This window comes from Micromys minutus (genome assembly GCF_963924665.1).
Source record: "Micromys minutus genome assembly, chromosome: 19".
Taxonomy (NCBI): Eukaryota; Metazoa; Chordata; class Mammalia; order Rodentia; family Muridae; genus Micromys; species Micromys minutus.
This window is the reverse complement of record NC_137954.1, coordinates 36405692-36549870: the sequence shown is the minus strand read 5'-3', so window position 1 is coordinate 36549870 and position 144179 is coordinate 36405692. Positions and strand designations below refer to the sequence as shown.

Below are 144179 nucleotides of genomic sequence, written 5' to 3'. Positions count from 1 at the left end.
TCCGTGATCCAGTGGGAAGCCCTGGCTGCTTCCATCAAAGAGGTTCCCGGGCCCAAGGTGGCCCCTCTGCTGAGATGGCCGGAACCAGAAGACTGGTCCACGCAGGTGCTCAGAGACCCACCATCTTGGTCTAAAGCCAACTGCGAAGCAGCTCCCCTAGCTCTGGAGCCCCCTACTGACTGAGTAGGCACTGTGAGCAGCAGCCCAGTGCCATTCTCATCCATTCCTCCCTGTCCCCACCCCGACACACCAAATAAACGGCTTTTGTTAAATTCTATCTCAGAGACTCACTCTTCCCAGGGAAATCAGCCCAAGAGGACAGCACATTCTCACATAGCACACAGAGCCTCTGTATTTACACGTGGTGCTAGGAGAGACGTGTTCTCATCCCACAGTTAGAAGGGCTGTCTCAAGCAGGCACAGGCAGAGTACCCGGTATACAGCCCACACCCCCCTTCCTTGGCTTCTGCGGGGCTATGGCAATGTCTGCTTTTCGGACATGTTCTCTCTGATCTTCTCTAACAATACAGATGACAAAGACACTCATGACACTGTTCCTAACGGTGCCTTTTCAGCTGTGACACTGTCCATTGCTCTGCCCCCTTCAGCAAAGAGGGGAAGGAGGACTACTCATTCATATGTCCCATGGTCATAAGCTCCGATGGCTGCATGTGGCTCTCGCAGTAAGACAGTTCTGGACCCCACCCTTCCCAATTCCAGGATGGTAGAATTGTAGCTAAGACTCAGGCAGGTGAGAAGTGCGGAGGTCTCACATGGTCTGGCAAAGCCATGGCTCTCCTCCGAACCTGTGTCAGCCCCCATTTTCCTCCATGAACGATGGAGCAACGTTTCCTGCTACCTGCTCTCTGCAGCAATGGGATCGCTGGCCTGATCATCCAGATGCTGATTTACAACTGAACTCTCTGTGAGCTGAATAGACACTCTCTTCTCCCTATGATGTGCATTCAGTTAAAGGCTGAGAATCATCGTAACAGATATATGACGCTCCCCCACCCCCCACCCCCCACATTAATGGGGCTCAGAACTGTGTCTCTGTTTTCAACAGATGAGCTGCTCATGGGAATGCAACCTGAGCAGTGGTGTGGAAATCTCCTCACCCCGATTCTCAAAAACTGTCTGAAAGGTTCGTAGGTTCGTAAGAGCCTCTCACTCCAGTAAAAGAGAGAGAGAGAGAGAGAGAGAGAGAGAGAGAGAGAGAGAGAGAGAGAGAGAGAGAGAGAGAGAGAATGAGAGAGAGAGAGAGAGAGAGAGAGAGCCACAACATTCATGGATCATACCCTGTCCTGGTCATTTCAAGATTGTGGCAAAGAAGTGTGATGTTGTTAGACCCCTTTGGGGCAAAGTGGTCCATTAGGCTGTGTGGGTAACACGGTAGGTGTGCAGTAATAGCCAAGACAGGACTCAGAAGGCAGACACTGGAGATACAAGTGTTCTGTCCTCGGAAAAGCAGAGCGGGAAAGTAATTTAGCTGGGGCCCTGGGCCACAGGCATTTGAAAATCTCTGCCCTCGGATATGCATTAACACTCAGTTTCCATTTGCTTTTTTGGAAACTATAAAGCTAGACTCGAGTGCTATTCTCTGACATAAGTTAGCGGCTCTTCCAGACCTCAGAAAAGAACGTGTTTCGAATGGAAAGTTTAAAAGGTACCTCCAGACACCTCTCTAACTCCGTGCATACCGGCTTGACACATGCCCATCCACCACCCCACATCAATCATTGCAGTGTGGCTTAGAATCAGCCCCTCCCCACGTGCCTGCAAGGATCAGTAACCAACATTCCCTTAGGAACCAGCTTGCTGGTACCAAGCACTGTCTTGCTGGTGCAATCTCCATCACTCTACGAAAGCAATAGTGTTCCCATCTTACGAATGGCATCACTGAGGCTCAGACACATTGACCAAAGTAGCCTCAGTTACAGATTGCAGAAATGGGATCTTAACACAGGTCACTTCTCTCCTTTATTGGGACAATGGAAAGATCAATACATCCCAAGTGATTAGCACATTCTTTTCATTGAGCATGTTACTGTTACTACTAAATGAAAGTAAATTGCCTTTGGAGCCATCAGCCAATCCCATCATATTATCCGAGACAAAGCATATAATAAGACTATCACCAGACTCACTGATATTCTGAGGACTGCTCAGAATGGATGGCATAGTTTGTATCTGGGATGCTTTTTAAAAGTCCAGATGAAAGGAGTAGGGGGACCTTGAGCCCAGGTATACTGACCAGAATCCTGCTTACACTTGCTACACAATGCTATAGGCTGGGAGGGCAAACCTAGTCTAAAACACTTGCATCTCGGTTCTTCGAAAAGGGAATAGCCAAACAGGCAGTTGGGTTAAGTGGGAGAAAACAAAGCACTAATGCAAGTGGGAATAGGTCAATGCCAAACGTGAAAGTAAAACCTTGTAAATGTGTAAGCCTATGAACAAATCTAGAAGCATGGAGGAAGGAGACAGTACTAGATGATTTAACCTAGACAATAAAAAGGAGGGAGCATGAAATTCCATCTCTGACAAATACAAAGTTGCCTGCCTTCTGCCATCTCCCTCCCACCTGCCTTCCCTCCCCCCAGCTTTCCCCATTCACTCCTCACTCACCTTCCCCTGCTTCCACCTTCCCTCCATCATCCCTCCAAGTTCCCTACCTACCCTAACTTCCCCCTCCCTCACCTTTCCCACTCCCCCTCAACTTTCCTCCCCACCATCCCCACCCCCTGCCCTCCTAGAGCAGCAGCTAAGCAGAAAGACAGACCAGCACCAGTCAAGACTAACATAAAATGTAAATACATAAAATATCCAATAAAGAAAAGAAAAGACTAACATAAAATGTAAATACATAAAATATCCAATAAAAAAAAGAAGAGAAAAGTCTAGGGACAATCTTTATCACAAATTCAATGACTCACAGTACTATAAAAGTAAAAAAAAAAAAAAAAAAAAAAAAAAAGGTCTGATTTTGTGATAATATTCATACCTGTACTACCGAGTCTATAGCTCATAGAAGAATTGAACAGACCTTCTTCACCAAGACACAGTAGACTGTTTTGGGTTGTTTGTTTGTTTTTGTTTGGGTTTTTTGTTGTTGTTTTATTGCTTTGTTTTGACCATCTCTATAACTAAGGTATCAAAAGTGCCAAAAAATCTGCACTAACCAGAAGGCATGAATTCATGATAAGACCAACTTTGTTCATGGTAACCTTGAATCTACTTTACTACCAACTGTAATCTAGTAGGGACATGATCAAGCTCTGTAACTCATTATGTGTCTATTGTTTTTCTAGACAAAGAAATAAAAGCAAAACTATGAAACTCTTCATGGATTGGCAGGCCCCTCTCAGAGCCCATGCTAATTTGTATTGGTCCAAACTTGGTGCATGTGTTAGTGAAACCCAAACTGTAAAAACAAAACAAACAAACAAAAGACTAACAACTAATGCTGCCTTTTCTACCATCTTTTGTCAGAAGAAGAAAAAATCCACTTTGCATAATTCTCATTATTTTATTAAATAAGTGTAAGGTACACTCCCAGCAGGAAAGAAATTTCATCCTGAGAAGGGCGAAGATGAGAACCAAATCCTCTGTGTTCCATTTTGTATTTCTCATAATCAAATTTCAAGTATTCCTGGCTGCTCCTCCCCCCAAATACTCAGATGCTGGATCAAAAGCAATCTGTTTCCCATCACTACCCTGAGTGGACCTGGACAGTGGGTGATAGGAATATTCTTAGATGACCTTCCTAGAGCAGGGTCACTAACACAAATGTAAGTGAATGTGGAAGTAACTATACTACTTCACACGCCCTTTTTGGAGCAGACCAGATCTCCTCTTGGCCCTATTTTCTTTAGAACTCAAACAGTGGTTATAACTAACCAAAGGTCGTCCCAAGACTGTCTAATACCTAGTGACAGAAAGAAGCTACAGTGAAAAGAGTTGACTGTCTTCTCTGGTCACGGGTAAAACATCTTACTACCAAGGTGTTCGTGACATTTAGGGTCAAATCAACACACTACAGAGCAGCTGCATGAAGACTATTTCTGAAGTGTAAACCTTATTGTTTCAAAGAAAATCAATCTTCTGCTACTTTTTTTCATTTAGGAATAAGAATAGCCCCCATAGGCTCTTATGTTTAAATGCTTGGTCTCCAGTTGATGGAACTGTTTGGAAAAAATTAGGAGGTGTGGCCTTGTGGGAAGAGGTGTGTAGATAGGGCAGATTTTAAGGTTTTAAAAGGCTCCAAGATTCCAGTTCTCAATCTCTCTCTCTCTCTCTCTCTCTCTCTCTCTCTCTCTCTCTCTCTCTCTCTCTCTCAAGCTCTTGTTCTCACTCTCTCAAACCACATGCTCAAAATCAAAATTTGAAATGTCTTTTGATAAACACCTACTCTGCCTCTTTCTGACTGACCCTCATTTTTTTATTTTTTTTACTCAAAACAAGATTCTGATTTTAACACTGAGTTGTGGTTCGCAGATACTTATATGACAAATGTCTCCAATAGCCTCATAGTTTTGAATACTTGGTCCATAGCTATTGGTACTGTTAGGGGAGATCACAGATTCTTTAGAAAGTGGGACCTTGATGGAGGAAATAGATTACTAGAGGAAGACTTCTGTCTTAGGGTTTCTATTGCTGTGATGAGACACCATGACCAAAGCAACTCTTAGAAAGAAAAACACTGGACTGCAGATGACTTACAGTTTGAGATGGTTTATTTCATTATTGTCATGGCAGGAAGCAAGGCAGTGTGTGTGGGGCGCCGCCCACACATTCCCACGAATTCGCCATTACAAGATGGCGCTGATATCCGGCTGTGGGGCACCGCCCACACATTCCCACGCATTCGCCATTACAAGATGGCGCTGATATCCTGCTGGAGTTAGCAGTAAACAAGCCATGTGTGCACAGGCTGGGTAACTTTTCCGCTTCATGAGTTCCGCCTCTTCCGTGGCGTCATAGGGCCTGGTGAGTTTCAACCAATCAGGGGGCTCCACGTCCAAGGCAAGGACTGATCCCTTTATAAGGGGGCGGGCTGGATAGCTCCCTCTCTCTTCTTCCTCTCTTCTCCCCCTCTCTTCCCCTCTCTTCCCCGCTCGTTGGTCCCGCTCCCGTGTGTTTCCGTTCGTGGTCTGGTTCGTGGGCTCGTCCGTCTTGTTCATAGTGTTCGTCTTTTGGTTTTCTCCGCCTTCTTCGTCTTTTCGTCACGTGAAGCAAGTACTGGTTTTCCAGAGCAATAAAGTTTACCGCAGAAGGATTCTATTTCGTGTGCCGCGTCGTTCTTGCAGGCGAGACGGTTGTGCGGGACAAGTGTGCAGGTAGACATGGTGCTGGAGAAGGAATTTAGAGTTCTACATCTGGATATGCAGGCAGAATGAAGAGAGAATTTCACACTGAGCCTGACTTGAGCATATGAGTCCTCAAAGCCCACCCCTAGTGACACACTTCTTGCAACAAAGCCACACCTACTCCAATAAGGCCACAACTTCTAATAGTGCCACTCCCTATGGCCCAAGCACTAAAACACATTGGTCTATGAAAGCCATTCCTATTCAAACCACCACAGCTTTGTATGATATGGGTACCTGAAGAGACAGATTCCTGATAGGATTAAATAAATAGAATGGAGTCCTTTTTCCTTGCAGGTGGGACTGTCCCAAGCAGATTAGTGGGAAGCAGCCCCAATATCCACTGGGTTTCAGTTTTTAAGGGCAAAACAAACAAACCAACTAACAAACAAACCAGCCATCACTGTGATACATACAGAAAGCAAGCAAGGTAACAGTTAAATGGTCAGGTAGTTAACCTAAAGCTCAGGATCACATTGTATAGGAACTTGTTGCAGGTCTAATTTTACCAAGATATTTTTAGCACTTAAAGTATTCTTAGTATTTTTTTTCTTTTATTTTATTTATGAGTACATTGTAGCTGTCCTCAGACACACCAGAAGGGGGCATTGGATCTCATTACAGATGGTTGTGAGCCACTATGTGGTTGCTGGGAATTGAAGTCAAGAGCTCTGGAAGAGCAGTCAGTGCTCTTAACCACTGAGCCGTCTCTTTCATGAGAAGATATAACTGTAGTTCAGTAGCCTACTGTCCTGTTCTCTCCCTTCCCCCCTCCACATTCCTTCTTTTCCTCTCACTCCTGATGTCTCCCTCCTTTCTCTCTCTCCTTCCCGTATATGATAAAAAATGGGGTCCTCCAGTCTTCTGCTCCTGCCACTGTGCTTTTCCTGACTGTTGCCACACTTCCCTGCCATGAAAGATTCTATCCCTTTGAAGCCTCTCTCCTTTAAGTCCTTCCACCAGGGTATTTTATCAAGGAGATATAAAAGCAGCTAATACAGAGTCCATAAATCCCACCCTGACAAGATAGCTCAGCAGGTAAAGGTGCTTGACACAAAGCCAGGTGGCCTGAGTCCAATCTTCAGAATCCAGGTGGTGGAGGGAAAGACAACTGTCTTCTGAGCTCCACATGCAAGCCATGGGTGGGAGCCAGAATATAGCATTCCTCAGTGGGTTCAGCTCCAGGATCTGCCTTGAGATCCTGTCCTGGCTTCCTTCAGTGATACACTATTACCAGAAGTTGTAGGCTCAAATGAACGGGAGTGAAACTAGACCACCCTAGTAAAATGTGGGAGGGGTGAGGAACTGAATTGGGGTACTAGAGCAAGAAAAGAGGCCCAAGAGCAAACCTAGAACATTATTACAGTAGATAGTTTTTTGAGGGCCTTAAAAGTATATATAAAGTGGGGGCTGGAGAGATGGCTCAGTGATTAAGAACACTGACTGCTCTTCCAGAGGTCCTGAGTTCAAGTCCCAGCAGCCACATGATTACAACTATCTGTAAGGGGATCTGATGACCTCTTCTGGTGTGTCTGAAGACAGCTACAGTATACTCAAATAAATAAAACTTAATCTTTTTTAAAAAAGAAAATATGAACTACAGAGTGAAACATGACCTTAGGGGGAAAAATCAAAACAAAACAAAACAAAAAAAAAAAAAAAACAGAAAAGTTGTTTAAGAAGTTATCAATTAATCTCATGCCTCCTGTTTTAAAATAATCCACATATAATTCAGAAAGGGCTCACCTTTGCACACTCCAGAGAAAGATGTCATGAGAGTTCTCAGACCCATAAATGATGAGATTGATAAAAATGGGTCACCCAAATCAATCTAACTGTGTTCTATTTTTGATGTAAATTCTTCCATTGATTTTTTTAAATGTGTAGCCCATTAAAACACATTAATGGTGACCCTAAGAATGTATTTGTGTCGGACAAAAAAACAACCAAGGTGAAGAGGAGAATAAGCAGTTTTCTACCACATGAAGGTAGAACAGAAATATCCCCAAAGCCTTAAAACTCCACGTTCCCAGGGTGGGAAAAACACTTCTGGGAAAGGCAGGAGGTGAGGGGCCATGATGATAAAACATGACCTAGCTGTGTAGAACCAGGTTTAAAAATGTCTGGAGCCTCCTCTGTGAGTCTCACTGGGATAAAAGGGCTCTGATTTGTATAATGAAGGGGGAAAACATGTGATTGTCCCTTATTCCATGAATAACACAGGCTCATATTCACACAACAAACACCCCCTCTGGAAAATGCAGTGGAAGAATATTAATGGTAAAAGTGTCCCATCACACCATCATTGATATGAATACATCCCGGAAACCCTTTCATAAACGCACACTCGCATCGGGAAAGCATGTTCTGTGCGGATGAGATCTCTGGCAATTCACCTGCAAAACGGACTGACCCCCACAACAGCGGAGAGTCCAGAGAGTTTTATTAAGTTCAGGCAACACTCTTCCCGGGAGAGGACGCACACTGGGCAGAGCACATTGTCTTCTTTTATACAATTTTTGTTGCTGGGCAGGAGGAACAAGCAAGCCGTTTATGAAAGCCAATCAGAATGCATTGAGCAAGGCCATAGAATAAAGTTGAAAATTAACAGAGATGGGTGTCTAGGTACAGGCCGTTGCATCAGTAGTGATTTAAAACGTTATCTGGCTCCTGTTGTCATTCAACAGTCTACACAAACTTTATCTCTTCTCCCAGGATCTTACCCTTTGCCCTAGTTTACTGATGATTGCAGGAAATATTTTTTGCACTCAGATCTTTGACCACTTGTAGCTTTTAACAGTTCTTTAACAAGATACATTTTCAAAGATATTTAACTTTGCATAGGGGGCGTTTATATGTGTGTGTGTGTAGGTGCCAATTGGGGTCAGAACATATCCCCCAGAGTTGGAGTTCCAGGTGTTTGTGAACAACCTGACAAAGGTTCTGGGAACTGAACTTGGGTCCTCTGCAAGAGCTGTTCAGGTCTTAAGTGCTGAGTTATAGCTCCAGCCCCAACACAGACACTTTTGAAGTACCTATATACAATGTATATGTTTAGAACCTTACATTACATTACAAATGCACAAGATTGTTCAAAAGCAATTAATTGTGCAATAGCAAGTGCCTGTATGTATAAACATATAAATGCCTAAGTTTGTGTCAAAAACATAATGGAAGAGGAGCCAGGGTGTGGTTCCGAGTTAGAATACTTGGTCCTCATTTTTCAGTTTTGCCAAAGAATGTTCCTGTGTTAATTAGAAGTAGGAGTAATAAGGACACAGTGCAAACATGGGTGCTGATGCTTTAGTAATAGAAAGAACTTGGTACACTGTATCCTCTTAGGGGTAATGAGAAGCAGAGACTATCAGAGCCCAAGAGGCCTCAGAGAAGGTGGTCCTCCAGCTACTGCCTGAAGCTGAGTGGTGGCTGGGAGCTTCTAATAGAATATAGGTGTAATGGTTTGAATAAAAATGGCCCCTGTAGATTTATATATTTAAATAAGTCACCAGAGAGTGGAACCATTTGAAAAGATTATAAGGATGAGGAGGTGTGGCTTTATTGAAGTAGGTGGGGCTTTGCTAGAGGAAGTGTATCACTGAGGGTGGGCTTTGAGGTTTCAAAAGCACAAGAAAGGGCCCAGTAGCTCCCCCCTTCTGCCTTCAGGATGTAGACCTCTAAGCTCCTTTACTATGTCTGCTGCATGCTGTGGTATGCCCTGCCAAGATGAAAATAAACGAAACCTCTGAAACAAGCAAGCTTCCAATTCAATGTTGTCTTTTGTAAGAGTTGCCTTGGTCATGGTGTCTCTTCACATCAATACAACAGTAACCAAGACAATAAGTGTATATTTAATATTTAGCTTTCATGACAAGAATCCACATCACTGTATTTGAAAACTTTCAATAATTAGCAATATGTGGTTTGGACAGAGCATCAAATAATTTTAAACAATTTTATTAACAAAATACACCAAGATCCTTAAAGTGTCTGTATCTTCACTACTATAATAATATTTGGGCCAAATTATCTGTTCTGTTTCATATATGAAATGCTTTGCTTAATTTTTCTCAATGACAGTCAGTATTCTGAAACCATCCTCACCTATGTACCTAACCGTTCTCTGATGAACTATTTATGCCTCTTTCTAACACAGTGATCATGAACATTCTATCTGGAGTCAAAATTGTCTGTAAATTGACAGGGTCTTAGGTGTTTTCTTATTACTGTGAGAAAACACCTAGCAAAAAGCAAGCTAAGGCAAGAGAGTTTTATTTTAAGTTTGCAGTTCATAGAAGTTCAGCAGATCAGGATGGGGAAGGCTTGGAGACACTCAGGAGACAGAATGACATATCTGGATGGCCACCATTGCTCTGAAGCAACATATTTTCACATCCCCACATGGAGCAGATTCAAGCTGGAGTAGGGACAGACTGAATGAGGCAGCCTCCATCCAATCACAAGAGAGTCGAACAACTGACAGCCCTCCCAGAAGCTGAGCATCTTGAAAGGGACTTGACAGCACATCTATTGCAAATATATTGCGTGGACATCCTGGAAACTCTTCTTTCCTCCCCCAGTTCCAGTGAAACAGCATGAAAAAATTATGGGGCAGGCTGAGAGGTAGGGGGGCAACTAAAGGATTCTCTGATACTCAGTAATGATTTCTTTATTGCCCACCCAAATTGGGATAACCACGCTAATACAAGCATACAAATGCAGATGTTATGAAGACCAGAGTAAAACCAAGCTTGTCTGGGGTTCAATCCCCCAGCCCTGCAAGAAGGCACACCCCCCCAAAAAAAATCTGAAAATGTTCTAAAATGCCAATTAAGTAACTGCCCTCATAAAATAGACACCAAATTACTTACCCCCTCAAGGAACAAGATAGATATCATTCATGAAACAGCCTATAATCAGAAACGGGAAAGTTTATTAAAACCCTAGGATAAAAAAAGTCACAGATTCTTTCACTTTTGCAATATCGATCAGCACATTTGGACGTGTATTGTTTTTGAACACTGGCTTTCCCTTGGATCTGGCTTTTTCAAAAACCAAGCCCTCCAAGGAGCTGGGGAAATTGGTTGACCCAGGATGGGGAGCCTTGACAGGCAATTCGCCAAGACGCCTCTAGGGGGCGCGGAAGTGCCGCATGAAGTAATGCACATTTTCCGCCTGCTCTGGCGGCCCTCCCTCTCCTCCCTCCCCTTCCCGTTTCCGCCGGAAGCGCTCCCTCGGAGAGGCGGAAGTTTGGGCAGGATCGGTTGCGTAAATACATTTGAAAGGGCCTATCAGCGCGCGCGGCGCCACGTTTGATTTGTGAGCGAGCTTGGGCGCCTGGTGCGCTCGGGCGGTAAGCAGTGCTCGCCATGGAGTCTCTGCATCAGAAGGATAACCGACTGCATCAGCATCTCAATGAAAGCCGAAGACGCTTCCAGACGTTCATGAAGCGGCTGATAGCGAAGGTGGGCTGGGACGGCCGTGGCGGGGAGGGCGCGGCGGGTGGGGAATCCAACGCCCTGGCATTTGACCGGCTCTCCTTCCCCGCAGTACGACCAGCCCTTTGAGGATGACCCGTTGGTGCAGATGGCCTCGCTGACTTACGAGACGCCTCAGGGTACGGAGCCCACTCTTCCTATTGGCAGTGTGCTAGAACTGTGGGGTCTAGAATTTGCGATGCAGCACTAGTTCCCCTTCCTCGTAGGGACCTTGAATCCATGAGTTGCTGGTTGCCAGTTCATTTCTCTGAAAGAAATGCCTGGAGACACAGGCGCAGCCTGGTTTTTAAATGCCTACCCTGGAAGGCCGAGCTAATTGACTAGTGGTACAGTGCCTCTGTAAAATGAGGATGTTAACAGCCATGGGTATTCTATATGGATGTGTTTGCCGGCGTTGAAGTGTCTGCCAGGCCATTTGAAAGAGCACCCAGGACTGCTTCCTCTCCTAGGCTATGCTGTGTAAACTTGGACCCCTCCCTTTTGGACAGCCCCATTGCCCGCCTCCTCTGAAGCCATTTTATTTAATGTTCTGAACTGCCTTCAAACTCATGTGTTCTCTAACTGGGGTATGTTTGTACAAGGTCATTTCCTTCCCTAAGATCCATCCCTGATGTTTGTCCTCATTTATTGATAAAACCTGATTTCGGATTACAGCCTGCCAAGGGTCCATAAGGCCTGCTCTTTGACAAGCGCAGTGTGCCCTTTATCTTTTTGACTGTTGAAGGCACATGCTGGGTAAGCATTTTACATAGGCAGAAACTGACATAACACTGCAACAGGTTGCTTTTCTCTGGATGGGTCAGGACACAGTAATATAGGAACCCTTAAGCGTGCTGTCTGTCTCTTGGCTTTTCTGTGTTCTTGCACCTGTTTGTGAAAGGATGGGCAGTGTCTGGAATATTTTCAACAGCCCATCTATCTTGAATGATGTTTTTGCCAGTGATAGAGAACTGATGTCTGTTATATGGGAGCAGTGAAGTGTCTGGAGAGTTTTGAGACCATACAGATTGGCAGACAGTATTCCTCCCTGAGATCTGGCCAACATACAGGCACCTAGGGTTGAAGTTGTCAGTAGATCTGTGTCCTAGCAAGTTCACCATGAGTCCCTCTGAGAAACGGTTTTTGACGTGGTCTTTCCTAAAGTGCAGCTGACCTTCCCTGTGCAATAGAAATGAAGTCCTGATTTAAGGCAGAGACTGGAGCAGAGGGTTAACTGCAGAGAATAGGAAGGGATCGTTCGTGTGTATTGACACCTCACCTGTGCCTATGCTTAAGAGTTTTGTAGAATTCAGCTTCAAACATGCAACATAAGCACTTTTGGAAAATGCTATTAAATGTTGATTCCCAAAGAGAGGCCCACTCAGCCAGAGTAGCAAAACCTTGATTTGACCCTGAGCCCATATAGTCAAGCATCACTAACTTCTGGAAAGGCGGTGTCCTACAGTGGTCAGTGCACTCAGACCTCCCAGAATTCACATGCTGGTTCTACTACATGAGCGGAGAGCCTGGGGCTAGTCATCTGAACTTCCCTCTTTATATAGCTGTCTGTACAGCAGACACGTTAAGTCTGTCCCTTGGGCTTCTAGGGGGGTGTAGGAGTTAAATGCAGATGGGTTGTGAAGATTAATTGGTGTGTCCTTGGTAAAATCTGGAGCATAGAGGGTGCTGTGTAAATTTTATTTTCTGCTTCTGTTGTAATAATAAAATCTCAAATCTCCAAACCCACAATTTTTTTTAAGTCACTTGTATTTTCCTGGGAGATTTAGGAGTGAGTTTATCACAGGTTCTGCTAGCTGGGGAATGACAGGGCTGGTGCACTCAAGCTCCAGAATTCTCTGTACTGCGCTTCTAGATTACCCTAGAAAAGCACTGACTCCCAAGATAAGGTCAAATGTCTGATATGTGTCTCTGTCTTCTGTCTCAGTTAGGGTTTTACTGCTGAGAACAGACACCATGACCAAAACAAAAGACAAGTCTTACAAAAAACATCTAATTGGGGATGGCTTACAGGTTCAGAGGTTCAGTCCATTATCATCAAGGCAGGAGCATGGCAGCATCCAGGCAGACATGGTGCAGGAGGAGCTGAGAGTTCTACATCTTCATCTGAAGACTGCTAGCAGAATACTGGCTTCCAGGCACCTAGGATGAGGGTCTTATAGCCCACAGTGACACACCTACTTCAACAGAGCCACACCTTCTAATCCTGCCACTCCCTGGGCTGAGCATATACAAATCATCACACACACCCAACCCCAAATATATAGCTTAAGAATAATATGTATTTGAAATATGAGCAGTCTTTAGCCCTTTAGGATTTTGGTGGAATTGGGTAAATTGCTGCCTTCTGGGTAGGAGAGATGGTCATTAGTGACAAGTTAGTCCAATCTCAGTTTTTACAAAACTTTCTTCTTCACCAAGCTAAACAAAAGGTCTGTCAAAACCTGCATTGCTGTTAACTCATGCCTTTTGTGTTGTTTGGTTTGGTTTCCCATCAAAGCATTTTAAGCAGAAACATGAACACTTCAGATTGCTTCACTTGTCACTTTTATTTCCTAAGGACTGAAAGTTTGGGGAGGAAAGCTGATAAAGAAAGGAGACAAGGAACAAGCACAGGTATTTACCATCAAGTTTGCTGCCTTAATTCCTTGCTGTAGTGTGTTGATGTAAATCCCAGCGAGGGTGAGCCTTGAGGCCAGTGTGCTCTGAGGGCTGCAGGAGGCCACCTCAGGGCCCTTGATCTCCTCCTCTGCCTTTCTCCCTCCTGTTTGAAGATACGCTGGGAGGTGCTGCTTCCATCTCCTGGCTCTTGTGTGCTAGTTCTCAGTCATAGTCCACAGGGCCCCTCAGAACAAGCGTATGTGTGCTTCTCAAATAAGGGTCTCCTGGTGCCAGAGCTTTACAGCTAGTAAATACAGCTGAAACTGTTTCCCTGGGTGGCATCAACCCAGTTTGCCTTCCTAATGTGAGACTGCGTGTGGCCTTTCACCCTGGTGATTAGTGAAAGGCTGTCTGGTCTAATGGAGTCTCAGGCAACCATGGTTCCTGGGGAAACCCATTGGCCAGAGTGAAGCAGCAAGATCAGGTGACACAGCACTAATAGCAGTTCTGGGATTAAGCTTCCTAGGTTAATTATCATAGCAGAACACTCAGGTGAGTCTGCCTGCCGTGTACTCACTCATCATTTCTATCTGGAAATCCACCTCATGCCCCTTTCCAGGGAGCTCTCATCTTCATCCGCTATTATATAATGTAGTTGCCTTTTGGTTTTTTGAGACAGGATCTCACATTGTCACCCGAACTAACCTGGAATGGGACATGTAGCCCAGGCTGGCCTCAAACTCTCCCCAGTCTTGCTCCATCCTCCTGGAATGCTAGAATTACATCTGTGTTCTATGGTTCGTTCTTTCCCTGGCACCTTCCTCTGTTATGAGTCAGGGTCGGCCAACGTGCTTTGTGCTGGTCATTTGTGTACATTGCTGTTCAGTTCTGTCATGGCGGAAGCCACCAGAGGTGTGAAAGTATATTCCATGGATTGATGAGTGAAGCCCTTTGCATGGTCCTTAGGAGCAGCCTGTCCCAGTCCCTGTGACATCCCCATTCCAGGCCACAGATGTGCTGTCTTTCCGTTACACATACAGCAACCCCTTCATTGACAACCCACTGCTAGAACGGTAGTCCCGATTGCAGGTATATTTATTTAAGGTTTTTGTTTAAAATGTAGAAGACCTTCTGCCTGGGGTCTGTAGAAATGCTAGAGCTTTATGCAGCTGGGGACCCAACAGAATTACTGGGGTTTATTATTGGTCATTTCCCCCCCAAGACAAAGTGTTTATGCAGGTCCCAAGATTGCCACTCAGAGGATTGTGGAAGGCAGTCAGGGTGGACTCTCCATTGCCCCATGCTGGCTTGTTGTGGGCTCCCTTTGTAGGTACCAAACAAACAGTATGGGGTCTCTGAGGATGGCAAAAGTCCTGCCTTTCAGACACCGGAAACCACAGAACATAAGCTAGAACTTTGAGGTCTCAGCTTGTATGGTGACCAGGAGGCAGACCAGTTCGGTGCTGCTGGACCACTTCAGGTTCCTGGGACCGTAGCACTAGCACCTGAGAAGACATTGCTCCCCGTGCTGACCTAAAATCGTAGTCAGCCTTTTATCTCGAGTGCCGGCGCTTCACTAAGAAGCACCTGGTGATGCCCTAATGGACCCTGGCGAGCACAGGCTTTAGAGAGTGGCAGTGGCTCCCTGGGACAGTGCACACTGGCTCCACCCGGCAGGAGCTAGAGTAGGTACTGTGTGGCCATAAACATACAGTGCATAAATGAATATAGATCCCAGGTCTGCCCTGTGAGTTCCTGGACACTGATGCGTTCTCTCTGTTGACCGATGGAGTTCTGGGAGTCTGTACAGAAAGATAAAGACTTCCTGTTCTGTGTGTCTGGCAAGGATTGTGAATGTCTTGCTATACGGTGGCTAGAGATGTGCTGTCACTTAGTCAAGCTTGTATTTCTTGATTTGTGTACCCAAGGGCCCTTCTGTGAAGGTGATTGACAGACTAAATGGGCAAGCTCCAGAAGGCGGTGAGTATTTAGAATCCTGCACACAGTCCTGGGAGCCAGTTAGAAAGGGAGGGTAGGGACAGGGACAGCTTGTCGCTACTACAGCAGTGTACACACAAGGATCCCTCACTGTTTATGTTTTATCTAGATTGCTAAGCAGTATTTTTAAAAACATAAGCTATCATAAGGTATGTCTTCCTTGGTCCTTAGAAGATGGGGAGCCATGTCTTGTCTGGTGGTGTCAACATTTAGTGGGTCTTAGAATTTGCCCTTAAGGGTGGTGGTGTGAAGACCAACCCCTAGAGATAAACACCATATCCCCACCCCTCAGTACACACCCCTTTGCGGCCAGTGTCTGTCTTGTCTTCATTCCCTTCTGCAAGGCTCCCAGGCTGTGCTTCCTGTCTGCCCCAGCTCCTTCCATTGGGTCCCTTTGCGGCCAAATTACAGAAAGGTGCTTCCCCTTGCCAGCTTGGGTTTGCCACTGCCCAGGTAGTTCTCACATGGTTTATCCTGAGAACTTTACTCTGGAGCACTCATCTAATCCAAGCACTCTGAAGGCAAAAGCAGGTAGCGCTCTGTGCATTCCAAGCCAGCTAAAGGTACACAGTGAGCCTGTGTCACAAAGGGGGAAAGAGGCAAAATTTCCCCCCCTTAGATGCGAAGCTCCCCCACTGCTTAAAGCTACTCACAATGACTCCTGAAGTGCTGTCTTGGACTTTGGGGCTATGAGTACCCTGGGGGTGTTTCAGTGAATGGTGAGTTAAAGGCCCAGACCACGCCCCAGGCAACTCTTAGGACAACATTTAATTAGGGCTAGCTTACGTGTTGAGAGGTTTGACCCATTATTGTGGCAGGAAGCATGGCAACGTGCAGGCAGGGACAACACTAGAGGAACTGAGAGTTCTACATCTATCCAAAGGAAGCCAGGGGTAGACTGTCTCTTACGAACTGGATAGAGCTTCAAAGCCCAACCCCCACCCCCCCAGTGACATACTTCCTCCAACAAGGCCACACCTAATAGTGTCACTCCCTGGGCCAAGCATACTCAAACCACCACAGGCAGTAAGCACCCTCAACCCCTAAACCGCTTTTCCAACTCCAGCAAGTCGATTTGAACCAACAGGGACCTTTACCATAGGTAGCCATGTCTCAAGTAAGAACCAGAAGTGCCTGTGAGATTGTGATTTTCTCTGCTTCTTGATTCAGAGAGCAGCGGCACAGATACAAGCTTGGAGGAAGAGGAGGACTGGCCAGCTTGCAACCTGAGCGAAACTTCCGGTGATACTGGGCAGCACCAGGTACAGCTGCAGCTGCCAGAAAGCATGTCCTCCAAGATGTCCCCCAGGGCCCTGCTACCATAGCTCTGGTCACCCATTCAGATTCCAAGGTCCCGGCTCCTCCTCAGAGGCCAGTGTTCCTCTCACGTTGGTGGCTGAGCACAGAGGGTATTTGCTGTACGCCATCTTTCTTGACTGGCCACTAGATGTTGTGGGTGGGATTGCCAGCCAACCTTATCCTCAGACAGTGACATGAGGAAGTGTTTCCAGGTCGGCATTTAAAAATCTGTGTGCTCAAAAGGTCACTAACCTAAATACTGAGTACCTCTGTGTCTCGTTTCCCTGAGTGTTCCCAGGGTTGGAGTCCCCCTGCCTTCTTGTACTGTTTGATTTCTCACCTCCCTGGCTGGTTGGTGTAGGTGACGGTCTTCACAAGCTTACTCATTAGAGCACGTTTCCAGCCTTGTGGCACTGGCTGTTAGGGAGGTGTCTCCTACCAGGAGAGTAGGAGAGCCGGTGTCCCAAGAGCCCCTGAGCAGGAACACTCATCTCTTCTGATCTTCTCAGCTGAGGTATCCAGATAGTCTCCAGCCTCCTTTCTTTCTAGTAAAGCTGTCACAGACATCTCCAGGTTGTGTGGTCTCACTCATTTTACCTTCTCTGAATCCTGGGTAAATGCCCTGCCATCCGATGCTGGATCTGTGGAAGTCCTGAGAGGCCATACCATAGCAAATGTGGAGAAGTAACTTTAAATATTCACACACGTATAAGATTTCAGATTGTTCCAGCATTCACAAGGCTGGGGTACCTGCATTCAGACTGAATATTCTGACCTCTCTTCCTGATCAGCTTACAGTGCCCAGAAACACCTTGAAAACTGATTTAAGAAGAAAGTACTTGACCCAGGTGGATATACTGCTTCAAGATGCAGACTATTTTAAGGTAATCAGTGTGTGTGTACTGGTAAGACTTGACTAGACATTAACAACAGATTGGGGCACAGTTGTTAGGGTTCAGTGTGCTGTCCACAGAGCCTTCTTCAGTGAGTGCCCCAGGGGCCTAGACAGCATCAGGGAAACTCGGGAGATGGGAGTCATGCTAAGGGTGTCTTGGGATAGCTCGGATGCAGTGGGGCCATGGACTCTTAGCTGCACAGTTAGGGAATTAGCCCCCACCTTCCCTGGTGAGGTCTCCTCTTTGATTCCTCAGCCTGCTGCTCCTGGTCTGAGGTGGGTTGAAGCAGGGCAGAAGGAAGGCTGAGGAGATAGCCTTTCCCTGCCCAGCTCCCTCTGCTGTACTGCAGCCCAGGACCCCCTGCCATGGCATGCCACCCACAGTGGGCTGGGTCATTCTTGGTCAGTTAGTCACAGACGTGGCCAACAACCACCTGATAAAGACGGTTTCTCAGTTGAGACTCTTTGGGTGACTGTGGGCTTTGTCAAGTTGACAGCTAATGCTAACTAGCACAGCTGGAATTGGAGGGTATCACTGAAGATGTCACCTCCAGTTGCCCAAGTTCTGTTGGCATTTTTCATAAAAACAAAGGACACCCTAATATTCTAATGCCAAATGTGTGAGGAGTAGTGTCAAGTAACAAGCACTTTTCCCCTCCTGGTGGCTGCAAGTTCCCATGAAGTCGATCTTACGTTACTGGTGGCCAGCTGAAGCCTGTGTTTGGCGTTCCCTTGATTACTGTCCTAGGAATGCATTCTCCTTCACCTAGAGCAGCAGATGTTGGAATTAGGCCCAACTGTCTGGCCTCTGCCCACCATCTTCATGGCCTTTGGACATTCTGACAAATCCAAGTGTAATGGTAGACGAGAGCCACCGATGGCTCGGCCAAGAATAGCTGCCACAAGGGTCTCTGTCCCCTTGTAGGCAGAGTTCACAGATGTTTTGCTCCACCTGACTAGCCAGCCACTGTCACACTATGGTGCACACTTTTTTTAAAGTGGGAATAGCTAATGTTATCCAAGGACGGTGTATTTTTAGAGAGCCCAGACCCATAAGTGCAAGGTCTGAACATCCAAAACCCTTCTGATCAATGGCTCTGGTTTCAGAACGCAGAGAAGGGAGGTGAAAAAGACACAGTCACGACTTGGGTTCCTTCCTTGACCTCACCTGTCACACCAGCCCCTGGTAAGTATGAGGGAGTAATTTGACATGAACTGTGTCTTTCGTCTTTAGAGACTTGGCCACCACCTATGGTTGGTGTTCCACATGGGTGCGTGTCTCGGCAATATAAACTGTCAGCAACAAATGTGTGTCCTAGAAGCAATAAAGCCTGCTCTGGCATAGCCTCACCGTAGCCCAGGCTATCCTGCAGATTGTCTTGATGAGCTGACTTTCCCTCTGGAGTCATGATACCAGTTGCTGTACGGGTCTTTGCCCTCACCAGTTTGAACATTTCAAATCTGCGGCCCAGCAGTGAGAGTAGCAGCCACCTGTCTGCCTTGTGTGTCACAGGTAGCGTTCATCCTTGCTTTTTCGCTGACCCTCCCTGACACACATGTATGTACACAGGCAGTATAGATTTGGCTCATGTATGTAGCCAAGTACATGTCCCTGAGTGTTTCACATGTTCTTTCCAAGAACTGGGTGATTCCCCATGATTATAAAAGATTTAAAATGTGCCCGTAACTTCTCATTGGCGTGATACAATTTTACCAACTGACTCACGATTTCCTTTTTGGCTATTTTTGTCCTTTTTAATATTTGACCCACTCTGTGGCACCCACTGCATTTAAGTAGCTCCTTGGGTGGCCATCACTGTCAGCCTGTCTCAAGTGTTCCATTTGAGGCTTCCTGCTTCTGTAGGCTGGATTTTATTTTTTGAAATCTATGAAGTGCTCATGTAATACAGAAGTCATAGCTGCACAGTGCATACAAGGGTACTGCCTTCCCGGCTATGTGCATGCGTGCATGTGTGTGTGATTATACGTGTTTATGTTGCCGGATGTGAGTGCTGGGAACCGAACTCTGGTGCTCTGGAAGAGCAGCCAGTGCTGTTAAGCACTGAGTCATGTCTCCCATCTTTGCTGGCTTTTTTTATTAAGATGTTTGCATTGGTAGCATTTTTCTTTCTAATTAATTTTTGAGGTTTTCATTTGTGTGTGTGTGTGTTGTATTGGCTTTTGAGCCAACAACCATCTCAAAACAGTGTAAGGGGTGGAGAAGACCCCTTTAGCACAGCTGGGGTAAAGAAGAAAAATTCAGTTTTGCCTGCTGAAATAAAGTCTTCCAAGAAGAGTCTGTTCCTTAACCCTTCTGGGCTTTTATTTGTGCTGTTTTAAACTGTCATGATTTGTGATGCCCTCTTGAGCTCCCTGTCTGGTGGGGAAATGTGGATGGGTTGAGTGGTGGTTTCCTTGATTTTGTCTATTACTCTCCTAGGATGCCAGGATGGCGTCTCTGCAGAGAGCTTTGGTGGTCCTGAAGTGTCTGCTTCGTCCTCCAGAGACCAGGGTCCTTCATACCCTTGCCCAGCTGACATGACCATTGTGACTAGAAATGACAACTTCTTACTAGGGACCAGCAGTAACAGTGTAAGCAACCAGTCGTTTGAAGTTGATGACATCTGCAACGTGACAATCAGTGATATGTATGAGGGCATGATGCAGTCCATGAGTAGGCTGCTGTGCTCAAAGCCGTCCTGCATCATCTCCACCAAGACCTACATCAGTCAGAACTGGAGGCTCAGGAGGAGGTTCTCACACAAGAATAGGGTGCTCAAGAACACGACCTACTGCCTCGGGAGCAAGCCCTTCCAGAGGAGCCACAGGAAGGGGCCTGTGCCCCGCTCAAAGCCCGGGAAAGAAGCCAGCATATTACGAGACTACAAGAACTTACCGCATGTTGCTCCCCACAAGACCGTCTCGGAACTGAAAAGTGTTTCTCTTGAAGGACGCAAACTCCAAGTCCATGAATTCATTCCAGCTTGGACGGAGCTCCAGGTGACGCCTCGGAAGTACTTAAACACAGTACACTGCCTTGAGCAAGAAAATAGAGTGAAGGCATTACAGTGGCTAATTTCACCCATCAAAACAGTTCCCAGACCGAGGATGTTTCCAAGTCAAGTAGAGAAGTGGTATAGAGAGATTAAAATTAAATTTGACAAACTTCATCAGGAATGTTGCTTGTCTCCTGGGAAACGGCCTCGCCTGACTGGCCCCACCGAGTCTTGGGTTGCAGACATGCACAGAGGTGGTTCTATAAGCCCAGGCAGCCGCCAGGGTGTGGAAACCCACAGGCTGAGTTCAACTTTCATCAAAGAAAAGATGGAGAGGCCAGGTGAAGCTCTTGAGGACCTGAGGGGAAGGTCTGTCAAACCAAATAGCTGCCTCCTAAGGAGCCATCTCTCTCAAGAGGACAGCCTGTCACAAAGCTCAGGCCATTCTCAACAGAGGTCTGGCCTTCTTCAAGTGCATAATTCTGAGCCAATGGGAAAGGCAAGATGGCCCAGTACTATTTCAGTACCGTGCATGGGCTCTCCTGGCCGTGGAAAGAATCACTATGATGAGCTTAAACAAGAATTCAACAGACTTTATCAGAAGTATTGCCTGGTGTCACCTCAGCGGGTGAAAGTGACTTCGTGTGACAGAGTATCTGTAATGAAAGCTGCTGTAGCTGTTCCCCATCAAACAGAGACCTTGAAAAAATTACATCAAGACTCTCCAGTCCAGAGTTCCCAGAAATGGTCACCATCTTCTGGCTGGTGCATGCGAATCCCAGAGGATTCAGCTGTGGCTGAGGGTCACACGTCTTCACAGTCTGCTACTGCTGTTGTGAGAGACCCTCAGCTGTCAAGAAAGAGGCGCAGGTTGTCATACCCGGCAGTGTGTGCTCACTAGGCCAAGTCTCAAGATTGATCAGGAGCAGCAGGCCGAACCTGAGTGTCCTGATTGCTGGTTGGGTGTTTGTCTGCTGGACTTGATGCTGATTGGATATTTATCTGTTGGACATGATGCTTATGTGTAGTCAGTAGCTGCTTTGAGAGAGAAGACACAACATAGCATCATCACTGTCCTTTCTTGTGTGGTGTTGGTGCCTTGGGCTTCTCCAGCCAACCTTGGCCATTACTGTGTCTCTTTTCATATTCAGGGGATTCTCAGTGGCAGTTTTCCTCCTTTTAGTTACATTGTCTCTACTCCCCACTCCATCTTCACCTTCCTCACTACTGCTTCTGCATAGGTGAGTGCCCTTCAGGAGGATATAGTGTAAGTCCACAGGTTGGGGTGTAACACAGAACCCTGTGCACATCCCTTGGCTTGGTCTTAGGAGCTCTGGTTTGGGGGCGGGGAGGGGAGATGTTTTGCAAATAAAGTTGTATAGTTTGTGTTTTCAATATCAGTCAGCCCTGTGGACATGTTTGTCTCAAGTTTTCTTCTCTGAATTTGACATGCCATCTAGAGTATGTTCCACGTTTTCTGTGAAATATCACTCACTTGCTTATGACCCCCAGACATAGTGATCCTTTCGAAGTTCAGTTTTTAAAGATTCATTCATTCATTCATTCATTCATTCATTCATCACCGTCTTCAGACACACCAGAAGAGGGAATCAGATCCCATTACAGATGATTGTGAGCTACCGTGTGGTTGCTGGGAATTCGGCTTAAACCTCTGGAAGAGCAGTCAGTAACCACTGGACCATCTTTCAGTCCTGACTGTCCAGGCTTTTTAAAGAGACAGTCGGCTAAAACTTCCTGAGACACCCACAAGAAGACATCTCAAGGTCTTGATGCTTTTAGAAGAAATATTTGAAACAATTCTGAATTATTTCCAGATACTCTTGCAGCCCTGCAGCCCCCATGAGGCCTGTTTCTACTGAGGTCTGTCGAGTTGCCAGTAGCTAGTCTTCCTGAGCAGTTTGTTATTCCATGTGTGGTAGCAGAACCCAAGTAACAAACTGTCTAGTGACCATTGTTAGTACGCTACCCTTTATGATGTTTTTCAGTGTAAGGCTGAAGGGCATACTTTTCTCCTGTCTTTGCCTTAGAGTGGTTCCTGCAGTCTCCCTTTTTCTCAGGCCTCCAGCCCAGACCACATTTGTAATACCCGTGAGTCAGCCATAACAAACGACTGTTGGCTATGCCTGCTGAGCAAGCCGCTGGTATCGAACTGATAATAAATCGTTTTAAGGGCAGAAGGCCGAGATGGGGGTGCAGGTTTGGCCAGTTCTGAGATTTCTTTCTGGCTATAGACAACACCTCCTGGAGGTAGAGGAAGATCTGTGAGAACAAAGTTCCAGCCAGATGTGCTGGCTAACTCAGAATTCTAGTGCTAGAGAAGCTAAAGCAAGAGGGACATTACCTTAGGGCTAGCCTGTGCTACAGAGTAAGAGCCTGTCTCCAAAAAAGGTGCCATTTTTATTGTGAGGACTCCATGTAACCTTCCTGCCCTAAAACACACACATACACAGTGCTGAGCCCAGACAACGTTGTACTGGGCTCAGGGCTTCATCTGGATTTGAAGAACTCAAGTTGGTATAGCAATAAATCTGAGAGCCTGGCACTAGATTCCTTCAGAACACATTAACAGTGCTTACAGACTTAAGCACCTTCAGGGCACGCATGGCCTTTGCATGTCTAGTCCCTTCATTGGGCCTGATCCTTCCTGAGAACTCAGGGACCTGGTATCCCCTCGTAGAGGAAGGTGAACTGGATTGGGCAAGGGTTGAAGTCAAGTATGTGACCTCTGCTGAAGGTTCTAATGCCATATTGTGTACTCTGCAGGTTTGCTTCAAGTCTGACATGAGCTTGCATAAATGGGTGCCATGGTTTATGTCCCCCAAAGGTTCTTATGTTGGAAGTATGTCCCCAGGAAGGAACAGGTAGAGGGCTACGCTTGTGGGATGGTGTAAGCGTCTCAGACTGATTAGGGGCTTTGCCTCCTGACAAGAATTCAGGACTTTCTCCTTATTGATTTCCCATAGTGGTTACAAAAGCCCAGGCCTGACTTCACCCAATTGTCTAGCTTACTGTTTGATTGGTTGGGTTTTCTGCTGTTGGTGGTAGTGATTTGTTTGTTTTGCAAGTGGTACCTGTTCCACTTGCATATCTTCTCTCCTCTGACACCAGGCCCTCACCAGATCTGTCCACCACATGGCCTCGGCTTTCCAAAACCAAGTTTAGATTAGGAGTGTCCTTGAGTGTTTTGTGATAGTGATAGGAACTGACTGGTGTAGATGACTCTCACATCCCGGGTGGCCTGTTCCATTTTCCTGGGTCCACATGGGCTGTGGGTGTGTATGTGCATAACACTGGCACACTCTTAGAAGCTACTTACAGGTAGTGGATACAGTCAGCCGTCAACTTACCAAATAGCCTTTACAAATGGCTACTCAGTTGAGCAATGTAAGAGATGTCCCACACCCATTGGTGGTGACAAACATTGTTTGTCTTTTACTTTTTTTCTCTTTTTGAGATGCTAAGGATGGAACCCAAGCTTCCTGCTTGCTTAATGAGCACTGGCACAGACAGCCCACACCCCAGTCTGCTTCACTTGAGGCTGGGTATGCTGCCCTTGGGTGTCCTGACTTCTCTGGGGTTCGGGGGGCACTCACTGTTCTATTTGCCTGTTAGACTTGAGTTTTACTCTGAGTCTGCACCACCCCATCTAGTGTTATAAAGTCAAAAATAATAATAATTTGTTAGTATTATGCAGAGTTATATTTTACAGTAGTTAGCTTAAGCCTTTTACTCTTTCCAAATTCTATTCCTTTTTAAAAGAAAATTTATCTCAGAGGCAGGCCATTGCCCTCAGTTCTGCGGCTCACCTTTTGGACCCCAGTGGAAGGGGAGCCCTGGGTACAGATGTATATGGATTTGTTATGTGACACACCCTGGGCCCATGTACAAGTGCATCCAGAATTAATACCTACTCTTCACTATTGGAGCCCAAAAGCTGCAAACATCACCCTTGGTGAGAAGCCTCAGCAATGCTGCCTTCTGTCTTTCAGCCTGCCCTGGCCTCAGTGCCAACCCAAGGATGAGAAAGTTGTCCTTGCTCTCTTCTCTTCCCCTTCCAGATTTCTAGACATGGGACCAATTACCCTGTTGGTTCCCCAACCAAACTGTTCCCGGCCCCACTGGACTCCTGTTTCCTGCAGCCCAAAAACTGATAACCTTGGGTCTCCGGAAAAGAGGAGGATAGGCTTGTGTGAGCACTGACTTCCAGGTGGAGCTTTTCACTGTGTCATGGTCAGCTATGGATGCTGCCTTTTGCTTTAGAAACAAGGTCCCTAGACAGTAGTTTAGAAACAGGCTGGACAGTAGTTTCACCTCCCCTTGCCTGGCACCAAAAAAGCCTGGCTGTGGGTGTGCATCAGGACATGTGGGAGAGCACTGCCTGTCCACACCCACAAGGGCTCAGCTGAGGATGAAGAGGCCCAAGGGCTGAAGCTGCCCATTGCCCCAAGGTTGGCTCTGGGAGGTGGCATCTGTAAAGCCAGGAGCCTGCACTCGGGAGAGCAAGGGATGTATATTTCAGAGGGAGAGGACGGATGGATACTCATTCTCTTACAACAGTTTTTCTACAAATGAAAAATGATTTGCCTCGCTCTGGGCCGGTGTGACCCTGATGTAGCAGTTCACATCAGGACCACTCACGGCAGTCCTCTGGGGGAAGCCAGGAGCCAGTGCTGATTGCAGCTGTCCAGGACTTTGAGGGTCTCCAAGGCCGCCCTTCTGACGCCAGCATCTGAATCAAGCTGTAGGTCCTGGAGAGCTGGGGGGGGGGGGGGGACAAAAAGCACAGGTCTTTTCATCAGAACCTGAGGGGACTCCTGACGCCACAAATGGGGACAGGCATTGACCTGTCAGGGACAGCAGAAATATTTGAAAATGGTGTCAACACGATCTCTACCCACCAAATACTCTTTCTGGAAATCCTTCCCTACATTCTTCCCCCATTAGCCCACAGCCAAGGGTCACCAGCCCCTCCCCCAGCATGGTCTCAAAGGTGTCGGTGAACCTAGATTTCTACAACTGAGTCTGCGCTACTTAACAATTCCGAAGTCCCATGAGGTCCATCTTCTTCAGATAATGGGCAGACAGCTGCTTCATGATAATTCCTGAAATGATAGATTTGCAGTCGTGCCATAACTCCAGTGAGAGGTCAGCAGGCCCACAGGCACAGGTTGACCTATAAAGGCATCAGTCAAGTGTCTCATCTGGCTGAAGCTGACAGTGTGCAAGATCAGGCAAGCATGAAACTGAGCTGGCCAGACCTGGTGTTGCAAGGTGGACCAGAGCTTCCTCTCCAACCAGTTCACCGCTTGCTCCCCATCCGAACCTGGGGTTGACTAAGTGGCTTCACGATCCCCCCCACCCTGAATCTGAACACATCTGTCTCACCTGCCAAGCTACAGGCAGAGATTCTGATCCTTGACAAGTTGTTTTTCATGAAGACTGTTGTTTCCAACAGGAAGCCACAGAGAACAGCAGGCTTTTTCTGGGCCTGCAAAAAAAAAAAGAAAGAGAGAGAGAAAGAAAAAGAAAGAGAGAAAGAAAGAAAAAAGTGCCACCTGGCTGTGGAGGATTACAGGGTTGTGGAAAATGAGATGGGGACAGGCTGCTCCCAAAGAGCATTCCTTCCTGTCAGGGACCTTCCTGGACTTTGAAGATTGTAACCAACCAACCAATGCAAAACTACCACATAACAATTTTTCCCTTGATCACATCCTGAAATGGCTGTAATCTGGTTACTTGGGGCTAAACACATTCTATTATTAAAATTAACTTTGGTCTCTTTACTCTCTGATTGTGGCAGTTAGAAGAGTTAACATAGGTACCCTTGCATTGTCCTGTTAGGTGTTTTCGTGGTAAAAGGTTAAAAAAGAAAGAAAGAAAAGAAATAGGGTCATAAGCCCAACCCTGTCCCCACTTGGCCTTCTCACCAGGATGGAGCACATGTTTGTCTGAAAAACTGTCATCTGCTCACTGATGCTGTCATTGCTGTAACCAAAGGAACTCTCCAGGGATTTCCAGCCCCAGAAATGCACACACTGAAACATGGTAGCCACGCATGCCTGAAGGGATGCAGGGCACAAGACAGCAAGAGGGACATCAACAAGCAAGGTACTGGGTAGAATCTCCCCTGAGGAGAGAGAGAACAGCCCCAGAAAGGGTTCCAGAGCAAACAAGAGTCAGGCTAGAGGCTCCTGAGAGTTCACTCATGTATCTGTAATAAGCCCCTGGGGGGGCAGGTGCTTCTCACATGCCCCTTCAGCCAATACCTTTCTCTTTATAGCAGCCAGGCATTCAGTTGGGATGAACAGGTTTCCTGCTCTACCTTCTCCCACCCTATTCCTCCCACTCTCAGAATCTGGGGCCTTAAGGAGACCCTCTCAACAGCCCCAGAAGCTCTCCACAGGGAGCTGTGAGGAGAGGTTTAAGGCCAATCTTAAATGGGACTGAGTCCAGGTACTTCAGAGTGGCCTATAAGGTACTGAATATTCTAGAAGGAAACGTACATAGGCAGACACTAGCTGTCAGCAGCAACTAGAGCAAAGGGGGAGCCATAGCACGTGTCCTCACAGAGAAGCCTTTTATAAGCCCTCGTTAGGAGTCCCTGGGATGGTCCCTGTCCCCGCCTGCAGAAGGAATGGGGTGGATGGAGCATAAAAGAGCTAGTAGCTCTCTGAGTCTGCAGATGCAAGGCCCCTTTATCCTGTTGGCACTGTGGCCCCAGATCATAGGACACAGGTTGGGGGGGGGTGTTACCTGGGCCACGCTGGGGCAGGGGTCCTGGCAGTGCAGCAGGAGGGAGACCCAGCCTCTCTTCACCTCCCCTTTGAAGAAATGCTTCTTGGAAATCCCAACCACCTTTGCAAGCTTCCCAAAGAGAATGAAGGCTTTCAGCCGCAGCATCTCACTCTCCTGATGCCAAGAGGTACAAGTAGGTTGTCATTAGGAAGTCCAGCAAAGCCCCAGCCTTTCGCAAAGGACAATTCCAATGCCTACATTTCCACAGAGCTTTCTGGATCCTTCCATCAGGACAGCCCCTCCTTTCTCGAGGCTCATGTAGCACTCAAGAGACTTGGGCATGACTCTAGCTTGGAGGGTCCATCCCAAAGACATGCGTAAGGGTTTATGTGGAATTTGAGCACACTCCACTGCCTGCCTCGAACCAGTCTCCAGAAGTGCTGCCCAAAGGATGTGGGTGAGCCCCAGTGAGTTACTGGGAACTCTTCCCCCATCACAGGATGGAATACATTGAGCACTCAGATTGTAAAGTGCTGATTCTCCAGCTCTTAACATAAGCCACAGTTGTTGCAAGGTCCCAAGATCAGCCAAGGAAGATTACCACTCCATGTAAGACCAGTTCTTTGTTCCCTGGGACACATCATTTCTTTGAGCTTGGAGCAAATGGAGTGCTGTGTCTTGAATGTGCCCCAGCCTAGATTTCATGTGTTGGAAATTTAGTTCCCCAAATCAAATATAAATGTATTTGGAGGTCATCAGCATTAGATGTGGTGCTGAGGGTGGCATCCCCACAGTGACCTTTGTGGCTTTCTAATAAGGATCCAAGCTAGCTTACACAACGCAGCAGAAGGCCCTCTCAGATATCACAGACTCCAGAACCATAAGCTACGTAGACTGCTATGCTTCCTACATCATCCAATCTCGGGTATTTTCTTAAAGCAACAGAGCACATGAATATGGGATGGGACTCTTGTCTGGACTCACATTGTTGAAGAAAGCCCTGCACTGCTTAGAGATAGCTTCAAACGAAGATCCTATATCCCCCTCTCGGAGCTCAGCCAGGACCTTGGTCAGGGCCTCCATTCCTTCAGCCACCGTGCTGCAGCTCACCTGTCCCTGCAGGGAGCCCAGGCACTTCTCCAGCAAGAGTTTTCGATACTGCTTCACCTAGACGAATTCAGGTAACTCGGTAGTGCCTCAAGCTTCCCAGAGGAGTCTGCCCTACATAACCCTCAGTCCAGAGACCTTAGACCAAGGCCAGTTTGGTACCTTTCGGGGAGCACCGAGAGCCATGTTGCCTAAGGCTCGCAGAGAGAGCACCTGCAGGGTCTCATCTTTGTCCTGCCCCGCACCCTTCTCCAGCATCAGCACCACTGGCCTCAGCAGCTTTTCCTGGTGTAAAACTGGGTCACTCATGAACTAGAAAAGGGAGGGTTGCAGTTACCCGAGGCGGAGGTCCACAACTCAGCACTAAAGCAGACGCGGCATTATGAGTGATACACAGAAAGGCCACTCTGTGAGCAGGAGGGAGGAGAAAGAGGAGAAAGAGCTCTGTCTTCCCACCCAAAAAAGGGACAGCAGTCTCAGCCTTGCTGTAGGATTCAATACGGAAACGTGCAAGCTCTGCCTGCTGTGGAAACCTGTGTGTGTTAGCATTCATTTCCTCCGTTCGATGACAGGGCAGCTACCAGTGCTGGCACAGAAGTGTGCAAGAAGCATGAATCTCCTCTGGGCTTGTACTCAAGCGTGTCAAGACTGCAGGCCAGTGGGAAAGCCATGAGATGCATGTGTATGCGCATGCCTCAAGAGCCCGAGTGCTTTTTAATTTTGTGTGTGTGTGTGTGTGTGTGTGTGTGTGTGTGAGCTCACACACTAGGATGCAGAGGCCAGAGTTTAAAGTTAGTGTCCTTACTTACTTTTTTTTTTTTTTTTTTTTTTGAGACATAGTGTCACTATGTAGGTCCACTTCAAACACTTAAGAGTTCCTCCTGCCTCTAACTTCTGAATGCTGGGATTAAAGGCGTGTTCCACAACTCCGGCCCCTCAGGGCCTCTCCCTGAACCTGTATCTCTAGCCCAGATCTCCCATCTTCCCCGCTTCCCCTACCAGCTCTGGGTTACAGACATAGCCACACACTCAGTATTTCGGAAGGGGATCTGAACTCAGGTCCTCGTGTTTGTACAATAAGCACTTTATGTGCTGAGACATGTCTCCTAGCATGAGCGTGTTTTAAAGATACCTGAAGAAAACCAAACATCACATTGGTGGCTTCTGGGGCAGAGTCCTCTAAACCTTCTGAGGCACTCCCAGGAAGGGCCAAACAGAGTGGGGAGTGACAACCACACCCTCACTTTACAAACCCCACAGGACAAAGTCCACATTTCTCACCAAGCCCTTTGACTCAGCCACAGTATCTGGCCCCTGCATATGACCTTTAGCCTGGCTTGCAGCCACTTTAAGCTATAAATCTCTTCCCATTATGATTTGAATGGTATACAGAGGCACAGATGTGGGAGAACTCTATGAGGCTGAGAAACTTTGGTCAGTGGGGAGCAGTCCAAAGCCAGGGGTCATTTTCACATGTTTAAGTGATCGGAAATGTCTCAGGACCATGACACATATTAAGAGTGTTTAGCTTATGTGTCAGTGTCCGTAGGGAAGGTTTTATGGGAACCCAGCCATACGTGGTTTTGTGGCTTTGTTTCCAACCATAACCTGATTCCCCATCACTCCCAAGTCAGGAATACTTCTTAAGTATGAGGCTCCTCAGTGAAAGGTTGCTGATGGCTACCCAGGGCCACTGCTTGGTCCTTAAAACAGCTAGACATCATGTAATAAAACTTCTCCTAAAGGTCTCCTGGCCAGCTCCTCCAAGACTTCACAAACATTCTAGCCACTCGACGGAGTGAGTGGGACCTGCTAGCCAATGAGGATTTTTCCTGTTTCCAATGTGGCAAGGTGGACACCTCCTAAGCCGAAAAGCTCCTTTTGTTTGGTTTTCTCAGGGCACAAGCTGTGCCTCAGCCCCTGCTTGCCCAGAACATCAGGCCTCACATGAAAACATGAGACCGGGTGTAACAAAGGAGGAGATATCCACACAAAATAAGACCTCACTTCTACACAGATGGCCGTGCTGCTGATACAGCAGCTCAGGACGTCGGAGCCCATGCCTGCCAGCACCAGCTCTGCAAGCCTCTGCATGTAGTTCTCCATGTTCTGCATGCACAGCCTGGGGGGAAAGACGGGTGAAGGGTGGCACAGGAGGACTATGGGCCCTGCTCTTGTCCTCTCTCTACTCTAGAGACCAAAGTCAGCTGGAAGGGGAACTGAGTCAGGCTTCTTAGCGTCTCTGCGCCTTTCCCTATTCTCCAGATAGTTATTGGTAAGGGCAGGGATGCCAGTGCTCTGATGATGAAACCACATGCTCAGAGACCTACTGTGGCCCCATGGCCACCCCAGAGTCCAGGACATCCATCAGTGTGTGACATCTAGCTATGCCATTTCCTAGGGACAACCCTCTGCAGAACCCTTGAGGTCCTGAGAGGCCTGGCCCCACCTGGCCATCAGGCTCAGTCCTGCTAGGAAGGTGCCTCTGTTCTCCAGCAGAGACCACACACACTGCTCCTCCAGGGCCTGCTCCAGGGGCTCTTTGTTGATCCTCTTGACCAAAAGCTGCATGGATTTTATGGTGATCCTGGAGGGGGGGGGGCAGCAAGGACGGGGCTGCTGAGGAAGACTGAAGGGAAGTGGCCACAGGAGACAGAGGTCTCCACGTTCGGAAACCACACCACGCTGGACACACACAGGGGAAAAGTTGTGAGTGAAATCACTTCCGCCCACTCCCGGGAGGACTTGAGGAACCCAGTGGCTTCTAAGGAAAAGCTAGCGGTCAACTCTAGACCAGGTTGGCTGTACGCCGTGTCCCTCCCTCCTGCCCGCTTGCCCTTGAGTACCTCTGCAGGGTCATCTCCTGGGGCAGTGGCCCTGTATGGACCAACCTCCAGGTTTTCAGGACAGGGGAGGCAGCTTCTGGCCCGTGGCTGCTGCCGAGCTGCAGCAGGAAGGTGTACAGCAGGTCAGGAAACAGGTCTGGGAATTTGTCATCCTGGTCCATCTTTTCCATGAGAAGTTGGATGGTACACAGTGTCTGCAGGGAGAAGGGCTGGTGGATTCTACCCTGACTCCCCTGGGGTGGGCGCCCAGCACCTGCCCCTGCCACTCACCATCAGAGGGTCCACAGCTGCCAGGCGCCAGATGTCAGCCTTGGAGGTGGCATTTATCTTGGCTGTGAACCTTGACTGCAGCCGGCCCAGCAAGCCATGGAGCATGGTCCGTGCAAAGGGCACATTCTCAGCCACAGCCAGCCACACTTCTGTCAGGTGGCTAGCCCCAGAAAGACAAGGATGGTGGGCTTTCTGGCCGCCTGCTCTGGCGGGATAGCACCCTTCATGACACCCCATTGTGACCCCCTAAGCAAAGAGTTGAATTCTAGAAGGTCACTAGAGTCACGTATGGCTATATAATCAGGGCAAGTCCCTCACTTTCTCTCAGGTACCAGCAAGAAAGCCACAACCTCCTGGCTTCACCAGGCCTCCTATTTGATGCCACACCTCAGTGGCACCATGTCTGAACTTCACACATCTGCCCCTTTTGCTGCAGATCTGAGGCCTCTCAGGAAGTGTTCCTTTCTCTACTCAAGTCGGCCTCACACAGGCTCAGCTCCTCTGGGGAATGACGCTGGCCTCCTTCTGGGCCTTGCCCAAGTGAATTCTGGTATCTTCCCAAACTTAATTCCTGTTTTTGCCATGGCCCTGCCTGTAGCTTGGCATTGGCAGTATTTTTAAAGATGCGGTGAGAAGGAAGGGAGTTGGCACTGGAGATTGCTCAGCGCTCACGAGCACGCACTGCTCTTGCAGAGGACCTGAATTCAGTTGGCAGTGCCAACAGCAGGCAGCTCACAATCACCTGTAACCCCAACCCCACCCTGCTCTAGAGAGTCTGGCACTCCCTCCTGGCCTTTGCATGTACAGGCACACACGGCATATGTGCCCACATACACGGAAATAATAAAAATTAAGCGAGAAAATGGGGACTTCTGTCCTTTGGAAATGTAGATAAGTCACTTGCCCCTTTGGGATATATTCTAAAGGGCACAGAGACAGGCTGATGTGGCTCAGAGGCACAGGCCTGTGAAGCCATGCCTTTTTTTTTTTTTTTTTTTTTTTTTTTTTGTCCATGTCTCTGTTCCTTACAGGGAAGAGCCACCATGAGAAAGTGCCCTGGGCTTTTTGGATGTTGTTGTAGAAGAGACAACTAGGGTATGGAAGAAGCTGTGAGATTCAAGCTCAACCTAATGAAATGACAACCCTGAGATCTGGGGCAGGGGCAGGGCAGGGGCAGGGCAGGGGCAGGGCAGGGGCATGGGCAGGGCAGGGGCAGGGCAGGGCAGGGGCAGGGCAGGGGCAGAGCAGGGGCAGGGCAGGGGCAGGGCATGGGCAGGGCAGGGTGTCTTACATCAGGCACAGGGCCTTGCCTAGCCTCAGGTGCAAAGGCCCCGCCCCAGAGCTTGGGCTCTTCTTAGCCTTGTCCACCTCCCATGGCACTCACCTTTCCATAGGCAGTGGCTGCCTCAAGAGTGAAGTGAGGACCGTCTCCTGGTGGTAGTGTGCCAGCAGGAGGATGCCTTCGATGAGATGCCGCCTCACCTCTGGGTGGTCCACCACTGGCAGGTGGACCAAGATGGCACCCAGTATCTCAGCCACCTGAGGAGGGCATGGGCATCTTCTTGGGGGAGGTGGGTATTTGGGACTTGTGCTGGTTATTTTAAATTGTCAGCCAAAGAGAGTCTTAATAAGGAACTATCTATGTCAGGCTGGCATGTGGGCAGGGATGTGGGGGGGATGTTTTAATTGTTGATTGAGGTAGAGAAGACCTAGTCCACCATGGGCAGCAGCATTTCCCAGGCTCAGTGCCCTGAACTATGGAAGAGTGTAGGAAGCAGAAAGCAAGCAAGCAAGCAAAACTAGCTGCTTAATGCTCCTCAGTGATGACCTGTAACCTATTTGACCAGTGTCTTTGCTAAATTGTGTGTGGTCAGCGTGCTTTATGACAGCAAATAAATGAAGGTAGTTCGGGACCCCTATAAGATACTCCTCCTTCAAGAAGCATGATAGATGGGTTAGACCCCCAAAGCCTTCTCAAGAAACCATATGAATAGCTTCTTCCTCTTACATGCTCAGTGTGTCTTCACTGGGGGCAGGTGTGTGTCCCACTGAAAAGAGTCTGGCACCCATGGTCCCTCATCTACTCACTGACCAGTTACATCTCAACAGCTTTCTTATTCTAAAACTCTGTTTTGTCTTCTTTAGCACCGCTGGTTTGAATGAAAGTGGTCAGTCTCAGTGTGTGCTACTTAGCCCATACTTGTGTACACTGGTCAGTCCCGGCACCAATCCAAAGCATCCCCGGCTGAGCTTGGCTACCTTGTCCTCCAGCTCCTTGACCCGCATCTGGAGGAAGATGCCTATCCAGGTGACAGCAGCCCTATCGTGCTGCAGGTCCATGGCCCCAATGTTCTCACAGAGCTTCTGAATGAGAGAGACAACCTCATCGCAGTTAAACTCTGGGCAGACCACCTAGGACCAGAGTAAGACAGAATTCCAGGCTCCCTCCACTCCCCTGCCCCAAGTTTCCACCTGGAAAAAGCATCTTAATAAGATATTATCTAGGTTAGGTTGGCCTGTGAGCAGGTCTGTGGGGGACTGTTTTCATTGTTAATCAAGAAAGGGAAGACCCAGCCCGCCATGGGCAGCAGCATTCCCTAGGCTGTACCCTGAACAATGGAAAAGAGTCCCAGTTTCTCAAGGCGTTCAGAGTGTGCCAAGCCTCTCCCACTCCTTAGCACTGCCCCTTACTCTGCCTGTATATCATACAAGACATTCCCTTCCTCACACAACTGTCTTGCAGACACTCTCTGACCTCAACCTGCAGCTAAACAAATTCCCACAGGCATCAGCAAGACAACCTCTGACTCTAAGCAGAAATGACTTTAAGTCCTATTTCTTTGAACGTCAAGGCTCATTTCATAGTTCTGGTTACTTATATTCATCAGTATGCCACTAGCAGCCCAGGAACTAATGCCAGTGTAGAGGTTTGAATAAGAATGACCTTTATAGGCTCCTATATTTGAATTCTTAGTCACCAGAAAGTGGAACTCTTTAATAGGATTAAACGGTTTGGGAGGTGTGGCCTTGTTGAAGAAAGTCTGTATTGAGGGTGGACTTTAAAGTTTCAAAAACCCAAGTCTCTTTCTCTGCCTTTGAATCAGGATTTATCTCTCAGCTACTCCTCCAACATGCCTGCCTGCTGCCACACTGCTATAATGACCAGGACTAAGCCTCTAAAACTATAAGTGAGTGCCTAACTAAATGTTTTCTAAGAGTTGTCTTAGTCATGGTGTCTCTTCACAGCAATAGAGCAGCCACTAAGACAGCCAGTGTGCAGGATCTGACTGGACCTTTCCCACAATCCTCTCCACACTCACTAGGGCCTTGGAGAAGTCAACCAGGGAATGTCACATATCTACCCTTTATGTCCCAGTCACTACAGGCCATTTCACTACAGATGCATCAGGTGTACCAAAGGCTGCTGAGCAGTGATCTCCTGGGTGGCATTATTGGCTATGAAGACAGCATAGGAGAGTGAGGCACCCCTAGCACAGCCCAGTGTCACCTTGGCGATTCTGGAGGAAGCACTGGAAATCTTGTCCATGTCTGTGTCCTGGAGGTCCTCCTTACATTTTTGCAGTTCCTGTTCCTTGGAAGTTCCCCATAAAGAGCATGTCTGGCTTACTGTTGGGAATACAGTCAGACACAGTCAGCAGGAGAGAGTGAGTAGCCTGGGCTGCCCCTCAGCATATGCATACCCCTTCCCTTCTAGTCTCTATTCAACGATCCTTCAACATAACTGGCTTCGCACACACCACTTCCACACACAGCTCATGTATCTCTTGTCCTTCCAGCTTGGTTCTATCCAATTCTGTTGCTCCTTCAGTATCTGCAAGCTAGACTGCACTGTACCTTCCATAGGTCTACGTCATCCCGTGAGCTACTTTTTCTGGAAGCTTCTGTGACCCTCCTAGGGTGCTCTCTCCCCTCTGTTATGTTAGCTACTTGCTTGTCTTCTTGCCTGCCTGCACATGAGCCGTACTTCTCCTGAGACCTGCACCAATACCTTAGGACTAGCCCTCACCCCAACACGTCCCTCATGTACTGTCTCCCCCCCTACCGTGAAGATCTAGCAGGCTGGATAGGACATTAATGGAGGCCAAGCGGGTTCTTCTGTGGACATCACAGGTGCATGGAGCGATGAGTCCGACCAGGATTCCAAACTGCCCCAGCTTCAGGGGGATCTGAGAGACAAGAGACATCCAGGCTCAGATCTCCACACTCAGAGGCACAGCAAGGGTTGCCCAGGGACAGCATATAGGGCAACTACAGTGTACAAGCTCTGGCCGCTCTGCTTTCCACTTATGGTCACATCTCCTCAGCCACAGAGCTGGGCTCTTAGAGGTCAGTCAACCAATATCAGAGAAATCCTAGCTCTGTTCAGCACTACTCTGGACTTCCAGACATTTGCTGGATTCCTACAACTGAACTTCAGGTTCCAACATGAAACCTACTCAGCAGATGAGTCACCTAGGCAGGTGCTTTAGTGGCGCCTCAGGTTCCCTGTCTGTGCAGTTGCATTAACAATGCCCCCTCTTCTTTCAAAGAATGTTAGCAAGCATGGATAGTAGACTCTAGGTGACCTATCGTGTGCACCACTGACCTTGAGATCCTTTAGTCTCCTTTGTTTCACCAAGCCTTCCTCCCCACCGCCATTCAGGTGTTTCTGTGGCTTACCACACACAACCCCAAGACCTGAGGCCACCCCTACCCTCTAGTCCTGACAAACCACTATCCTTTCCATGGCCATTTCTAAAAGTACAACAAGCTAGAGCTCAGAGCCAACACAGGTAGAAGAGAGACCTCATGCTACGGGTGCTGATTGATCAATAACATGCCACTTTGTTTGCAACTTCCCGGTGCCAGTGATTCTTGTTAAGCTTGCTTTATGACTGCGGTGACATTTCACTATTCTGGGTAAATGGTATCCTTCCTGTGTGGTATTCTGAATTGTATTAACTACTGCACCATGCAGCCTGGCTCCATGCCAAGCTATGACCTCACCCTCTGCTCCCTTACCCACCCCAAAGCCCAGGCTTGCATATCACTGCTGCCTCTTCCCAAGGGACTCTTCAGGCAGAGCCAGACCCGAGAGATGCTTCCCTCTTCTGAAGAGGATGAGGACTTTTTCTATGGTTGCATCCTAGAATGGCAGGCCACAGGATGGGGGTCCCCAGACTCACACAGACACCAATACTTTGAACATAGATCTGCATGAGATGGAGATGGAGGGCCATGGCTTTCTCCCGTTCCCATTCTTTCTCTGACAAGATCCACTTCTCCAGGAGCTGCGGACGGAGACCAGAACACAGAAGCAGTGGTAGCATCCTGGGGACAGCCAGTTCTACCATAGCCAGATCTCACCGCCTGGTCCCTCCCACTCAGAATTTGACTGTCAATACTTCTGGCATGACTCTAAACAACGTCTTCCCTAACCCTACCATGAAGGGAGTTGAGGCTGTTGTCACTGGGAAGTATCTAGTATCTTCGAAAGAACAGTACTTAAAAGTTATCTGATATCCCAAACCTCAGCTCAGGTGTTGTTGACAGGACATTCTAATACCAAAGATTTTTTTTTGGTACAATGAACATTGACTTTATATGTTGTGACTTATATATGAACACACACACACACACACACACACAGAGCTATATGTTAAATGCCAGCCTTAGACAATGGGCTTTGTGAAGAGAAATTAAGTCAACTGTGACATGCCCTTGCAGGGGACTCTGGGACCCCATCCTCCCTTTCAGTTTTCATGAGGTGAGCAGTCCCCTGCCCTTCTGTCATGATGTCTTGTCTTACCACAAGCCCAAAGCAATGAAACTAGACAACTGTAGACTAACACCTCCGAAAGCAGAGGCCACATTAAGCCATTTCTCACAGCATGAGGTCACTCAGGTCACTCTCCAGGAAGGGTGTGGCCAGCCACCTTTGGCTCTGGAAGTCTCTGGCAGGTAACTCACATGCACAGTGTCCTGCAGCCCCTTGGGGTCCAGCTGTCTCTGCAGGAGGCCTCCCATCAGCTGCTTTAGGGAACTCATGGCATTTGCATACAGGGTCTGAGAGGAGAGAGAGAGAGAGAGAGAGAGAGAGAGAGAGAGAGAGAGAGTTGTGCAGCCATGAAAAGCACACATAGCTGCTTACCAGAACTCTGCAGGGAGATGAGAGGAACCAACGTGGGCTATGGGAACACATTGTGCTCACAGAAGGAAGGGAAAATGTGAATAATCCGCACATCTTCTCATCCCTCACACTTTGAAATCATCTGCTGAAGATTCTGGGGCCTCTAGCAGACTGGGTTCCTGTCCCTGACAACTCACGGATGCATCTCCATGAGTGCACACCCCACTGATCACTGGGCTAGCTGTAAATGAGAAATAAACTTGAGTCTAGTGAAATCTCTGAGATTCCAGGGTTTACCTGTTCCAGCAGCTAGAATTAGCTCCTGTTTACTAATCGCTCTGCTCCACATTGCTGCACCGAGGATGGTCTGGGAACGCGGAGCCTGCCTATACCAGGTTCTGACCCAGAGAACAAGGAGGCTTCCTTGGGGACTCCTACCTTAACGGGCTCGTTGTCTTCCCCTGGGGGTTGGAGCGAGATAACAGTGTGTATGCTGATGTCCATCAACTCTGTGCTTTCCTCTGGAGAGTAGAAAGGCCTCAGCGTGCTGAGGAAACACATTAGCAGTGGTCACTAGGAGCTAAGCTCATTCTGTGTACTGCCTACTCTGGGTAAGGGAGGCATGTCACAGAAGGAGGGAAGGACAAAGCGCCCTGGCTGGGGTCTCAGGCATGCGTCTCTGACTAGGAACCTTGTTCCGCATGACCACTAGCCTTCAATAATAAATTTGCAATGAAAGCAGGATTTGAGGGTGCAAGAGTCAGTCTTCCAGCTGCCTGCTCTGAGCAAACTGAGTTATTTGTTAGGCAAGGCCCGGAGGAACAATCCTGGATGCTACTTAAGATCATCTGGATATCCTTTTAGACCCCACCCCCCCAGCCCCCCAGGGACTAGGGCCCGGCTCTAGGGATTCTTTTACATTGATCTGAGGCAACACCAGTTCTATTAAGAGCTCCCTGGAGTGTCTATTGTACCCCAGAGCTGAGGAGACATCCTGCCTTGTTCACTTCTTTGTGTTCACTCTGTGGGGATTGAACTCCCAAACAAATCTAGGCATCCTGCATCCGCTCAGGTGAAAGGTCAAATGTCAGCTTATGACAGCTCTTCGACAACCCCTATTGTGTTGTGCTGAGGCTGAATTACCATTTCATGGCAGACTTTTTTTTTTTTTTTTTTTTTAGCATGAGAGAGGGTGGTCAGTCACCTACAAGCACATTTCTTTCTTTCACCTCTTACCCATAATTCTGTCTATGCATTTGTCTTTTCTTCAAGTCCCTCCAGGACTTGTTTCTTGCCTGGCATATAACAATCTGTGCTTCCGTGAAGGGAGTGGCATGTGTTCAAAAACCTGCCCTCAGCAGCTCTGCTAAGAACAGCCCACATACCTGCCGGTCACCTCCTTATCCCAGGAGAGGCACCCCAACTTGAAAAACTTCACATAGGAGTCTGGAGAGGGATGGACCCCACCTCCCATTGTCTTGGGGAGTTATTTCCCAACATCACTGCCACTGAGGTGGAAGGAAGAGGTCTGAAGGAACCCTGAGGGTAGCACTGAGAGGTCACAGACTTTGCTCCTCATCAGGAGGCAGTAGGAGCTCTGGAAGGCCCTGCCCCAGCTCACCTCAGCTGTGAGAGAGCATCCATTGCTATTGACCTCACGGGAGAAACCAAGTGGTCGGGTTGCTCTGCTTTGATGATCGCCTGTCCAGCACAAGAAGGGCTGTGAATTGTTGCTCACCCGGAAGTTAAGTAGGGCAAGGGGCAGTCATACAATCTGGTGCCAGGATAAAGAGCTCTGGGGTTCGTATGCCCACATTCTTTAGAGCTCATTTGGCAGCAAAGCGCAGAAGAAAGAGGAGTACACACAATAGGCCTAGGCTACTTTCCCAGGGCCACCAGTGACTTGATGTGTGTCCTTGGCCACACAATGCACTTTCCCAAGCCCAAGTTTCCTTGTCCTATACAAGACTTGATTGATGCTTAGTGAACAGTTTGTGCCTGGCTCTTGTACAGTGAGTGACTGGGTAAAGGAGCCAATGAACATCTACTTCCCTGCTCCTCCTGCATCTCACTTTCCCCCAAGGACTGCTTTTGGTGCAGTACAGGTGTCTTCCAGGACCCCCTTTTTTTGTCAGCCATGACGATATTTGGGGGCCAAGGGTTGGCTGATGCATAGGCTGAATCAACCTGTAGACAGTTGACTCTAAACTTGACTGAGGTTCTGTGTAAATAATTCTCTAGCCCTGCTTCTAAGTGACTTCAGTCTGCTAAGCCTCTTCCTATGGAAAAGCACTGGAGCTATGTCTCTCATCAGCTCACTCCCACCCATCCCCAGTGGGCCTTTGTCTATTGGTCCCCGAGCTGTCTCTCATCAGCTCACTCCCACCCATCCCCAGTGAGCCTCTGTCTATTGGTCCCTGAGCCAACCTCTTCTGGGCATCATTAGGCACAGGTCAAACAAGGTCCTGCACTAACTTTCATACTCTTTTGGGACCTTAAACCCTCCATGATAAACCAAAGCTGTACTTAGAGCCTATCATTCAGCAGTTCAAATCAAGAGTGGGGCAGGAAGGCTTTACGACCCCCATAGATAGTTCACAGATATCCTCAAGAGTTAGACCCCAGGCCGCCCAAGACTGGGCAGCCCTGTCCCACTCACAACTATGAGGCCAGTAAGAGCAAACTTGTGGGCAAACTGGAAGTCCTCTGGGTCTTGGATGCTTTTGATGGCGGTGGTGACCTGCACAACACTCTTCATGAAGGCCATTTTGAGGTTGATGTCCTATGGCCAGAGGAAGAATGTGATGGAGAACCTGTTTGCAAGGAACTCAGGAGAGCCCTGAGCCATGCCCCTCACCCATGAATCCTTCCCTGTCTCTGAAGAGAGCTCCATGTCAGGGGTGCTCTGAGTGACAGCCCCCTCACCTGTCCTTCAACCACAGTAAACCGTGGTTTTGAAAATGGCCACAGTGGTCATTTTTATGTTCTGTGCATCTTTTCATGATTCACATTCATGTGCGTGTGCGTGCGTGCGTGCGTGCGTGCGTGCGTGCGTGCGTGCGTGTGTGTGTGTGTGTGTGTGTGTGTGTGTGTGTTTGTGCATGTAGAAGCCAGTCACTGTATTTGTTGAGACAGTCTCTGCCTAGTCTCTGCCTAGGCCTGGAGATTACAATTCGGTCAGACTGGATGGATCCTGCTATCCTCATGATAAAATGATCCACCCCCTCAACACTAAGATTATAGATGTTTGCCACCATAATTAGCTTTTACATCCACGGAAGCTGGGGATTCGAACTTAGGTCCTTATGCTTGTATGCAGCAAGCACTTTCAGAGACAGAGTCACCTCCCGACCTCTCACTATATGTATTTTATACCACATGTTTAAAAAACAAATTCTTCCACTGTCATCGACCTTGACATTCCAAGAACGTATCCCACACCTTTGTGCCTTTATGAAGACTGCCCACTTTTCTTCTTTATGAAAGTGAGTAGACCAGAAGGGAGGGTGGGAGAGTGGGGGAGTGTGGGAAGAACTGGGGCTCGCTTTGTACTTCTGGGGATTCACGGTCACCTGCAGCACTCAGGGGAGGGCTGCTTTATCCACCCATGCATGACCCCAAAGCTCAGGCGTGAACACTGGATTCCCAGGGCACAACCAGTCAGGACTCCAGCTGTCTCCTGAGTGTAGTGTCCCGTGAACAAGGCAGACTGACTCCTTGTATGTGGGCTACCTGGCAGCTGCTGGAATAATGGTGGATGATCTTAGCGGTGATGGGGTTATCCACGTGGGTGAGGAGCATTTGGGGGTGGCAGTAAGAAGACACACAGCTGTACATCACCATTAGGGCGCTCTTGACGGTCTCTCGCCTCCAGGGGTGGTCCTTCTGCAGGATAGCGAAAGCAGATACAGGGATGGGGAGATGCCTCCGTGGTAAAAATGTTTGTCACACAGTGTGAGGACAGGGAGAAGGTTAGATTCTCAGTGTGACAGCCCAGTTGTATTCTAGCCTCACAAGATGGAGGGGGATCAGTTGCGAGGGACAGACAGAGGATTCCCCAGTCAGCAAACTGGCTGATCTGACTAGCCATATCAGTGAACTCTGAGTTTGACTGACAGAGCCTGGCTCAGTGACTAAGAGTGAATGAGGATGGCTCCTGACACCGAACTAAGGCCTCCACATGTGTGCACATACCTGCATACATGTCACCCACACATACACCCACACAGGTGCAAGCATGCATATTTACATATCCATACACACGGACATGAAAAATGGGGGGAAATTAAAAAGAGGGGAGCAGGGAGTGTTCACCCAAAGGGAGCAGGAGCTGGGCTGGCTGTGTGAGAGACAGTCTGATTGAAGAAGCTGCCTGTTCATTTCCTTGAGCACTTAGATTTGCAATCTTATTGGGTACCAATTACATACCAGAGAGTAGGCAGGAGAAAGTGAACCAGACAAAGAATCTACCCACCCTGAGAAGCTTCAGTCCAGTGGCACATGCAGAGGAAGCTTGCATGGACATCCCTAAACAGACTAATTGCACAGGACATATTTAGGCAGCTGGGCAGGAACCATGTTACCGTGGGGGGGGGGGCTGGCTAAGCATTTTATAACACTATTGAGAGCAGTTTGTTAAATCAGATTCTCGTGGTAATCAATGATGAGTTCATTAGATTCTTGTGGTTAGGTGTTCCTGGTGTTCATTTTGCCATAAAGAAGGGACAACAGGGGGCGGGCAATTTAACTCCCTGGCTGGTAGCTGTTGAACTCAACCTTGTTTCGTTGGACCTCACACTAGGACTGACCATTGGGAATGCTCTGCAGATGCCTTGGGGAAGCTGCCTGACCACCCCAGCTGTCTCAGCTCCCAGAGCTGTAGCTCCAGCCACAAATAGTGCAAGCAGTTGACTCCAGATGTTCCCAGCATGATCCTTCTTGGTTTTCCAGGAGCGCTGCCTTCAAGGCCTGACACCAATCCTTACAGCGAGGAGCCTTACCCTCCAGGCACCGATCTGCCAGGACTGCTCCGACTCCTGGATCCTCTCCTCAAAGTCATGAAGCACATTCAGCACTGTCTTTACCTGGCCCCGGGCACACAGGCCAAAGCACAGGATGACGCCCTTCAGGGAAGTCCAGCCAAGGTGACAGCAGGGACACAGATATATATATATATATACGTAAGTACACAAATGCAAGAACATAAACCCAAGTGCTGCCCCCTGCCCCCCCCCCCCCCCAGATCACAGAAATTGTAAATAAGATGGTTCTAGGGTACTCTCACCTCCCGGTCAAAGTCGTTGCTATAGTCTGTCTTGTACAGTAGCTCCAACAACAGCACCTCCACCCTGTCGGCCTCCAGGCCCATGCCTAAGGTGAAACCCAGGGCCCTGTATAGAAAGCCCTGGAGAGGTGGGAGAGAGGGAGAACCTCAGGTCTTTCTACTCCCATCATCCATCATGTGATGCTATTGGGGAACACTTGATACATAGTTCTGATTTCTTTTTTTACCGGTATTGATATGCATTTTCTACATCCTGTAAAAATAAATATTCAGTTTGTTCTGTGATGTCAGGTGTATTATATATTTTAACAGTGAAGGTCAAATCCTTTCCTAGATGAGTTTTATCTGATATGTTCCCACCCACAAACCTGGGCGCATCAGTTTTCCCAGCTACTTTCTGACACAGGACAGCACTGGCAAGAAGTCCTTGTTTTGATGTGTCAGTCTGATGGGATGGTGGCTTAGGGTTGTGGTGGAGGTGATGCAGAGTCTGGAGATGTTCCGCCAACTTAACTGAATCCATCAACATGGGATACTTTCCTATTACTGAGATCCTCTCTGATTTCTTTCATTTATTTTTTATAATTTTACAAAGAAAGAACAATAAAAAATATTTTACCAAAAACAACAGCAAAAATACACGTGATCATGGACCAGAGTGTGAAAGACAAACAAAAGAGATTTTTTAAGAGCCTGGGAAAAAAATCACTAGATTAGATTACTCCTTTCCTTTTTATGTAGTCATGGAACCACCTGGTCTGCCCTAAATAGGTCATAAGCCTCTCCTGTTCCAGGAGGCCCCTCCCATCTCTGGAAGCCCCTCCCTGTCTGAACTACGAGGTCCCTGTGAGGACAAACCTTCTCCAAAGAGGGGCTGTCGAAGGTCTCGATCTGGTTGTTTAGTTCTTTGCTGAGGCGCAGGCTCCAACTGGTCCCACGGGTCTTCTTGAGGGAGTTTCTCAGAAACTGGGAAGTCGAAAGACGGTGGTGGGCAGAGGCACGCAAACCTAACCTTGCTCTTAGCTGGGTTCGAGGAATGCTATGTGACCCCGATTCTGGGCTTGTTCTTTCTGGGCCACCTTCTCTAGATCTCCATTCAGTTGATGGACAGCCAACACAGAGCTAACATTATGTGTGTGTGGAGCATGGCATTGGCTTTAGATGTTGCTGGGAGGTCAGGACTGTCCTGGAAAAACAGGCTGTCCCTGCTGCTTTTCCAGGCAGTTGGCTTGCTCAGTTCTCCCTTACATGCAGACATAGGCACCATCCTTGTTAAGTCGGCTCTGACAGAGGGAAACATGTCCTTTACATGACACTAATCTTGTCCTCATGTCAGCCCCATCGAATGTCGTTTCTTCTCCTCTCCCTCAGTCTGGCCTCGGAGACAGCGCACCTCTTTACCTGAATCAGCATATCCTCCCAGGCTTTCTGGTTCCAGGTAAACTCAGTGTGCTCTGCAGGAGAATATGCACGGTCTCATGGGCTGCCCTCTTCTTCTGCTCCCTGCCCCATCCCCCAAGTAAACATCCTTGCCCCAGCATCTGAGGTCCTCCCCAACCGAGCTCATTACATTCAGTATGTCCCCTTCCCACATTTCCTAAGATACACATCCAGTTCTTGAGACCGAAGGAGGTCTGTTCAGATCCACCAGACCCCAGGTTCCTGTGATCCAAAGCACATGACTAATGAGTTCCCCAGATGCACACAGAGTGGGCACCTCACCTTCCAGGTACTGGACCAGCAGTGGGATCTCCTGTTCCCACATGTCAGCCATGGAGGGAGCAATGCTCTGGCTTAGGGTCCTCAGGAGGTTGAGCATGGCAATCCCACGGCCTTCTCCTTTGTAGGGTGATGACATCAGCACCTGGAGGGCCCCAGTGAGTCAGTGGATGAGGGGCCAGGCACCTACTCCCCATCTTGGAGTTCATTGTCTTCATTATAAAGAGGAAATTGACTGGGGTATATGGTTTCCAAAGCCCAAGGATTTCCAGCCTAGAAAGGCTCTTGTTGGGGACACTGCAGGCAGGAAGAGGATGAGAGGCCAGACCTGGGTTCCTTCCTGACCCTGAGACTCAGTAGAACATTGATTAGTGCCCACAGAACTGAGCCTGCTTGGGGCCGTGATTGGTGTTCTGGTGGTACTTTACAGCATAGGAATCTGAGAGCAGATCCTGGTCAGGTCCTCAGACATCTGAGCACTCTGTCCCTGATGTATCTTCCCAAGAAGGACAGCACAGACTTCCAGACACTATTCTGCCTAATGTCCAGCTTCCTCTGTGCATCCCAGATCCCTCCTCCCCCGGGACATGGACAGTGAGAACTTCGGGGAAGAGGTGTCACTGTGAATGGGTACATCAGGGCACAGCATGCCAACCACTCACCAGGAGACGGGCCAGCAGCTTCTGGGGTGCAGGCAGGTCCACTGAGGAAGGAAAAGGAACCCCAGATAAGGATGCCTGGCCCATTTCAAGACATGTCCTATAATCCCCAAGGGAGACACTTTGAAGACCATTTTCCAAAATTATTACTATTACCCTCACCCCAGATGAAGAATGGGTCTACCCAAGGGAGTTTCTCATGAAGAACATCATTGGCTCCTTCCAAACAGAAAGGAGACTTTTGCTCATGGGCCAGGAGGGTCTACATGATGTGTTTTAGGTTGTGGTTGTTTATTTTTGAATAGATTTGCCAGGGCAGCATCCTGTCTCCTATTATAAACATTGGCCTCTCTTCAACTAGGAATGATTTTAATTCCCTACCATGACTCCCTTCTTTCCAGTCGCTATGCGCTTTAGGAGCCATTAAGCCCCCCAAAGCAAAGGCACTCAGATGGATGGGCAAGGGAGGAAGCCAGGGCTGCTGGGAAGCTGCGGGTGTGGAGACCCAGGAGAGGACTCAACATTCAGGATTGAAAGGTCACAGAGAAGTGCGTTCACTTAAGCCTCTTAGCTTGAACTCAGACGGCAGGCCCTGACCTTTGGCATCCTTGGTTAGGAACGGCTCTCCTGAATCACCCTACCCTGTCATGCCTGACCCTCTGAAGCCCCTGGACCGTGAGAGCATCCCCTTGGGCCCACAGGTAGTAGGGAAGAACAGTGACATGATACAGGTGGGCATGGTCACACGTGTTGACTGTGCCAGCCCTGAGTGGGCCACAGTAGAGTCAGTTGACAGAAAAATGCCACACTTTCCTCTAGATGGCTCAGAGAAGTTGGGCAGGGCAAAGACCCATAAAGGCCACAGCTAGACCTAGGGTGAAGAGCCCCCTCTCTGCCCTGCCCATGGTGAGTGCTGGGGAGATGGGAACATGATGAACAAGCTACCAGAAGGGAGTCTGCAGGCTTTTAACCCCTCTCTAGATGCAGCAGGGAGGGTTCTAGACATTTTCTGGAGAGGGGGAGATTTGGTTACTCGGGTCTCTGTGACAAGGGTGACAGGGAGCCATTCCACCTGCCCGTTCCCACCATGGACCCGGGGATGTCGCTCACCATGCTTGCTCTTTCCAGCTGTTCCAGCCTCCGTGTCCTTGCCATGAATTTGGTTCTCAGCCAGATTTGTGAGGCTGATGCAGATGGGGGTCAGTGCCTCGGTGTAGTCGGTCTCCATGATGTAGCACAGGAGCCTCACCCAGAACTCCTGGGGCGGGAATGGGGAGGGGAGGACCCAGGACCAGTTAGAGGTATCCTCTGCCACCCCATCCAGTATTGGGCAGGCTCCACCCACAGTGTGGAGTCTTCCTGGCATCCCAAAAGTTATCCTAAACATTTAACCAACTTCCCTGCCCACCCTGGATTTTTTTTCCCCCAGAGGCATCCAGACGGCATCCACACAGCCTTGCTAGCCTCGTATCCACTCCATATCCAGTACATCCCCTGACCGGGACCTTCCTCTGGGTCCCATAGGCCTCTGAATTACAAACGGTACTCCAGGGGTGGCTGACCATTGTGATGCTCAGGTGTATTTGTCAACTTGGCTGAGCAAGTGTACCCCCATTTACTAAAACAAATGCTACTCTAGCATTACTGTGAACCGCTGCAATGAAAAGTTCACAAGGTTGCCCTTGAAAGGAGCCGAGAGGTCTCTCTCCTTTCTCTCTCTTTCTTTCTCCCTCCCTCCCTCCCTCCCTCCCTCCTTCCTCCCCCCCCCCCTCTCTCACCCTCCAGCCTCTTATCTCCCACTAGATAGGAGGCATCTAGCCTTTGGCTTCATGGACAACCAGCCGTTCCTTTCTTGATGTTGTCATGGTATTTTTTGCCCTGCCTCATTTCTGTGTCTCATCTATTCCAGTTAAAATCAGGTACACTGTTTTCTCCTATAACCTGGGGTCCCTGAGGTCATATAGAGTCCCCCTAGCTCAACTTACTGAACTGTTAGAATGCCCTCCCCAAGAGGAACTTTACGGTAATGCACATGCTTCAGGCAATAAGGTGACTGCTTCATATTGAGACCTACTGAAGACTCAGAGGTTGAGAATATCTAGGTCCCTCTGACAGCCTTCAGAACACAGCCAGGAGCCATCGTCACGGCATTGGCCGGCAAGGTGGGGAGTGAACTCACATTGGTCATGCCACTGATAGAGGAAGTTATGATCTTCACAGTATCCATTGTTACTTTGTGAACCATCTTCTCTTCCAAATCCCTCTGATAAAAGCATTCCCGGCGATTGGTCTAGAAGACAAAACCAGGGTGATCCTGCAGGCAGGGCCTTGCCAAGATCTCAAAAGCGGTCCTCCCCAGGGGGGTCCCTGCCCAGACTCTGGGTCCTAGGATGCTAAGGGTTAGGGTGAGGCCTCATGCCTGGTCCATACCCGCAGGACAACCATGAGCCTGTACAGTTCCAGACAGGTTCTCAGCGAGTTGTTCTTTGCTGAGCACTTTGCAATCTATTTCCAAAGTGAAGATGTCCCGTGGGATTAGCGCTGGGGCCACTCACCAGCTTGTAGGTAGATAAGGTAAGCTGGACAGATACGTATTTCAGACCCCAGCCTTTGATCTTTTCTTGGAAGCCGGACAGAACCAGCTGGCCAATGATCCGTAGGATTGCCATCCGTACCTGTGGGGACAGGGTAGGGACTGTTGGGGGAGGGCCAGGCTTCAGCACGGATACTTGCATCGAACAATCCTGTGACTTGAGACGGGGAACTGTAGGCACTCTTGACAGCAAGAGACTGATACCTGGCTACTCCCCATTCTGCCCATCACTGCTTTCCTGGTGGAACGACATTCTGCAGTGTCCTTGAATGAGTGTCTCAGTTGGGCCCTTCATAGACATCTCCATCCCAGTCTAACGTTGGTTACATGGCCTTAGCAGACTTGGTGGGGAAACCCATTTTATTTTCACTCTGGTCTCCCTCGGGTATACAGTAAAATGCACGACGGTAGAGGTGAGGCTCAAAACTAGTCATATTTCTTGTGTCTTTGTGGTTTCCAGATTTTGAAGACAGCGCTATCTAAATGCACATGCCCCGTCCCAGGTTCCTCAGAGTTTCTCCAGCCCTCCCTTCCCTAACACCACTTTCCCAGCATCCCTAGCTGCGGCTGCCTTGTAGCCCAAGACTGTGGTGTCCAGCTAGCTGAGGGTGTGCCTCGGAGCATGCACAGCTTTGAAAACCCCTGGTCTCGGCGACAGCACTGCAGATCTTACTTTACCCTGTCCTCATCCAGGACTAAGCCGAGGTCAGCTATTCTATCTTCCACCCCTTAGCCCTAACCACCCTGGCAGGGTCCCCTCCCTGTTACCTTGGACCGAGTGTCAGAGAGGGTGTTCTTGACGACCCGGATGGCCAGGTAGATGGTTTTGATATTCATTTTGGGGTCTGAAAGAGACAGACCAGCCTGGGGAACTAGGGCTCAGGAAGACACCAGGTGGCTTGTCCCTGACACTTCATATCCAATTCCCTTCACAGACCACAGGTTCAGATTGACTTGCTTAGGACCCTCACTGGTAGGCTCCCTCTGAGTACAACCCTCTCTTCCCAGAATTACATTCACACATACATGCATGCACACACACACACACACACACACACACATGCACATGTGGAGGTCAGAGGTTCATGCCCTCTATCTTCTTTAATCATTATTCTTATTTCTTTGTTCAGGACAGGAGCTCTCCCTGATCTTTGAGTTCAGTCAGCTAAGCTGGCTGACCAAGGAGTTCCAGGCATCCACTGATCCCCCATCCCTACTGTGAGCTATAGACTGATGCACCTGGCTTTTTACATGGAGGCTGAGGATCTGAACACAGATGGACATGCTCAGATGAGGACATGCTCAGATGATAAGCACTTTTACCCACTGAGCCATCTCCCCAGCCTCCCCATAGGCTAGTCGAAGGTTTTGTGTTAGCCCAGTGTTTTAATGAACGTCTTGATCCAATTATCTTTGGTTAATTATTGCCTAGAGGGTTGAAAGCAGATTGTTAAATCCAAGGTTTGGTTCTTGTTCAACTAAGTACTTAGACTTGTTCAGCAATTCGAATCCATCAGTGACACCTGAGGAGCTGGTTTTTTTGTGGCTCCTGGCTAGGAAGAGCTCACAGGCTGAATCCAGCTAAATCTAAACAATTTGTGTAATGAGGGTTTGTTTGGATATTTATTTATTTATTTATGTTATGTGTGGGTGTGGTCTGCTTGAATGAATGTCTACATACACACCAGATGTGTTTCTGGTACCTGCAAAGATTAGGAGAGAGTGTTGAGGGTAAATGTTAAGTCTGAGGACTTAGGGTTTTATATCTGCAAGGTTACAGCCAGCCTTACAACCAGCCTCCAATAGCTGGAGGCCAGCAGCAGGATTCAGGCTAACCCTGAAAGTCAAACACGGAGGGCAGGGGTTTGGAGGGGCCACGGTACTGATTAAATTCAAGGCTGATAAATACGAAACAATCAAGAGACTTGGCCACCCAACAGTGACTACAAATCGGATGGGAACCAGATAGGAACTTCACTGTCTCCCCCTGCGCTGTGACCATGGTGCCTGTCCACTCCAGCTGGCTCACCATCTGCGCTCACTACTGCCCTGATCAGGGCCAGTGTCCCCACACGGATGGCCTCTTTGCTCATCTCCACCTGGCTGAAGAAGAACTTCATCAGCTCCTTAGGGTAGGAGCGGGCTGCAGGGCAGAAGGAGCATGTCAGTCCAGAGGCGGGCTCTGCCTCAGTGCCCGCACTCAGCAAGGGGCTGGGCCTCCCCAGGTCCCTGCAGACCTCACCCAGGGCTATGAAACAGTGCACGACCTCCATCAGGTTCTGACTGCTGAACTGCTGCTGGGCTGGGGCCTTGGAGCACACCTAAGGAGTAGTGCACAGGGAGAGTGAGGAGTCCACAGGCCACATGGGCAGTCCAGCCCGATATGCCTGCATGCCAGCCGGGTAGCAGTGGGGAGGGGAAAGCCATGCCCCCGAGTCAGTTTCCTGCTGATTGCCTTGGGGATACCCTCACTAGCGTCACCTGGACATGCAGCTCTGTGAAAATGGGGTGTAGCAGCATCGGTGGGATAGGGGTGTTGGTGGTAACTGAAGCTTCTAGAATCTGCCTCAAGACCTGCAGAATGGATGGTCAGAAGGCTACAGGTGAGGTGAGACTGCTCCACTCTGGTTTCTTGCTACTCAAGCAGGCCATTGTGTTTATGGTAAAGGCTCCCCGGTCCCATCCCAACCCCACACCAGCTGGCTGGGCATAGAGGCTTGGTTTTCTACATGGTAGACTTCATCCAAGACTGCATTTCCACCATCCCTGGATGACTCTTGATCCCCATAAAGTTGGAAAGTACACTAGGGGCCACCGAGAAGGCCATTTCTACCTTCCTTGTTCACCAGAGTGGGGGATGAATCTAAATCTACTCTTTATCCACAACAATATATGCTCCCTAGTCCTGTCCTGTTCATTTCTGCTCCTTGTTTTAGCAGTAAAGACCCATGCACTGCACATTTGCTCCATCTCAGTGTGTATCAGCCCAGGTCAGGCCTACACTCAGAACCTGCAACATCTTCACCTCACACATTAGAGGGCACGAAGGCTGTGAAACCTATTCCACTCAAAGCTCCAGACTATGTCCTTTTAGCTGGAGATAAAAATCCCTTTGGGTATAACTGCTTAAGGGTCCAAATACCCTAAGGTTCTTAGTTATAGTAACCCTAAAAATCCACAGCAAAACCACTCCTGGACCCTTTGAGATCCTTCTATCTGGAAGGGCAGCTTATTTGCCACAGCGCCCAGGTCAGGTATGGTACAGGCGTTGGGCCGGCTGGTACCTGTGGACTCACAAGGATCAGAGTTTCTAGAGTCTGGCTCTCACCTGTGTGATGAAGAGGGCCTCCAAGCCACCCTGGAACTCGGCCAGCAGCAGGGGGATATAGTCGTACACCTGTTCCCTCAGGTCGTCATTAGGCAGGAGAAGACTCAGCATGGGCCTCAGAGACTTGATGACCCCGACTTTCACCTGCGTAGAAAGTGAGGTTCCCAGGGCCCCAGCAGGACCAGGATCTTAGCGACTTAAACACTCTCTAGCATCATACAGCTGGGGTATTATAGACAATGCCCAGGCCCCACCCTAAAGTCCCCGCCACGGTTAGTGCAGTGGGGCCAGACTCCGATGTGAGTTCTGCCTGTAAACAAAGTGACCTTGGGCAAGTGCAAAACAAACAAACCTTTCTGTGCCTCAGTTTTGTGGTCCTGCCTTATAGAGTTGGTATGAACACAACGTTCACAGTCAAGAGATGACCTGGGGTAGGGCAAGTGTCTTCAAGTCTCAAGACCTCATCCGAAAGCGCTCTGTGGGCCTCTGCCAAGCGCTAGCCCCTGACGAAAGCCTCCTTTCCCCACTCCATTCAGCATTCACAGAGTCCTAGGGTTTCTGGGGCTCCGGGAATGAGGCTGAACCCAGAAGTTTTCCAGCATCTTCTGGAAAGTGTAACCCAGAGAATACAGAGGCATCTGAGCACATCAAGTCTCACCTCAAGGTCCTGGTGGCGCAGCCACACGGTCACAAAGTATCGGTACATTGGGAAGAGCTTCACAGCAAACTGGTCCTCAGTCATCACAGGGTACAGGCTGTCCTCCAGGTGCCTCAGGTAAAACTGCACTGTCTCACAGAATGTTTCCATGGCTACCATCAGCAGGGCAGGCAGGTGGGGCAGAGGGTCAGGATTGGAGCCACTTCTTCCTGGTGTTCTTGAGGTTACTTGGGGTCCCCTCCTCTCTATTCTATTGGCTGTTTGCAGCTCCCTGATTCTGTATGTCCACGTATGTATGCACACATGTATGTCTAAGCCCCTCCTCTTGGGGATGCAGGATCAAAGTGGGACCACAACCTGTAGATTCCAGTAAGGACAGCAACAACGCAATCTCTTTTCCTTAGGCATCAGGGTTTTGGGGCCCAAACTAGTGTCAAATAACCAAATCACAGGGCCAGATGATCAGATGTAGTCTCCAAGGACTGTGGTGAGTCAAGCCCAACATGGAATATACTCACTACCTTTCATTCCTGCAACTGTCTCTCACCTTTCTCTGAAAGGCTTAAGTACAGAGCAAGCTACACAGAGTTACAAATATAACCATGGTCTTCTAAAATGTCCCCACATGTCCCCAAGGGGGCAGATCACAGGCTATACTGGTTAGCTTTTGAACATAAGCTACAGTTATCTTGGAAGAGGAAACCTCAACTGACCAAACACCTCATTCAGACTGGCATGTAGGCAAGTGTATGGGGCATTTTCTTGATTAACAGTTGATGGGGGAGGACCCATCTCACTGTGGGAGGTGTCACCCCTGGGCATGTGGTCCTTAGTTGTATAAGAAATCAGGCTGAGAAATTCTTGAATAACAAACTAGTAAGCACCCTTCCATGCCCTCTGCTTTGGTTCTGCTTCCACGTCCCTTTGTGCTGGATGTCTACTTATAAGCTAAAATAAACCCTTTTCTCCACAACAGCTTTTGGTCATGGTGTTTATCAAAGTGACAGAAACCCTAACTAGAGTGGGAACCAAACAAAACAAGAGACAGAGCAACCACTGGTGTAGAAACAAACCTCTCATCCAACAAACCCTTATTCCCTTCCCCATCTCCTTTCTCCCTCTAGTTAAAGCTTGGCCCACATCCCAAGTGAGACACCTACCGTTACAGATCACCTGGCGCATCTTGGCTTCATTGGCAAGTCTCAGCATCGTGAATATGGTAGCCAGGGTGATGCCCATGTACGGCATGAACTCAAACACTGTAGGACGTCAAGAGGGCCATAGGGAATCAAGGAAGGGGTTGAGAAGGGAGAAGGCAGGGAGGGTAACCCTACCACCTACCGCCTTAAGACTCTACAGTCTACCAGGAAACCCTTTGCCATCAATAATATGGCAGGAAATAAGGTGAGATGAAGCATGCCTAAAAAGAGTGAACTGAAATGGAGAGAAGGGAACAGGGAATAGAGGAGCTACAGAGGAGCAGGGGGGGGGGTGGAGAGAACAGAGAGACACAGGACAGGGAGAAGGCCAATATGAAGAGAAAGGAAGAATCCTGTCCAGGAAGTATGCCTGTCTCAAGGGCATATGTATGCCTCTTGAAGAAGACTCAGTGTTCTCTATTCTTGGGTGGCCCCACAGAGAAAGACAGAAGACAGGACTCAGTCATGAGAGCATCCCACAGGACATTCTAGAGTCTAGGCCCAAACCCGGCTCCTCCACTCAAGCTGAAAGCACCCGTCCACATTTCCTCACTGTCTAGACTCAAAGTGTGTTTCTTTCTAATGATGAATTAATTCTCTACTCTCCTTCCCAGCATGGTCCTTCTTTCAGCTCTCTGGTCTTAGTACCTGTAGGCCGAGGCCCACCCGTGCCTGAGGGCCATTCAATTGCTACCTCCTTTTTTTCTCAGCTCCCAGCCGGATTCCATCCCCTACATGCCAGGCGATGCCCCCACCCCTCCAGCTTAACTGTCTCCTCTACAGAAAGGGACATGTGGTATCTTGGTCTTCTCTGGATTATGGGTAGCTCCGACTTCACAGTGGTGCTATCTGCCCTCAGGAAAGGCCCTGTTCCCACCTTGGTGGTTAGGCCTTTTCCAGAACTGACATGGTAAAGACATTCCTCCTTCACAGCTCTCAGAAGCCAACCCTACAGAGAAAAACTAAGCCCAGCCCACTGTGTGGCTAAGCTCCATTGAGCTCTCCACACACGTCTCTCTCCCATCTTTCAGTCTCAGCTAGCTGTCTCACCAAGACCCTTTCCCTTAGCTGTTCTCAAACAGCCATCTTGACCATCCTCTTCATAGCTGTCATCTCTTAAGCATTTATTTTTCTGTTTCCTTGTGTGTGGTCCCTTCAGAAGCCAGGAACCACACGGGTTTTCCTCACCAATGGGACCCAGCACCCACCACAGGCTCATGGGCTCAAGAGCTCAGTATGCTTTCGCAGGTGGAGAGAAGAAGGAGAAAACAAGCAAAGAGACAGAGGGAGGAGAGACAAATCAGGGTAGGGGTGTGTGGGAAGGTAAAGAGGAAGAGAGGAGATACACAGACAGACAGACAGACAAAGAGAAAGAAAATCAGAAACACAGAAAAGGAATCTTAGAGGTGAGAACTAGGCATAGAGGGGATGTCACAGAGAAAGAAAGAAACGCAATGGGTGGGGGCCAGAAACAGGTAAACTGCATGACAGGGAGCAAGAGGCCAGCCCAATCTGGCCAGAAGCTGGGGTAGGATCTCAGATTCCCTACCATTGCCATTGGCCAGCTTAGCCAGAGTGACAATGACAAACTCGTCAGTGAGGTTGAGGGGCTTGAGATGATGCTGCAGTTCATACATGACCAAGCTGAAGTGGTTTCGGGACAGAGCCACCAGAGTCTCACTGGCCACCTCGGCGGTCTCGAAGCCCTCTGTCTGCAGGGGACAAGAGAGGCGCCGCTAGCCCCCTCCTGGTGCGATTCGGCTCAGTCTGCCTCAGTTTCGTGAGACAGCCTGGGCCAGGCTCAGCTGCAGCCCAGCTTCCTGGGCCTGCAGAAGGAAGGCATGGTGGGATCCAGGTCCCACTACCTCTGTGATATTCCGCATCTGCTTGGAGGCAATGGCCACCAGCCTCTGTATACAGCGTTCCTCCATCTCCCCTTCCTGCTGGATGATCTCCTGCATGATGTTGTAGATGTTCACCTTGCGCTGGGTAGAAATCTGGGAACAAGCATGGCAGGTGGCACTGGGGTGGGGCTTTTTCCCAGCACCACCCACCACCTCCCTTCTTCACCTGGAAAAGGGAACTGTCATTCTTCCGCCATCTTGTCTCAGATCTCCTCCATTTCCAGCCCCTCCCAACACTCCCTGTCCCTAGGATTTGCAAGTCATTTCTCTTGGCTCAGTCAATGGTCAGTTGGGAAAGCGTCATTTGGTCAACACACAACATCCCTTCACACACTAAACAGTATCAGGCTTGAGATCCCAAGAGGCAAGTTCACCGTGCCCTTTGGCTGGCCAACGGCTTAGGGGAGAAAACACATCTTTCTCTCCTGCAGCTTCTATGTGGGCAGCACTACACACAAAATAAGGTGTCCTGGTTTAGGATAAAGTTGGGCAGATAGCTTGTGTGCCCAAGGCCATATCTGCTTAAATTCGAGAATGACTCTTACTATGTGCGTATGTGTGTGCAAGTGTGTGTGCTTGTGTTCAAGTGTGAGTGTGTGTGTGTGTGTGTGTGTGTGCCAGTGTGTGTGCATGCAAATGAAGGCTAGAGGATAGCCTTAGGCTGTTTCTTAAATGCTGTTCACATTGGACTGTTTGGTTTTACTTTTTTTTTTCTTTTAGACATTGTCTCTCGATGACTTGGAGCTTGCCAGGTAGGCTGGGCTGCCTCCTCCATCCAGACCCAGAGATCCTCCTGTCTCTACCTCCTGATTGCTGAGATTACAACTGTGAGACACCACAGTTAGCATTTCTATGTGGATTCTGAGGATTAAACTTGAGTCCTTGGGTTTGCAAGATAAGCATATTACTAACTGAGCTATTCAACCATGGATAATTTTACATAGAGCATTAGGAGTGTAGGCTTTGAACTCTAGACACAGAGGAACAGTGAGACCATAGTAACTGTTCACTAAATGCTTCATGGCTCTAGACAAAGTTCTCAGGCTTTATGATTATCATTGCCCCGAAGTAGCTTTTTGTGATGTTTTCCTAAGAGTCTCTGCAACGTGAACTTTGATAACCCAGGTTAATGTTCATGTGCCACGTGCAATCTGCACTTTTACACAGAAAGAACAGTCAAAGGTCAGAAAATAATCATGTTTTCTTTTCTGTACTTTCTGATGCCTTGAGCAATGCCACGGAGCCTGCCCCTCCCAGTGGTAGCCAACTCCTCTGAGATAGTTCATCAGTTTCTTGTGTGGATGCTATTTGAGGTAGAAAACAAAATCTATTATAGACTGAATTAGATTTCCTCAAAATCTACATGTTGATGCCAACCCCCTAAGTTGAATGGCATTTTGAAGGGGACCTTTGTGGAGGTAACTTGGACTTAATGAGGTCAGAGGATAGGGCCCTAATCCAAAGGGACTGGTGTTTGTCTCTCTCCATAAAACAGTGGCTCTCAAGCCTCCTAATGCTGTGACCCTTGAATACAGTTCTTCATGTTGTAGTGACCCCCAACCATATGATTATTTCACTGCTATATGAAAACCTGAGCAGACTATAATCCCAGCCAATCCAGGGACCAGTCCCTACCAACCAGGTGCCTCCAATCCTGCCACACCAGACACAAAGATACCTCCTAAACAAATCACCCTAACCCCAACTAGCCCAGAGGAATATGGGTGCCTCTGGTGTCAGACATCTCTTCATCTCAGCCCTTAACACTCTGTCCATGGTGACTGAAAAGGTGTGCGGAATGGTAGTGGAAACCAAGACATCTAAATGATTCTGGTCAAAGAGGAGGTGTGGCAACTTAGGTGTCCCTACCTCTGGCACCTGCAGGCAGCGGATAAGAGCGTTCATCACAACACAGGGATCAGTGGTAGCCTTCTCTGTGATGATCACTGAAGCCAAGGTCTTTCGCATGTCCAGGCCTGGCCCTGTGGTGTCTGTCTTTGCTGATTCACTATCCATGATGTTCAGGAGGTTGGTGACTTGAAAGAATGTACCTGACACAAAGATGGTATAGGTGTGGTGTTGAGTGGCCAAGAGGGACCAGTGGTGTGGTGATGTGACTTTCTTACCATCATCCTCTGGCTCTAGAAGCGCCAGATGTTCTGCTTCCTCCAACATGTCTTCATTCAACTCAGTGGCTTCTTTCATGTCTCCTCAAGCTCCTTCAAGATGGATGAGATTAATACATTCTCCTCATGGCAACACTTTCTAAGATGACCTCCCAGGAGTTTAGGAGCTTTTTGAAACTCTTCCTTCAGGGTGGGCAGAATCTGTGGCTCCGTTTGAACCAGTAAATAAGGCAAAAGGAACAGGACATTCCATTAGATGCAATGCTTGCAGGAATTCCCTCCCTTAAGTTGCTTGTGTTGTTGGCAAAGGTGATTGGAATTGACTTCCAGGCTCACATTATTCACATGGGGCTCTTTGCAGACTAGAAAAAGACACTCTGCCATCATTGAGAGGAAAGAGCCATGATGCATGGTGCCTATGTGGAGACCACGTGGTTTGAAACTGGGGTGCCCAGTTCTGTGACTACAGGAACTGAATTGTGCCAACCATCACATGCACTGAGGAAAGGCTGTTGAGTGCCAAAGAGGAAAGTAGCATTTCCTACAACTTGGGTGCAACTTCTAAAACCATGAGCAGTGGACCCAAGCAAGCCACACCCAGACTCCTGCCCATGTAGAAACTGAGATAGTGGATAATTTTTTAATCTGCTAAAGTAACTGCACTTTGTCACATAGCAATAAATTAACTAATATACTTAGTAAAGACAATCCCCTCCCTCCTCTCTAGATATTACAAATACGGGACTATGGAATTCAGTCCTCTCGCTAACTCCAAGGGCTGTTCAATACTCAACATTTCTTAATAAATGACAAGCCAGAATAGAATCTGTTCCCCAGATTCTTCCTCCTCAAGGCCAAGTTCCTCAACCCTCAACCCATGATAGCTCTTCAGTGGGATTCCTGGGACCTAAACACTGGCCATGTCTCAAAGTCCTCACCTGGGTAGAACAAAAAATGTTGGCTGAAGAAGATCTCTGCTCGTTGTCTAATACCCACCAAAGAAACTATGAACAATGGCAGGATCCCATGTTCGCCACAGACACTCAGCCTCCTCCATGGTAATCCTCACAAGGAACAGGACTCCTGGCAGGGATGGACGTTTCAATAGAACCATCACCGTTATACCCCAGACCCTTGGAACTTTGAGATCCAACTGCCTCCCTGAGGCACTATCAACCAGAGCTTTGGGTACATCGGGCTGAAATCAAAGTTTCACATCAAATTTCTATTAAATATTTCTGTACCCATAGGTATGTGCTGATGTATGGTGGCCTGTTTGGGGAAAGGAAATAATTAGTGGGGGTTACAGCCAAGGGTCAAAAGGGTGGAGGTGAAGCCCAGTATAGAAAGGCAAAGTTGAGGCAGCTGAAGGGAGGGAAGAGGATGGTATAGATATGGGGTGAGAACTCCTTAATCACTAGGGCAACTCAACAGCCAGGTGAGGACATGTGTTCTCACAACTGGACCAGAAGCCAGGTGAAGAGGTGTGTTCTCACTGGGAGAGTCTCAGAAAGATAAGGAACTTCAAAGAGAGAAAAGAATAAATTTTCTTCTCTAAACCAAAAGTGGATTTCTAAGGACCTCCTGGTGAGCTGTTGCTAAGAGGGCTGGTCAAGATCAGTGATTTGTACAACAAAAAGCATTGGTCTTGGCGACATACTTCATGCTTTTCAGGTAAACAGACTAAGGCTCAGAGTCATATTGACCCAAGGTTTCATTATTAAAATGCCATTTTGAGTCTGTCCGTCTTGCCAAGTGACAGTTTATACTGGTTAGATGGATATAATGTTTAGTTTAGTTTTTTTTTTTTTATCAAATTGACAAAAGCTAAGGTCATCTGGGAAATGGAAACCTCAGCTGAGAAATGCCTTCAGATTGATCTGTGAGTCTTGTGGGACATTATCTTTTTCTTAATCTTTAACATTCTCTTACTTACATGTACAGGTGTTTTGCCTGCAGGTTATATCTGTACAACATACAAAACTGGAACCCATGGAGCTCAGAAGTGGGCAATGGATCACCTGGAACTGGAATTAAAGATAGTTATGAGCCACCATGTGGGTGCTGAAAATTGAACCCAGGTCTACTTCAAGAGCACCCAATGTTCTTAACATTCAAGTCATCTCCCCAGTGGTGGGATAATTTCTTGATTCATGATCATGTTATGGGCCTAGCCCACTGTGGGCAGTGTCACTCCTGGAGAAGTGGTCCTGGGTTATATGAAAAAGCATACTGAGCAGCCCCAAGAGCAAGCCAGTGAGCATCATTCCTCCATGGCCTCTGCTTCACTTCCTGTTTCTGGGTTCCTACCTCAGCTTCCCTTAACTGACTGGGATGTATAAGCCAACTTATTTTCTACCTAAGAGGCTTTTGTTCACGGTGATTAGAAAGCAAATCAGGACAGAGATCCTTCAGCTCTACCTGCTTACTTCTAACTCTTCATTCCATGGAATTTAAAGAATTAAAATGCGTTTCTGGCCTAGAGAGATGGCTCACTTATACTAAGAATAAGTGCCCTAGTTTGAATCCCTAGCACCCACATAAAAATCCAGTCATGATTCTGTGTGTGTTTGTAACTTCAGATTTGAGGGGTGGAAATACATGACTCTTAGACACACACACAGTCCTGTGTATACCTACTCACATATTTATACACACACACACATACACACACACACACACACACTACACATACATACACACACTCCCATGTATACCTGCTCACAAATTTACACACACACACATACACACACATTCACTCATAAAATTAGAATGACTTCCCTGTATGCCACACCAAACACACCTTTCCAATAAACCCCTGCACTATTCCTTATTCTGGTCACTGGAGACACACTGGTCAGCAGGAAACAAAAACAAAGTTCATTACCTCCTCCACCTCCATATTGGGCCTTCTCATGACCTTCAGGGATCTCTCAAGTCATGTTTCAGGAGAAAAACTATGTATGCTGACTACATACCTACCAGGTTCACCTAGGCATGTTTTCTTTATTTCATCCATCCTTCCTTTCTTTCTTTTCTTTTTTCTTTCTTTTTGCTTTTTAATTCTTTTAATTTTTTTAAATAATTTAGATTTTTATTAGATATTCTTTGTATTTAAATTTCAAATGTTATCCCCTTCCCCCTACTCCCATTCCCCTCCCCCTCCACTTGCTTCCATGGAGGTGCTTCCTCTCCCAACCACCCTCTCCACCTCAGTGCCTCAGCATCCCCCTACACTATGAAAATGCACCTTCACTGGGCCAAAGGCCTCTTTTCCCACTGATGCCAGACAATACTGTCCTCTGCTACATAAGCAACTGGAGCCATGGGTCTCTCTATGTGTGCTCAATGGTTGGTGTTTTGGTCCCTGGGAGTTCTATTATTGCCCATGTTAGATACAGAACCAGAACACTCCTTTTCCCTCTGGAGTCTTTAGATACAATACACAAGTACTATATGGAATAGAACCAGAAGTGTTAGCAATTAGTGTACACCAAACATTTTCAAAATTCAATGTCTGAAGCAGTACATTATTGTCTACAGGTCACCTATCTGTGCTGAGTAGGGTCATGGCTAGCTAAGCACAACTGACATCACGTGTGCTAAGGACTTGCTGTTGGCAGAGAAGATACATGTGCTGAGGTGCCATGTAGCAAGGCTCGCTCAGGAAGTTCTCATGGTGATGCAGCAGGATCCAAGAGAATGAGGAGAAATGAGGGATGCTCAACTTTGAATGGGTGCCAATTCCTTCTACCAGCTGAGGCAAGTCAGGACAACTAAGGACAAACGTATGCCTCACCTTGAGGGGAAAAGTTTCAGAGTCATACTGACAGGCTGTAACCATCAGCAGGGGAGAGAGAGGGGACATCTTCTAAAATGTCACCCAGCATGAGTGTGCAAATCATAACAAGAAACAAAATGCCAAATCCGGAGTGATGGATGAGTGGTTAAAAGCACTTAATGCTTTTCCTGAGGGCCCAGGTTTGATTCTCAGCACCCACATGACAGGTCTCAACCAACTTCTGTTCCAGGGTATCTGATGCTCTCTTCTGGCATCCACAGGCACTGCATACACACAGTGCACATATGTGCTGGCACTCTTACTGCCTGGTTTTGTGTCAACTTGACACAAGCTGGAGTCATCAAAGAGAAGGGAGCCTCCCTTGAGGAAATGCCTCCATGAGACCCAGCTATAAGGCATTTTCTCAATTTGTGATCAAGGGGGAGGGGGAGGGTAAAGCCCATTGTGGGTGGTGCCATCCCTGAGCTGAGTCCTGAGTTCTATAAGAAAGCAGGCTGAGCAAGCCAGGGGAAGCAAGCCAGTAAGCAGAACCCCTCCATGACCTCTGCATCAGCTCCTGCCTCTAAGTTTCTATTCTGTGGGAGTTCCTGTCCTGACTTTCTTTGGTGATGAACAGCAGCGTGGAAGTATAAAGTGAGTAAACCCTTTCCTCCCCAACTTGCCTCTTGGTCAGGATGTTTTGTGCAGGAATAAAATCACGACTAAGGCATGACCACATGCTTAAAAAAAAAAACAAAATGTGCTTTTTATCTATTGTCTATCAAGGGCACTTGGACAATGAGGCTGGTGAGAAATTTGTGGGTTATGATGGTTTTTCAAGCAAAATTTTCTTTTTTTATTTTCTTCTTTTTTATGTTTTTAGATTATGACAATGATGATTGATTCACATACAATCCATTCTTTTGTGCTGCAACTCCGCTAAGCATTCCGGCTTTGCTTCTTTGGGTACTAACTAGGAAGTAAGACATAAACCTAAATGTATACGTTATATAAATCTCATATTTATCAGTTAATTGTTTCTTGTCTTTCCTTATAGAGAAAATACTGGTACCAAGAGTGAAATTGTTACTCTCCCAAGGTTGGAAGAACTGTTAGAATGATTGGTGGGAAATTTTGGGAGAGAATGCTAGAGAAGGCTTACAATGCTGTAAGATGAGCCTGCCATGTTCATTCTTTGGGGGGAGAATCAGAATAGTTTGGTGTGTGCACGGAGACTCTGAGGAATGCTGACCTCAGATATAGTGGACTAATCAGGTCTTACACTGATCCATCTGTAGATAAATTTTTTTGCTGGGTGAGACATAAAGAGGAGCTAGTTTCATTATTCTCCACATAAGTAATCAGTTTGACCAGCATCATTCATAGAAGGTGCTGTCTTTACTCCAATGTGTGTTGCTGGCTTATATGTCAAAAAATATAGTAGCCTTAAGTGTATGGGCTTATATATGCATCCCTTAATTCTTTAGTGCTTCAGGAACACATTTTTTCTTATTACCACAGCTCTGGACTAATAACTTGAAACTTTTTTTATAGTTTAATGTATTTTAATAGCAAACTTACAGGAACAACAGAAGACAGACAACATTAAAAACATGTACTTGCATGTAGGACAACTCAGTTAGAAAAGAATAGTGAATGGATGGAATCTACCGAATGAGAAAAACGCTACAAACACCATTTAGTTGCCGTCAATAAGAAATTTACTTTAAAAAAGAAATCCAAATGCTGGCATTGTCCAGAAAATTTTTAACAGGTTTATTTATAATTGTTATAAAGTTGAACTGTTGAAATGTGTTCACTGAAACATTTTGCTTACATTAATGCTTTACATCTTGCATTTATATTAAAAATTCACACACAAATGAACGTGGAGAAACTGCCAATACCTGATTCTGTCCCCTATGTTTCCACTCGCAATCATATACTTAGGTACCTTTGACCCCATAGAAAAAATATCTAACATTCAGAACTACTGATAACAGGAAGAGGAAAAAAATTTTTTTGAGAATGAAAATTTTCCCCTCATAGTGGACTCTTAAGCACGTTCCCCGCGTATGCGGCGTGCTAGCTGAATATCTTTTGGCATAATTGTTACACGTTTGGCATGGATAGCACACAGGTTGGTGTCTTCAAAAAGGCCAACCGGACAGGCCTCACTTACCTCCTGCAAAGCACCAATAGCTGCGCTCTGGAAGTGCAGATGTTTTGAAGTCCTGAGCAATTTCTCGCACCAGACGCTGAAAGCGGAGCTTGTGAGTCAGAAGTTCAATGGACTTCTCATAGAGTCTGATTTCACAGAGTGCCACAGAGCCAGGCCTATAACGTTGAGGTTTCTTCACCCTCCAGTAGAGGGCGCACTCTTGCGAGAGGCTCTTGTAGCCAGTTGTTTCCTGGGTGCTTTACCACCGGTGGATTTGCGGGCAGTCTGTTTTGTAAGAGCCATGGTATGGGCACCTCCTTACTTACCCCTCTTCTCCTTCGACTGGAGCTCAGCAAGGGAAAGGCGGCGCAGCGAAGAACAAAAGACACGCTGAGGGGCCATGGGGGCCCTCTGAGATGCCGTTCGCCCTAGTCTGTCCCTGGCCGGCACTCCCTCCCCACCAGGCGCAGGCGCCACAGTGAGCCCCCCCCCCAAGCCCAGCTTTGGGGTGTACGGATGGGGGAGGGGAGGGCGGCACAGGCTGCAGACCAAAGCCCTGCTTGCCGGAGGAGGGTTAACTTGAAACTTAGAAGGTGATACTTTCCAGTGTTTTTAATTGTTCAAGATTGTTTCAGCTATCATGGGTCTTTGGGTTTTCATATAAAATTTAAGATTAGTCTTCCAATTTTTATAAAGAGTTGCATGGGAATGTTGATGGATTACAATGGCTTTGTGTGAAATGGTTATTTTCTCAACATTAATCATGCCACATTATGAGAAGTCTCTTCATTCCTGGTATCTTCTTCAGTATATTAAATGTTCATTGTACGAGTCTTATGCTTCCTTGGTTAGATATATTCCAAGATATTTTTGAGACTATTATAAATGGAATTGTTTTTCTGTTTTCTTTCTTGGTATGTTTTTCATTTGTATACTTAGAGTTGTTGACCACTGGGATTCTTCTGGACTCCCCCAGTATTACAAGGCTACTGTCAACATTCATGATTACCTTCCAGAATTTGATGGTAAGGCACTATCGCTGAAAACATTACAAGTTGAGTCCCAAAACACAAATGACTCAAAATGGTACTCTTCCAGAAGCTCTATTTTTTCTGGCTAATTTTCATAGTGATGGAAGGTGCTATGTATACTACCAGAGAAAACAATCGCCAATCCTACCCCAGTCATAAACACAGTGAGCCGCAATATTGACTGGCCAGGCAAGACATGCTCACTGGTACAGTAGTGGCATGAACGTCATAGAAGCAACTAAATACTTTATGAATGAAATTAAGGCACACTCCGTAAGCTGAAATTTATAGTTGGCATTACAACTGCTACTCTACTAGATGGCCATCAGATTAAACTTGTTCCTAATGATGCATTGTTCTACCCGTAGATTAGTGGATCTCTCAACCCTCATCAGAGAAACTGCTTTTTGTAGTAGCTGATGATTGACAATAAAGACCTACAACTGATCAAGATGCAGAGAATAAGTGACTTGAGAACCATCAGCCTTGAAGATGATATGTACATCCTACACCCTCCTTCCAAGACTCAGATGGTTTGTGGAAGTAGGAAACAGAAAGATTGTAGGAGTCAGAGGCAATGGATGAATACAAGAAAAAAATGTTTCCTGGATACATCAGGGCAGTTTCACATATGAATTCAAAGCAGTTAAGACACCATGCACAAGACTTGTGCAAGCTCAAGACAAAATCTGTTTCAAAGCTTCTCCAGTGGTTCCTGGAGATCGAAGGTACTTTATGTTCCCATGGCTACCCGTGTTTCACTTCTCTGCACCCAGCCAACCTTCATTCCATATTTACTGCAAAAGACCCAAATATCATCCATTGGATGGTGGTTTTATAGATATGCAAATTATAAGTTATATGGTCATGAAGGCTTCCACCAGATCTCAAAGCCTGGGAGGCCAGGCAGAGCTGTCTAACTGGATTGGCAAACCCAGTGCAGTGTTAAGTAGTAAAGCTGAGGGAGAAAAGCCAAAGCTATAATAAAGACCCAAGGACAGAAGAGATGCCCTCAACCTGCCACATATGTGAGGGAAGGGCCCAGGAAGTGTGAAAATCAGTTTGAAAGGTTGCATGTAGGATGGAACCTCTGAAGCCACAGAAGTGGGAATGGCCATGCTCTTTGGGAGCCTGCATCCCACCATAGTGTGTCTGTCCTTGGCACCAGACCAAGATCTTTGGTGTTTGATGTCTCCCCTTTTCTTGTTTAGGGGATGATGTCTCTTCTTTTTGTTTCTCCATGACTCCATTTCAGAATAGGGAATGTTTACATGATGTCTGGTCTCTACTAATTTTGTATGTGATTTAGTTTTGGGTTTTGTTATAGTATTAGTTTTTCTGGTTGTTTCTTTTTACAGAGGCTCACAACTTCCCTGAGTCTTGATGAGACCTTGAACTTGAGTTCTATTGCTAGTAAAGTTGATGTGGGGACTGGCTTTAGGCATAGAACTAATCCGTTATTGTTTGTTAGTTTTGATTTTCGAGACAGGGTTTCTCCGTGTAGCCCTGGATGTTTTGAAATTTGCAATGTGGACCACGCTGGCCTTTGTACTCAGAGATCTGCTCGCCTTAAGGCCTAGCATCAATCCCCTTTTTAACTGTGAAATGGACATGAACTTTTGGAACTTTTGGTCAGAATATATAGCTTGAATCTGAAATGCCTCAAAAGAGCCATGTGCTAAAAGCTTGGTCTCCAGAGTGTGCTATTGAGACGCAGGGAAACCTTTTCCCAAGTAGGGCCTATTAGAATGTCCTTAGGTCATTAGAGATTGTCCTCAAAGAGGATTGTGATAGCCCAGACTCTAGCTCCCTGTTCCTGGTTCAAGATATAATTCATGGTTGGTTCATGTTTGACATGCCACCTTCTGCTACCCTCACTGAACTGAGCCTCACAAAACAATTGACATGTTAATAAGCCTTATGTTGCTGTAACAAATCCCTGACATATAGCAACTCATGAGCAAAGGTTTATTTTGGGCTAGCTATAGAAGTTTCCATCCCTGGTCATGTGACTGGCTATTTGCTTTAGGACCTGTGCAAGATAGGAGACCACTCAGAGAGACTGTCCCAGAAGCTTCTTGTTTTATGACAGTAAGGAAACAAAGAGAGAAGGTGCCTGTATCCCAACATCTCCTTCAAAGAAACACCCCCAGAGTGTGTGTATATGTATGAATTAGTGAATCTGTTCCAGTTTTCAAGTTCTGTATCGTGATCCTGTAGTGCTTTTACAACCAGAGGATATACTTTGACAACAAATAAATACAACACCAATGGAAAAAAGCAATACAATTTATATGAATTTATTAACACATTCTTGGTTTGGGAACACAACAGAAGATGTACTTTCCTTAGAATACACTTTGGTTTTCATCAAATTCAGAGGTAAGTGATGACTATTATCTCAAACACAGGGCCACCAGTGTCACAGCCTCATCTTCTCTCCCAAAGCTACTAAGGCCATGCCACCCACAATGCATGAGCACAGTAAGGAATAACTAACAGTGGGAAGGCCACAACAGTCTGAGAATCCAGGGGAGGAAGCCATCAGCTGACAGGAGCAAGGGAGCCTGTGGGGCTGTCACTGAAGGCAGAGTGCCAAGCTTTCTGTAAGTTACCAGCAGAGGGCAAGTGTTGTGCAGACTGAATGAAGATACTGGAGAAGCAGATTACACATTCCAGTACCTCCCCTGATGGGTGTGGCCAGAAATTAGATTGTTTTTAATTTTTAAAAAAAAATGTCCTGGGTGTATAATGTATGGTGAATTATTTCCCTGATAAAAGCATCATGGACTTAACACTTGTTTCCAGGTTACGACTGATTGGATAATAGACTAATACTTCTCCTTCTCTTCCTGCCACTTCTCAATGGGTCTTGGATTTGTGTGATTTCTTCACTCGCCCCTTTCCCCCAAAGCATTTCCGGCAGCCATAGGCACAACATTTAAAGACAATGAAGACCACTGTCAACACAATGGCCAGGAGGAAGCCAATCACATCCAAGGAGTGGTACTGATACCAGGTGAGGTCGTGGGCGGCTGGGCGCAGGTGTGGCGCCCCCTTGTGCCTCATCACATACTCCACCCAGAACACAGCCAGGTCCAGAGGCTCGATAGGACGGTCCTTGTGAAGGCTCGAGAGCCGCATGATGTTCTCCTTGTAGCTGAACACAAGGCAATTGTTAGTGCCCGGAACACCCATGTTATCAGATAGCATCCCCTCAGGCTTGACTCTAGTTAAGAAGAGAAGTGTGTTTCTAATATGACCAGAAAAGGAGACTTCCCACACACACTTAGTATTAGTATCATTATTATTTGCTTTTTAGTAATTTCTTTGTAGGAAATTATGTTATTCCTTCCTTAAGTTAAAATGAAGATGAAGAGGAATCAAGTACAAATGAAAGAGAAATGTGGTTGGTGGGCATGTGTTGCCCATAAGCTATTGTGTGAGAACTTTGGTCACCAGTGTGAAGGTACAGACAGGGGGAGAAACCTTGGGGAGGTGAGAAGCCATTAAGAGAGATGGTGGCCTTTTTTGTAGAGCTGGAACCTGTCAGTGTGAGAGCAGGCTGTGGTCAAGCAAGGGTGTCATTTTTTGTTCTGTCTCTTGCATATACACATTCTTTGAACCTCCAGGTTTCTACCATGTGGGGAGGCAGCATGAGGCCCTTAGATGCAGCTTCCCCAGTGGAGACTTCCCAACAACTTCTAGAACTGTGGGCCAAGTGAACTTTAAACCATCATAAGTCATGGCATTCTGGGTATTCTGTTATTGCAACAGAGAACTGGCTAAGGCATGTGCCTGAAACTCTTCTACATCCATGTTCTCATGAGTATGACACACGTGCCGCACACCATTACTGGGTTAAATCCACCACTGGCCACTACTTCTCCTAAACTTTTGTGGTATTGCTTTTAAGATTTTATTTTTATTGTGTTAATGCATTTGTGTCTCTGTGTGTGCGCACACACATGAGTGTAGTGCCCATGGAGACCAGAAGGGGGCACAGGATTCCCCTAGAGCTGGGAAACAATGTAAGGTTGTATGGAAGAGCAGCAAGTGCTTCCTTAACTGCTGAGCCATGGTTCTACCTCCCTACCATTTAAATTGTCTGGGGTTTTTGCTGTTGTTTGTTTGTATTTGGTTGGCTGGCTTTGTCTTAAGATAGAATCTTGACTATTTAGCCTTGAACTCTTCTTGATCTTGTAGCAATCCTCCGGTCACCAAAGTGCTGAGATTACAAATGTCTGTCACTATGCTAGTCTTCCCATGGCGTTTCAACAAAATAGTTTGAGTAACCTTGACAGTAACATATTAAAGTTCAAGTAGAGACAAAGTGATCTCATGGTGTGTGCTTGTGTATGTGTGTGTGTGTGTGTGTGTGTGTGTGTGTGTGCGAGCGTGCATGTGTGCTCACACATCTGTGTCTGTGTGAATGTGTGTCTGTGCATTCGCTCAAAGGCTGTAAGACAATGTTCTCCTCCTCTGTGGTACTTTGCCTTATTTCTTTGAGACAGTCTCTCATGGGATCTGGATCTAGGCAGGTGGCTAGCAAGCCCCAGCAATTCTCCTGCCTCCACCTTCCACTGTGCTGAGTCCTGGCATTCCCTATAAATGGTGGAGGTTGAACTCAGTCCTCGGTCCTGCACAGTAAGAGCTCTTACCCACAAAGCACTGCATCTCCCCAGTGCCACCCCTACACATCTTTTGGTGGGACATTTCTCTCTTTGCAGGATCTTAGAGATGAGATGCCTATTATGCTGATACTATTTTTAATTGAAGATTTAAAATCTAGGGAAAATAAAAGTTTTCAAACAAATTCTATGATAAAATATAAAGTCATTTTTATAGGTAGGAATAACTCCCTCATTAGCTTATATAAATATAGATTTTTATGTATTTGTTGTTGTGTTGTTTGTAAATGTAGGTATGAATCCAAGTAGGGTTTTTTGGTTTTGTTTATTTTTTCTTTTCTATTACTCACCTCTTGTTATTGATGACAGTTTTAAGAGCATTTTCCAAATCATCAGCAGTCATTTCAAGGACATTCAGGGTCACCCCAGCTCCCCGAGTTTCCATGCGCTTGGCGTTGTCCATCTGATCTCCAAACAAGGGCATCATCACCATCGGAACCCCATTGCATATTCCTTCATAAATACCATGGGAACCGGAGTGTGTGATGAACGCCTGCGCCTTCGGATGAGCTGAGAAGCACAACAGACAGGGATGCTGAGCTCGCCAGCCTTACAATGTCTGGATTCTAAGAATAACCCAGGGACTGTTATCTACACGTGACCACTGTAGAAACTCAGGTGGGGGAGGGGAAGGGAGTGACACATGCTATATGTATGGGCCACAATCAAGCTGAGCAATCATTTAAAACACCCATGCTTGTCATTTTCTCAATTTAACCCTGGTTTGACCTCCATGTCTGATGCCCCCAACATACCAAGCAGATCATTTTGGGGTAGCCATTTGACAAGAATTGTGTTCTTTGCAAGATTCGATGGTCTAGGTCCAGTGTAGCGCCACAGGACCTTGCAGGGACACAAAACACAAGGTTTAATACAAGAACACAATGTGATTTTTTAAAAGTCTGCGATACTGGCTAGAAATGGAAAGAACACCCATGGCCTCTGCGTGGTTCGAGGCCTGTCACATAGGAAGCCCTGGAGCTCAGGTATCACTGTGTCTTGATGCTGAAGCCTGGTGACTTGAGTGGGAGAAGCCACCAAGCCAGGCATGGGAAACTCTTCACTTTTCTGCACTGCAAAGGGAAACTTTCTAAAGTAAGCAAGTGAATGCAGAGCTAACCAAGCAAGAGCAAACAAAAACTAAATCTTGTGGGGGAAAACATTCTCCTTTGGTTTAAAAAACAAAACAAAACAGTATCATTCTTATTTTTAACCAGTCTCTCCCTAATACTTTGGAGTTTCCCAGAGAAAAGGAGAAATTTATGTGAGACAGAACATGGTGTAGAAGTATCTGAATTAAACTGCAAAATATAATAATAATAAAATATGAGTGCTATTGATAATATTAATAATAACACTAGTAACAGCATTGCAGAATGACATAGGATTTCCAGACCCCAAATTTCTGCATTTAGACTCCTAACTCTGGAGTTAGACCTCTCGTGAAAACAGATACAAAGCAATCATGCACTATCTTACCGTCTGAGGAATTCTGCCCAAAGCCTCAGCGATCTCCATGGCTTTCTTCTCTGGAATCTCCGAGACCATGGATCCCAAAGAGAAAACCACAATGCCGTGCTCTCCAGAGGCATTGACATAGGCTTCAAATTCCTAGAGCAGAAAAAGACATTTCTGATTCATCTCTTGGTCCTCACATCCCTTGGGAACTGAGTACATTAGGTTATAAGTTACTTTCCTCATATGGAAGTCAGTGAAGGGGTGTGTGTGATAGACAAAAATCATCATGGCAACTGTCTCCTTGTCCCCTGTCAAATGAGGAGCATTTCTTGCTTATAGGTTATCTGTGAGGTTCCCTGGAGATGCAGAATCCAGGTGATGTGCTGCTGGCTTCCCACAAGAGAAGCACAGGCACATACATGAGTGTGCGTACACCTGAACGTGCATCCATGAACATGCCACAGGTCCATATAATTGTTCCTACCTGTAGCCCCATACAGGAAACAGGCTCTAAGTGACATGGCAGCCATTTACATTATTAATAAGCTAATTAACCACCAAGGGTCTCTCAGATGACTTCAGCTGTTTCCAAAGAACATGAAGAACATTAGCATGACATGACAGGCTGCCCACAGCTAAGGAGCTGCCTGGAACCTGGTACCTTTATTACTAAAATCTAAATTTTTCTGGGCAAAACATGTCCTGATCCCCCTACATGTAAGATACAGAGAGACTTCTACCAAACTCTGTCCTGAAAACATGAGCATCCCATGCCCTGAGAAACCTTCCCAGAGGAACAGCCCTCTCTTCCACCCACCTGAGGTCCAGGCTCTTGCAGCCTCCCTCCCCCAGATTATCACAGCAGTAGCACCTTGGTCTCACCCACTGAGCCCATCTAAAGAGTCAGAGGCCAGGCCAGGTTTTTCTGCCATGGCCCTGGATTGTGATCTGTTTAAGAGCATATTGGAGTTGGTTCCCCAAAGCCTTTCTTCTCTAGAGTCGCATTCCCAGGCACTTCTTTCCTGGTGGCAGGCAGCTCATATCCTGGTGCCCTTTGCTTTCCTGCTACTTCCAGATAGCACATAGCTCACCTACATTCTAGAATCTTTGCTCCTTCAAGATACATGTAATCCTATCTGGAAAGAGATTAGTCTGGTTTTCCCTCCAGCATGGCCTCCCACGCCTACTCAGCAGCCAGTAGTGTGTCACTGGCACAAAATAAGATCTGTAAGGTCATTAACATCCACAGTCACAAAGCAGGATTTAACTAAAGCTTAACTGGCACACAAGTTTGTGTACAGAGGCCAATAGAGTAAGCAACAGAGGCAGGTTAAACAATGACCATGCATCAGCTTTTGTGGATTCAACAAAGGTGACTCCCTTTACTTAGCACAAGGTGCCCTAAACGTTGCCACAACATCGCAGTCCTTGGGGTAGCCAAACAGTGAAGCAACGTGTTAACGGCAAATAATCTTTGATCTCTGACTTGTTTTTTTCTAAACACAACACATGCTCCAAAAGAAAGACCTCTCTAGGGATACTTCCCTCCAGCTGACAAGACCCTTACATATTTCTTACATTCTACTAAAAGCTGTATAGTTGGATCTGAGCTCTGAACAAAACATCTTTTGCTTTCCCAGAATCCATTTAGGCTACCTGTCAGAAGCCTTTCCCTTAAGCCAAGCACAAGCTTGCCTGCCTCTATGATTGGTCTCTTCTGTCAGTATCTTTCTATTTCTGGCCTCCCCAGTCTCTTATTAGCCATTAACTTCAGAATCAACAGATAAGACTATGATCCTGAATATGACTTGCTGTCTTTCACCAAGGCCGTCTCTCGCTCATACACAGGGATGGCACCTTGCCTTACTGGAAGGAAAGGAAGCCTTCCATATCTAGATTCCTGTTAGAATATCTACTAGACATTAGAAAAATAACAAGGACAATAAAGGTACTGACTCCTGCCAGGATCCAAAAGGGCTAAAGAGCAATTGCATCAGAGTTGCGTTACTAGTGCCTGAATCAAGAACACAAGTTCTAATCAAAAGGATTCTTCACAGCTCTGTCCTCTGAGAAGTGTCCCAAACACAATGGTTCTTCTGTGTTGCATTAAATTGAATTCCCCACAATAAAACCCCCAAGATATGTTTTTCCAGAACATTGTATATGAAGAAGTAAGTCAGAAAACTATGCCAAGGACAGACAAATTCAAGACTGTGAGACTTAAGGGATAGAAATTAACAAAAGAGAGCACTTGAAACCATCCCAACAAGCTCACAGCGTTCAGCACATACCTATGGAAACTTCTTTTCTCCCAAAGAACACAGGCATGGAAAGGCCCCATTTAAATACACACCTCGGATAGGGATTTTTTCTGAAGGCAGTTTATCCCACCAATAAAAACCATGTTGGGCATGATGGGCCTGGAGTAATCTTTGACAAAGTCACTTCTCATCAGCCAGATAGACGCAGGACTCAGAAGGTCCGTGACCGTCATCTCTTTCTGTAAGATTTCAGTCGCAAGTGACACGTAGGGGGAATAAACCACATTGCACAGAACGTTCTCTAACAAAGCAATGAGCACGTTCTTCACCCGCTGCAGGAAGTTCATGTGATCTGTGTTGAAAGACAAACTCCTAGGCACGTAGGACAGTGGAGCAGGGCATTGGGTTGCTTTTGAATCCAGGTTGCATGGCAATGCATTTAAGAAGTACACAGCAGGCAGAGCCAGGTACTGGGCCAAAATGGAGCCACATGGAAGGAAAGGGTCTGTCAGCAGAACATCAAAGTGGCTTTCTTCCAGAAAGGCCATAAATTCTGCATTGTGCAGTAGGTGGGAACATCCAGACAGGTGCATACTGGAGTCCCTTTTGACTTTCTTGTATGTTTTGATCAAACGCAGCAGAAAGGGATCTTGATCAAAGACACTCAGCCCAAGTTCCACAAAAGAAGCTGTCAGGTTTTCCTTTTGGAACGGCACCGGGAACTTCCTCATAGTGTAAGATGATCCTTCTTTTATGTGTACTGAAGCTTCCGGTGCTATGACCACTATTTCGTGCCCCTTCTGCTGGAGCTGCTGAAGAACTCCGAGCATACTCAGCCAGTGGCTGCCCTCTATAGGGAACACTAACAGCTTCCGGGCATGGGACACAGAAGGACCAAACACACACAGCAGGAGGCATGGAAGAACCAGAAGCAGAAGTGAGCTCCGGCACACCGCAGCCATCGTACCTCTCTGCGGCTGCTGCCAGAGGTCTACTCATGACTCATGAGAGGAGATTTGTAGAACCAGTTAATGTTTGATTGCGCCCCATGACTAAAGCTGCCAACTTCATTGGCCAAGAGCACAGAACACTTGTTTTCCATGGCAAAGTGGGTGGAGCTTTGCTGAGGTCCTTAAAAAAATAGCAGCAGTTGAACTGACTGCTTTTCCTTCCTCAAATCACATTTTTGAGTGAATATAGTGAGCCCCGCCATCTCTGGCCATTTTGGACTCATGAAATTTGCATTTTTGTAGGTCAGAAACGGTTAACAAGAGGGAAAAGGGACCATAAAGTGCCAAGGCATAACACTGTCCCAAGAATAATACTGACAGTTACTCAGAAAGTCTTTTGGAAAAAAAAAGGAGTACTGTGTTGAAACGTCACTTTTGGAAGCTCGGGGCTCCTCTTAATCACTTTCAGCATTTAAAAAAAGTGGTGTGTGTGTGTGTGTGTGTGTGTGTGTGTGTGTGTGTGTGGTGTAGGCTTGGGTGTTATTTCTCAGAAGCTATGCATTTTGTGTTTGAGACAGGCTCTTTCACTGGAGTGGAGCCTACCAGTTAAGCTAAATACAGGAAGGCTGCAGAGCTAAGAAACCTACCTCCCTTTCCCTAGCTCCCCAGTGTTGGGATTCCCTGCATGCCCAACTGTTTCCAGAATTTCATGTGGTTTCTGGGGCTTAAACTCAGGTTCTTATGCTTACAGAGAACTTTACTCAGTCTCTGTCACAGTTTTCACTTGGTCCTGCATGACTCTAGTACAGGGCTGGGTTTCAAGATGGCAGCTGAGACCAGCACAGAGGAACGCCCTGCCTTTCCAGGACTTGGCTATCAAAAGAGACACTCTCAGCTCAAACTGATAGATCTGACCCTTTGAGGATGCAAATGAATGGGACCAGGCTGGGGTAGAAAATGACAAGAAGGCAAAGTCACATGGGTCTATTGACAGAAGTCTTCTCCAAGAGTTCCCTCCTAGAGACTGTGAAAAAAATATATATTCTAAACAGAAAATCAAACTAGATAGGCACCACTAGTACATTTGTGCTCATGACGTTTATGTGAGGCCTAGAGGAAATTCTGATGATTGAATTGAAGGCGACAACGTCAGGTGTGTGTTATGTGTTAAGTGTTGTCAAGCTGAACCCTCTGCAACACATCTTATCCCATAGCACTGTCCTGTAGAAGCAGATGGTATGTCCCTCATTTATAAACATACTGAGGCTGACAAAAGCAAAGACATTTACCAGAGTCCTTGACAGAGCTGAGACATAGGTCCTGGATGTTGGTGCCCAAAGCCTGAACTCTTAATTTTCAGCCTCCAGCATAACCCAGACAAGACCCTAGTGGACATTTCACCTAGTTAAAAACTGAATGGGAAGCTGTGAACCTAAGATCACGACCCCACCATGTTGAATGGAAGAAAGGGCAGAAGAGAGGACTTTGAGCCTAAGAAGGTGTTCAAACAGCACTCACTAGGCAGGCTCTGGGAGACTAGGGAGAGAACTGCTGGATGGAAATGCCTCCCAAAGTGAATAATCAAAGTGTGGGCAAAACCCAGCCTGTATTCTTTCTGGGGATCCACTTCTGTTCTATACAGTCCCTAGAAAGGAAGTCCTGATTCCAGTATTGATCATGGTACTAGTCCTGCCTACATGTGGCTGTGCTGAGAACACCAAGGAGAAACAAATTAAAAATCAGTAATCCTTGCACACCCCGTTTTGTTAGAACTCACCTACACCTTATGTGGGGCAAAGAGCCTGCAAACATTATAACGCCTTTATGACTCTGTGTTCCTGTCATCATTCAGAACCTTGAACTTTTTAATTTATACGGTACTGGAGATAGAACCCAGGGTCACAGGCAAAACAATGTGCTACCTCAGAGCCTCTTGCAGCTACTGTGGACTTGAATGGTTGGGGCCAAACCCTATATCTGGCCATGGAATACTATTCACTAGTCAAAATGCAAGGCAATCTACATCTCTTATGACCAACAAGGAGAACCAAACAATCCAATGACAGGTCTGCCCTGGAACATGAGCAGATCTAATCCTTTTCAACTTTAAAGCTAATCCCTTTCTTTACCAACATGTATGAAACATATGAACTCTACCGTGCTGGTTGCCATGCTAAGTTCCAGAACCAAAACTCAAATAACCAATGGACACTGCCCATAAGGATGGATCCAGGGGTCAGAGAAACACTTAAACCAATCACAGGGCACCACAAGATATGCCTCTGGTGGCTGGGGAAACACAGAGTAGAGCATCAAGGCAGTCTTGCTTTGGAAGCTCTTGAAGAATGGGGTGTCTTTGAAAAGTCCCATAGGGAGATTTCTTTTTTTAAGATGGAACCCGAAGTTAATATTTCCATCTATGGGACACCTAGTTCCTTTGATGGGATAAGCAAACACATAAGCTCTCTGCCCTCCTGAGGATCACCTAAGGACCCTTAGAGGGGATAAAGGTGGGTTTTTTTGGTTTTGTTTTTGTTTTGTTTTGTTAAATCTGCAGCATTTTTCTTGGTCCTGTCTTTCATCATCTAGAAGTTCCCACAGCTGCCTATGTGCTAAATCTAGACTAGATGGAAACCCTCATAGGTAGGGTTTGAACCTTGGTGTCAGTTCAGAGCTGTGCTTTCAGTAACTGTTTTTTACAAACTCCATCTACTCTTACTATAGGCCCAATACCTAAGCCAAGGCATTCACTCTTTCGGCTCCAGTGCTCTTACCTCAGAGCTTCAGCCCCCAGGCTTTCCCACCAGCTCACTCTATCAGTATCCGGCACACCACCACTGCTTCTGGCACTTTGTAACAGCTTCATAGGCCCACAAGAAAACTCAAATCCTTTAGCCTTGTTCTCTCTTAGACCCTGGGTCACTTTTCAAAACTTATCCCTCCTCTCTAGCTCTCCTGATTAGTCAAACCCATCTGCCCTTTCCTCCTAATCTGGATTCTATTACTGTTTATTTCGTGTTTACCAAGTGTCAAGCCTAGAGGTTCAAGTTCAGTCACTGGGTGTGACATAAACTCAAATGACAGTTCTGGAACACTAGAACTTTTGGTTAGACCTGAAACCTTTTGTGATAGAATCTTTAAAAGTTCACTGGTTAAACATTTGCCTTTAGAACTAAGCAACTTTTATAGATGCATGTTGCCTCACCTCTGATCAAATAAGGTAATGCAGTTAAAAAAAAACTCACAAGAAAGTGGAGATAAAAAGTGTCAAGCAAAGGTGGAAGGAAGGCTAGAGTCACACTATAACAGTATTAGTGACAACAAGAACATTTCACCTTTAGTGCTTCAAAAACAGCCACAAGTTCCAATCATTTTTGTTCAGGAAAACAATGGCTCTCCAAGTACTCACTAGGGAACCCTGAAGATCCCCAGGGATCTTTCAGAGGAATTTGACAAAGTTGAACTCTTTCCATCAACAAAAATACTAGCATTTAAAAGATCTCATTTTCTCACAAGCATGTATGAAATCACAGTAGACTGAATGCAGAAACAGATAAATCCAGCTCTACAAAGCCCGAGGCTGGAGTGATTGGAAGAACATAAACATACATTACCCTTCGGAGTTTTTAATTTTCTAATAAGAACATGATTTATACTAGTGTGCAGCTAATAGACATGTTTTTCATTGCTTTACTTTCTCCTGTGACTTAAATGGGATGGAGAATCATATAAACGAAAATCCATTTTAAAAAGCTAGCTCTGTGCGGCACACTTGTAAACCCACAATGCAGGATGCTGAGGCATCAGGGCATTACTGCAAGATCGAGGCCAGCCTGAGCTACACAGCTGAGAAGAGAAGGGCAAGCAGCATCAGGAGAAGGGGGAAAAGAAAAGAGTGAGAAAAAGGAGAGGTAGAGAGGAGGAAAAGAAAGAGGGGGGACAGAAAGGAAGAGGGAGAGGAGGAGCAAAGGATGAAATAGTATTTTCTATGGCAGCCAGAGTCAAAGCCTCTCTCCCCCTAAGTCATCCTTTGTCTTCCTACCATAGGACAACCCAATCACGCAGCAACGATGCTTGCTAGACTCAGTCCTATCTCTAAGCCTCAGTAATCATCACTGAACATCATTAGGAGCAGAGCCAACCCCTGGAACCCTCCATTCTGATAGGCTGAGGCGCCACCCGCCTCTGCCAATAAGAGACGTCTACGTCACAATGGTGTGAGGCGCCGGCCGGTAGGCGGGCGTTCAGCAGCTGCCACCAGCGCTCCAGCGCCGAGGCCGCGGGCCGGCCAGCCGCCATGGTGGACTACTACGAGGTGCTCGGCGTGCCGCGGCAGGCCTCGGCTGAGGCCATCCGCAAGGCGTACCGCAAGCTTGCGCTCAAGTGGCACCCGGACAAGAACCCCGAGCACAAGGAGGAGGCCGAGAGGCGGTTCAAGCAGGTGGCGCAGGCCTACGAGGTTTTATCGGACGCCCGCAAGCGCGAGGTGTACGACCGCTGCGGTGAGGTGGGCGAGGTGGGCGGAGGCGGCGCGGCGGGCAGCCCGTTCCACGACGCCTTCCAGTATGTCTTCTCCTTCCGAGACCCCGCCGAGGTCTTCAGGGAGTTCTTCGGGGGCCACGACCCTTTCTCCTTCGACTTCTTCGGAGACCCGCTTGAGAACTTTTTTGGGGATCGGAGGAGCACCCGGGGAAGCAGAAGCCGAGGGGCCGTACCCTTCTCTGCCTCCTTTACTGAATTCCCAGGGTTTGGGGGTGGCTTCGCTTCCTTAGATACTGGATTCACATCCTTCGGTTCTCCGGGAAACTCAGGCCTTTCTTCTTTCTCCATGTCCTGCGGCGGTGGGGCGGCAGGCAACTACAAGTCGGTGTCAACCTCCACCGAAATAATTAATGGCAAAAAAATCACCACCAAGAGAATCGTTGAGAATGGCCACGAAAGGGTGGAAGTGGAAGAAGATGGAGAGTTAAAGTCCTTGATAATTAATGGCAAAGAGCAGCTGCTTCGCATCGATACTCAGTAAAGGCTTAAAGTGCGATGTAAGGACTATCAGGACTTTTTTGTTAAAACGCGTTTTCAAGGGAACTCTACTTTCAGAACAACTGTATTCAAGACATTATATGTAGCTCATGTCGGTGCCTCTTGTTATTGTTGGGATAGCAGGGATAGGATCTCTCTTGGTCTTGATGCCTGTTGTAAATATCTGTATGCCTTTGGTACTTATTAAACTTAATCCTGAGGCAGACCACCGTTATGTTCTAGTGCTAGCAAACACTGTTCACAGCACCTAAACCACACAATGTCCATTTTTTTGAAAATTCGAACCAGAAAGCTTTCCTTGAGTATAGCTCCACTTCCCCACACTGTGGTGAAAGATGTACATATACTGAGTCTTTAGTTTAAGATAAGTAGAAAATAGTGGCTTTTAGATTACCTAGAATCTCGCCGATATAGGAACAATTGACCACCGTTTAAATGAACGGTTAAAACTAAGCTTTTAAAAGCACCTAAGCAGAACAATGTAGACTTAAGTAGATTCTTGTTATGATGCAACCAATTACAGCGAACTTGCTAGTGTTTATCACACTTATTCTTCCCATGTTTTGTAGAAGTCTGAAATTCATTTTATTGGGCAAAAAAGGAGGGTTGCCAGAACCGTGCTCTCTCTGAAGGTTTAGGGTTACATTTATCTGTCAAGGTTTTAACGTTTGGCTGGTTCGTGCCTAAGTTTGTTCTACAACAGTGGAAGATGCTGGAAGTGAAAAGTGCCTCTTGAAGGATATCCAGGCTCCTTGTTATATATAACATATATGTAAACACTAATGTAAGCAAAAGAATCCATTCTGTAACACAATTGGATGCTTCATTGACCTTGCAAGAAGATGGTTGCCTTTAGAGAATACGCCACTGAATATTCCTCACTTCAATGTTATCTATGAAGACTTCATAAGGCACGGAAGCAAAATGGATCTGAATAGGTTTAAGATCCATACTTTGTAATTCTCTCCCAAGAAGTCATGGGACCTAAGCACATTTTCATAACTTAGACTACATGAAAATACGTTGGATACCCTTACTACCCTGAAAATGTAACCTCATGCAGTGATATATGTCCAACACACAGCAGAAACACAAGATTCAATACCATCCCCCAGGGCACACAAGGGTCTTTAGAAATCATGTTGATCAGATAGTCACTCTTGGGTAGCTGCTTTCTAAGCAATGCATCTAGAAAGTTCCCAAATCAGACCAACTACCAGACTTTGAAACAAACAATGTTTTCTCCAGCCCAGGGAGTTAATGAAGATAGTCATTGAAGTCTGGGAGATGGCCCAGGGCTTTCAGTGCTTACGAGGCAAGCATCCTCAGAAACCTGAATAAAGGTCTGGTGTGTGAGATAATCCTCAGAAGGCAGAGATATGGGATCTCCGGGATCCTCAGAGCATGCTGGCTCTGTTTTTGTTGTTGTTTTTTTTCTTTTTTGAGAGAGAGAGAAACCCTGGATGAAGTGAAAGAGTAATTGAGGGTGATTCCTGATGTCAGCCTTAGACCTCCATACATGTGCGCACACACATACACCATGCAGACACGTATGCATAGATAAAAAAGGAAGAGTCGCTGAATAGTTTGTTGGTATGGGTTTGTATCTGAACTGGCAGAAGGTATCAAGGATTTGGGGAAAACAGCTCTGTGATGGTTAAATGTGGAAATCATCACCCTAGGTGGGACATAATGAGTGGATCTGAAACTACACAGTGGGTAAGATTGTCAGCAGAGAGTCCTAGGTAGGCAAAGAGCCTGGCATAGCAAGGTTATTCAGAGATCGTGGATCTTCAGCTCTGTTTTGTTTTAACAGAGGGCAAACACAAGAATTCACCTGTCTTGGATTAGTGGTTCTATAAATGTAAAATTCCTGGCTAAACTGGAACTCACAGCAATCTACTATGCTTCCTAAGTGCGGGGATACACAGCATGTGCCACCAGGCCAAACTATAAAAATCATTTTTTAAATGAATTGTCAAGCTTGAAACTTTCTTCAAAAATTGCTGTGTCTCAAAACACCTGTGGAGACATGCCTGTAGAAAGTCATCTTTTAGGAAAGATATGTCATAGTGGTCAGAAGTCATTTCTGGTGCCTCTTGAATCCACCAATGGATCTGTATGTAAGAGCATATTCCAACACAAGCCTGACAAGTTGACTTTGATTCCTAGAACCTAGGATGGAAGGAGCAAACCAGCAACCAGAAATTGAAGTTCTTGGGTGCATGTGCACCTACAGTCATATACACATGCACACATCACCTAATTTTTAAAACAGCATTCACATACACTGTAGAGGATTCCCTCATGGTATTACTGGGAACATTTTCCAGAATGCACCAGGCAAGAAAGAGCAACACACTGTAAAACCCAGAAGACTAGGAGGCCCTGGTCTACCTAAAACAACCAAGAATCTAAAAAGTCACACTGGCACGAGGTTCACATGCAGCTTCAGCGTAGTCCGAATGGCTGAAAGCACTTGGATGAAACTACCGCTTTCAAGTAATCACTTTCCCTTTGATTTATGTCACAGCCTCCAAACTGGAAGGACAGGTACCTTCTTCATTTTAGGAAGTTATCTATATCAGCTTCTAGAATTTCCAATTCCACATTCTCATCAGTTCTCTCTCCCCCACTCACCTTCATCTTCCTCATCTCTTCTTTTGCCCTCTGCTCTCTCCCCTCTTCTTCCTTCCCTCTTCCCCTCTCAGGTTCTCATCATTTAGGTTCCAGCTCTCATTCTGTAGGCTTGATGGACTTGGACTCAATCCTGCCTCATCTTTGGAAGTGCTAGGATCACTGACCTGTGTATCCCTAGACCCAGTTCACAGGTTTCCTCATTAAAATACATTTTAACTTCCTTAGATTTCCATTAAACTGCTTTAGTATAGTTTCAATGGTGACAATCTGACTAGATTGGGAAGTATCCAGTGCCCTCAGGAGTAAATGTACAACTCATTTTCTACCTCTACCCTATAATAAAGTAAAAAGTTTTCTACATGCGAAATTTGAAACAGACAATTCTGTTTTATCATTGGAGATCACATAGACTATTGAACATTTGATATGTGGCTGGTCCACTTGATCGTATAAACTACTGATTAGCTTGCTTCTAGATGTTTTGGGTGCTCTGGCATTGTATGAACACACACACATTTCATTCCCAAGGGCAATATGTAAAACTGCCAAAACAACAAGTGCCTTTGGGGATTCCCTTAACCTTCAGGAAAAAAGTCTGAAAGCAGCACACCTTCTGGTTCCTTAGGCCAGAATCAGGATACTCACCAACAGAAAAACCATGTCTGGATGCATGAGCAATCCTGAGTCTGACTCTAGATCCTCAGTCCTAGCCCCCTCACCTTAGCCTTTAGTCCTGACAGTGGCCGCTGAAAACCCAAAATATGGGTGAACACCTCAATTGGTTAATTTAACTAAAGCCTCTCAGGAAAGGAGAGATACCTTTGGAAAGATGAGTTGAAGAAATAAAAATTTGAAAGTAAAAAATATTTCTCCTGGAAAATTCTTGAGATAAAAGAATACAGACCTGAGAGAGTGGCTTCTTGATGACACAGTTTATGCCTCCAATGAAGACCATGTTGGGCATGATGGGCCTGGGGTAGTCGAACACAAAGTCCCCTCGGAACAGCCACACGGATGCATGGCTGAGAACATCCACTAAGGACACTTCCCTCTGCAAAAGCTCAGAGGCAAGGCTCTCATAGGGAGTGATTGATAAATGGCAAATGTACTTCAAGGTCAGAGGGTACAGCATGTTCTTAACCCTTTGTAGGAAGCTCATGTGGTCAGAAAGCTGAGTGAGCAGGTTCGGAATATAAGACGAAGGGTTTGGACATTGTGTGGCCTCATAGTCTAAGCCACAGGGAACAGAACGCAGAAAAAACACAGCAGGAATCTGTAGATACTTGGCCAGTACTGCCCCACAGGGAAAAATGGGATCTGTTAAGACCACATCGAAGGAGCTGGAGTTTAGTTGCTGGATCAGGGTCTTGTTGTGCAATAGAGCTGTACAAGAATTCAAGTAGAGATCTAAAAACTTTTTCACTGATGCTATGTTTCCCAAAAAAGCCTTCACAAAATGCTTTGTTTCCAAGCCCTTCTTAGAGTCACTCAGTATTTGTTGCTGATATTCTTCCTTCGAATATGGAAAGGCATAGGTTGTGAGGGTGAAGAAGTCCTCTCCTTTCATGTGCATAGTCGCCTCTGGAGCCAGGACCACAGTCTGGTGACCTCGGGCGTGGAGCTCCCTCACAACATCCCTCATGCTCAGCCAGTGGCTGCCTTCCATGGGAACCACCAGTGCTTTTGCACCTTCAGCCCAGGGCAGGGCACACAGCAGGAGCAGCAGCCCTGAGAGTCCACGAAGGGACACACACAGTCCTGTGTCCATCTCTCCGGAGGTCCACAGCAGAGGCCCTTCTTCACACTGCCTGTGTAAGTTTATTTATTTTCTTATCACCAGGCTACCTCCCACTCTGAGTGCCATTGGGTGGCACAGTGCCCTTAAGTTAATAATTTGAAAATAAATCTCCCTCCTGCCTGCCTTTCACTAATGCTCTTCCCTTTTGCCTCCACCCACAGAAACATAAGCTTTGCTTTTCTTGCCTGATAAAAATTTCTATGACAGGCTTCTCTTTTCCTAGGGCATACTAGTTCACCTCTAGTTCCCCTACAATTTCCAAATAAGGCGCTGGACACTCATTTCTTTCCCACCTAGTTTGTCATTGAGCTCCGAGAGTGCCTTATGCCCTGGTCTCCCACATGACCTCTCTACTGGATAAGACCTTATATGGTAGCCCATTAGTCTTTCCTCTGATTCACCAGTAGCAATCAATGCATTACAGCATATAAAACACTGCAAAGCAAGCTTGAATAAATCAAAGAGGAAGTCCCTTTGCCATGACTCATATTCTTCATGGTGCCAGGAATTGCGGGATCAGATAGCACGATTTGAAGGAGCTGACAAAGATGGTAAAGCTGCAAAGATCTGCTTCTGCTGTAAGGTCTCTTGAGAATCTTGTCACCACTCCATGGAATGAAGTTGAAGGTTTGTAATGCACTTTAGGACAACACCACCTTAGTCACTGATACAGAGTGAGTTCTGAAAGCATCCCTCCCTCTCAGAAGCTGATCTCCTTAAAGTGTGGGGGGGGGGGGCAGATTGCTCAAGCATATGGCTCAGTCTCAAGTTCTGTTCTTCTGAATGCCAAGGGCTGAAGGATCCTGCACTCAGTTAAGGGACCTAGGTGAACACTAATTTGGGTCTTCACTGCATTCTGAGGTTTGTGTTCAGGTCTCCTACAATCAATGCCAGACCAGAATCCTGAAAAGGATGGAATTCTCCAAGAAGCATTGACTACAATTTTCTGGGGGCAGTGGGCTGAAATTCAAGAAAAGGTGAATTTGAGGCCCAGGTAGAGGTAGGACTCCAGTGGTGGGTATATGTACATGGCCGTGAATCTAGCCCTGCCTCAGAGGATTCTCCCAGATGTGATGAGCAGTTGCTGCCACCTCCTTCCTGACTAGCTCTGGGGCTTCACTCTCTACTGTGCGAGCCCCTGGGGTGTCCAGCACTATGTCTCTCCATATTGGTGTCAGTCTGTCATGCTGACCAGGCTGAGGCTTTCCTCTGGAGAGAAGCCATCTTCTGAGGATCCAGACTGGGGACAGACTCAGCAGATATTTACGTGCAAAATGCCTCCCATGAACCACTGCTGCCCTGTACAATCTGCCTCTGCATTTCACCCTTTCATGAGCAGTAGGTGTTTAGAAAAATGTTCTGCAGTTTCTCTTTGTCCTGCACCTGCCTCCTCTCACGTGTTTTATCTCAAGGCAAACTGTCATTTCCTTTCTGCATCTGATTATACAGAATTACCCAAGTATAGGGTGTAACCTCTTCTGTCCATGCCAGGCCCATAAAAGGAAAAGAACAGAGGGAGCAGGTAGCCAAGAACTCAGAACCTGAATCTGTGCTTGCTGCTTTTAGTAGATGTTGTCAGGTCAAGTACGGACATGCCCAACACTACCTCTAGTAGAAGAGGCAGTGTTCCTGGAGGCAAGAACCCCTCCTTCCCAGACTCGGTATGCAGCTTCTGTGTACCTGTGCTGGTGAAAATTGAACTAAGGTAATGTCGGTTGTTTCCCTCAATGTGGGGGCCTGAAGTGGGCTCACAGATCTAAAGCATATAAGAGCCAGATATCAAGTCAGAGCAATGTTTCTACATACAAACTAGGTCAAAGGAATCCTGCTAGTTCTGTTGACCGAGTGCCGGACATGTAGCATAATGAGAAGGAAAAAGGGGCACGTGGCGAAGACTGGCCTTCACAATATTCTTGTTTTCCATTTTATTTTAAAGTATTAGTATGTGCATGCTGCTTTGAGCATTTATTATGGTTAATGCCTAGGCAAACAATACTAGGAAATGGAACTAGGAAATGACATTTAGTGCAGCATTGTGTGATCCTTGCATGTACTCTGGGCTGGAAGTGTGCAGGTCCAGGTAACTGGATATTTCAACCATCTTGGTGAAACATGTGAATACTTTCATACCATTCTTAAGTAACTTTGAAATAATTTAGTGGTACACAGATGCTGCCAGTATTTTAATAGTTGGCCAGGCATCCGATCTTTGCTAGAAGTGAGATCTTGTGTTTTAAAAATGTAGTGAAAGCTGACAAAATTAGAATTCTTAGTTTTTAATCACTCTTGTATCAAGTCATAACAAACTAGATGGCGTGAATTCACATTTAATCTCTGCATGGTTTGGGAGCCACAAAGTTATGTTACCAGAACCACACTTTCTCAGAAGGATGAGGGTAAAATATTTAAGCACATACCTAAGAATTTGAGTTTGGCTGGTGGGATGTCAGGAATGGCCTTAGCTACAACTTGGTTCTATATTTATGGCAGGGGTTGTTAATAGGAAGAACTGTTTCACTAAAACTATGTAAACCTCTCTGTTTCCACAAAGAAGGCACTGATTAAGGCCTGACAAAAGGCCACTTTTACCCTAAGCATTTTAAAATAAGATGGGAAACAAGAATATTGTGGGGCTGGAAATGCTATACATCTGGACAAGCCAATTACATTAGCATAGTTCATGTCTGATATAGAGGGCTTTTATGGCATGGTAGCCTTGGGAGAGTCCAGCACAAAATACTGCTCCTCCATGGTTACTGGCATGGACTGACTAAGATCTGAAAGAAGCAGGACAGATAGGATGGATTGAAACACAAGGAATTCTTAAATCTGGATAAAGCATTCACAAACTGGGATATAAAAATGGCTTTGGATACTGTTCAGTGCCCTTAAAGTCTGAAATAAGTGACATCACACACACACACACACACACACACACACACACACACACACACACACACACACGGCATTTCGCCTTTCATGGAGGGCCCAGATAAATGCTGTGCAATTTCTCCTCTAAAACTAGCTCCTTGCTTTCATTTCCTACATCTGCTTCCTACACCTGCCACATCTCCACATGTTTTGCCTCATGTCAAATTCCACCTTTTCCCTTCTATGGCTATCTATGCAGAGTTACCTGAGGCTGGGCGCTGGCCACTCCTGTCCATGCCATGCCCATGAAAGGAAGAGAGTAGAGGGAGGTCTGCTGAGAGGTCAGAACCTGATTTCTGTGGTTGTTGTTTCAGCTACTGCTCTCAGAATTAGAAAGAACACTCCCCATACCACATCTGGTGAAAAAGGAGCCACTTCCTGGAGGAGGGACTCCACTCTCCTGCCCAGACTCAGTATGCACCTCCTGTATATGATGATTTTGGAAGAAAGCAGCAGGGTAATGTTGAAGGCTCCCCTTGCTCAGATGCCCAAAGCATGTACGAGCCAGACGCCAAGTTTTAAGAAACTGTATACATGCAGTAGTAGGTACCATCAGCTCTGCCTACTCAGACATAAAAGTAGCTAGAATCATTGAGAAGCATACAGCAAAGGTTGGACTTAGACATTTTTTTTTGAAACAGCACCTCTACTTGCTGAGCCATCTCACCAGATATAACACTAGTCTAGATTCCACTTATGTTTTAAAATATTTTGACGAAGTGGACACCGTTTTGCATCTATGAAAGCCAACAGACACATAAGCCCTAAGTGGGCATCCTGTGTTCTGGAACTATCCTTCCAGAAGGCCATAGTAATGGACTCACGTTACTAGTGACCCCTGCACTACTTTAACCATCATCTTATCTCTGTGCTCCCTAACCTTCATCATGTTATTGTGTGGCACAGTGTCTTCCTTTGGTTAATCATTACAGAATAAACCCATGCTCAGCAGTGACTACTATCTTATACTTCTGACTCTGCTCAACGAGAAATCACTCTTATCTTCTCTCTGCTAGTGAGACTCAAGTGACCGGTGGCTGGTCTCTAATAGACTTCAGAGTTCACCTCACTTTTCCTGCTATATCCTAAACAAGGTTCTGCATACTCACTTGAGTTTGATGCCTCTTTCTTCATCAGCCATTAAGTTCTGGTGTGGTGGTTAGCAAGAGAATGCCCCCCCCCCATTGGCTCATATATTTGACTGTTTGGTCCCTACTTGGTGGAACTGTTTTGGGAGGGATTAGGGGGTGTGACCTTGTTGGAGGATAAGTCACTGGAAGAGCAATACTAAATCAGCTTTGAGAAAAAAGAGGTTGCTGGATCTCTAGATGGGTGCATTTCCTGTTCTGTAATATAACTGTAATGATCAAGGACAAAGTATTGCAAATGTCTGGTGGACGACAATTTCTGTTCTTCTAGATGCTGAGGGCTGCATGCTTTTTCACTCCTTTGGGCATCTGGGTCTTCACTGCCTCCTGCAGGCACAGTTTATGCCCTCCATAAAGACAACTCATGATAGGACTGGGCTGGTTGAACACAAAGTCCTCTAGGAGCAGCCAAACCACACCAATGCCTGGCTGAGAAGCTGCACCAAGGCCCTTTCTCTGTGGAAAAGCTCATGGACCAGCTTCGCAAAAGGAAAGAAAATACAGGATGTGTGTGCTTCAAGGTCAGAGGGTACACCATGTTCTTAACCTTTTGCAGGAAGTTCTTGTGGTCAGAAAGTGCCTGTAGCCTTAGAATATACCGAGGTGGAAGAGAATTCAACATTCTGTGGCCTCAAAGTCTTTTTCACAGGGCATAGAAAATGGAGAAAAAAAAAATACACATGAAGTATACCCAGATACATTACAAATAGAAAAACAAAAACACAACAAGGTCTGTCTGCACCAAATCAAAGGAAGAGTAGTTCAGGTATGAGACCAGTTTCATGGTGCAGCCGACTCACACAAGTTCTCAGAGGGAATGTTGATATGTTGTTCTATACTTGTTAATTTTAAAGGCACCCACAGAGAAAAACAGCATTCCAAAGAAAGATGTCAATTAAACTAGAAAGTGGTATCTGTAGTCTTCCTTTGCATGCCATGGGTTTTCAGGGAGACATGTCCTCTCCTCTGATGTAGAGTCACGTCAGAAGCAAGGACCACTGTCTTGTGACCTTGGGCAGACAGCTCCTGCACAGTTGTTCAGTCACTGACTGCCCTCCACAGGGAATATGAGAACCTTCCCCAGGATAAGGCACAGAGCAGGACCAGCAATCTGGATTCCTATAGCCATGTCCAGGGAAGCCCAGAGCAGAGGCACTCCCTTGACTGTCTTTGCCTATATCCCTTCCACTTAGGAACAAAAAAAAAAATATTTACACAAAGCCTGGGATGTTGTTTGATGTGAAAAGGTTTTTGTTGTTGCTGTTGTTGTTGGTGGTAGTGGTTTTGGTTTTGGGGGGGTTGTTTGTTTTTTTTAAAGATATGTTCATTGCTTGGGGGAATCAATAGACTAGAATAGACATGGAGGGTGGGAAAATGAGATCAAGTACTGAAAGAGAGCAGAGATCTGCGAGCAACGTTCTCAGGACAGGACTGGAGCACGGCCATGAAGAAAATGAGGGACAGGAACACGCCTTGTGTTGCTGCTCATACCAGGTGCAAGGCAAATCAGAGGAGACCCTGAGAGAAGAGTTGCTGATAGAAACTGAAGAAAGGAAAGCCAGGGAGGAGGCCTGCATTTAAGGAACATCAGGTCAAACTGCTTAGAACCTTGAAAAAAATCCTCCCAGGTTTAGTTGAGATCCAGGCTCACCGCCTGCTGTAGACTAAGGAATACCCCCACACTAGAGCCAACATATGGGCCCCAGAACATCTGAGAGCAAGCTCAGAATCTCTGGTCCTGCCCAGGTTCGGAAGACCCCCATCTTCAGGAGACACTGTCTATCTGGTGGACACACTCCATGGAGTCCCACCACTGCTCCTTGATTCAGTTAGAGCCCTAATTACTGCCTCCCAGGATTCTCACTAGACATGAAAATCTTGATATGCCAACTGTGGACCCCTTAAAGGTTTAATTCACCAAAGTTCCTGGAAAGAAGAGCAGGTAAGTGAGCAACGGGTAATGGGACACGGAAACCAGTATTAGTGGACCACTCATCGCATGAAGACCCAATACAGACCTGAGAGAGTGGCTTCCTGCTGACACAGTTAATTCCCCCAATGAAGAACAAACTGGGCATGATGAGTCTGGGGTAGTCAAACACAAAGTCAAACCTGAGGAGCCATATGGAATGGCCGAGGATCTCCAGGAAGGATGATACCTTTCTCTGGGAAAGCTCAGAGGCCAGGTGCTCATAGGGAGTAGACAAAATAGGGCATATGATATTGTATGACAGAGGATAGAGAAAGTATTTTACTCTCTCCAGGAAACTCATGTGGTCTGACTTCCTTGTGAGTAATCTTGGAACATACGAGGAAGGGCTTGGACACTGAGCAGCTTCAAAGTGGTCATTACAAGGAATGTCACTCAGAAGTAACACAGCAGGAACCTTGGCCAGCAGTGCCCCACAGGGATATGCAGGGTCTGTTAACAGCACATCAAAGGATCTGGAGTTCAGATGCTGGATTAAACCCTTGTTGTGCAGGAGACTCATGCAACAGTTTACATAGAATGATGATACACTTCTATAAGTTTCATATTGCGTAAGATCATCATCAGAGAATATTCATTTTCCAAGAACATTTTAGGGAAGCTCAGAAAGTGATCTTTATATTCTTCCTTGGTGTATGAAGCAGCGTAGGTTTTCAGAGTGAAGAAATCCTCCTCTTTGATGTACACAGACACATCTGGAGCCAGAACCACAGTCTCGTGCCCTCGGCCATGGAGCTCCATCACAAAGATCCTCCATGGGAACCACCAGAACCTTCCCACCCTGAGCCAAAGGCCCAGCACAGAGCAGGAATAGCAGCCCCAAGAGTCCTCCCAGAAACGCATGGGTTCCCATGGCCATGTCCGAGGAAATCCATAGAGGTGAACCTTCCTTACCTGTCTGTGTCCTAAACATGAGTTTCTTCTTGTTATATCACCATGAATTCATGTTGCACAATGACATGCCATCAGTAGGCTCAATCCCCACCTTCAGTTAATCATTGCATAATTAATCCATGCCTGGCCTTCAGTAATGTCCCAACCGCCTACCTCCAAAGAGAAAAAACAAACCAGATTACCTCTCTACTAGAAAGACTCTTGTCATCTGTAGCTGTTCCTTGAACCATAAGGGTTTCACCTCTTCCCTTCTCCCAATATCAAAACAACGTTGTGTATGTTCATTTCATCATTTCCTTCTCTGTTCACCATTGAACTCTAGAAGTGGCTGATGGCTGGATTACAAATATGGCCATTTTCTTTTCTCTAGGCCAAAACAACTGAGTAATTCCTTAAGCTCCTTCTTTACGTTCTCAAGTACCACTCATGACATTACAGAACACAGACCACTGCCAAGCTAGCTTGGAAATACAGTATTTTAAGTCGCTGGTTGGTTCATTTAATAGCATGTTAATGATAGTTATCAGCAACACTCTATTTAAAGTGGATGGCGGGTACCAAATATTGAAATGCTGTTTGAATTTTGAATTCATGGTTTGATTATTTGAATCTACTTAATGCTGGGTAGAAAGTTGTACTCCATGGAGGTCAATGCTCTCTGAAGCACACCGGAGCATGACCAGCCTATGGAAAAAGAGCTTCCTGCTCCACTCTTGGAGTTGCTCCCTTGATCTACTCATCAGATGGGTTCTAAATCTGGCCTGGGATCTTACCTCAGCTGAAGTTCTATTCTCCTTTGTGATAAGCACTCCAGTCTTCAGCTCTCTAGTTAGGGATCTGGGCAGACACTACTCTTGGCCTTCACTGCCTCCTGAGGTTTGTGATGAGACTCGTTTCTATGGCCACTGGCAGCTCTACATCCTGATATGGACACTGTCTATAAAAAACAGCATGAGCCTGTGTTTTAAGGTTAAAATGGAAAAGACACTCCGAACTGAGTTGGGCATGTCAGCCAATCATATATAATCAGCGGTCTGATCCCCACTCCAAGTATTTCTTGTACATGTGCCCAGCAATTACTGCCACCTCTTGGTTCTATTTGCCTTGATGTTCGTTCCACTGTCCACTGGGCATATCCCAGGGTTGTCTAGCATTCCATCTCAAGGTACCCATGGCCTTCTGTCAAGTCTTGTCAGCTATGGTTGTACAGAGAGAAACTTCCAGATGGAGAGAAGCTATTGCCTTAGAGAATTACTCTAATAATAGCAGATCCCACTGCTGAGTAGGTATGTGTTTGCAAAATGCTTCCTGTGGACCACCAGGAGTCATTGTGCAGCAATCCTTCATGCCCCTTCAAGAGGCCAAGAGTCTAGAATTCTACTTCCTTCCCAAAAGCAACATCTCTATTGTTTCTTTTTCCTGGCTCTTTCTCTTGTCCTTATCACTTCTTTGTTTTACCCTATCCTCAGTTTCTGGCCTTTAACATACAGCAAATCCTATCACTTTTCTTCTCCTACAACCATGCAAGAGGCCCCAGATCTAGGCTGAGGCCTCTCCTGATTGTTGTTATGGTAAAAGAACATCTGGAGAGAACATTTGGTCTCTGCTTCAGCTGCTGCTACCACCATTTGCAAGATGGTGCACCACCATTACATCCAGTGGGACCCCCCGAAAAGCAAGTGACTAAACCAAGGACAGTTGGGGAAGAGCTGTCAAAAGCAGTTGGTGGTATTCCTTCCTCTATGAGAGAATTGCTGGGAGCTGTGGCTCAACACGAAGTGACTCAGAGTTTGTATTGTGCTTCCAGGGTCAGACATTGGAAAAACAGAAGATGAGGTAGGGGAGAGACACATGGAAAGAAGAGAACCTTATGAAAATCCTCTCTAGACAGACTACAGAAGTTTGGAGTAAAGTTTTTTAAGAGGACCCCTGTTGAGTGGGCAGCTTGGCCACCATAGACCCTCCCTGAAATACATACTCTGGAAACCCAGAGAAAACACTGTGAATGAGAATTCCTGGGGGTGGGGGGAACTGTGTTTGTAAAGGTTAATTGGTGGGGTTAGAACTTGAATGACATAGAGAAAGGAAAATTTTATAGGCCCAAAGCCTACTTACAATTTATCTTGGACAATCTGTATCCTCTTCAATAGCCATCCTTTGCCCCACTCTGTGTCAAACCATAGCATAGACCTATTGGACCTTACATCCTAACAAACAAATAAAATATCTTTTGTAATATTTTAATAAAACCTTAGTCTCACATCAATCAAAAGGCTTAGAGTGTTGTCTGATAGCATCTAAGACCTGTAGCAGAGTTCTCCCAATCCGGCTATAACCTGCCTACCTCTTGTGTGCCCACCAATATGTTTAAAAGGTATCTAGAATTGTGGATTTTTTATTATGTTTTGTTTCTGTAAAATAAAAAATCATGAAACTGCTACTTATTAGGACATAGTACTTGAGGAGACCTCAATGTGGGTTCTCAGGCCATGCCTGCTCATACTGAACTCCAGAATAAGCCACATCTTCTATTCCATGAAGCTGAGAACTGTTTCTTTTACCGACAGTCTCATAGGACTATACACTGAAACTTAGCCCACAGAATACCTCTAGATATCAGGAACTAATCTTTAAATCAGTATCATGCATTCTTCAGCAAGGTTGGAAACTGATCAGAGCCAGAATCTGCAGTGGACCTTAGACACAGATTCCAAATGAATGCTGGGCACCAAGTCCAGGGGTATGACTAGCATTGAAAATCAGACCTGTGAGTGACCTAACACTGGGTCCAGGCAATTGTTTTCAGAACTACATTCCAAGGCTCCAGGAAATAATCACAAGGACTAACAAATGGGATACTAAGAAATTAAAGCTTCTGCATAGCAACAGAAACAATTGCCTGAATAAAAGGCAGCCAACCAACAGAGAACAGGAGTCTGTGCCAACAACACAAAAGACTGGAGATGCATAGCCAGGAGGCATAAAGGAGTGTGCAGATTAAACATCTGGAGCCAGGACCACAGTCTTGTGGCCTCAGGCATGGTACTGCCTCACAGTGGTCTTCATGCTCAGCCAGTGACTGCTTTCTATGGGAAACCCACATCCCACCCCAGGCTACAAAACCAAAAGACTTGATGGGGAGTCAAGAGAGATGGTGACTAAGTGGGAGCTTGAAGTGTGTAGTAGTTCTTACCACTACTACTGTCAATACAGAAAAGAGACAGTCTACAACCTGTTTGATGAGAGAGTCTGTCAGTACCTGGAGGTGAAAACCCATTCCTTATATGTGTATATACCAATACACATATAGTTTAAATAAAGTTCAGCCATGGGCTAAAAATGTGTTCCTGGCCATTCTGGCTGAATTGGCCTACCAGTATCCCCACTGAATAAAAAAAAAAAAAAAAAAAAAAAAAAAAAAAAAAAAAAAAAAACAGTCCATGTAAGTATACATGCCTCCCTATTTTCACAAGGGGACACAGACCAGAGATGCTGACTGGATGTGACCGTCCACATTCATCTGAAAAGTTCATAATGTTATCACTGTCTATGCCCCACATTCAGACGACTTTTGGCATGCTCACCTTGGATAGTCTATCAGAGAGTATCCCATCCTCCATGTATTTCTAAGGAAAGTACATAAGACATTAAACTGAATTGAAAATAAAACAGATAAAAATATATTTCTTAATTCTCTGCATACCAGCAAAAGGATCTGAACACACACTGGCACAAACTAGGACCCGGGAGAGTCCATCTGCTGTTTTCTGAAACAGAAAATGGGAAATCAAAGCAGGAACTTAAGCCCTCCAAACTCAACACTTCTGGGTCCACATGGTGTACTGCTGAATTTTACCAGGTTTTCAAAGAGCTAACACCAATGCTTTTCAAACAACTCCACAAAAATAGTCAAGGAAAGAATGTCATCATACTCTTTATGAAGTCAGCATTACTTTAGTTCACAAACCACAAAAACAGAAGGAAAAAAAAACCCACAAACCAATCACCCTGATGAAAACAGATGAGCAACTTCTCAAATACTTGCCAAATTCAAGAACACATCAAAAAGATCAATCATGAGCAAGCTGGCTTTTTACCAGAGGTGCAATGCTGGTTCAACACAGGAAAATAAATAATTGCAAAATAGCAGTAAAGTGAACTGAAGAAATGAGAGGTCATCTCAATTGTCTTGGTTAGTGTTTTACTGCTGTGAACAGACACCACAGCCAAGGCAAAGCCAACATTTAATTGAGGATGGCTTACAGGTTCCTAAGTTCAGTCCAGCCAGTAACATCAAGGCAGGAACATGGCAGCATCCAGGCAGGCATGGTACAGGAGAAGCTGAGAGTTCTACATTTTCATCTGAAGACTGTTAGTGGAAGACTGACTTCCAGGCAGCTAGGGTGAGGGTCTTATAGGCCACACTCACAGTGATATACCTGTTCCAACAGGGCCTCATTATAAGCTTGGCTGAATTACAGCAAAAATTCAAGATTCATCCTCAGAGGGTGTTATTGGATGGTGGCAAAAGGCAATCTCGGCCAGTGAATCAATTTCCAGACTTGAGCCAGTTTGCAGACCCAGAATCCCTTGAATGAAGGGGTAGCCAGGTTCCCCTGAGGAAGGATCTTGATAAGACACCTAAAGTTTTGCTGTTAGCCTTTCTCCAGTCCTTCCCCAGAGAAACCTATAGCCTTTTACAAGAGTAACTGTGCACTAGAGAAAGAAAATAATCAGACTTTCTGGGGTGTATTGGATACTGATTCTGAATTGACACTGATCCCAGGAGATCCCAAGAAACATTGTGGCCCTCCAGTTAAAGTAGGGGCTTATGGAGGACAGGTGATTAATGGAGTTTTGACTAATGTCCAACTCACAGTAGATCCAGTAGGTCCATGAATACATCCTGTGGTCATTTCCCCAATTCCAGAATGTGTAATTGAGATAGATATACTTAGAAGTTGGCAGAATTCTCACATTGGTTCCCTGACCTGTGGAGTGAGGGCTATTATGGTTAGAAAGGCTAAGTAGAAGCCTTTAGAGTTGCCTCTGCCAAAGTAAATAGTGAACCAAAAACAGTATCATTCCTGGAAGAACTGAAGAAATTACTGCCACTATCAAGGACTTGAAAGACGTATGGGGTTGGTGGTTCCTACCACATCTCATTTAATTCTCCTATCTGGCCAGTGCAGAAGACAGATGAATCATGGAGAATGACAGTTGACTATCGAAAACTAAATCAAGTAGTAACTCCAACTGCAGCTTATGTACCAGATGTAGTTTCCTTACTTGAGCAAATGAACACATCTCCTGGTACCTGGTATGCAGCTATTGATCTAGAAAATGCCTTCTCAGTACTACCAGAAGCAATTTCATCACTTCTAGGGACACTCTAAGAAAATTTTTGCTTCCTGTCCCCACAACTCTAGGTTCTGCTAGCCTAGAAGTTTTGGTTCCAGAGGGGGAAGTTCTCCTACCAGGAGCCACAACAAACATTCCACTGAACTCAGAGTTCCCCCTGGTCATTTTGGGCTTCTAAACCCACTTAAACCAACAGGCTAAGAAGGGAATGACAGTGTTAGGAGGGGTGATAGATCTAGATTACTGTGGATAATTGGATTGCTTCTCCACAATGGCGGTAAGAAGGATTTTGTCTGGAATACAGGAGATCCCTTAGGGCATCTCTTAGTACTACCATGTTTTGTGATTAAAGTCAATGGAAAACTACAACAGCCTTATCCAAGCAGGATGACAAAGGACACAGACCCATCAGGAATGAAGGTATGGGTCACTCCTCCAGGAACAGAGCCAAGACCTGCTGAGGTGCTTGCAGAGGATAGAGGAAATACAGAATGGGTAGTAGAGGAAGGTAATTATAAATCCCAGCTAAGGCCACGTAACCAGTTGCAGAAAAGAGGATTATAAAGTAATATGAATGCTTCTGTTTTATTTTGTTAAGAACACATTTGTAACATTAATTGGTACTTAAGTTGAGATACTAAAGAATGTTCCCAAGGGACATTTCCCCACTGTAATTTACAAATGCATTTGTGATTGTACGAGGAAGTTATATCACGTTAGGCATATTCATGACCTTGTCATTGTTTCATGTGGACATGAGATGTTATTTGTGTCAGGTTGTCAAGGGGTGGATTGTAGAGGCTGTTCCTGGTTGTCAACTTGACTATATCTGGAATGAACCACAATCCAGAATTGGGAGGCTCAACTGTGATTCTGATCTTGAGGCATAGTGGCTATGTATTTTAGAACCCTAAGGCAAGAAAATCTCTGAGCTCAAGATCATATAGAACAAAGCATCCAGGCTGGTGGTACACACCTTTAATCTGGGACACACCTTCTGTTGGAGACCTATATAAGGACATTGGAAGAAGGAAGGCTCTCTCTTCACCTTCTTGCCTTGTGGGACTGAGCATCTGCTAGATCCTTGGATTTCCACTCACAGCTGCTGCCGACCATTGTTGGGGAGTTGGACTATAAACCGTAAGTCACCAAGAAATTCCCTTACTGTATAGAGACTACCCATAAGTTCTGTGACTCTAGAGAACCCGGACTAATACAAACCCCCTTCACTTAGACCTGGTGTGCACTCTCCTTTCTGCCCCATCAGGAAGGTTAGTGGCCCAAGCTTGAGCTTGAATAAAGACCCTCATGCAATTACATTGGGTTGTGATTCCTGGTGGTCTCTTTGGGGTTTTTACAATCTGGGCACAACATTTGGTGCACTGGCCGGGAACCCCCAGACTTCCAGGACCCCGGCCCAGAGGCTCTGGCACTGGCTGGGTAAGTCTTTGTGAATTGTCTGTGTCTGTTCATGCTTTCAGTTTTTGAAAAAGCCACAAGGTGGCCATATAAGCCACAGAAGTGACTAAGAGAGGACCTCACTCCAGGGTGGATGAAGAAGCCAACAGTTGGAGGATTTGGTGCTTTCAGGTTTCCAAAGCTGGAAGCTGTGAACCTGTGAGTCTGAATCTTTGGACTCATTTTTTGTTTTCACTCTTAGAGCTGCTGTTTTGTGCCTGTCTTTTCTGTTTCTTGTGTTGTCTGGTCTTTACTTGTATTGAACTGTGACAAACGCCATGGGACAGACTGTTTCTCACTTTAATCTTATTCTGACTCATTTTAAGGAAATTAGGGTTAAGGACCACTTATTGCAATTTGGAGTGACCTGCTTTTGATGTTGGATGGCCACTGGAAGGGGACCTTTTATCTCCCCAGGGTGTCAACAGTACAGGATAAAGTGTTTCAAACTCCTTCCCCCCAACACTTCTTCATCAACAGGAGCAGCCACACTGTGATGAACAACAGGAGCCCACTCCAGCCCAGCAGCCAGTCCCATCCTTCTTGGCAACATCAGCTTTTGGGCTGGAGAGATGGCTCAGAGGTTAAGAGCAATGACTGCTCTTTCAGAGATCCCGAGTTCAATTCCCAGCAATAACTTGGTGACTTCCTTTTATCTCAGGACCAGCTCTGGGTTTTACAGCTCACACAGGCTTATTCCCTCTACTCCTCCCCGTCTGCTGAGTCAGGCACAGTACACACTAACCAGGCTTTCCCTGAATTGGAAGGTGAGTTCCCAGAAAGCAGGGCTCCATGCCTGGACAGACTGGACGGGAGAGGCCCCAATTGGAAGATGTATACAACCCCAGAGCTTGCAACAAACTCCTGGTCACTTATTTTGTTCAGTGAATGGCTATCCTTCTTGGCAGGAGAAGTGCTTGCTCCCTGTCTGATTAGATGTGGTCTCTGAGTTGTAAAGAGAGGGTCTTCACTGACCCTATCCTGCCACACTCATCCCACTGAGAAGCAGCAACCACTCTCTTCCATGTGCCTTAGGGCACTCAGGGCAGACACCTGTGTCCCCCCACCCCCCAAAGCTCTTACAGGTTCTCTTCACCACAGACAGAGGCCAAGAAACTGGCTTCTGGCCCCACAGGGAACCCATGCAGATTGGGACTTCAACACAGTGAAAGGTAGTGATCATCTCCAGATTTAACACCAGGCTCTTTCAGCGGGTCTCAACAATAATTTAGCCAAGGTTTAGAAATGATATTAGACAAGAAATTAATATAAGCATCATTTCCTAAACAGGTCATAAAGACTATATATGTAAGGCTATACACAAATAGACCCTGAGAAAACAGAATTCTAGTATGGTAGCCCTGGCTTTCATCAATTAGTTAGTGCCAGACATGAAGCAGTTACAGATTCAAGAAGGATTAAGAGAATAGTCGTTGAGGGAATCTAGTGAAAGTTACAGAGAGAGTGCAGAAGAAGGCAGATTAAAACAGGAAAGACATTGAAAGGAGATTTAGTTAGAGTCCTTCTAGCCAACAAAGCCTCAGATCCAGGAGAAAAGAAAGAAATTCCAAGCTTCAACAGATTGCTGGAAGAGGAGTGACTAAAGGGGTCTTGACCCAAACTCTAGGACCATGGAGTCACTCGAATGGGAGTGAAATGAATGACAGACACAGTGAGACAATCTAAGGTGACTTTCAAGGATATACAGAACATTCTTGAGGATACAGTGACAAACTTTAAAGCTTGCCAGCTGACCAATACTCCCAGCAACCCCAAACATCCAAATTCCTGACTTCGAGTTAAGAGACTGTGGGCCTACTGGGAAAACTGATTTTACAGAGATCAAGCAGGAAAGGTATGGCTCTAAGTATCTGTTGGTATTTGTGGGACATTGTCTCAGGATAGACAGATAATCAGAGGCATTTCTAACCAAGGCTGAAACCACAAGATAGTGGCCACAAAATTATTAGACGTTATTTTAATCAAGTATAGATTCCCTCATATGATAGGGTCAGACAGTGGACTGATATTTGTGTAAAAGGTAAGTCAGGATGTAGCAAAATTCATTGAGGCAGATTGAAAATTACATTGTGCATACTGACCCCAAAGTTCAGGACAGGTACTAAAAATAAATAAGATATTAAAAGAGACCTTAACTAAATTAGCCTTAGAGACTGATAGGGACTGTATGGTGCTCCTTCCCTTTACCTTATATTAGATTAAAAAAATTCTCCTTACCTGATGAGACTATCAGGTAAATTTGAAATTATATATGTTATCTTAGACCCTACTGTACCCAGCCTACAGTCGTCAGCCATTACAGAACTGAAAAATGATGATTTAATATTTAGGGTCAGAGCTACCCAGAGGGCTCATAAATACATTTGGCCTAAATTATGTGCACTCTATGAAACAGACCCAGTTCCAGAACCATACAAGTTAAGGAGACTGTGTCTATGTGAGGAGATTTCTACCAAGGTGTGCTTAAACACAGGTGAAAAGGACATTACATCATCCTGTTGACCAGGGCACCTGCCATCAAAGTGGATGAAATCACTTCCTGGGTGCACTACACTCACACCAGGCCCACTTCTCCACTAAAGAAGGCTACCTGGCTCCAGCTGTACCAAAATGGAAGGTTCAAAAGGACCCCAACCCCCTCAAGTTAAAGTTGACTCAGTCTCAGTACTGAGTCTATTGTCTTTGCTAACTATGTGTACAGTGTGTCTTATATCCCCCTTTTATGAAGACCTTGAGTTAATAGTTAAAGATAATGTTTCTACATATAGATGTTCACAGGAAGGTCCAGCTTTAACCTTCCAGACCCTTGTCACATCAACTCCTCTGCAATCGGACTGTTCCCATAGTTTATTCCAAATAGATTATACCCCCCAGAATAGACATGGCAGGCCTTTTTGACAAGACTGACCCTTTATGTGAATGGGGTGATTCTTAATTCTTGTACCGCAGATGGGTTTTACATTTTGATCCAATTGGTACTCCATATAACCTATTATTCAGGGGAAAAAAATGGTATTATGAGCCTTAGTAAGACAAATTGAGAGAGACCTTATGAGACAAAAAAGAGAACCTATCTCTTTGACTTTAACATTAATTCTAGGGGAAGGACTAAGGTCATCACTGGGATAACTGTGCTAACATTACAAAAGAAAAAGAACTGTAACAATTTAAAGACAGACATAGATAAAGATATCCAGTGCCTAGAAAAGTTCATTTCCCACCTGAAGCATAACATATTCTCTGACTAAAGTGGTATAACAAAATAGGCAGGAATCAGACTTAGTCTTTCTACAAGCAGGACTATGTGCCACCTTACATGAGAAATGCTTCTCTTATGCCAATCATTCTGGAGTTATTAAGGAATTATTAGCTAAAGCTATATATATATATATAGTCTATATATATATATATATATAAATATAAATATAAATATATATATAGAGAGAGACACCAGGAAGACTGAGAAAATTATAAAGGTTGATACAACTCACTGTTTGATTCTTCCCCCACCTTAACAACTTTTATTTCTACCCTCATAAGACTGTTAGTTATTCTTTTAATTCTCCTTACCATTAGACCATGTATCATAACAAACTTTTACAATATATAAAGCAGAGATTTGGGGATCTTCAACTAATGGTAATGAGATCTCACTATCAACAAATTAGCATGAACAATCTAGACCTCAAGGAGCCCAAGACTGACCTCCAAAGCAACTAGTAGAGGGGGAAGGAAGGGACTGAGGTAGTAGAATAAACTCCATTTTGTTCTTAAGACTCCATTCTAAGTTAACTTGCCCTTTGAGAGGCAGGGCCCCATCCCTTGAGGTCTGAAAAAAAAAAATGACAAAACAAAAGGAGAAATAGCAGGAAACAAAAAGAATACATCCAAGTATCATCATTTGCATATAATGTGGCTGCACACAGAAGTGACCCTAAAGACTCCACCTGAAATTCTTAGAGGTGAGAAACACTTTCTTCAAAGTGGTAGAATATGAAATAGCAGTTGCTTTCTAATCACCAAAGGCCAACACATTGTGCAAGTGACCCAGAACGCAACCCCAGTAACAATGGCCTTATAAAAGAAATATTTTAGATTAATGCTTATTATGGCTGGAAAGAACTCTACAATGAAGCTGTTTTGTTTTTTTTAATACTAGAAAATGATAGAAATGTCCATAGAACTGCAACTTGAAGTTGCTTTAGCCTCACCTAGAAATATTTACACTGAACTCATCATAATAGGTCAGCAAGAAAACAATATATTGCCACATGGATGGTCTCAGTAGAGCACCACCACCACCTGTCAGTCCATTACAGATTCAGCCACAGTCCTACCTGTGGCCAATGAAAAAAAGGATCTGAGGCTGGAGAGACAGCTGCCCTTCCAGAGGATCTGAGTTTGACTCCGGTACCCATAGGGTGGCTCACAACCATTCTAGTTCTAGGGGATTCAGTGTCCTTTTCTGGCCTTCATGGTCACTGTATGCATGTAGAATTCATACACATAAAATAAAAACAGAAGGACCCAAATATAATAGTTTATGTTATGAAAGAATATGATAAAAAGGAGAAGAATCTTTTTAAAGACCAGGAGGAAAGTTAGCATTAGAAAATATATTCTGCATAGAATACTGATTGCTTAAAAATACAGACCTGAGAGAGTGGCTTCTTGATGACACAGTTTATGCCTCCAATGAAGACCATGTTGGGCATGATGGGCCTGGGGTAGTCGAACACAAAGTCCCCTCGGAACAGCCACACGGATGCATGGCTGAGAACATCCACTAAGGACACTTCCCTCTGCAAAAGCTCAGAGGCAAGGCTCTCAAAGGGAGTGAATGACAAATGGCAAATGTACTTCATAGCCAGGGGGTACAGCATGTTCTTAACCCTTTGCAGGAAGCTCATGTGGTCAGAAAGCTGTGTGAGCAGGTTCGGAATATAAGACGAAGGGTTTGGACATTGTGTGGCCTCATAGTCTAAGCCACAGGGAATGTATCGTAGAAAGAACACAGCAGGGATATCCAAGTACTTGGCCAACAGTGCCCCACACGGAATCACAGAATCTGTCAGGACTACATCAAAGGAGCTGGAGTTTAGCTGCTGGAGCAGGGATGTGTTGTACAATAGATTCGCACAAGACTTTAAGAGAACTGACGATACCTTTTTCAAAGCCTCAGATGTTTTAAAGAATGTCTTTGCATAGTTTCCTGTGTCAAAGACCAGTTCGATGTTCTGTGACATCTGCTGTCTATACCATTGTCTTGTATATGGAACCGCATAGGTTTTGAGGGTGAAGAAGTCCTCTCCTTTTATGTACACAGTCACCTCTGGAGCCAGGACCACAGTCTGGTGACCTCGGGCGTGGAGCTCCCTCACAACATCCCTCATGCTCAGCCAGTGGCTGCCTTCTATGGGAACCACCAGCACCTTCTCACCTTCAATCCAGGGCAGGGCACACAGCAGGAGCAGCCCAGCTAATCCTTGCAGGGTTACAAGGAGTCCCATAGTCACCTCAGTGGACAGCTACAAGAGCAGGTCTCCTCACCAGGCTATAACCCTGGCATTTGTTTCTTCTTCCTTTTATCTCCCATCCAACCTTGCCATGTCATTGGGTGGCACTGCCTCCCAGATATTAATCATTAAAAGATAAATTTACCCTTGCTCAATCCTCCAGGCAACACATTACTGATCTTGTTTCTTTCTTGGAAAACTGTGACAGAACCCTCTCTTTTGAAGATATTATATTTCATATCTGGCTTTCCTCCATTTAAAAAGTCAAGGCTCTGTATACCCACTTCATCCCATTGCCCATCCCCTGTTGGCCACATCGGAACAGGCTGCACTGAGCTCCGAGCACTGCCTTGTGTTTGGATTTACAATGTAACACTTCTGACTGTAACCCTACAGGGTAACTCTCTAAAGTCTCCCTCCTCATCCACAAGGAGCACTTACTACACTGTAAGATAAGAACATTGCTGAGTCAAATTGCCCCAGACAAAGAGGAAGTGTGGCTCTGCTGGGGTTCATTTACCTGGGTTTCTCTGTAATGATCAGGGAATGGTTTTTGAAGCTGTGGTTGTTGCACAATGTGGGAACAGAGGAAGATATTTCACACTCAAAACAGAATAACTTGATTGTAAATCAAAGTCTACTGAGAGTTCTGCTTACAGCCATGGATGAGAGAGAGTCACCAAAACCTGAAGCACTCTCAAACCAGACCAGGTTAAGCAATGATGTAAAGGAGGCTTAATGAGCACTTACATCCCAGAAGCTCCATGCCTTGGACTGGCCTGGGATATGGCTCAGCCTCAGGTTCTATTCTCCTGAATGCTGGGGGTTGCGGGTGGGTGTTTCCGGTGAACATTGCAAACTTGAAGCATGCACCTACAGACACCTCAATAACAAAGACTATTAGAAGGAAGGGAGTGATATTTGGAAAGATCAGATAAGTGAGAAGTGAAAATAAGGTTGTTAAAGAATGAACAGTGCCTGAGCCATAGCTGTGTAAGCACACCGACAGAGACCTGACACAGTAACTTCTTGCTGGGATGGCCATGCCACCAGCAGTGAGTCACGGGGATAAAAAGGACCCATTAAAGACACATAGAGGGAACTGGAGTTCGTTGCTCAATCAGAGGCCTGTGCAGTAGACTTCACATGGAAGGCAGATAACTCTCTGAAAAGTGCCTTCAGGTTTTTCAGGCAAAAGGAGTTTTGGAAGCCACCAAGCAACTGTTCTTGTACTCTTCCTTGGTGTGAGGAATGGTATAGGGGTTCAGGGAAGAAAAGAACCCCAGTCCTCTGTGGTGTGAATTGACCCCTGAAGCCAAGACAACAGTCTGGTAGCTCCCTCCCATCTCTCCATGGGAAACATCAGCACCTTTCAACCTTCAGCCCAGGGCATGACATCCAGCAAGAACAGAGGCCTTGTGAGCCCTCACATGTGGGCCAGGAGTCCTGTGGCCATCTTTCCAGAAGCCCTGAATAGTTAACTTTCCTCACCAGGTTGTGTGCGTCCAACATTAGGGTAGCGGGTCCTTGCTTCTTTGTGGGATCGTTTTTTTCCCCACCTGCTATCCACCTAGTTTGACCCCCTAATACGAGATGAATGGGAAAGAAAGTTAGAAAGACAGACAGAGAGAGAGAGAGAGAGAGAGAGAGAGAGAGAGAGAGAGATCCTTGACTCCTCAAATCTCATTTCTTTTTTCTTGTTTCTTTGAGCACCACTAACAAACCACAACCAACCCCCCTGAATAACTACCAACCACTAACACCCCCAGCAACTGGGATTATATATATATGTGTGTGTGTGTGTGTGTGTGTGTGTATTCTCGGAAAAGTTCACAGAATTACAAATGTCACACAGTCACAGAAACTATCGGCAGCTGGCAAAACCATGCCTCTGCTAGAGCATGAGGCAAATCATAGTCATTTGCTATGGTGGACAGTCTGAAGCAGCCCCATATCCCTACACCTAGGACTAAAACAAAAACATATATTTCTGTTTTTAAAGAAATAAAGGTTCCAAAATTGTCACTACTACACATTAGTTTCTTCATCTTACCACCAGCCTCCCTGACACAGTGTATTGACACTACACATCATGTAATTGTCCTGAAGCTAATCAATACAGAATAAATCCACCCCAATCTTTCACCATTGTCCTGTTTTTCATCCTCATCTCTGACCTTTTCCCTTCCTAGAACAAGTCCCATGAGTCCCACTAAGGGCACAGTTCGCATCTTTTCTTCCAATCCCTGAGAAAGCTCATGGGACCCCATTTCATTTCATGGCTTCCACCCCTATCATCCATATCTAACAAGCTACAGTTAAGCTGTGAACAGTATCTCGTGCCTTGGTCCCCAGTGCAATCACTGGGTGTGATTTGAAGTGTGCCATAGACTCATTGTTGAGAGTTTTGGCTCCACCTGGTGGTACTAGTGAGTCAGTGGATGGTAAAGGTGCTCATTCTCCACAGGTACGTTTATACTTGCATGTCTTTTAAGGAATATCCACTCCCTAAAAGCCTCTCTGCCATGATGTTTCTGCTTTGCCAAAGACCTAAAGAACATGGAACAAGCCTACAATGAGCTAGTACTAGTGACAACATGAGTTAACCCAACACTTTCTGTTGGGATTCTGTGAACCCCACCCCTCAGTTACCTAGCAACAGCCAGGTATACCCCACCCCTCAATTACCTGGCAGTAGCCAGGTATGCTCCGCCCCAGTGACCTGACACTATAAAAGGGGCTGCTTGCCCCCTCCTCTCTCTCTTGGCCTTTCTTGCTCTTGTGCTCTTGCAGCCTTGCTCTCCCACCCCTACCCCTCCACTTCCCTTTCCCTTCCCCCCTCCCTCCACGTGCTCATGGCCGGCCTCTACTCCTCTACTTCTCTCTCTCTCTCTCTCTCTCTCTCTCTCTCTCTCTCTCTCTCTCTGCCTCTACAACCCTCTTAACTCTCCCATGACCTAAATAAACTCTATTCCGTACTATACCGTTGTGTGGCTGGTCCCTCAGGGAAGGGATTCCCAACATGGACCCCCCCAGAGGCATCTCCCTTGCCCCCAGGCCTCGCTGCACCTCTATGGGTCATATGCCCCCCACTCTCTTCATCCTTCCCCTAACACTTTCCTCTTTTAACCTGTTTCTCTTCAGAAACGTGTTACAGCTGTGAAATGCTTAAGTCTCTCTTCCCATTCTCAAGAGGTACCTGGTGCATTATAAAACACAGGTGTTGGCTAAAGACAATGTAAAGAAAACAAAGAGGCACCACTGGCTTTCTGCCTTGGTTCATACACTGCACCAAGAGATTCAGCTTGACCTCGAACCCTATCGGCAGGTGCTGGCTGCTGTCACAGATGGGATTAGCTAGAAGAAACACAAAGTCAAGATCCCTTGACATGAATCTACTGAGGGAACTTTTCAGAATTCTCTATCTGCACAGTAGCATAAGAACCTCTTCAGCCTGCGGTATTAGTTTTAGAGATTAGAGGGACCCACCTTCTCTGGGGTACAATTAAAAAAATCATTATAGTTTTAATAATAAACTATTGTGGTAATGCTCTCTGATATGCAATTTCCTGAAAATAAGCAAGTGCTTGGGGGATAGGGTGAACTTATGACCACAGTAGCAGCTTACGCAATCTCCACGCCGAGCTGCCTACCTTAAGCAAAATGACTGTAGTTTAAGGCCAGACAGACTACCCTAAACCAGCACCAGCCAGACTCAACACTCTGAGACAACCACATACTGCAGATGATTGTTTTGACTCCCAAGGACAAACGTCCACCCGGACCATTCAGTGTTGTCTGAATTAGAGGATTTGCTTCCTGAAAGCATTAGTGAACTCCATCCGAGTCACTGAGCAATGGACCAACCCAAGCCACCTGGCTAGATTGCACTTCCCTTGGTCTGGCAGAGGAGCTCCTGCGATTGGTGCTAAGAAGGCAAGATTGGGATTGGTCGTTTCAAGTCGCTAAGGAGGCAAGGCAAGCTAGGTTTGGCTCAAACAGCTTTTCAGGGGCTGCTCAGGCTCACTTGCAGGAGCTGACCCAGGGTAGCCCTCCTGTGAACATCTTTTCTTTGTGTGGCCATCTCTGGCCTACTCTCAGGAGTGTGGGCTGACTGAGTAACATGGAAGAAGCAACAATAGCTGAGCGCCGGTAGGCCAGGCTACAGAAGGGCCATGTCATCCTGTTGACAGCTAAAAATGAAGAAGCTACATAGATTGGGAGCATCCAGAGGAAAGAAAAAAGAACGGGGTTGGGGGGGCTGTTGAGGACAGCAAAAGAAGGCATCTCTAGACTGGGGAAGAGTAAAAGGCTGTGAGGAGCCAAAGAAAAGAACCTGAGGATCATGATTGCTGGAAACACTCCAGAAAACATCTTCAGACCAGGGCCAAGAGCTGCAACTTGAGCCCCTAAGGTCTCCAAGAGAACTGTGATCCCTGAAGGTGCCACCTGCTGATGCTTCTTCCTCAGCACGGAGGAAATTACAGAAGGTTGGGTGGCATAGTCCCGCTGTGTTCTTAAATGGAGTGGAGGAGTAGCTGGAGTCGTCAGCCAGAACCCATGGTCGTGAGAGGGAAGAATGAATTGAAAAGCTGCGCCTGATCCTCAGGAATAGAGCCATGCAAACGCAGGAAACGAAGACATCCACCAGGGGGCGCGCAAGAGTAGCAGAGAGAAGGTCTACGGGATCATCCAAAACTGCAGGTGGGAGGAGGAGGCTCTGGGAGCATTGAACACACGGTGGCGCTCTGGGGGAGCTTCTCTGCCCCTTTACCTATATACCTTTCAGCTGGACTCAGGAGAGGGAACATGCAAGCAAGAGGGTTCCATTTCCAATACATAGGCCTCCCCACTTAATTACCTCAGTGGTGCTTTAGTCCTAAGTTAAATAATAGGAACAACTCTTCTTTTAATATTCCTGACACACATATGCACCCACACACACAGACACCACACACACACACACACACACACACACAGTTCAAACTGTGGTAACTCAAATGCCTATAAACCGAATAGTGAGATATTCACACCCACTATAATATTCAGCCATAAAAGTGAAGTGCTAGTTTATTCTACATGGATGAACTTTAAGAACAAACTAAGAATGTTGACGAAAGATCACAAATTCTCTTTGAAATTTCCAGGATAGGCAAGTCTATGGAGATGGTAGGGCAAAAGCTGTCCAGGGTCAGGGTTAAGGGATGTCTTTGGGAATGACTGGGAATTGTCGTGATTGTCAACAAATCTGAACATTAAAAATATTACACATCGACTGTCTTGGCTCTCCTTAACTACTGATACAACACAACCTTAATTCAGCTGAGAAGGGAGTCTCTCCACCGAGGGATCGCCCAGATCAGATAAGCCTATGGGAAAGTTTTCTCAGCCCTTAGTTGATACGGGTGTGCCGAGCTACTGTGAACGGAACTCTTCCTGGGCAGGTGAGCCTCAGCTGCCTGAGGAAACTAGTCAGACCTGAGTGAGGTCCAGGCAGCTTCTTCAGAGGGTTCTGCCTGTCCCTCCCTGCTTGAGCTCTTGCACTTACTCCCCTCAAGGATGGAGTGTGACCCGAAAGTGTAAACCAAAGATGTCTTTCCCTTCACTAACCCACTTTTGGTCAGCTTGTTTTATGACAGGGACAGGGAGAAAACTAGGACAGTAACAATAACCAAAAAAAAAAAAAAAATCATTAAGCTGTAATCCTTAAATGAGTAAGCATATTGTATCCAAATGACATCTGGAGTTTTCTTTTTTTAAAACTCACTTATAAAAGATACTCGAAACAATGTAGACATTTAAAAGCCATTCTTCATCTGATCTGGAATTGCCTAAATTGTTAGCTAAATCACCAGCTATTTAGGCACTGATGTTAAAATACCTGGACTCACTCCAGCCTTTATAACTAACAGACACTGGCAGGCAAAATGTTTCCTAATCTCCCAGGAAAGAGGCAAACACTGAGGGAAGCCACACATCAGTGTGTGCCTGGATTAAAGGAGCTGCTTTTGAAAGTGCACGCTAAGGATGAATTGGTATTTGTGAGGAGGGAAATATGTTTAAAATCACACCCAGGCTTTATTTTATTTGCCATGATATATCCTTTCTCCCAGTCTTCTCTCCTTTTCCTCCCTTCCGTGCTCACGCTCTCCCTCATCCTCCCATTTCCTCTTTCTCTCCCTCCTAGGCTGTCCTTGAACTCATCATCCACCCCTCAGCTTTCCAGAGTGTCCTGAGTGCTCAGATTATAGGTTTGTGCTCCATATAAGACCTGCATCTTCTTTTAAACAAACAAATCTACAGAGACAGCCTTCCCTTCCTCCCTCCCTTCCTCCCTGTTTCTCTTCCTACATCTTTCTACCCTTCGCTTCTTTTTTCTTACCATAATGGGAATTGAACTCATCACCTCATGTGTGCTACGCAAACACAAGTGCACCCCCATTTAGCTACATCCCAAGACCCGATCAGCCATTCAGAATGTTTACAGCCCTGTGCAACCTGGAGTCCACCAGGCTCCAAGCATTCCTGTCACAGCAGGTGTGAGAAATTCAGGCTCTTTGGGTCTGCTTGAGGGTTTCTCTCAGATGAAATGAAAGGCAGGTGTGACCTGAAGCCCTTCAACTGTCTTGACTTCAGAACTCACATTCATATTTTCCGAAGCAACTGTACATCCTAAGTCATAAAGGGATGCTTGTTTCTTTCTCTCTGGCAAAGGTCTGAGGGCAAGTGATCAGTTTGAAGCCATGTTCATCCTCCCATTCATTCTTCCACAGCTTCTCTCTTAGCTGTGGACTGTGTGACCGCAAGACCCTGGAAGTGAGAACCTCTGATTGTCATTGGCTGACCTCTGGCTTAGGGCCCCAAGGAAAAGCACATGCACCAGCACTGGGAGGGTGTTGATCTGGACCTGTCCCCTGAGTCAAGCCTTGATCTCTAAGGTTCATTCCAAGATTCTGCAACTGTAACCCAGTTCTCCTGGTGCCAAGCAAGAACCCTGTATTTATCCAGCTTCAAGGACATGCATCCTCTTACTCTGAGGCTGGCATTCCTTTGCCTACTACCACTATGTTATGTGACCATCGTCCCAGTGAGAAGCAGCTGATGCTCTAAATACAGGAGGGGTGTAGCCAACAAGAACCACAACTGCCAGTGAAGAGAGAATGCAGCCAGAAGACAGGAGTCACCCACCTGAGACAGCTTTCCCTTCTTCTTGCAGTTGATCCCTCCAATGAAGATCATGTTGGGCATGATTGGCCGGGGGTACTCGAACACAAAATCATACCGTAACAGCCACAGAGAGTTCTGGTGTAAGGCAGGTAAGGACACATCTCTCTTGAGGAGGTCTGAGGCAAGGGTTTCATACTTTGAATACAGACAATAATAGATGTAGTTGTCCAAGATGCTAGCAATGAAGTTGGCCAGCCGCTGGGGAAATGTCATGTGGTCTGAAAATTTGGTGTAGAATCTGGGAACATAGGAAACAGGGCTTGGGCTTTGGCCAAGCATGTGCTCCAGAGAGCTTGGGAAACCTCTGAAGAGGTAGATGGAGGGCAGGTTGAGATACTCGGCCAGAATCACGCCACAGGGCATGGCTGGGTCTGTGAACAGAGTGTCAAACTGGTTCTCCCTAAGGAAGTTGAGGGTGGCAGAGTCCTTCAGGAGACTCTGGCAGCTGAGAAAGCACAAGTCGATGATAATCATGTTGTTCCTGTACTCTCTCACAGGAGCCATCAGGGGGGAACTGGCAACAAAGTGGTTGTTCCCAAAGGAGCGGAAACGGGCCTGTAGCTCTTCTAGGTTGAACGGAACCGAGAAGCTTCTCCTCCTGTAGTACTTGGATTCTCCCAAAAGTAAATTGACTTCTGGTACTAGCACCACAATGTCATGTCCCCGTTCACTGAGATGCTCCACTATCTCCTTCATGCTAAGCCAGTGGCTTCCATCCTGGGGGACTACCAGCAGCTTGTCACCTAAAACTGAACCCCAAAGCACTAAGAAGAGAAACCCTGCAGGAAGTCTCTGAGCGGCAGGAAGAAGGCCAGCCATCCTAGGGCAGGGAAGGCAACAGTAAGCTCTCCTGAAGCTGCAGGCCCTGAGCTACTTTCTCTCACACACCTGGTGATCTCAATGCTCCCGGGATTCCTCTTTCTTGCTCTAAATCATGCCCTGTAATATGAAGAAAGCTAAATTAATATTTAACCACATTAAGCACACAGCTGACTTCGTGCAGCCTATCAACACTCTGAGAGTCTAGGTTCTTTTTCTCCACTAAAGAGCCAATCCTTCCAGTGGGTCTTTACTGCTGTTTAAGGACAGTCTGGAGGGAGCTTGGGGAGTGTCAGCAGACTGGACCTCTGAGGTTAATGGCAAAATGGCTCTCCGTCAATGATTTGACACTTTCCTGCCAACTTTGTTCACAACACAGGGGAAGCACCAACTTAACAGAGGACATGTTTGATGTTCAAAGCAACACAAAGCCCTCTCCTCAGAATTCACCTTCTGTTATGTGTCGTTGGGCCTATATGGCTCTATCTTTATGACAATACCAATCTTATAGGGTAGGACCCATCCTAAAGATCTCATCTTCACTAGGTCCATCTGCAATGAGTCACTTTCAAAGATGCTGGCCACTGACTTCAGTGTACTTTCTTGGGACACACAAGTTAGGCCTTAACCCCTACCCATATCCTTACATGGTACAAACCTCAGAATACAGTTATGACCAGCCATCTATATGCAAGAAACTGGGGTTGCTGTCTATGCAAAGGACGTTAGTTGTAACCCTTACAGCTTTGAAAGAACCTAAAATTAGCTACCTCTGCTTAACTGTTCACAAATTCTGGGCCTTGGAATTTCTTCAGTCATCAAAGGGTTAAAAGCAAGTTTAGTTTTAAAAACTTAATGGAGGGCCAGGGATGATGTTTGGTTGGTAGAACACTTGATTAGTCAGTAATCTTTGCACTCTGGGAGGCAGAGGCAGAAGGGTCAGAAGTTCAAGGTCATTCTAGCTACAAAGTGAGTTTGAGGACAGTGTATTGTGCATGAGTGTTTGCCTCAAAAAACGGAAGAGGACCTGAAGATATAGATCAGTGGTTAGAACACTGGTTACTCTTCCAGAGGACCAGAGTTCAATTCTCAGCACCCACACAGCAGCTAGCAACTATGTGTAAACCAAGCTCCAGGGCTCTGCTACCGTCTTCTGACCTTGTGGACATGTTCAGGATGCACATATTTAAATATAAGCAAATGCCCATACACATGATTCAAATCAATAAAAACTCAAAAAGAAGTTTTAAAAGAGAACTGAAGTGGATTTTATTTGCAGCTCTAGAATCTGGCAGCACCTCACATGGAGTGAGTGTGTAGTGAGCCAACTAACTAGGAGACAGCCTAGGTCTGGTATACAAGGCCTTCATAGATCTTCATAGTGCTCCTGTGGGCTAAAGAAGTCAAAGGGACTATTCTGAAAATCAAAGTTGACATACCCAAACACACACAGACACTTTCTGGTTAATATTCACAAACAAGAATACCCCCAGACCCTTTTTAACATATGTCAGGTCAGGAGAATAGAAAACTGTCTAGGAGTTGCTTTGTTTGATGTTTTTTCAAATCCATTAACTGTCTGGCCTCCTAGGTAACAGCTGGAAATCCCCTAATTTGCTTTATTGTTCTGTTGCAAAACCGCATACCCTGGAGCTTCCAGAAAAATTCCATAATCATCGAAAGAAGATGCACTTAGGAAAACCAAATGACTGTTTGGTACTGCTATGAGAAAGTGTGGCCGTTCCCTAAAATGGGCTCGAAAAAGCCACAGGGCTCCTAGAATGTATTCTGAAACCCCTTGTTTGATATTGGGGGTAAATAAACATCCCCACCTATGACCCAAGCCTTTCTTATTGATGTATGCCATGCTATTGATCTCTCTGAAATGACAGAGCTCTGGGAAGAAAGAGCAACAACATGGAGCACATATGATAAGCAAGTTTCAGGAACAGCAGAGCTCAGGGCTGATGTGAAATAAAATTGGGCTCCTGTGGGCTCATAAGAAGTGGCACTATTTAAAAAGTTAGGAGGCGTGGCCTTGGACTAGATAAGGCCTTAGAATGGACGTGACCTTGTTAGAGTAAATGTATCACTGGTGGGCTTTGAGGTTTCAGGTGCTCCAGCCAAGATCCAATGTCTCTCCCGCTTCCTGCTGCCTGGAAAGCCAGATGTAGAACTCCTGGCTTATTCTAGCACCATGTCTGCCTGCATGCTGCCATGCTTCCTGCCATGACCACAATAGACTAAAGCTCTCAAATGGAAGCCAGCCCCAGTAACATGTTGTCCTTTCAAGAGTTGCTGTGGTCAGGGTGACTCTTCACAGTAATAGAAGTCCTAAGACGCTCCCCCAGATGATATGCATAAGAAACAAGATGTCAGCTCTGATCATACCCTTCCTTTGAAGTTCTGCTAGTGTCCCATTTGTGGCACCTTCCCTGAAGAGCCCATGGTCCAGCAGCTCAGCCTGCCACTCTGGGGCTCCTTCCCTTCCCTGTCATCTTTATCTCTCCTGTGCATGTATTGCCTCTCTCCCAACTACCAGTAGCATGTGCAGGGTAGGGCAAATCATGGCTCTGTCTCTCCCTACCATATCCAGTGTTCCTCTCTGGAGGGCCCAGTACCAGTTTGTGGGTGACTGAACTACCTTTGGGGCTGCCTGTCCATTTCATCCTTGTGCTTTATTTTCAATCAAATAGTAAAAGGTCAAAGATCACTCCAGGAAGGACAAGCACAGAACCAACTCCCTTTTGAGGAGCTGGTCACTGACTCTTTCGACGTGAGTGTATAAGGGAAAAAAAAAAAAAAAACAACTTTTTCCTTCTGCATACTTTCATTCACAAAGCACTTGTGTTACCAGGCATGTGTGAGTTGAGCCAGCCACTTAGCAGAGTTGGCTACAGCCTCCTATGCTCAGCTTTCCAGTGGCTCTGCTAGAACCACTCAGGGAACTGAAGTACTCAGTACACAGCACCCACAGTACAACAAGAGATGCAAAGGGCATGGGGGAGAGACATGGATGTTCTCTGTGCTCTTGAAGCAACAAAACCTCCACACCTCCAGCAACTGGGCAGCGCCCCCCCCCAAACCCTTCCCCCAGTGCTTTCACTTGGGCTGTATTATGAAACACAGGGGACTGAATGATAAAATTACCATTGATCAGTAATCAACCCAAACTTCAACCCTTTTCTCTACCCTTCCCTCTAATCTCAAAGTTGGTTCCAGCTCCCATTCTTATAAACTTTCCAAAAGTCACCCCTTTAGCATAAGCTTTTTTAAAAAGCAAAAAACGGCTCATTACGAATAAGGAAGAAGTACGGTTTTCCCCTCTCACCCCTCATAAAATCAACAGGCATTTGTGAAGCTCTGGGCAGGAAGTGAAAGATCCATTATCTTTCAAATTCTGTATTGCTCTCCCTCAAAATATAATCTGTTACTTGCCTTTAAGATAGTAAGGTTAGTAAGCCTCTACGTAGCACGTGATGAGGGCTCTTGAAGAAGAGTAAGAAATCTGGAAGTCAGGATTTCAGTCAGACACTTGTTGCTAGCTTCTGAATTCCAGGTTTCCTAACCACCACCAAAGAGGGAGGGTTACATTTGTTCTGTTTGTTAATCCCTGCTGGGGGCGGGCCAGGGAGTGATGGATGTGGAAATCAGGCTGCCCAGGGAGAGGGTGTTCTTCGCTTCAAAGAACTGGCTCACCCAGACCTGGTCACAAACTTGCATATTCAATCTAACGTGCCAACACAGCCTTAACCTTGGCACCCTAGTGAGCTGGGGCTCAGGAAAGGATTGAAGGAACCATCCCAAAGGCGAGCCCAGGAACACTGCCAACATGAAAGTTCTTTGTTTAAGGCTTTCAAAGACTGCACTCAGTCCAAGCTGGGGTGAGGCATCAGGGTGGGGGGCGGGGTTTCTGTTTTGCTTTGCTTTTAATTGGTTCTTTGCGAGTTTCAAATCGTGCTCCTCAGTTCCACTCACCTCCCATCCCTCATATCTGTCTTTCGCCTTTAATACACAAACAAGCAAGCAAAACAACAAAAAGCACAAAACATAGCTCATTGTAGACGCTGTAGTGTAGTACAGTACGTCTCTCTGTCCACACATCTGCACTTGCAAATGTTCATTGCAATAAGGCATTGTTCTGGTTTGAGTTATGTGACATCATCAGGTTTTTTTTTCGGGGTTTTTTAAACTCAGAATGAAAAGAAACAAGGAAGGGTGCTGCCATCCTGGCTCACAGCAATGAGAAACCACTCCCCAGAGGCTCACAAAGGGAAGCTCTTTCCTTGCTGGGCAGCTAAGCAAGGTTCCTTCCACAAAAGCTCTCTGGAGAAAGTCTTTAAGCAAGCTGGCATGGATTGGAGGGAACAAGAGGAACTGTAGCCTCGGATTCTTTATGGCAAACACACATCTTACCGAGGCCCAGGCCCTTCCTAGCAGTCTTGCTAGGAAAATCATCAGACTCATCTGGGTACTGGAAGGGGGAAGGCTTGTTCTTATGTCCAGCAGGCCCATGGGGTCATAGGTTGAAATCAGAAAGAGGGCAGGAGAGGAAGGCAAAGATCTGTCATAGCATCACCAGAGGGGTACCTTGCAAGCTTTGTCCATGAGATGTGACACTACTGTTTCTTAGACTGGTGTGTGTGTGTGTGTGTGTGTGTGTGTGTGTGTGTGTGTGTGTGCTTGCGCAAGCGCACGTTCCTATGCTCATGAGTGTGTGCATGCGCACATACAGACCACAGGGGTCTGCAGGTGTCAGAAGTATTTCTGTATTGGGCACCAGAAAAGGAAATGTGGCATGTCTGTCACTCCTGAGGTTGATGCCTAAAGAACTGCTACTCAGGAGGCCCAGTCCTGCCCAGGGAGGTGATACAGACAGGATGTCTTATAGCATATTTCTCCTGCCTGTACAAGGAAAGGTCAGCTTTGACCCAAGGATTTCTGAAGAGCAGCAACTTGGGTTTGGGACACATTCTAGTGAAGGGATAGATCCTGGGAGGAAACTACCCTGTGTGGGCAATAAGCAGATGCTCCTACCACCACCACCAAAGTAAATGAAGGACGGCTGGCTTTGGAGTAGGAAGGGGGGTTGAAGGTTTACAGGGGACAGTTTCATGCCAGTTGAGGGCTATCTGGAAAGGTTAGCCTCTTCTCAGGAACTCAGCGATCCTGCTGAGGCCCAGGACCTACAAGATGACAGAGGACCTACAGAACAATTCGAGACTTAAAACATCTGAATCCAGAACACAAAAGTGGCAAAATCAAATCAGCAAATTGCCCTGGTTCTATTTCTGCTGCTGTGGTGAAACATTCTAGTAAACAGAAGCTTAGGGGACACAGGCTCATTTTCAATTTCAAATCCAGGTTCTAGTCCGTCATTATGGAGAAGCTAAGATGGCAGGAACCTGAAGCAGCCAGGCAGAAGATCCTCAACAAGAACAGAGAAAAATAAATGTGCCAACACTTAGTACTTAGCTAGCTTTCTCTACTTCTATGAAGTTCAGGGACCCAAAGCAGGGAATGGTGGGATTTCTCCACATCAACTGTAGCAAGCAAGACAGTCTCTGATGGACAGGGCCATAGGCCAACCCAATGCAGATAATCCAGGTGAATTTGGGTTGTATCATATTGGTGATGAAACTAACAGTAATTTTAATGTTTTAATACATATCTGTATGATTATGGCCACATAACAATATACTCAGCTTAGTCCATCAACTTATATAAACAATCCATGTAAAGTTATTAGAACCTGAATTTGGACCCCTAACATCTACAAAATAATTCAAGTGTAGGGAGTGTGGGCAGCCCAGGGTGAGTGTAGTGCCTGGTGAATGAGTATTTTGACATGAGCATGACCTATCGAGGATTCTGAGAACAATTGGCCCAGGATAAATTGGCAAAGCCATTATCCACATGGGCCAGCTAAGAAGCAAAGAACCTCACATAATCCCAGCATTGTTGTATGTGTGTCTGCCCTGTCTTCAGTCTCTCACCACTATCCCTAACCAGGCCTCTGATCCTCAAACCTCTGAGGAAGCAGCATCCAGGCAGCACAGCATGTAGCTACAATCCCAGTGCTAGGGAGGCAGACAAAGAGAGTCCTGGTGCTCGGTGGCTCGCCAGTCTATTGCCAGTCTAGATGGGTTGGAAAGCTATAGCTGCAGTGAGAGACAGTGACTAAAGAAAGTAAGAGGGAGTATAAAAGAGGAAGACATGTGATGTTGTCTTCCATGCTTACACACACATACACACATACTTACAAGCATGCACATGCACACACACATGCACACATACACATATGAGAGACAATGACAGAGACAGAAGTGGACACACAGACATCGATGGATGGATGGATGGATGGATGGATGGATGGATGGATGGATGGATGGATGAATGGATGGATAGTAGATGGGTGAGTACAGAGAAGAGAAATAATGACTAGAACTTGTGTCCTTGTGTTACTGGAATATGGAACAAGGAATGCATTTGCCATCGCCTCATGGTTTCCCTTCTGGGCCCCTTGTTTTTGGTTCTCTTAGGGCCTCATACTTCTGTTTCTTCATTAGTCAGCAAACTTCTGCCTGGCTAAAGAAAGGGGATGGCCACATTCCTAACACTGAGCCAGGCCCACAAAAGTCTTCAGTGAATGGCTGCTAAATGGAAGACTCTCTGACAAAACCCAGTGCCGTGTCGTTTCGTAATATCAAAAACAACTCACAAATGCTGAGGGATTACATTCAGAGGAATCTAAGTCAACATTTTTCCATGCTGAGAAAATTTCATTGTGGGGAATGTTCCAAAAAAAGACAGAGGCGAGATGTTTCTCAGGTGTGCTGACTATACAGAAGGCAGCCAATTGCAGAGGGCACACAGTGGGCTTCAAAATTAAGGCGGGAGGTTTAGAACCTCTGTTGCTATGCTTATAACACCTGTCCTCCCAACTCCAGAGCCACCAAGGCCCCAAATTGCCCACAATGGTATGAATGACCAGTGGATGGACTCAGTACTAAGCTCTAAAACTAAAACTCACTGTAAAAATCAAAAGGACCAGATGGGCTCTTTCCTATTAAATCTATTTTAAAATATTTTAATAATACCCTCTCGTCCTTACTAAAGTATGTAATAGCATCTCTGGATAAAATTAGTCTGGATAAACTCAGGAAGACTTTGTTAAAGGAAGTACTCAAGAAAATTACCTGTAAAAAGGGCCAGAGACAGAAAACATACCAGCACACACACACACACACACACACGCACACACACACACACACATACACACACATACACACGCATATACATGCACACACAATTATACACACACTTTCTTCCCAGGAAATGTTCTTTCTTATCAGACATAAGATCCAGGCTACCATGTTCTCCAGCAACATAAAACCTGTGTGGTTTTCCAAGAGAGACAACCTCTCACCTGAAACATGGATGAAGGAATGCATACATCCAGAGGTCACTCAATGAAAATTTACCTTAGTATAGATACTGTATACATGGTCTTAGTCAAAGGACTGTCTGTGAGATCTGAACATTGTCTTCCTTCATATTTATCCATAAATTACCTTCCACATATAAAAGACCTTCCCCACATATAAATCCTTTAGCAGATACATAAAACCATATCTACATATAAAAACAACCCTTATCTGTAAAACTATGGTTCAATGCATTCAGATTTTATAGGTATATAGATATACAATCATATATAGCTGTAATATCTGTAAACATTGGAGGGCTGCAATGAGCTACTCTAATATCACTATTGTCCAAAGAGTTTCAGGCCTCACCCTGAGAAAGAGAACACGGGTGCGTGCAAGGCTGGGGCGTGCTTGGCACTTTATTGATGGGAAGTAAAGGGCAGAAAAATATCTCCCAGCTAGCTGACTCATGTTCCTTAAAGTCCTGCCACATGCAGCTCCCTTTCGTGACCTACCCACAATCAGAGAGAGTCAGCTCATAGTTTACAGTTTGTTTAAATTGTGCAATCCCTGTGTGCCCATTGCCCCAAGGGGCCAGAAGAGCATCAGATCCTTTAGGACTGTGGCTGCTGAAGATGAGCAGCTGTGTGGGTGCAGAGACTTGCATCAGATCCTCTAGAGCAGCACTTACCTGAGCCTTCCAACCTGCCCCCCATTCCTCACTTTGACACAGATAAATCTATAGTCCTCTACCTTGCAGAAGGAACATTATTTCACTTTGTCTAATAATTTCACAAGAACACATGCCTATTTGTGAGAAAATGTGGCCCAGTTATAAGGTCCAACTGGGCCCTGTAAGTGGCTAGAGCCATAATCGGCAAAGCACACCCATTCCTAACCAAACTATGAACTGAGCTAAGTCACCAGAGATTAGATACGATGTACTCGTCATTAGATATGATGAGAATGTTATGCTCAAAACCACCATTTGGTGTATTCATTAATAGGGAAAGTTAGTATCTTCCTGTACCTTTCCTTGTTGATAACAATCTTCAATTGTGATCCAGATCCTCCAGATATATTGAATAAGACTTTACCATAAAATTTAGAGTTTGCAGCAGGTGCCACCTCATGCCTCTGGCCGAGTTTCTCCTCATAGTAAATCAGTGATAGTCACCCACGGGCACCAGCAGCAGTCTGCCTGCCTGGGCAAAGCCAGTGAGCAGCAGCAGACAGAGAAAGGGAGCTGTGGGAGAAGCATAGCCCAGGGCAATCCAGCCTTGGGTCTTTGATGCTCTGACTCAGCAGGGGAGAAACTATAAACTCAAACCTCTCCCTGTGGAGGGCGTGCACTCACAGCCATCAAGGCACAGTTGCAGACAGTGGGTACCAGTGAGAAATAAGAAATGAGCAGTCCTCATTGAAATGCCTACTTGTGTGTTTACATGATAAGAAAAGCTTAAACTATTCCGCTTAAACTGGGCAGAGATGTGCAATGTGCCATAGGGCGATTTACAAACAGTTGTGAAGAAATGTGTGAGACAGCAAGGATTGCAAAAGCAGCAGAAAGTGAACTTAAAAATAAAATGGCCTTAAAGCAAAGTGGGAAATAATGTCTTCAGACAACCAGACCCTTTGCTCAAAAAGGACATGCTGCCTCTGCTTCCAAGGCAGCACAGACTTTTCCCCTCTCTGATACCACACACAAGCTTGCCACGACAGTGAAAAATCTCTTCTGGGATAGGTACATCTACATCATAGCTCCTGCACATTGTGAAAAAGGGCCACAAAGACAGTAAGAGTCAGAATACCAGGAAGTCTTTCGTGAAATGGTCTCTGCATAAATGAAACCAGAACAATGGCACAATCAGTAGGCATGCCAATGTGGAAGTGAAAACCTTCCACAGGGTTCCAGCCCTAAAAAACTACAGGCTACTTGGAGAGTTAGCCTCTCCTAGGCATGAGTCCTTTATTGGCTGTCCAATACAAACTGGTCAGCCCTGATACCACACACACACACACACACACACACACACACACACAAAAAAAAAAAAAAAAAAAACCAGACTCAGCAGCCTAGATCTGCACTTTTGTGAAACACAGACACATATATGTAACAATAATTATCAAAAAAGAAGAGGCAATCAGTTTGAGAGCAGGATATATGGGTGGGTTGGAGAGGGGACAGGGAGTCATGATATAATTCTATTTTGTTTTAAAATGTAAAAAAAAGGTGATCAAAATATATAATCAGCATTATAGGAATTTAAACACCCACTGACATAAGTGATGAAAACATTTAGATATTTGAGATTCAGACAAAACAAGAATGTTGAAATCTAAAATATTTTAAGAAAAAGTTGTTATTCAAAGCAAAGGGGAAAGTTAACTAATTTGGACTCCCACAAATAAATACTATATAGATTAAGAGAGAAAGAGCCAAAAAAGAATCAACAAACAAACAAAAAAACAAACAAAACAAAAAACAAACAAAAAAAAAAAAACCAACCTAAAAACTATGTGTCACTTACACAAAAGCCTGAATGATAATATTACTAAATAAAGACAATAAATTGCTAATTTTGGTTAAATATGAGTGTGTGATTTCCTACTGAGGAACTTCTCCAGACCCCAGAACTATGGCTAAGGAGACAGATGCCACAGGCTGAAGCAGCTGCACAGAAAGAGGGATTGAGCAAAGCGAAGCTTCACTTCTTACTGTGTCTCTCCCTCTTTTGCCAAAAACAAGGCTGCTGACTATAAATAAGAGTGTCAGTGGTATACACACATATCCACAAGCAAGATTTATCAGCTTCACAACTCCACAATCAAGTGTGAGTGATCGAAGAAATTAGATCAAGAGAACTGGAAAAGGAAAATATAAACGACAAACAACCGTCCAGTAAGAAGTAACTTCATCACCCGAAGCCGACCCTCCCGTTATGTGCTGAAGGAAAGACGATGTACCTTGGAAAGTGTCTGTTGCTGGAGGCAGTTGATCCCTCCAATGTGGATCACATTGGGCATCACAGGTCTGGGGAACTCCAGCGTGAAGTCAGTGCGCAACAGCCAAATGGACACTGGGCTGAAGAGGTCATACATAGTCACTGGGGTCTGCAGAATTTCTGAGGCAATATCAGAAGCACTTTTGAAAAAGGTTTGACAAAATGCAACCTCCCCCATGTAGGAGAGAAGGTTCTGTACTCTCTCCTTGAAGGTCATGGTGTCTGTCAACTTCAAGAGACCTCTGGGGACATAAGAAGGAGGACTGGGGCACTGGGCGCCATCTTCAAGGTGGTGACAAAATGCTCCCCTGCTGAAGACCACGGATGGGAGAGAAAAGTACTTGGCAACAGTTAAGCCACACACATCAAAAGGATCCAGAAACACGGCATCAAATGAACTCTGCTTCAAGTACTCCACTAAATTCTTGTCCATAAACAAACTCTGGCAGTGTGAGAACTGTAGTTCAAAGAAACCTTTGGCTGGAGAACTCAGTAGAGGGAAAACCCCACCCTCTTGTTGAAATTTCCATTGTGAGTCAATAAAAAGCTTGAACTCCCGGTTTAATTCCTCCTGAGTGTGAGAAACTGAATACGTTTTTACAGTAAAAGTCACCGGTTTTTTCAGTTGCCAACTCACCTCTGGAACTACTACAACGACCTCATGTCCTTTGAGAATGAGTTTATCCACAACCATCTGCATGGTGAACCAGTGGCTCCCATCCATGGGCACCACCAGCAGCTTGCCTGCATTTGCGAAGCCAGAGGCCAGCAGCAGACACACACAGAGAGGAAGGGAGGATGGAAAGTCTACAGGAGCCATGGGAGAAGTGCAGCTCAAGACAATCCAGCTGCTGAGACTCTGTGCTCTCCTAACACAAAAGACGAAGTGTGAGCCAGAGAGAAATCTGCTCCCTCAAGAGGGCGTGTACTCACACAACAGTTCCGGAGAATGATTTACTTTGGGAGAACAGTAATAAATGAGCAAACATCATTAAGAAACACACTGTTTGTTTATCTGAGAAGGGCTTGTGACCATTTTTTTGGGCAGAATCACACAATGTGAGATTGAAAATAGTTCTGAGGCCACAAACTTGACCCTAAAGAGTCCAAATGTTTTTACAAGAGAAAACAAGTTTCAAAGAAGCTACATTTCTAGAATTGTAGAAACAAAACAAAATCTGGACACGTTCTTTAGGTGACCAGACTGGCTCTGTCCAAGGGACTTGCTGCTTGTGCTTCAAAGGCTGCAGGGGAAGTTCCTGAGCCTGTCCTCTTGAGAGACAGAATCAGCTCTGCCACATGAGCCATGCTGCTGTCTCTGAGCTCTCACAGAGCCATGCTGCTGTCTCTGAGCTCTCACAGAGCCATGCTGCTGTCTCTGAGCTCTCACAGAGCCATGCTGCTGTCACTAGCTCTCATAGAGCCATGCTGCTGTCTCTGAGCTCTCACAGAGCCATGCTGCTGTCTCTGAGCTCTCACAGAGCCATGCTGCTGTCTCTGAGCTCTCACAGAGCCATGCTGCTGTCTCTGAGCTCTCACAGTGGGATTCCTGCTCCATTGCCAACTCTGTCTTCTGACCTGCTGACAGACTCACAACTATCTCCACAGGCCACTCCAGGGACACAGGGAAGGTGACCATCAACCTCCTTAGAACATCCCTCTGAAGCATCCAAAGCCATAGGCAGACATACACTATGGAGAAGCAGGGAGCTCTGCTGTGATGCCCCTCAGTTACCCAGGGAAGTTCACAGAGCTGTTTCTCTGTCTCCCAATACACTGCAGCATCTGCAGGTTTTTTCCATCTTGTGAATTCTTTGAATAGTTCTGCCATCAGCACCACATGCAGGTTCTTTTTAGGAACTGATCTGAAGGCTTCCAACTAGGATTAAGGCTGATAGCTCATGAGGAAATTCTAATGTTCACTCTTAAGAAACCTTCAGACACTGGGCTGTATCATTTTAATTTCCCACCACACCTGCCCTATTGTCCTGTCTCCACATCCACTCAGAAGCTATTTTTACCTATTTTGCTTTTTAAAATTTATTCTTCCTGGTGCTGTGAATGGCATCTTGTAGGTTCTGTTTGCAGTTTTGAAGCCACTCCCATACCCTGCTTGATATTGCCAGGACAAGACAGCAGCACTTCAATCGAAAGTCTCGACACTGGAGTCTCTAATCTTCAGAAATAACACTGCCTCCCTTTCCTATCAATTGGTTGAGAATCTCTCACTCACCAAATGCACTAGAAATGTGAGAAAAATACTCACCTATAAAATAAAGCCTTTGACTCTTAGCATAGCATGTGTTCAGAACAATTGCTCTAACTGGACAGAAGTTCCTGGAGCTGTGTAGCCTTTTTCCTTGTTAATTTTGGCATGTGGTGTTTTGATTTATCTGCAAGGTTTTTGTTTAATTTTTGGCTTGGGGATCTACTTGTTTAATTTTTGCTTCTTTGGGACAGGGTTTCTCTGAGTAGCCCCGACTGTCCTGGAGCTCCCTCTATTGATGTTAAACTCAGAGATCTACCAGCTTCAGCCTGAAGAATGCTGGAATAAAATGCATACACCACCATCCTTGGCATATTTACAAGAATTTTTTAAAAATAACGTTTTTAAATTTTTTAAAGTTGGGTATATCACAGATTATTTTGTGTATTTTTTAGTTATTATTTATTATTTAGGTGTGTGTGCATTTTACCTCCATGTATGTATGTGTCCCACATGCATGCATTGTCCATGGCCATCAGAAGAAATCTGTGAGCCTGGAGTCACTTTATAAGCTGTGATGTGGCTGCTGGGAATTATATCTGGGTTCTTCTGAGAAGCAAGTGATATTCTCAACTACTGACTCATATTTCCAGCAACATGAATTATTTCAAATAATCATGAGGATGAAGAAAGTTTGCTGTTATACCAATTATTTTAATATTAAGCATATTTAATTCTGATAAGTTTTTAAATTTTTCTTGTTAATGAATCCATGTATTTTACTTGGTAAAGTGCTATATACATTTTACACAAATTGAATCCAAGTATGCATCTTCATATTCTATTCTGTTACAGTTTTAAAGATACACAAAGTTTTTCAAAATGTTGAATAAACCAGAGTAAGAATTAAAATGCACATGTCTGCTGTTATACAACATATCCAGAGAAAGAATGGAGTGTTAGACCTGCCATCACTTGAGTCCTAAATTAAACAACTTAAAGGAGCAGCTATTCCTAAATCTTTTAATCTGTCTCAGTCAGGGTTTCTGTTGCTGTGACAAAAGGCCATGATCAAAATCAATTTGGGGAAGAAAGGGTATGTTTCAGCTTTTTACTCTCAGGGCACCCTACTTCTGTAAAGGACAGCAGGGCAAGAAATCCAGGCAGGAATCTGGAGGCAGGAACTGAAGCAGTAGCCAAGGATGAATGCTATTAATTGGCCTGATCCTCATGGCTTGCTCAGCCTGCTTCCTTATACAACCCAGATCCATCTGCCCAGGGTTGGCCCTGCCTCCCATGGCCTGGCCCCTGCCTGACCAATCACTAATGAAGCATAGGCTTGCCTATAGACCAGTCTTAGTTTCTCAGTTGTGGTTCCCCTTTCTCAGATATAATTCAAGGTATCACTCAAGTTGATACAGCCAACCAGGACAGGGCACATAGTCCATAATAAAATGCACACTTCTTCATGTAGGAGAGACGGTTCCACACTCTGTCCTTGAAAGTCATGGTGTTTGTGAATTTCAAGAGAATTCTGGGAATATAGAAAGAGGACTGGGGCGCCGGGCACCCTCATCAAGATAGTGGCAAAATATCTCACCCACTGATGACCACGGATGGGGGAGAAAAGTACTTGGCAATAGTTAAGTCACACACATCAAAAGGATTCAGAAACACAGCATCAAATGAACTCTGCTTCAAGTACTCCACTAACTTCTTTTCCATAAACAAACTCCTGCAGTTTGAGAACAGTAATTCGAAGAAACCTTTGCCTCAGTGCTTCAGTAGAGAGATCATTCCTACTTCTCAACTTTTCCATTGGGTGTGAGCAAAAACCTCGGAGTGGTGGTTTAAATCTTCCAGAGTGTAAGAAACAGAGTAAGTTTTCACTGTTAAAATTCAGTGATTTTCCCAGGTGCCAACTCACCTCTGAGATGACTACCACCACCACCTCCACAACCATCTGCATGGTGAACCAGTGGCTCCCATCCATGGGCACCACCAGCAGCCTGCCTGTGTGGGCAAAGCCAGAGGCCAGCAGCAGACACACAGAATGGAGCGGAGGCTAGAAAGTCTGCAGGAGCCATGGGAGAAGCACAAACCCAGGAGAATACATGGACTGGGACCCTGTGTTCTTTGAATTTGGGAAGAGAAAAGCTTGTGGAAGCTAGAAAGCCTCCCCCCAAAGGAGGGAGTGTACTCACATTCATTAAGAAAGTACACTCCCTGACAACGACTGACTATGGAGAACAAGAACAATTGAGCCATTATTGAGATGCCTACTTGTTTGTCTTTCAGATAAGATGAGCCTATGGCCCATTTCTTAGGCAGAATCACATAATGTGAGTTTAGAAATAGTTATGAAAAAATGTACTCAACTCTATGTCCAAACTTTCTTACAAGAGGTGGTCTCAAAGTAAAATCTGGATACTTTCTTTAGACCACTATGTGTGCCCCAAAGAGATTTTCTGCCTCTGCTTCTAAGCCCTAAGGGGAGGGCCCTTAGCACGGCCCTTCTGACGCTGATACAACTCTGTCAGGTGAGCAACGCTGCTGGTCTCCACACTGCAGGATTCTTGTTCCACATCTAAACTCCTGGAGTACTGTGATATGCTAAAATGAGATAGGCAGCTATAGTATGGGCCACTCTAGGGACCTGACAGCATGTGACTGCAACCTCTCTTACTTTTCTTTTTTTTTAATTTTAAATTGTTTTATTATTATTATTATTATTATTATTATTATAAACAAAAGAAATTTCTTGATTTGTCAATAGGACTGTTACATGGTGAGAATGCATTCTACTAAGCCATCAATCAGACTCTCCTCACCCCCCATGTTGACCAAACAATGCACGGCCAACATTGAATGCAGCAGTGCTACAATACCCAGTAGCGTTTGTTCATTACAGGTTCACGTAAGACCCAACCCCACAACTCTGGTCTCAACACGCACTAAGCTCTAACTGTCTCAAATCATCTTCAGCTTCACAACCATTAAACTACTTTCAACAATATAAATTCAAAAAAGACTTGAAAGTTAGGATAAGAACAATCTGACAAAGGGGAATTGTACTTAATTCTTATGAGAACTTTTTACATATGTTAAAGTTGTTTGAATTATTATAAAAATTTAGTAGCATGTAAATATAGCCCAAATGGTTACTAGTTCATACTGGGTCTGCCTTACCAGGAAGAGCTATTATAGGAATCTTACAGTAATTTAGCTAACACAGAAATTGAATGGATTTCAACATTTTCCATTGACTTTTTTTAAAAATTTTCCCCCTTTTCTAGAAAAAATATACTATTTGGGGGAGTGACCAAGATTAATAGCTGTGTAAAGCTAGAAAAAGCCTTTGTGAACAGTTTAACTACACTTATAAAGGATGATAAATTCTAGGACATGCTGGGAGTGAATCAAAGGGAAGCCCATAAATCTGTGTGTGATCCCTTAGTCTTAGGAGAACCAACCACAAGGTCTCAAGTGAAGCTGCAATTAATTACTAATGACTCCATTTGGTGATGACATGGAACACAGAGCAGGGATGTTCAAAAGTTTCATTATTCTGGTTCACACCAATGTTCACAGTTGGTAAGAGAACTAGCAAGGAATCAACTGCATGCACCAAAACCCCAAGACAGAGTCTCAGGTCTTTAGTCTCTTCCACAGGCATTGCTAGTTTAAGTCCAAAACCCAGGGAATACTGGCACTTAGAGAAAAGAAGGTTTCCAACTGTCCTTTTAAAATAAGCATTTAAGATAAAAGCTGACAGTTTGCATGAACAGAAGAATAAAAAGATTAGGTAATGCTAAAACAAATGCTAATAATTTAGTGTAATGTACAGAAATCACACTTTTACTTAAGTGTGCCTTAAGAAAGAATACAAACTATTCACATAACTATATACCTTGTCCTTGACTTCTTCTTCTTTTTCCCATCTTTGCTCATCTTTATGTTTTCGAATTTCTCGGACTAATGTATAGAAGGCATCCTCAACATTCTGTCTTGTCTTCACTGAGGTCTCAATGAATGGAATCCCATAACTCCTTGCTAACTCCTGAGCCTGTTTCGTGTCTACTGTTCTAGAAGGCAAATCACACTTATTTCCTACTAGGACCATAGGCACATCTTCAGAGTCCTTTACTCTTTTCATTTGTTCTCTATAATGGTGAATATCTTCAAATGATTTAGTATTACTTATGGCAAATACACAAAGAAAGCCCTCCCCAGTTCTCATGTACTGGTCCCTCATTTCTCTGTACTCCTCTTGACCTGCTGTGTCGAGAATATCCAAGACACAGGTTTCTCCCATCAATTACGACTTGTTTCCTGTAGGAGTCTTCTATCGTAGGATCATATTCATCCACAAAGTGATTCTGAATTAGCTGTATCGTCAAGGCACTCTTGCCTACGCCACCAGCTCCAACTACCACAAGTTTATACTCAGTCATTCTCAGCAAGCCTCGGGAGTGGGGCTCCGGGCCTAGCCGCCGCCGCCTTCCCCAGCCATCTCAGTTGCCACCACAGTGCTGCCGCCTCAGCCGCCTCACCCTCTTTTACTTTTCAAATGTCCAATGCAATGGACAATCACAGATTCTAAAGACAGGTTGAGACTTCTGCTGTGGGTTTGCCCAAGGGATCTATGTAATTTTTGTCCCACATTCCCTTGAATATGCCTTGAAGTGAAGGCATATGATTTCCTTGTATAGTTGCGCATTTAGCAAGGAATTTTATAGCCATCCTGGGGGGTGGTGATCCTTGTTAGTGTCAAAACATTGTCTTTTTTTAACCTTAAATGTCACTGTTAATAGGTAAATACTTAGTCATCTGTTTACCTTGATGACTGGGGAACACTAAGGTGATCATTTTTGAAGACTTAAAACCAGCTAGGATACCATGTCTTTAATTCCAGCACTAGGGAGGCCGAGGCAGGTAGAACTTGTGAGTTCAAGGCTCGCCTGGTACACAGAGCAAGTTCCAAAAAAGCTGGAGCTATGTAATAGACTGCCTCAAAATAAAACCAAACAAACAAACAAAAAATGGCTACTGTGACATCTATATGTTTCTTGTATGGGAAGACTCTGGCTCCAATGCTCCCAGAGAAAAATAAGCTAGCAACTCCCCAGGACCTCATTTTTGAAACCTTAACAATTGACAACAAGCCCTAGAAAGCATAAATGGTTCACAGATCTTAATGAAATTCAAGTAAAGTAGAAAAGAAAGAACAATTGTCTTACTCAGATCTCCTATTCCCAAATCAGTGTAATGCAGATAAGATCATTTACCCTGAACATCAACCTGCTGACAGAGAGGTGAACGAGTGCTCATAATACAAAGTCCTTAGTGTCCCCAGAGTTTCTAGGACTGCCTCCGAGATATCTCAGGTGGCTGGGGGGTTACTAGGAGAAAGGACATAACCACGCCACATGGGGTGAAATAGAATCGAAGACAGGAAGCAAAGTTATACTTACATGGTACCTCAGTATCACTCATCAGCTATGGCACCTGTCCAAGATAATTACTAAATCCTAGACCATCTACAAGACTAGCCAGGTCAGCCTTCACAGGCATAGGAAGACATTTGAGTTAGTATCACTTTTTATACCTCTGTGTTTCTAACACATCCCAGCCCGTAGTCTGACCTCCCTGGATAAAGAAAGAGCTGCATTTCTGCCGGCTTCAGAAGAGTATGGGAGCTGGCTGTGATGGTTCCCCTGATCATCACCTTGATCAGATCTCGAACCATCTAAGAACTAAGCTGCTGGCCAAACCTATAAGGGCTTTTCTCCATCAGGTTATTTGAAATGGGAAGAAAGACTCAGGTTGAATGTGATGGCGCCTCCTAGTGGCAGTCCAGGTAAAAGGAGTTCCCAGCTTGCTTTGATCTCATTGCCTTCCTGCCCCACTGCACAGTTTATCTATCCTGTTGCTGGCACTTCTACTGTGTTCCTTTCCTGATATCAGAACTCGGCTACACTGGGCTTCCAACATTTACCGAAGACAGTGGGTCTCCAGGGATCGTCTAGGACTTCAATGTCACCTTAAGACTTGTTAGGTATACAGTGTTATGGATTGAGCAGTAACCAAGCTCTCAGGCTCTCCAGTGTAAACTCAGCAGCTATTTGGACCTCTGACATACATGAAAGAAACTCCAGCAGTCAAGTTTGAGCTCAGCGTAAGACACACAATTTTATCTGACTTAAAATAAAACAAAACAAAATAAAAACTGTGAACGAGACAGGTAAAGTTTACATAAACAACGGCTTAGGGAGTTCACTAGACCTGATGGATAGGCGCTAATGTCCTTTAACCTGAGCAGACCACCAGCTGCTTGCATCATATCACAATAGAAAAAGCAAAATGTCTGCAACCACAACACTCTAGGCCTGTCAAGATGGAGTGTGTAGTAGATTTACTCCTTCTATCAAGAATGAACTATAAAGCTGTGAATAATGTGTACCTACAATGAGCTGAAAATTAAACACATCACCAAAGACTCACATTCAGGTCGAAAATATGAGATGGGATGTGAGTAACCCCAGCGGACGTTGAGAGTAGTAATGTGCTGTGTGGCTTCGAAGTACTCTTCCGTAGGTGTGCAACACATGTGAACAAACTCCACAATGCACTACCACATAAAACACCAAAGCGAGAGGCACTGGAGGGCTGACCAGACTGACAAGGTCTGTTGGGGCAGTGCAGCCTCGGCCACGGAGGGCTTGAAAGATGAGCTGCTCAAAGCCATCTGGCACACCTTCACCATGCTCAACCTGGACCACAGCGGCAAGGTCTCCAAGTCCCAACTCAAAGTCCTTTCCCATAAGCTGTGCACGGTGCTGAAGGTTCCACATGACCCTGTTGCCCTTGAGGAACACTTTAGGGATGACGATGAGGGGCCTGTCTCTAATCAGGGCTACGTGACATATTTAAACAAGTTCATTTTGGAAAAGGTCCAAGACAACTTTGACAAGATTGAATTCTCTAGAATGTGTTGGGCCCTCTGTGCCAAGAAAAACCTCACAAAGAGTCTACTACTCATTACAGAAGATGATGCATTTAAGGTGTGGGTTGTTTTCAACTTTTTGTCAGAGGACAAGTAACCATTAATAATTGTGCCAGAAGAGATTAAATACCTGCTTAAGGGACTTACAGAAGCTATGGGAGGAGGTTGGCAACAAGAACAATTTGAACATTACAAAATAAACTTTGATGACAGAAAAGACACCCTTTCTGCCTGGGAACTTATTGAGCTAATTGGAAACGGACAGTTTAGCAAGGGCATGGATCGTCAGACAGTGTCTATGGCCATTCATGAGGTCTTTGATGACCTTAGTTTAGATGTATCGAAACAGGGTTACATAAGGAAGAGAGAGCACAAATGGAAAAACTGGACTGGGCGGTGGTTTGTATTAAAACCCAACATAATTTCCTACTATGTGGGCGAGGATCTGAAAGATAAGAAAGGAGACATTCTGTTGGTTGAGAACTGCTGTGTGGAGTCTCTGCCTGACAAAGATGGGAAGAAATGTCTTTTTCTAATAAAATGCTTTGATAAGACCTTCAAAATCAGTGCCTCAGATAAGAAGAAGAAACAAGAATGGATTCAGGCCATGCATTCTACCTGTTGAAGCTGAGAAGCCCCCCACCATACAGGGAAGTCCGCCAGATTAGGAAAGAGCTCCTGGCAGAACAGAAGGAGCTGGAGCGTGTGAAGAAGAAACTGGAGAAAGCAGAAACGCCCACAGACTTAGGTTGAGCTACAGACCAGGTTCAGCACAGAGCTGGGGCAGGAGAAGCTGATCAGCCAGCAGGCGGAGGAGCAGGTTGCCCAGGGCTTTGCGGCTCCTAGTCTTCCCTTGGGACTCCAGAAAAGCCCATGTGCCGAGGACGCCATATTTACCTTCTAGCGATGTCTCAGCTCTTCTGGGCAAGAGCATAGGGTGTGGCTGAGGCCACCTTCACTGTCGCCTGCAGCCCTTGCAGCCCCTGGTCTCAGCCCCTCCTAGGATGGGAAGTCAGCTGTCTCCTCAGGCAGTACATTCCCTCCGCTGATTGGCTGGTCTGCTTGCCTTTTCGTGTCAGGTGGCATGCCAAGCCTTTGCTGGTTGGTGGTACTCTGATGGACAAGTCACCTGTCACTGCCCTTGTGGGTGGGATCTGGTTGGTGATGCTTCCCAGCATCAGCTAAGATACTTCCCTCCCTGACCATCAAACACTTGGCATGCTTCATTGCATTTTCTTTCCCCTCAGCTCAAAGCAAAACAGATCCTGGCTCAGTGTCTCGACTCAGTTCTTTGCGTGTTCTGTCTGTTGAACTCAGTGGTGACTGGATAGTTTGGGAGGTTACATGGGCACAGTGGAAGCTGACAGAATGTGGGCTGGTTAGATGTAAAGTGTCACAGGATGATGGCAAGCCTTATAACTTTTTCTAGGACTGCCTCTCTCCCCTCCCTCCCTCCCTCCCTCCCTCCCTCCCTCCCTCCCTCCCTCTCTCTCTCTCTGCTTTTCCCTCCTTCAAGGGCGACACAGGTCATGATTTCTATGCTTCTTTTTTGAGGAATATTTTTAACTATAATCAGTCTGAGACTGAGAATAGTGTTTATGAAAGTAAGCCTTACCACACTCGTTGGAATATATAGCCAACAGTAACTCCATGGACAGCTAAGATGCTTTACATTATAAACAGAAGGTGATCTATGTGTTAAGAAACGGTGGGGTTTTGTAGCAGAGCAGGAAACCCCAAGTGCCCTGGTTCAACCTTGTCTCAGAGCAGAAAGGGGACCATTCTAGACATCTGCAGGTCTAGAGATAGATTCCAGTGTTCCTGGCATCTACATAAGGACTGGATAGAACTCATTAATCTCCACCTTTTATAACAGGAAAACATTTGCCAATGGAAGTCTTACCAATTTTCTTAAGATTTTGGGCTGCATAAAAGTAATTTTATTTGGTGTTTATAGCCACCTTAATACAGTTTAGCTTTGTATGCAAAGTATCACTGTCATGAACCTTCTGAGTTAGCAGATAACTTGGGTGTAGGTTTGGGCCTGGCCATTCTCACCATGTTTTCTTGTCAGTGCTGCTGGGAATCAGACCAAGGGGACCAGGGTCTCCCCTGTGGCTTGATGATGTCTCCTAGGGACCTCAGTGTCCCTGGAGAGAAGAGGAAAAGAAACTGCAAGAAAGTACTGACCAGTCTGAAATGTCTGAGTGGAAGCAGGGTCCTGCAGTCATGGGAGACCGGGGTAAAGGGATGGCCGTGTGCGGGCCTGCCGGGTGCGGGCTGGCACAGCATCCCTCCTTCAACCTGGACCGTCTTAAAGCACAGCGAGAAGCATGGCTCGCAGCTGCCATGCCCCCCTTGTCTGGCCTGCAAGCCTGAATACCGCACACCCCCTCCTGCGGTACTGTACGGACTCTGCAGGAGGCTTCTGCAGTCTAGTGCTTGTTGCTGGTGCCGCACCGGCTTCAGCGGCACCGTGGCTGGGAAGTGAAAGTCCTGTTCACACGGTGGACAAGAAGACTGCACAGGTGTGAACTGTGCAACTCCCGTTTGGGCGGATGCTCTGATGCTTGCGGGTCTCTCCTGATACTCGAGGTGGTTTCAGCCTCATCTCTGTAATGACTACAGGAAACTTCAGGAGTGTCTGTCTGTGTGTTCATTGTAATCAGCCCTTTCCTCCAACTAAAGATGAGATTATCTTCAGGAATTATGGATGAAAAGCATTTGAAAATGTTTTGAGATCTACTATATTGAGAATGAACAAACTATAATTTTAAAGTATTCTTATCTACACATACAATGTAATATGTTCTGCTTTCTTATTTTTTTGCTAATTTTCCTAAGATATTAAAATTTTTCTATGGGGAAAAATAATAAAACCGCCAAAGCAAAACAGGCAGCAAGACCTTAGAGAGAGTGGAGGTATTTTCTCCAAAATTAGAAAGCAAGTAATAGACCAGAGGTAATGCTGTACCTACCTTGAACTACCTTAGGGGCCACTGTGGGTAGTGGCACCCCTGAACTGGTAGTCCTGGGTGCTATGAGAAAGCAGCTGAACAAGCCATGAGGTGCAAACCTGTAAGCAGCTCCCTCAAAGGTCTCTGCCTTAGCTCCTGCCCCCAGAGCCCTGCCTTGAGTTCCTGCCCTGACTTTCCTCAGTGATGTAAACTGAAATAAATTGTGGTGTTTTATCACAGTAATAAAAACCTTAATCAAGATAGTATCTATATCACAAAACATGAAATTCCCTCCCTAAGATCTAAAAAAAAAAAAAAAAAAAAAAAAGAATGAACACTCTTCCCATTCCCGGCCAATATAATATTAGGAGTTGTTGCCAAATATATTAGGCAAGAGAAATAAGCACAGCATCCACACAGAAGCAGAAGTGAAACTGTCAGTGCTTGCTGATTTCATAATATAGAAATCCCCAGAGACTCCACTACAAATAGGCAAACTTGGTAGAACCAATAAACGAGGACACTGTCATTTACTAAATATCAGTAGTGTCCTTCACACTAACTACCATCTACACAGAAACAATAAATCAGAGAAAATTCCATTTATAGTAATTACCCCCCAAAGAAGATACTTGGGAATAAGTGTAACCAAAGAGATATAAGTTCTACACATTGAAAAGTACAAAACACTGAAGTGAGGGGAGCAGATATAAAAAGAGAAACATTAAAGATAACCTGTGCGGCTGTTTAAATGGACTGATGTTGTCACAGTGTCAACAACACTCAACTGACTTACAGACTCAATATGTCACCTACAAATGCACCAATGCTTCCTTCACAGAAACAACAATCCATACATTTCTTTTAACCATGAAAGAATCCATTGGCCCAATGTAACCAAGGGAAACACAAACAAGAACAAATGTAGATGAATCATACTAGGCAACTTCAAACTACACAACAATGAATTGTAATCTTGGGCAATTTATTCAATTTTATTATATGTAAAACAGGTGACCTAATTTTGCTGTCCTGCATGCAAGTGCTTAGGGTAACACTGGGAACGTGTTATGTTTTGTTCTATCTAATTTGCAAGTTCTTCATCCATCTAAACACAATTGTTTGTAGGAATCTCCTAACATGAGAAATGTGACGTCTGCTCAGACCATTCTGAAGAGGCCTGGAAGTGTGGTTAGTCCCATTAACACTGTGGAGGTAGGAAGCAGCTATGTTAGACAACGCACACTGTCTGCTCCACCAGGAATACTGGGTATTTGTTACTACATTACAGACAGTTTTTATATGTGGTAGAATCTCATCTGGATATTAACTGTTTGTGCTGGAAGCTTCTTACGGATGGGCGAGTTTCAGTGAGAGGTAATGTGGAGAGTCAGTACTGGATGGCTCCAAAAGCCATGTTCTCAAACTCTGTATTTAACTACCTTCAAATATACCCCCAAGTCATTCTACTGACTCTTTAAAACCTACCTTAATATCTTACACATTGTGGGGACCCCAGAGCTCCTAACTGACACTGAAAGCCATGGAATAGAACTGAATTATGAAAAAGCAATAAACAAATAATTCAGACTTTGCTCACATTTCCAAGCATCTTATTCTGCAAGTCCCTATGGATTTCTCACAGCAACACCAAGTCTGCTGGCTCCAGAATTTACCTTAGAGCAGGATCCTTCTGAGGACAAACCTAGGCACGGCCTTCTATGTCAATCCATTGTCATTCATCCAGCAAATGTGCTCCAAGTTCCAGGCAGGTTGTGGAGACATGGCAGTATGAAACCAACTGTGGTTCCTGCACTAGGGAGTTAAAGCATAGGGAGGTGTACACGCTGTGGGAAGGTCAGCAGATGAATCATTAGCTGTGATTAAGATATGAAAGTTAAGGGCTGGAGAGATGTTTTAGTAGGTAAGAGCACTGACTCCTCTTCCAGAGGTCCTGAGTTCAATTCCCAGCAACCACATGGTGGCTCACAACCATCTGTAATGGGATCTGATGCCCTCTTCTGGTGTGTCTAAAAACAGCTACAGTGTACTCATATATGTAAAGTAAATAAATATATTTAAAAAAATTTTTTAAAGATATGAAAACTAAAATGTCTCCAGACACCGTGAGATCTCTAACTTGAAGAGGTGTCCTTCTCAGGGTCTCATGGAAAGCGTCCTAATGATTTATCATTAGAATCAGAATCAAAACAAGTAGGTTTTACATAAATGTATCTGGGAGAAAGAGGATTTCAGAGAGAAAATGGATTAGGAAATGCCCTAGAGTTTAAAGGACTAGGGGGGTTATTCCATTTGGAATTAAATAGCTATCAATATTGGTTGGTTAAAAAGACAAAGGCACACCTAAAACAACACATTGGTAGTGCAAGGGTATGAAGAATTGCAGAGGATGGCATGGGGAACAGTGGATTTGATCAAAATAAATTGTATGCATCTATGAGATTATCAAACACAAAATTAAAATTATATTTGAAAAGAAGACATGATAAGTTTACTACTAAAAGATAAAAAACCTAAACAAACAAACAAACAAAAAACCCAGCTACCAGTTAACAAAAAGTATAAAATGAAGATGAAGAACCTTATGTCCATTAGTTTTTACTTTAATGAAACTGTTGTAAGAATTTATGTGGGAAAACTCTGCTAAAAAGTCTACAATTGACCAGATAGCCTTCTGGGGCTCAGCATGTAATAGAGGACTCCCTTTATTAGCAGAATTTCTCATTCTCTAACTTTTGGCAAGGAATTTTAAGCCCTCACACTCATCTTAACCTGAGGAATGTTATATAGCCTCAAATAGATTATAGGACCGATTTCCTTTCTCCTAACAAAACTTGTTCAGCTAGCACCTGAGATTTCTGAAATGCTTCCCTATGCTAATGAGGCATTCCAGGTGAGTTTGGAGGCTTGACAGGGAGTTTCAGGTAGGGATGGAAAAAGAGAAGAAGAAGGAGGAGGAGGAGGAGGAGGAGGAGGAGGAGGAGGAGGAAGAGAAGGAGGAGGAGGAAGAGAAGGAGAAAGAAGAAGAAGAAGAAGAAGAAGAAGAAGAAGAAGAAGAAGAAGAAGAAGAAGAAGAAGAAGATGATGATGATGATGATGATGATGATGATGATGATAGAGGAGGAGGAAGCTGCCATGAACCTTGTGGCCAGGAGAAACAGCAAATAATAAAAGGCCTTATAGGTGAGGACTAAGATAGTATAGCCCTAGATCTGCTCAATCTATGCATTATAATTAATACATCTGAATTGCGGGTCTTTTATGTGGACTTATTAGGATTGAAAAATCCAGCACCAGGAAAACGGTTGGTGCATTGAGTATTTCTTTCAATATTATAACAAAGGGTACTCTGCTGACCATCACAGTGTTATGGTTGGAGAACAGCTGAAGGAAGACCCCAGATTTGAACAGTATGAAAGAATAGAGAATGTTTATTCTGAAGAAATAACCAGCATGCAGGGGTCACCACCACTTCAAAATAATAATGACCCAGACAAAGACACTCATTTATACTAGTGCTGCTTATTAACTTTTTTCTGATGTCAAAACTGTGATGATAACCTTGCTAGCCTTCAAGTGTCATAAGTAAATTGTTTTTAAGATAACACACTGGCATATAAAACCTAGAGCACATTCTAAGAGGTTGTAAATCCAATAACTAAGGGTGATAAAAAAGGGAGCTAAGGATTTACTATAGGTAAACTCTGGGACAGTGAACAGTAGCATGGTTCCTGGTTGAGGTTCCCAGACACTCTGAAGGAAAGATAGGTACTTCGCCTGTTCCCAGGCACAGGCCCTGTCACTAGCTGCAGCCCCCCATAGTATTGTGACTATCAGTCATGTAAGCCGCTCAACACCCCAAGCCCCTCAACACATAGAAGACATGACCTATGGTCATGTAGGCTCAAGAAAGATCTCCATTTTAATGAGGTACCAAAAGGCCAGGAGGGCTTAGCCAATAAGCTTTCCTTCCCAGACATTCCTCCCTGCAAAATGTATTTAACCTCAGGCCCATCCTGAGAAGAAGGGTTTAGCTTTACACATCCACTTTCCACCATGACAATAAATGCCTTAAAACCATGACTGCTTCTTTTCACTGGGAGCCATGGAGCCATGGAGAAGGTCTTAGCTTATAGAGCCACCTTCTAGTCTCCCAAAGGCCTCTCTGAGCTCCCAGCAATGACCAAGCAAAACTCAAGCCTGCCACTGTCAAGCCAAGGATTCTTCCTGTAGGACCAGCCATTGCTCTCTTCTTTTCTCCCTCAGCCCCAGGCTATATTTAGCCCGTAGGCTCCCACTTGATTCTCAGCTCTTCTTTGGTATTAGAATGTTCCTGGGTTTCCAAGAGCCTGAGAACAAGATGGCCCCAGCCTCATTAGAGGCCCAGGGACACCTGGGCCAGCTCTAGCTGTCCCATGCCTCAGCCTGCCTCCCTGAGTGGCCAAGCCCTGTGGTGGAGCAGACACAGGACCCATAACTCTACAGTGCACAGACAGAAGACAAAGTGTTCACTGGGTTTATCTATATGACACTTCAGGGTAAGTTTGTTAAGGTTTTTAACTCTCCATGAACCTGTAGAGAGAGCAACAAATGATAATTACTGTTAGCAGACACTCATGTAGACATTTTCTGCTATAAACTTTTTACTCAATTTATCACCTAAATTTATGTGCAAACTTGTGATGAACTTTTTACCATGTGATCATACACTCTGAAAGACATACAAGAACTGAGGACAAAGAACAGAGACAGACATCCCTCCCTTTCCTTTATCTCCCAGGACTTCAGCTCATAGTCCAGGAGTTCCTGCAGAGATAGAACAAGGGCTTCTTTAATTAGTCTCCTGCTATTTTACTATGAGGTTTTAAATGGCAGAGAGGCAGCTTCTAGACTCAGAACAATTCAGACAAGCAGGCCAGCTACAGAATTAAAGTTACTCAGACTTAAGATAGGTAAACATTTTATTATTATATTGTTAGCATGATGTAATCTAGATGGGCTACATTCCTGCATCATGAATGAATAGTCTCCTATTCAGGTGGATATCTTTAGGCTGTTCCTTCAGTGGGAGATTTTATTGTCTTGTTCCCTGAACTTTGGGGTCTGCTCCTGGGACAGACTTATGGCCTAGTTTCTGAATAGAGACAAACTGGGATGAACTGGCCCCTTCAACAGGTAGAAGGCAAAGATACTTGGAAATAGCTAAGTTGCACATATCAAAAGTATAGTATCCAGAAATGGATCAGAAAACTCTGCAGTGGGTAAATTACTGGTTGCTTTTTGCTAATCAAACTCCTATGCAGTGAAAATAAGATATCATAAGAGCCTTTACCTTAGGCTACTGTTACAGAACATATACTAATCTCCTTAGTTTTCCATTGAGTGTCAGCAAAACCATAATCCACCAAAGTGTGAGAAACCAAATGAGTCTTCCATGGAGAATTCAGTGGTCTTCCCTATTCCCAACTCACTTCTGGAACTATCACCACTACCTCATGGCCATTGTAGGCCAGTTGATCCCAAAGAGATTTCATGGCAAACATGTGGTTCCTATCCACAGGCACCACCAGCAGCCTGCCTGCCTACCTGGATGAAGCCACAGACCAGCAGCAGATACACACACACACACACACACACACACACACACACACACACACACTCACTCACATATACTCATACACACACAAAGGAAGGGAGGCTAGAAAAACTTCTTGGGCCATAAGAGAAACATATCCCAGAACAATCTATCCAGTCAGACTCTAAACTCTAGTACAGTAGCAGGAAAAGGTACAGATACCAAACATACCTCAGTGAAGACATGTATTTAAATCTTTATAGGTGGTTACACTCACTGCCAATGACTTATCCAGAAGAGTAACTAATAAGCTGGTTTTGTTGATTATTTGTATGATTTCCAGAAAAGTAAAGCGTGTGACCTTTGCCTTTGGGAGATCATGCCCTCTACAGCAATGCCAGTTTTCAAACACAGTTATGAAATGATGTGATTGGACTTTGAGAAATCAAAATAATGAAGAAATGTCCACTAAGAGTCTCTGCATGGTTAAACATCAGAAGAGGAATAAGAAGGATAGAAGGTAAGAATTGATATTTACTTGGCAGGAGGAGGAAAGAATGCAAAAGAAGTTTACAGAAAGGCATGACCCACACCAAGGGATACTTTGTATAGGGAAGGGCTGGTGCAGAACAAAACCAATTCTGTGTTATTCTTGTGTGTATGGCAACCACATGGAGCCACCATTGCTGTGAGATTTAATTACACCTCTATAAAGAATTCTTCAGAGATTCATGGGTGTTGTGTTCCATCATCAAATTCCCTCTGTAGAACCTAGCACATAGAACACTGTTACATGCCTAGACACATACAGTCATAGTTTCCTTCTCAACACACAGATATAACTCTACGTATGACTTCTATTCCACACAAACACAAACACTATATGTAAAACATGGCTACTATATGAATATAATAGAATAAACACATACATGTTCCCAGGATTATTTTTGTTTGTTTATTTGTTTGTTTGTTTAGATCTGTGGTTGTACTTCTTACAAGTTCTTTATCAAGATCCTCCACATATTCATATATATGTGATTCTGTGTAGCTGAGCATGGTTTGTGTGAATTACTGTGTAAGACTGAGGGTCATAATGGTAGCGGTGGTGATAGTGACATTGGTTGTTTGTATATGTGTGTGTAACTAAGTGTGTGGGTGTGCATGAGTGTGGCACATGCCCAGATGTACTTCCTAGCAACCCTACCTTTTGCCTCATAAGGTATCAGAACATAATACAGAAACATGTCGATGCAAAGAAAGGATTAAAGAACAGTTGGCAAAGTCTTCTTCAGAAAATCAAAGGACAGAAAGCTAGTAAACACCATTAACTATCACTTAAAAAATAAGGTCATTCAATGAAAAGATTGTAATGAGATCACTGAAGGGCAGTGCCAAATCTGTTAAGTGTTGGCATATGTCTCCAATGTATTGGCAAGCAAATTGCATGGAAAAAAAATCATGTATCTTTATGACTTTGTTAAGGTGGTTCACTCAACACACATTCAATATAGTAATCGAAGTCTTAGCTAGAGCAATAAGGCAACTGATGGAGATCCAGGATACAAATTGTAAAGGGAAAAGTCAAATTACCTTTATTTGGAGATAATGTGATAGTGTATATAGGTGACCCTAAAAATTTCACCAGGGACCTCCAACAGCTAAAGAACACTTTCAGTAAAGTAGCTGGATATAAAATTCTCTCAGAAAATCAGTAGTCCTCCTATATACAAATGACAAATACACTAGAAAAATAATGAGGGAAACATCACCTTTCACAATCGCCTCAAATAATATAAAATTGAGGTCTAGCTGTAAGTGGCCCCAGGGTTTTGGTACAGGGAAGGACTAGGGCAGTATAGGGACAAAACAAGCTACCTGAAGATAGATACCCTAGTGCAGTAGAGACTTCCTATTCTGTAAAAAGACAATCTGAATGAAGCTTCCATATATTAAAAAAACAAAAAAAACTGCTTGGCCATATCTTGCGACTAAATGAATCTCTCAGTGCTGAGATTGGGTTCCATCTAATTCAGTTGTCAACTAAAAGGATCCAATAGAAATGTCCAAATAACCCAACTGCTGCCAAGACAATAGGTTGTTTTCTACACACTGACAGCAAGGTCACAGTGTTGAAGAAAACACACACACAACTTTCTGGACATGGAGGGGTTGAGCTGGTGCCTACATAGAACCTTCATGCCCATGCTCGAGTATCTATGACATGGAAAGGTATACTGCAGGATACCAAAGGGAAAGTAAATATCAACACAAAATGTTGGACCTACAGTCTGTCTTGACTATAAAATATGCTAGAGCAATGGAGCTACAAATCATGGGAGATTAACCAACCAATGTCTGGTTGATTTAAGGCCCACTCCATGAGATGGAATTCAGACTTGGCACTGATAGGGTCTAGATAGCCTCAAGAACTAAGATAAAACCAAATACTTCTGGACTGTTAAAAAAAGAGGTAACAATAAAGTGACTCTCAGTGGAATTCTGCAGGACTCACAGTCAATGTCTTATTCAGCCGTCACAGCTGCTTCCTCTTGCAGCAGATGGAAACAGAGACCACAGAAAGACATTTCAGAGAGAGACCCTGGAAAACATAGTTCGTAAGGAGATGTCTCCATCCAATTCCTTCCCTCAGAGCTTCGGGAACTCCAAGGAAGAGAGGGCAGAAAGAATTGGGGAAGAGAGGGGGGAGTGAGGGCACCAAGAGAACAAAGCCCTCTAAACAACTGGGCAAAGCTGTGACCTGAAAACAGAACCAGCACACACAGGGCCAACATGGGTTTGCACCAGGTCTTCTGCAGACGCACTATAGATTTCACTTTAGTATTTTATGGGACTCTAGAATGTGTCAACAAGCTGCTTCCACATTCTTGTTTGTGAATACAGTATGATTCTTGCGCCTTGTCTTGGGGCACTTTGATTTTTCTGTTTTCCAACTTTGATATGATAGTTTCTGTTTTATCTTACTGTGTTTCCTTAAAAACAAGAAAATGATATTCTTTCCATCCTGTGTATCATATCAATACCCACTGAAGTCTGGGCAAACTGGATGCTTATTTGTATAGAGAACAGTCTACAAACACTGAGAGCTGCCTTGAGGCTTTCTGTGTTTTTTCAATGTTACAAAACATTAAAAATGCAGCTTGAAGAAGTTCTGTTGTTGTTGTCTTTTTAAATTGCTTTTCTAAGTTAGAATACAAATTATCCAGTGGTATTAATGCATTTTTCAGACGTGCAGTGCTATTCTCTGGTTCACTCCACACCCCTGCTGCACAGCCTTGTCTCCATACGTCCTCTTCCCCCTTCCTCTTTCTGCTTTGACATAACATGTCTATCACTACACTACTGTCTTTGTTCCTACTCATGAAAGTTTTCTTTGTCCCCTCTCCTTTCTAATTTCATGACCAACACACACACACACACACAAAGAAATATGAAGTCATACATATATGCTTAAAATTAGTTTGTATCCTGGAATTATTATACAAATATGCCACAAGTGTATACACATCCCTATCAATAAGGTACCTATATAGAATTTTTGTCTTAATTAGTAAATTGGCACAAAACAATTCTTGAATCCAAAAGAAATTTCATATGCAGTAATATAAACAATAAATCACAGCTCAATAAAGAATTTATTTTTATAGAGTCCAAAGCTAAGGCTCTCTTCATGTACTAAAGAATATATAACATACCTTGGAAAGTGGCTTCCCCTGGAGGCAGTTGATCCCACCGATAAAAACCATGTTAGGCATCACAGGTCTGGGGAAATCCAACACAAAGTCAGAGCGTAACATCCACATGGACACTGTGCTGTAGAGGTCTCTCATGGTCACTGGGGTCTGCAGAACTTCAGAGGCAATTTCTGCAGCAGATTTGAAATAATAGGAGCAAAATGCACGTTCTTCAAAGTACTTAAGATGATTCCACACTCTCTCCTTGAAAGTCATGGTATCTGTAAATTTTGAGAAAAGTCTAGGAACATAAGAAGGCAGACTTGGGCACTGGGCACCCTCTTCAAGATAGTGGCAAAATATACCTCTTGCAAAGATCACTGATGGGAGTGAAAAATATTTGGCAACAGTTAAGCCACACACATCGAAAGGATCCAGAAACACAGCATCAAAAGAAGTTTGCTTCAAGTACTCCACTAACTTCTTGTCCTTAAACAAACTCCTACAGTGTGAAAATATTAGTTCAAAGAAACCTTTGGCTGAGCCTGTCATAAAGGAATACATACTATGTTCTGGAGTTTTCCATTGAGTGTAAGAAAAATGCTTGAACTCACGGTTCAGATCCTCCAGCCTGTGAGAAATGGTGTATGTCTTCACTTTAAAATTCTGTGCTTTTCCAAGTTGCCAACTCACCTCTGGAATTACTACAACGACCTCATGTCCTTTGAGAATGAGTTTATCCACAACCATCTGCATGGTGAACCAGTGGCTCCCATCCATGGGCACCACCAGCAGCTTGCCTGCATTTGCGAAGCCAGAGGCCAGCAGCAGACACACACAGAGAGGAAGGGAGGATGGAAAGTCTACAGGAGCCATGGGAGAAGTGCAGCTCAAGACAATCCAGCTGCTGAGACTCTGTGCTCTCCTAACACAGAAGAGAAAATGAGAGCCAGAGAGAAATCTGCTACCTCAAGAGGGCGTGTACTCACACAACAGTTCCGGAGAATGATTTGCTTGGGAGAACAGTAAGCACTGACCAAGCATTATTGAGAAACACACTGTTTGTTTTCCTGAGGAAAAGAGCTTGTGACCCTTTTTTGGGCAGAATCACACAATGTGAGATTGAAAATAGTTCTGAGGCCACAAACTTGACCCTAAAGAGTCCAAATGTTTTTACAAGAGAAAACAAGTTTCAAAGAAGTTTACATTTCTAGAATTGAACTCAAAACAAAATCTGGACACGTTCTTTAGGTGACCAGACTAGCTCTGTCCAAGGGACTTGCTGCTTGTGCTTCAAAGGCTGCAGAGGAAGTTCCTGAGCCTGTCCTCTTGAGAGACAGAATCAGCTCTGCCACATGAGCCATGCTGCTGTCTCTGAGCTCTCATAGAGCCATGCTGCTGTCACTAGCTCTCACAGAGCCATGCTGCTGTCTCTGAGCTCTCACAGAGCCATGCTGCTGTCACTAGGTCTCATAGAGCCATGCTGCTGTCACTAGCTCTCACAGAGCCATGCTGCTGTCTCTGAGCTCTCACAGAGCCATGCTGCTGTCACTAGGTCTCATAGAGCCATGCTGCTGTCTCTGAGCTCTCACAGAGCCATGCTGCTGTCACTAGCTCTCACAGAGCCATGCTGCTGTCTCTGAGCTCTCACAGAGCCATGCTGCTGTCTCTGAGCTCTCACAGTGGGATTCCTGCTCCATTGCCAACTCTGTCTTCTGACCTGCTGACAGAGACTCACAACTATCTCCACAGGCCACTCCAGGGACACAGGGAAGGTGACCATCAACCTCCTTACAACATCCCTCTGAAGCATCCAAAGCCATAGGCAGACATACACTATGGAGAAGCAGGGAGCTCTGCTGTGATGCCCCTCAGTTACCCA

The 144179-nt window shown here is 45.5% G+C and overlaps 4 protein-coding genes and 2 pseudogenes across 12 annotated transcripts; 3 read left to right on the top strand and 3 right to left on the bottom strand.

Moving 5' to 3' along the window:
• Window positions 1-10735: 10735 nt before the first annotated feature.
• On the top strand, window positions 10736-21551 carry HJURP (Holliday junction recognition protein; the record flags this gene model as incomplete). Its single annotated transcript, XM_080933258.1, has 8 exons — window positions 10736-10831; window positions 10917-10983; window positions 13422-13477; window positions 15406-15442; window positions 16631-16722; window positions 17551-17643; window positions 18762-18840; window positions 20095-21551. 8 exons carry the CDS (start codon window positions 10736-10738, stop codon window positions 21549-21551), a joined length of 1977 nt encoding a protein of 658 aa, XP_080789384.1.
• Window positions 21552-25305: 3754 nt separating this feature from the next.
• On the bottom strand, window positions 25306-57308 carry MROH2A (maestro heat like repeat family member 2A; the record flags this gene model as incomplete). The annotated part of the gene is made up of 41 exons (XM_080933437.1): window positions 25306-25427; window positions 25708-25773; window positions 26057-26159; window positions 26599-26730; window positions 27425-27580; window positions 28391-28573; window positions 28676-28825; window positions 30521-30635; window positions 30963-31100; window positions 31360-31553; window positions 31630-31789; window positions 33014-33168; window positions 33889-34041; window positions 35138-35256; window positions 35693-35816; window positions 36816-36920; window positions 37600-37695; window positions 38198-38306; window positions 39381-39460; window positions 40419-40541; window positions 41492-41644; window positions 42760-42882; window positions 43044-43163; window positions 43902-44009; window positions 44445-44497; window positions 44766-44907; window positions 45425-45465; window positions 46532-46679; window positions 47601-47711; window positions 47977-48096; window positions 48783-48859; window positions 50044-50157; window positions 50257-50335; window positions 50496-50588; window positions 51343-51486; window positions 52001-52152; window positions 53161-53259; window positions 54749-54911; window positions 55065-55196; window positions 56973-57154; window positions 57230-57308. The coding sequence occupies 41 exons, from the start codon at window positions 57306-57308 to the stop codon at window positions 25306-25308; spliced, it is 5016 nt and encodes a 1671-aa protein (XP_080789563.1).
• Window positions 57309-66528: 9220 nt separating this feature from the next.
• LOC308433356 (UDP-glucuronosyltransferase 1A6) lies at window positions 66529-143173 on the bottom strand (the record flags this gene model as incomplete). Of its 7 annotated transcripts, XM_080933385.1 has the most annotated exons (6): window positions 66529-67362; window positions 69184-69403; window positions 69649-69736; window positions 70373-70504; window positions 72705-72771; window positions 109615-110405. In XM_080933385.1, the coding sequence occupies 6 exons, from the start codon at window positions 110403-110405 to the stop codon at window positions 67065-67067; spliced, it is 1596 nt and encodes a 531-aa protein (XP_080789511.1). In that variant the 3' UTR covers window positions 66529-67064. The 7 variants fall into 7 exon arrangements, with proteins under 7 accessions (XP_080789511.1, XP_080789507.1, XP_080789509.1 ...); XM_080933381.1 differs by lacking the exons at window positions 72705-72771; window positions 109615-110405 and adding an exon at window positions 142319-143173; XM_080933383.1 differs by lacking the exons at window positions 72705-72771; window positions 109615-110405 and adding an exon at window positions 120803-121660.
• Window positions 77860-78585, top strand: LOC308433032 (dnaJ homolog subfamily B member 3; the record flags this gene model as incomplete). The annotated part of the gene is made up of 1 exon (XM_080932902.1): window positions 77860-78585. One exon carries the CDS (start codon window positions 77860-77862, stop codon window positions 78583-78585), a length of 726 nt encoding a protein of 241 aa, XP_080789028.1.
• LOC308433371 (GTPase KRas-like) lies at window positions 126941-127506 on the bottom strand (annotated as a pseudogene). Its single transcript has one exon. The product of its transcript is annotated as a GTPase KRas-like (transcript).
• On the top strand, window positions 129673-130956 carry LOC308432994 (switch-associated protein 70-like; annotated as a pseudogene). Its single transcript has one exon. The product of its transcript is annotated as a switch-associated protein 70-like (transcript).
• Window positions 143174-144179: the final 1006 nt, after the last annotated feature.